At 35.6% G+C, this 140,458-nt stretch overlaps 9 protein-coding genes and 2 pseudogenes across 11 annotated transcripts; 6 read left to right on the forward strand and 5 right to left on the reverse strand.

Annotated features, from left to right (window-relative positions):
* Positions 1–5,931: 5,931 nt before the first annotated feature.
* On the reverse strand, positions 5,932–10,740 carry LOC122603554. Of its 2 annotated transcripts, none has more exons than XM_043776281.1 (6): positions 10,425–10,740; positions 9,384–9,658; positions 8,409–9,060; positions 7,571–7,773; positions 6,841–7,085; positions 5,932–6,770 (listed from the first exon to the last, which is right to left on the reverse strand). In XM_043776281.1, exons 2-6 carry the CDS (start codon positions 9,653–9,655, stop codon positions 6,085–6,087), a joined length of 2,058 nt encoding a protein of 685 aa, XP_043632216.1. In that variant the 5' UTR covers positions 9,656–9,658; positions 10,425–10,740; the 3' UTR covers positions 5,932–6,084. The 2 variants fall into 2 exon arrangements, with proteins under 2 accessions (XP_043632216.1, XP_043632215.1); XM_043776280.1 differs by having other exon boundaries at positions 9,384–9,661.
* A 4,251-nt stretch (positions 10,741–14,991) lies between these two features.
* On the reverse strand, positions 14,992–17,440 carry LOC122603002 (disease resistance protein At4g27190-like). Its single transcript, XM_043775615.1, has 2 exons — positions 15,155–17,440; positions 14,992–15,054 (listed from the first exon to the last, which is right to left on the reverse strand). Exons 1-2 carry the CDS (start codon positions 17,312–17,314, stop codon positions 14,992–14,994), a joined length of 2,223 nt encoding a protein of 740 aa, XP_043631550.1. The 5' UTR covers positions 17,315–17,440.
* A 4,472-nt stretch (positions 17,441–21,912) lies between these two features.
* On the forward strand, positions 21,913–26,844 carry LOC122603004. Its single transcript, XM_043775617.1, has 8 exons — positions 21,913–21,927; positions 23,139–23,208; positions 23,300–23,355; positions 23,680–23,805; positions 24,018–24,157; positions 25,014–25,086; positions 25,174–25,248; positions 26,329–26,844. Exons 1-8 carry the CDS (start codon positions 21,913–21,915, stop codon positions 26,452–26,454), a joined length of 681 nt encoding a protein of 226 aa, XP_043631552.1. The 3' UTR covers positions 26,455–26,844.
* Positions 26,845–28,395: 1,551 nt separating this feature from the next.
* Positions 28,396–33,970, reverse strand: LOC122603553 (annotated as a pseudogene).
* Positions 33,971–34,303: 333 nt separating this feature from the next.
* LOC122603007 lies at positions 34,304–35,890 on the forward strand. The gene is made up of 2 exons (XM_043775619.1): positions 34,304–34,689; positions 34,849–35,890. Exons 1-2 carry the CDS (start codon positions 34,304–34,306, stop codon positions 35,888–35,890), a joined length of 1,428 nt encoding a protein of 475 aa, XP_043631554.1.
* Positions 35,891–37,252: 1,362 nt separating this feature from the next.
* Positions 37,253–44,991, forward strand: LOC122603008 (annotated as a pseudogene).
* A 4,649-nt stretch (positions 44,992–49,640) lies between these two features.
* On the reverse strand, positions 49,641–51,449 carry LOC122603009 (geraniol 8-hydroxylase-like). Its single transcript, XM_043775620.1, has 2 exons — positions 50,487–51,449; positions 49,641–50,276 (listed from the first exon to the last, which is right to left on the reverse strand). Exons 1-2 carry the CDS (start codon positions 51,447–51,449, stop codon positions 49,641–49,643), a joined length of 1,599 nt encoding a protein of 532 aa, XP_043631555.1.
* A 7,387-nt stretch (positions 51,450–58,836) lies between these two features.
* Positions 58,837–60,426, forward strand: LOC122603010 (stemmadenine O-acetyltransferase-like). Its single transcript, XM_043775622.1, has one exon. It carries the CDS (start codon positions 58,837–58,839, stop codon positions 60,424–60,426), a length of 1,590 nt encoding a protein of 529 aa, XP_043631557.1.
* Positions 60,427–64,647: 4,221 nt separating this feature from the next.
* On the forward strand, positions 64,648–72,570 carry LOC122603555 (carboxypeptidase A6-like). Its single transcript, XM_043776282.1, has 11 exons — positions 64,648–65,096; positions 66,163–66,220; positions 66,314–66,424; positions 66,617–66,754; positions 68,576–68,645; positions 68,737–68,792; positions 69,364–69,489; positions 69,711–69,850; positions 70,725–70,797; positions 70,885–70,959; positions 72,047–72,570. The coding sequence occupies exons 1-11, from the start codon at positions 64,945–64,947 to the stop codon at positions 72,350–72,352; spliced, it is 1,305 nt and encodes a 434-aa protein (XP_043632217.1). The 5' UTR covers positions 64,648–64,944; the 3' UTR covers positions 72,353–72,570.
* A 9,241-nt stretch (positions 72,571–81,811) lies between these two features.
* LOC122603014 (probable disease resistance protein At4g27220) lies at positions 81,812–86,451 on the reverse strand. The gene is made up of 4 exons (XM_043775625.1): positions 86,243–86,451; positions 83,176–85,907; positions 81,980–83,090; positions 81,812–81,864 (listed from the first exon to the last, which is right to left on the reverse strand). Exons 2-4 carry the CDS (start codon positions 85,891–85,893, stop codon positions 81,812–81,814), a joined length of 3,882 nt encoding a protein of 1,293 aa, XP_043631560.1. The 5' UTR covers positions 85,894–85,907; positions 86,243–86,451.
* Positions 86,452–126,060: 39,609 nt separating this feature from the next.
* Positions 126,061–130,435, forward strand: LOC122605231. 2 transcript variants are annotated; one of them, XM_043778140.1, is made up of 8 exons: positions 126,076–126,236; positions 126,343–126,548; positions 126,657–126,755; positions 127,090–127,429; positions 128,266–128,400; positions 128,769–128,851; positions 129,508–129,613; positions 130,075–130,435. In XM_043778140.1, the coding sequence occupies exons 2-8, from the start codon at positions 126,367–126,369 to the stop codon at positions 130,180–130,182; spliced, it is 1,053 nt and encodes a 350-aa protein (XP_043634075.1). In that variant the 5' UTR covers positions 126,076–126,236; positions 126,343–126,366; the 3' UTR covers positions 130,183–130,435. The 2 variants fall into 2 exon arrangements, with proteins under 2 accessions (XP_043634076.1, XP_043634075.1); XM_043778141.1 differs by lacking the exon at positions 129,508–129,613 and having other exon boundaries at positions 126,061–126,236; positions 130,075–130,192.
* Positions 130,436–140,458: the final 10,023 nt, after the last annotated feature.

Here is a 140,458-nt window from a genome sequence, read left to right on the forward strand (position 1 = left end):
ATTAGATGATTTCCATCCAATTACCTTTTTTTACTACAAAGTTGAATTTTTATTTGTATTGTTTTTACATTACCATTGTTGTTATATTGACTTTTTAATTACGATAATATATAATATATAAGCACGACCCGGTTATGTTGACATGTTGCACTCTCTGATCTAACTCTAAACATTAAAAGTTTCATGTTCAAAAGTTCAACTGGTGATCGACCCGGGTTTACAGAGTTGGCCAAGTTATAGGTTAGCGGGTTGATAAGTAAAATAAGTTGATTAAATTATAGGTTAGCGGGTTGATAAGTAAGATGAGTTGGTTAGTCAAGTATGCTTTTAAGTGGATTGGTTTTGATTAAGTATGTTAAATCACTTGTTTTTAGGTCAATTTTATAACCCGGTCAACGACCGGGTATTGGTCTAGTATATATTAAACAATAATGAAATACAAAATTGTTACATGAAGAAATAAGCAGAGGAAACCATTAAAAAGAAAAAATTGAATCTGCTAATTAATTAATACATGATTAATTTATTGTGCATATATAAACATAAGTAAGTATATTAATTAATGTTCAAAAAAAAAAAGTATATTAATTAATTAATTAATCGAATACTCCTAAACTTCCAAGCTTGTCACATACGGGAGTAAGAAGATCTGGATGTAGCGCATGCCCTCTGTCTTCACGAAGACAATCCAACAGGGCGTATTCGAAGTATTCACTGATGACTTTATCCTCGATATATGCTCTTGCTGAACTTCCAATAGGGCAAACTTTGTCAAACTCCTCACTCGATTTCACATAAAACGTAATCCCCTTTTTTTTTGTTATCATCGGGATCTGATAATCATCGTACATCAATATGGAATATAACTGAGGTATAAATTTATATCTTGCTACTTGATTATTATTATTATTATTATTATTATTATTATTATTATTATTATTATTTATTTATTTATTTATTTTTTAATCATCATGATGGTGATGATGATGATGATTGTTATAGGCCAATATTATTATTATTATCTTGCTACTTGATCAATTTTTTCTTTTCAATGTGTTTCCTTTTCTTTACGATTATTCCACATTATTATTATTATTATTATTATTATTATTATTATTATTATTATTATTATTATTATTATTATGATGATGATGATGATGATGATTGTTATAAGGCCAATATTATTATGATCGAACACAGGATGGCTATACATGTGATCGTTAGTGTGAAAAAGGCCCAAAAACAACTACTACTCAGTTCATTATCAGTTTCCACGGCCGGTTCATCAGCAATATTAATCGGCGACGGATTAATATTAATTACTGTTGATTGATTGGGTTGTGCCATAAAACGATTAAGTATCTGATTTGAAAGAAATCGAAAACTTATTAACACACATTATATCGAAAACAAATACGTATATAAATGCTTGGATTAATTTGTTGCCAAGTAAAATATAAAAAAAAAAAAAAAACAAAGGTATTTAATTAGATCTATTTATCTATCGATGAGTATTAACTTTTAGAACCGTGTCAAACCCTGAACACGGGACTAATGATATTATCAATATTAGATCCCCATACATTTAAGTCATAAATACTTATAACTTTTAAGATATTTGGTTTCAAGTGTTATACTTTACAAGTTGTAGTGCAATAATCACAGGTTCGTCACTGTCATTATTAGCTGAGACATGTTGATGGAATTATTTGTCATAGTCATTTCACAATTGTGAGCATGTATCTGACATTCAAGTATATGTCCTTGATGATGATGCGGACCCATAACACGAATAAGTTTGTTTTCAATGACCTGTTCTATATTAATTGGATAACAATTAAGATTTGAGTAACAATTGTAACTTTAAATATTAATACATAAAACTAATATATAAAAAGGGATAAAATTTTGTACTGTTTTTTTATTAAGAGATATAATGAATCTTGAATGGAGTTCACTTGATTTGAAAATGTAAAAAATGTAAGTAAAAACAAATTTCAAAGGATTATACTTATAAAACATTGAACACATATATTGTATTTTATCTTTTGAAATAACTTTTGTAAACAATATTTCATATGTTGGAATTTTTTTAATTGATTAAATGATTAAAATTTTCAAAAAAAACTTTGATGGCTAAAAATAAATATATATTAAATATTCAAGGTTAAAAAGTGTAAATCTTTTATGGAAAATAAAAAGGTATAAATTAATGAGACTTTTTCTATAAATATTAATATAAATACTAATATAATAATATATTTGGATAATGATTAAATTAAATGATGACATAAGCGAGAGTCAATTTGATAAAATTGAGCAATTTGATTAATTAATAAATCATTAGATCAACTGTCTTATAGTATATACTATATTTTAGACCCGTGTTCAACACTGGACACGGAGTTTATGATATTATCAATATTAGATGTACATACATTTAAGTCATAAAAGTTTATAATGTTGAAGAAATACGGTTCTAAGTGTTATATTTTGCAAGTTATATTACAATAATTATATGTTTGTCACTGTCATTATCAGTCTCGACATATTGATGAAATTGTTTGCCGTAGTCATTCCACAAGCCACATGCTATATATAATAATTTCTCCATTATAGAATATTTTGAAACCAGTTGTACTCATAATGTGATATTATTATGAAAAATAATTAAAAATAAAAGATATAAACATATTTGTGATCTTATGCTTGACATTCAAGTATATGTATTTAATCATGTTGCGCGTCCATAACACGCATAGGTTTATTTTCAATTACTTATTCTATGATAATATGATACCATTATGATTGTTTTTATATTATTTGATAACAATTAGGACTCTTGATTTGAGCGACAACTGTAACTTTAAATATTAATATGCAAAACTAATATATAGAAAATGAGAAAATTATGCACCTATTGAGTGATAGAATGAATCTTGAATTGAGTTTATATTAATTTGGATTTAGGATTTAAATAACTCACTGTTATAAATCGTGTTTGGGATATGAATCTAGATGACACATTGTATTTATATCAAATATTAAACTAAATATTAATATTTATAATTATATAAATCTAATTTAATATTTGTTAATAAGTCATTAGGTTTTGAAATAATTTTTTGTAGAAAATATTTCATATGTTGAAAGTTTTTTTATTTAATTAAATGATTGTAAATTTTAAAAAATTCTTTCAAGTTGATGGCTAAAAATAAATATAAATTAAGTATTCAGGGCTAAAAATGTAAATTATTGATGGAAAACAAAAAAGTGTAAATTAATGAGACTTTTTCTACAAATCAATATAAATACTAATATAATAATATATTTGGATAATGATTATTAGGATTTTTTTATTTGTAGTTTATCTAAATGATGACATCATCAAAAGTCAATTTGATGAAATCGAGCAATATGATTAGTTAATAAGTCATTAGTTCAACTATCTAATATATATTAAGATTAAGATTAAGATTAAAATTAAGATTAGATTAAGATATCTATGTGGGTGGGTTTAAATCGTTTGGTTTTAGTTGTAAAGATATTATAGACTAGTAATTAAGGTTTGAATAAACTTGCATGAATTTGAGTTTAATTAGGTTAGACTAATTATAATTAAGGTTATATTTAATAAAGATGAATTTGAGTCTAATACTCTAATTAGGCTTATGAGGACATAATTACATGCTTAGCGCCCACTATAAGAGCGTTGGTTGTTTAAGACTAGTTTCTACGAGGATTCACCACAAAACAAAAAGATTAAACGGCGTTTTTAATCTATCTATATGAACATTATGTTGGTGTTTATTCAGAGAAGAATAAAAACAAGAAAAGAAGGTATGAAATCACGTCACTATGCATTATTTATATGGAGTTATTACAGTTTTAAACTAGCCCAAAACTAATTTTGGACTGTAAAACGTATTTTGGAAAACTCGAAAACAAAGCATGGTTGGATCAGTAGTATACAACCTAACCTCTAGAGACAAAGGTCATGGGTTCGATCCTTATTTCATGCAAATGTTGGAAGACTTTTTCTCTACCATTTAGATCGAAAATGAAAGCAGAGCCTTCTATCTACCATTTAGGTAGAAAATGGATACAGCCTCTGCCTACATCCCCATACATCATCGAAATGTTGTGGCTCAAAACCCACTAAAAACGATACTGGACAGTTTCTTTCTTTCAAAAACGAAAAACAAGTCTTGGTATAATATATAAACAAAGGTTCATAGAGCCAATTAGTCAGGATTATATATAACATTGTATGGTTTCTCTCCAAATAAGCTTTAAAATTACCATTTGAGTATTATCACCAACCAAGATCGACTTAGAAACTCATTTAGACTCTCATCTTCTTCCATTAATAAAGACCATATCTAACAGATTGTGCATAAAAATTAAGCAAACCTAGCTAGCTAATTGAATGTTATACATGATTGATTGTGCTTTGTGCATAAAAACTAAAAGGTAAAAAGCTAGCTTAATTAATTGAATATTCTGAGACTTTGAAGCTCGTTGTCACATGTGGGAGTGGGGAAATCGGGGTGTAGCAAATGCTCCTTGTATTCAATATCACACTTCTTGAGAGTGTTTGTGAAGTACTCAAGAAAATTTTATTTTCAATATCCACTCTATCGGAACTTCCATCAAGGGAAACTCTTGTCAAACTCTTGATTCGATTTCACGTAAAACGTAACCCTGGCTACCTTTGTCACCATCGGAAACTGATACGCCGTGCTTTGTTATTGAATACTGAGGCTGTTCGCTTGAACTATTAATTTGTATGAATAACCACAAACCAAAGGCGACTACTACTAGTACAAATAACATCCCCAAAACCCAAAAATAACCACTCTTTTCATCATTACTACTCCATCTTCTCGCCGCCGCCATATCTATATATATTTAATGACTCCACGCGGAACGACTGCTTACTCTTGTGTTCGATCTATCTATGAATGAGTATATGTTTGTGGGTTTAAATCGTTTGGTTGTAGATTTATATTGATAGACTCTACTCGTAATATTAGGTAAGGTTTGAATAAATAAGACGAATTTGAGTCTAATTAGGCTCTCATAAAAACATAAAGTATACTAATTCTTTTCTGTACATCGCATGGAGTCCATTATTAATTGGTCTACCTATTTGAGATCAATTAGGACTCTTACCTATAGAAGCTTTTGCTTCGACATTATTTTTCTTGTTATTTTAATAAAACAAGTGATACCTTTATCATTTTCCTTAACTATAAAAGTTTTGCTTGGACATTCTTGTTATCTAAATGTAAAGGGATTAACTGGAAAAAAAAAATAATAATAATAACCAGCTTTAGTCGGTGTCCTATAAACATTTTATGCTTTAACAACCAACTTGCAATTATTGTCAAAACTCGAAAAAAAACACCTGAAAACAGATAACTACTGACATTTTTACAAATGGTCTTCAATACAAAAAAAATGGATTGACATAGATCAATTGGTGGTTAGGGGTGAGCAAAAAGTACCAAATCCCAAAAAATGGTATCAAATCCCGATTGAGATCAAGACCGGTACTCATTTTTGATGGTTTTCGGGGTCAGTACTACTCGGTGTCAGGACCTGGAAAATCCCAAACGTACTAAGCTAGTCCTGAAGTCTCGTAAATGTTTTAATGTGGACCATCTAATGGGAGTCTGGAATCTGGAGAAGTATTTTAGTGAAAATATTTCGGAGTGACCTATGAGGTACGGAATTGAGGAAGAAAACCTTTTTCATATTTGGTTCACCTAGATGGAGGATCAATTTTCCCAAAGAGGGTTGAAAACTTACAATAATCTTTTTCAAACATCATACAGAGTGGATATTTATCAGGTTAGATGATGATTATGATTATCTTATCGAACTTTTGACATAATTATTACTATACTTCACAAATATAAAACAAGATGGCAAAGGAGTGTATCAACATATAAATAAAGAACCAACGTATGGGGTAACTTACAGTAATTAGTCATCCAAAATGTACAATTACATTCCTACTTTTTGTCAAAAATGTTTACTATCTCAGCAAATCACTCATCGAAGCCAAGTGGCCATCACTCAACATAATGCCGAGTCAACTTCCATCTGTGAGCATGAATTTAACATTTCATCCATCCTACTAGAGCCATCATTTGGACTACTTTTTGCAAATTGTGCATTGAGTTGTTCATTAACCCAAAGAGCTAGAGAAACGGCATGGTCACGGATAAAAGAATTAGGAGGTGGGCATTTGAGCATATCGATCAAACCTTGATTATACTGCAGTAGGCTGAGAGATGGCAAAACGGAACCTTTTTCGCGGCAATATTGAATAGCCTTGCAAACATGCTCACACAAATTACCCTTTTCTCCCCAATCACAGCTGCATACTGCATACTCTGAGCCTGGGTTCCTTATAACATGAGCTATGTCTCGATCGTGTTGGTCAATAACTTTGACCCGTTCACCTTCTGTGATAACATCAGTGTTCGGGATTGTTCTTGAATTTCCCCAAGCAGTTAAACCACTAGTCCATTCATCCTTCCAGTAGCGTGAAAAATCATCTTTACCCTCATACCCGTCAAGCCAGAAGTAGGAATGTATTTTAGTAACCAGCTTATTGACTAGCCAATCAGCACGTTGATAGATACTTGAGTCAGTTTCATTGAGCAACCTCAGTTTTAATTGGTTGTGATAAAACTCAAGAGCTGCTGAACTCTCCTGGCTAGCAAGTGGTGCGGATTTCAATGCCGTGATCCAAGACCCTGTTGGAAAAGCAAACTATAAGTTTGAAAGAAGTTAACAATTAAAATAAAATGGTTAACTTTTACTAACCCATTCTAGGATACCAAACTGCCTTAAAGTAATCCATGAAATCCCCACAATCTACAAATTCTTCCATGAATTTATCAAATGATTCAAGTGTTCCAGACCCTTTCGAAATGTCTTTGACTAATAGACCAAGCGTTTTTGATAACTTTGCTCGTGTCTCTATACTTGAACATCTCTTCATTAGGTTTTTATGCCACGCATGACGAACCCGCCAAAAGCAGATCAACACGGAGCATTGAAACACTTCCCTGATAACACCCAAATGCAACATGTAAGTTAATGCAATCAATATACACCAACAAATAGTAAGGCAGAGCAGGCAACTAGCACCTGTTTACACATCAATTGGTTAATCCGGGTTATGTTCAACCTCAAATGGCTCAAATGGGTAAGTTACAAAAACTAGCAAAACATAAAAAGAAACGGTGCCACACTGGTCGAAAATCTTTCGAGTTCACTTTCAGCATATAAACCCCCTATATAATTTTACTTGAAAAGTTGGACCATCACTGAAAGAATATAACTTTCTAATCCAACTTGACACATTGACGATTTCTAGATAAGTCATTGGACGATAAACTGCTGCGCGTCAAGTGACACCTTATACCATAACAAAAATGCCACTATTGACCAGTTAACAAACTGCCCAGTGCGTACATTTTAGCACCAATTACTGTCAACAAATTTGGCATGTACAAAACTGACACTAGAGTTGTTAAAGTATTGAGCAAACCTGATAGTGACACGGTCCAATAAAGGATCATCGACAATAAACCCGCCCAATTTCCAAGTAGGATCTTTAATGCGAACTCTATTATAGAGAGCCCTCATCCATTCATGAGTTTGTGCAGATCTAGAAAAACTTGGTGCTATTATCCATGCTACTGGTATAGCTTTGTTGTCTGAGTTGAAAACAACAAGACTTTGGATTGGGCACTGCATAAAGTTTGTAGCCGTAAAATAAACAACTTTATCTAAATGACAAACACCATAAGGAAAAATACACACATAAAGAGAAACTTTGGAATCTAAGACAAAGGAACTCAAAGAGAAACTTTAGATTCTAAGGCAAAGGAACTCCTAATACATTTCAAACGTGACAAGTATGAACAGCTTAGTAGCTTACATAGCCATTCTCAACATATATGTCTATATAGTATCTAGCAAACGTAAATCCATTATCATTTTTTACAACTAAAAAAATACTTTTGTCCGCTTGCAAAACTGGAACCAACTAACAAGTCCACAACTCCATATGAGCAGTAATTTAGAGGTCCGGGGTTGGGTAAGAGTCAAACAGGTTATATGGTTTATATGGGTCAGAACGAGCCAGGTTAGCCCACAAACACTTTTTTGTCATGTTTAAAATTTAAATAGATAAGCAATTAATGATGATAAAAAAACAACACAATAGTGATTTAAATCTTTTAGTAAAAAACTCTAGAGCATTAAAAACAGAGTATACATGACTTTTCTTACAGCCCATTTGTAAGTAAACGGTTGAAACTGCTGCATATACCATAAATCAAAATGTCTATGAGAAGGAGTATCAAGAAAACAGTGAAACACACCTTCAGTTTATTTGTGCCAAACGTTGAATCCAAAGCAAGGAGGCGTCCATTGCCAAAACGAATCATTTGCTGCAACTGCCATTCCGTTTGAATACCCAACAAAAATGGACCGTTATCAGAGAAATCTTCATAAAAGAATACATGACTCTGATGGCTTTCAACCCACAATCTGATGCTTACATCATCATCTTCATCAAGTTCATAACTAGAACGTCGAATAATTCTTTCTTGTTTCCTCACATACCTATGAGTTAAAAGGTCATCTATATTGCATGGGCCTCCTTGCTTCTCTACGAATTCATTATGTCTTTGCATAATTGTTTCAACTGGAATTCCAACATGTAATAAAGACAAGACACGTAGATGTAGATCCTCTGACATAAACGGTGCAAACATGGCACGTGTTCCTACAGACTTCTTGTCTTGTGGTCCATGACATGGCAATCCCTTTCTATCAACATGTTTATCTTGGTTGTATATGACAAGTGCCACAGATGGTTCGGCCATCAAGCGTTTAACTATGAAGTGGCAGGTACACCCTCTTTTTGTATTAGGCCTACCAGCAGATTTCTTCTTTGGAGCATAGCTAGTCCTACTAGGTCTAACCACACCTCCTTTTCTATGGTCATCTGGTCCAAATGAACACCAATACCTAGAAAACCGATAACTAAAAATATCAGGGGAATTGGGAATACACTTCTCGTCATGAGTGAGACCATCAAAATTAGGAGGACACTTGATAGTACTAAAAAAATGATATATTTCTACCGCTTGACAAAGTGGTTACTCAGATATCTAGTTGCATTAATAGATAAAATGATGAAAAAGAACCTTATTGTTTATCAAATACTCAGCAGTAATATGGCTATATCCAAACAGTCGAAACTGATATATATATGAGGTCAAGTACAATTAGAAAAAAATAACTACTTCTAAATACGAAACGAAAATCTAGGAAAGATGAGAAGAGCTTACAAAATATATTCAAGGGTACCATCAACTTTAGGCTTGCAGGACATCTTGGGAGGGCGACGTCTCCTAGCTTCGACATGAAACCTTGAGGGACAATCTTTGTTGTTAGATTCACCGCGAACAAAGTCATCAACTCTAGCAAAAGGAACCAAAGCAAGTCTATCCATATTGTCACGATAACCTACTACTTTGGACCACACAAGATCATTTGCCGAGAACTCCAAAGTTGGTGGATTTTGTACTGGGAGGGACAGTATTTCATCCCATCTAGCCATCTACTTCTGATTTGAAAAATACCAGTCATATGTGAATCAAAGATTCTACTCCGATTATCAGTTTACATTGCAAATAGTCATATGTGAATAAAAAATTCTCCGGATAATTACTCTACCCATAAAATCAGTTCAGATAAAACAACCCTTAACGTATAACAAAACGAAAAGAATAAGAGAGCCACAATCTCATTCTCATTCTTACTTAATTGTTTTAAGATAATGTTATCAAGCAAACATTTTTAATATAATATATATATATATATATATGTGGGAAAAGTGAAGGTACAAGTTATTTTAGGACCACTTATTTTAGGACCAATTTTAGGACATTTGTTTTTTTTTACCTACACACCACCATGATCATCATGATTTTCCGGCCACCGCATGTGTAAGTTAACTTACACATGTGTAACTTGACCTCAGACAACAAAGTTACACATGTGTAGTTAACTAACGCATGATTTTCCGGTGGGCCGGTCCCCGGAAAGTCTTAGTGTTTTTACAAAAAAGTCAAGTATATCGTAGTAGATGATCATGGTAGTGTGTAAGTTACAAAAAGCACATGTCCTAATTTGTCATAAAATAACCCACCCCAAAGCGAATATTATATCTAGGTTTAACACAATCCCATCAAGGCAGCAGACATCATACAAGATTTTAACATGACTTTTTTATGGGTGACAGAAAAAAAAAACAAATTTTATAGATTTTTTCATTTCATTTATCTTAATTATTTATAAAAAAAAAAACAAAGACTCAGATAGAATACCTGACTGTCTCTCAACTGAAGTAAACTGTATAAAACAAGCTCTGTTTTTTTTAACCAATTTGACCCAAGTTTTGAACTGTCTTTCAATTCAATCACTAATCGAAATGACCCATGAAAATTATGCTCCAATTGCGCACATAAAGGTAGGATTTGATGATAATTCTGAGACTGATTACGTCATCATTACGTCAACTGATGGAAATGACGGTAGCAGTGGTTTGATTCTGGTGGATGGTTCTTCTGCTGCCGGTGAAATTGTCTTCTTGGATATGTTTTTGGGTTTTTTATTTTTAGGGTTTTGTTTCTTTGTTTTGTTTTGATTTTTAGACCACTGAGAGTGATCAGAACCACAATGGGTCGGGTGGATAGTAAGAAACCGGAACCCAAACCCGATTTAAAAACAACTATTGCCTAAACCCGACGGATCCCATTTAAACCTCAAACTCGATCCGATATAAGGTAATTTTCTTGACACTGTATCAGAAAATTATTGCCTTCAAATGTAATTTAATTTATAGGAAAATGATCCTAGGACTTTGCCTATCTTATGTTCTATATATTAAAAAAAAATTATAAATTAAACTTTTACATTTTACATAATTTTGTCCTAAAATATACATGTTTTATTCAAGATAAATACTGAATAATCACAACAAGTAATAGTTCATAATTTTTTTTATTAATTTATTACATTTAGAGTACTTCTAAATTCTAATTGTCACATAATCATTATTACATCATCTTTCTATATCAACACTATATATGAAAAATTCTTACTTATCAGTTATCACTAGTTTACCAGTAATACTTTCGACGAATTTTTAAATTAGAGATGTCATTCGATATACTTTCGACGAATTTTTAAATCCGAGGGCAGAGTCTGTACGGCTAAGGCATTTTGCTATAATACTCTATGTCACCTCCACCATCTCACCACCGCAAAGCGCGGGCACTGTCTCTCGTTTATTTAATTTCACACTTTTAAAATGATAAAATTATATAAAACTTTTTACCTAAAAACTATATATAACTTAACTATACAAAATTATAGGCATTCAATCAACATGTTTTCTACACTAATTTATGAAAACTAAACAAACTTAATTACTAGAGTTAATTACAAAAAAATTGTCTATATTGTGGTGTTCAGCTTGCAGCTTTCATCCCTAACATTTAAAAATTACAGCTTTAATCCAAAAAACTTTGTTCTGTCAACTGTTTTAGTCCTGGTCATAAACGTCCGTTTAAAACCAGGTCACGTGATTTGAACGTGATGGGTAATCTCGTAAATTGGCTCAATAATACCCAAATTTAATTACAGAAATAGTCCCTGTTGTGGATCGTTACTTGGAGATTTCGTCCCTTAACTTCTAAAATGAAAAAACAATAACCCTAAGACGAAACAAATATTTTATTTTATAATTATATCACATTAAATTTTATTTATTACTTATAATTTGTAAATATGTTAAGATATTTAAACTTTTTGTCTTTTAATATACAAATCTATATAAATAGTACATATCTTTTAGATGAAACGTACAATAATATTAATTCTTTTTATAAAAATTATACCAATTTTAACACCTAAAAATAATGACTAGTTAATAAAAAGCATCTCTATATTTTACTTTCTATATCATATATTTTTTGTTAACAATTGAAAGTTAAATTTATAACATGATAAACAAAAAACGCAAAAAAAAAAAAAAATTATAAAAAAAACGAAAACCAAAACCAAAACCGATCTAAACCGGACCAGAAAATCGACAAACCAAACCGAACAAAAACTGGATCCAATGGTTTTGATTTTTTAAAAACCGAATGGATCGGTTCGAGTTTTGGTTTTAGGCAAAAAAACGACCCATACTCACCCATAATTACAACTTAATAAACAGAGGAAATGTATCACTGAAGATGGAAGCTAATACCTTGTTTAAAATGAAATGTATGCGATGATAATACTATACGATAAGTCATTGTTATGCTTTACTCATTTAGCAAGTTAGCATTTAAGAAAACTAATAGATTAATCTTCTATATATCTAAACTAATACTAATACATATAATGCATGTATATCATTTTCCAACATTTGATAAACTTTGTCACTATCATATATCCCAATAAAAATTTATATTATAATAATACCAATAACAAGATGAAGAGCTTAATGGATGATCAAGTGGATCATTTTGTCCATATCCATCCATTGAAGTTGATTAAAATTCGAGAAGGCGGGTTAATTGATGGGCGATTTTTGATCAAAAAATTCGTAAATTGTAAGTTGTGTAGACAACGCATACAATTGTCGAGCGGGTCATCTGTGTATGCTTGCACTAATTTCGCACGTATTCAAAAATTCAGAAACAGCAATAAACCGCAAGATCTGAAACCCAAAACGGTAATCGCGGAATCCAGCGTTCAGTCGTTGTAATGTTAATCAAATTCCAATTCAATCAAACTCTAATTCCATTGGCAGATTCCAATTCCTTCGAAAATATTCTGTGAATCAAACATCCCCTATGTGTATTTGATGTAGTGTCTTCATGCAAGTGTGTTGCATATGGATAGACGAAAGAGGTTTTATCATATTGTTATACACTTCTATCTATTTTCTATTATTTGAAGATCATGTTGGTTTTATTTTTAACTTTCAAGTACTACATCGACGACATGTAAAGTGTAATACAAACTGAGGGTAAAACTGTAATTTCATATTCAAAATTTATGTGTGGATCAAAAAGATCCGGGTAAAAATCACCTCCCAATTAAATTAGGCCAAACAATTCTCCGAAAACAACATTCAATTTGCATGTGATGTTTATGTTGGCTACCCAAATTTCAAGTATGGTCAGAGAAGGTAAGGTTTGAAAAAGACAAAATTACAACTTCTTTACTTTTTTTAAAGTTATCCCGTTTCCAAGCTCTTCAAATGATTTGAATGACCTTTAAATACGTAATCTGTGTTAGGCACCAATTAAATCGAGTCGAAAAACTTTTATGGAGTCTTAAATGGAACCAATTCTTAGTAATTGGTCAAAATTGTCCGGTCATCTAACACATTTTAAATAATCAAAAATGATAGAAAGTGATTTTGTATAAAAATACGGCTGTAACTATTATTGGCTGGGATATGTGTGAGTTTTATCTCTAGCCTAAGGTGAAGTTGTAGCAAGGTTGTTTTCAAAAAAGACGTTGAGCCAAAGTGAAAGCGAGATAATGAACGTTGTGTGGCATGTGTCTGTGCACCTTAGAAGTGTAAATCAAAAAATGAAAAATTAAACTAAAAGACATATAGATAATATAGTAGGCTTATAACAAACCGATAGATATGAAGTATGTGAAACGTTTATACTAAAATGCATCAAAACAAGTAAAATAAAAATAAAAATAGAAGTTGTACATATAGTTTAAGAAATTATAAAAACTAACCAAGTAGCTAATATTTCCCCTATGTCTATACCCAAAGAGAAAAAGCATTACAAAAGTATTTTTAATTAATTTCAAGCTAAGATAATTTATTTGATAACCGTATGATATAAACAAATTATTTGGGTACCTCTTGGTCTATGTAGTCTATTTGAAATTTCTTTAGTGCTCCCAGATGAAACCTAGCGGTGGTTGGTGTAAATATATTCTTAAAGCTCTTACAGTCATATATTTCTATCTCTTCAACTGCTTGAAAGCAGCCACAAATGATGACATCATCATCATCATTATCAGGGTGGTTAATATGTACGGCAGCTCCTCCTCTTTTCAACCTCCACACCTCTGTAAGCCTTTCTGAGTTATATACCTGAATGAATCTCAATTTACTAATACCGCCGCCTTCTTCACCAACATCAATGTCGAATAACGCTTGAATGGAACCACAACCATTAACCCAGATCCTTTCCAGATGAGGCAACAATGGCATCGGATTCCTCGGAAACACATTCACAAGATTATCACATTGGTATACTCTAATCCATCGCAATGAGCAGCAGCAGGTGGCATCATCAACTACTTCCGGCCATATATTCTTCAATGCCTCCATCCTCCAAATTCTCAATTTCAACAACCTAGGAGGGATCATAGCCTGCAAGGTAATAAAAAATTATACTCAAATAGATTACAAATATTCTTTTTTTTTTTTTAATAAAAAAATACTCATCTTCAAATACCTGTTTATTGAAGAAAGGTTTATCATCAATAGTAGAACTGCCACTGGACATAATCGATGATTTATACTCTCCCACCGGATAAATGCTTGTCAAGTTTGGAAGGTCTTTGAGATCCAACTGCAGTAGTTGCGGTAGATGGATTACAATATTGTTAGTGTTGGACGACAAACCGTCCAACTTTGGTAGATTACTCAAATATAGAAACTTCAGCCCCTGAAACCTAATGTCATCGACCCCTTGTTCTTCTTCGCTGTATACCAGTGCTTCCATGACAGGGCATTCCTCAATTATGAGACGCTCAAGCTTCAGCAGGCCCCTTGCTACTGGGACTGTAAACAGGTATCTCAAGTCGGCACACTTGTCCACTTTAATCTGTCGCAATGAGCAGCAGCAGGTGGCATCATCAACTACTTCCGGCCATATATTCTTCAATGCCTCCATCCGATAAATCCTCAATTCCTCCAACCTAGAAGGGATCATAGCCTGCAAGGTAATAAAAAATTATACTCAAATAGATTACAAATATTCTTTTTTTTTTTAATAAAAAAATACTCATCTTCAAATACCTGTTTATTGAAGAAAGGTTTATCATCAATAGTAGAACTGCCACTGGACATAATCGATGATTTATAGTCTCCCACCGGATAAATGCTTGTCAAGTTTGGAAGGTCTATGAGATACAACTCCAGTAGTTGCGGTAGATGGATTACAATATTGTTAGTGTTGGACGACAAACCGTCCAACTTTGGTAGATTACTCAAATATAGAAACTTCAGCCCCTGAAACCTAATGTCATCGACCCCTTGTTCTTCTTCGCTGTATACCAGTGCTTCCATGACAGGGCATTCCTCAATTATGAGACGCTCAAGCTTCAGCAGGCCCCTTGCTACTGGGACTGTAAAGAGGTATCTCAAGTCGACACACTTGGTAATACGAAGGACTCTTAAATTATAAAACAAGCTGTGTCGAGGTACAGATTTCGGTAAAACTTCTTCAAGGTTTTTCATGCCACTGCCAGCTTCCAAGTAAAGCACTTCTGTTTTCGGAAACAACTCATTCATTCCAGATTCCAACAATTCATCTTTGTTAGCGACTTTTAACATCAGCGTGTTCTCGGAATTTTGCACATTATCGGGGCCACCATTTTCTAAGTAACGTCCCATAGATATACGGAATCTTTCAAGCTTATTATATGACATATTCTTTGACTCAGGATTGTTCTCAACGAATTCAAAGTCAAATGCAGAAAGATTCTTGGAACGTTCTGCCAATTCTTTGTAGTTTATATCTGTGAATCTTACAACCTTTCCATTAACCTCCATATAAAGCTCTTCAAGCTTGACCAAGTTTTTCAAGACGCCTTCATCGATTCGTAGATCCATACAGCCTGTCAAATCAAGTAGCTTTAGCTTCACTAGCTTCCCGATTGCAGATGGTAAATATTGGATGCCAGAATCAGAAAAGCTGAGCACTTCCAAGTTCAAAAGATGATCACCAATAGGAGAGCAATCAAACATCAATGAGCATTGATGTAGACAGAGTGTTCGAAGGGTGGTAGAGATTTGAAGCAATGAAGAGATTTGCAACTTCTCACATGCCATAACTTGAAGATTTTCCATTTTCTCATAAAAATCATCAGGAAACTTAAGCGATTTATCGCCGTTCATAAGTCTCAATAGGGATACGTTTGGGTAGTTCAAGTCGCTAGGGAACTCAGACATGCCCGTACATGTCAAAGAAATACTTCTGCAAGACTTGCTCATTTCAGCTCTACTCCAATTTGAAACATCGCTGTGGTTAATGATCCATGGATGATTGCCTTTAGAAACTTTAGCTACCACAAAAGCAAGCACAAGATCGTGCATTTTGACACAATCGGAATGATCGCTACTGAGCAATAAGTTTGCATTTTTGAGATCAAGTACACATGTTTTTGTCCGGTCTCTAGCGTCCCCCAGAGTAGGAACTTCATTTAACAACTGAAGCCCCCATGCGTATCTTGTCAGATCCTCGATTGGAATATTGAAGTCATCCGGAAACAAACCACAAAGAAGAAAAACTGCTTTAGCATCTTCATCGGCTAAAAAGTTATAACTTATCTCAACAATTTTTTGCACATTCTTATCGAGTTCATTTTTCTTCAAACGGTGAAGCGTATTCCTCCATGCCCACTTTTCTTTAGATCTAAGGTTTGTTGCAATGAGTTTGATGGCTAAGGGTAAGAAACCACATCTTTTCACGATTTTAACTCCCATTTCTTTGAGGTCCGGGTCTGAAACTTTTGAAATATGAAAAAAGAAATTATTCGCTTCTAACTCCTCCATCACATCTACTCTAACAACTCTAAGATCTAAATCATCTTCTGCAACAATTTGTGTACAAACGTTTTCATTTCTTGATGTTAGCAACAACTTGGAGCCGTTTGGCAAAGGACATAGTCCAATGTCTTTAAGCTCAGCCTTCTCCCAAACATCATCCAATATTACTAAAACCTTCTGTTTTCTTTCTTGTGAAATGTTCCCAAATGTTACGCGAAGACGATCTGCCCTTGCTGTTGTACTTGTTTCGGTTAAAGGAATTTGCAAGTATTCTGCCACGGTTTGCTGAATATAAAATGTGTTCATCTTTTCCCCGATAACCACCTTCACAACCCAATCAAACATTTTCTTATCTTCCACAGCCTTTTTCAGTTGTTCCATCATTGTGGTCTTCCCCACGCCACCCATTCCGCACAGGGCTACCACTTGGGCCTTGTGATCTTGTTGAAGGAAACCGAGCGCCTCCTTAAAAATCTTGTCTCTTGAATTGAAGAAATTGTGAGCATCATCACCATCTGACGGTGCAGAAGTGGATGCCTTTTTGGAACTCACTTTTCCAAGAGGTTTGGGAGCATCACTCCAGCTTGTCTGAGTATTATCTATAATAAGACCTTCAATTTCCCCGGCAATCTTGAACGCCTTCCTTCCTGTTCGGTACCTCTTTTTCAAATTAAAACACCCATGGACGTTGCTAGAAATTCTTTCAGCATCTTCCTCAGTCTTTTCGACTGCTTCCAACCAATCTAGTACACCAGTCGGTATCTCCAAGTTGCATCTGCTGTTTGTTTCCATATGCCCTTTGACACCAACCCGTGTATCATGCAGTTTCTTCATCCTGGTACTCATTTTCCGAACATGTTTTGTGGAGAAAAGGAGATATCCCAGGTGTCTCTTGACAGGCACCAATAATGATTCAACAACGGGACCAAGGATTGCTGATAAAAATTCCATTTCAGTCTAAGACCTACAAAATCACACGTATATGCGTTCATACAAACTAATGATTCAAAAGGATTTTAATAATATTTTAGTCAAAATCATATCAAACAAAATTTATTATCTATAATATGTTCAGTCGATTATAGATACAGATATAAGTACTAACTATCCATACAATTATTTATTACGGAGGATGTATATAAAACATTTCAGTAGGTTCTTAGAGTTAATATTTGGTAATAAACAGTAATGTAACACAGAGTATATTTTAGTCAAAATCATCTATTTTTGGGGTGATTTAAATTATTATTATCATATAAATTCATTTAAAGTGTAACAGAGATGCAAAGTTACTTTCCTTTTGAACATTTATAAGTGAAGTCAACAATTTACTGAAGTATCATTATAACAAATTTTAACAATAAAGGAAAAAAATAAAAGAGAAAAAAAAAAGTGTACCAGAGAAGTGATTATGCAGGATCTGGATCTGGATCTGCTGCTTGATTATAACAGGTCAAACAATTAACCACAATATTTGACCACCTACCTACCTTATCATTGGAGGAGGGATTAATTAGAGAATATAAGCTTTGTCTAAAAATGTCATCTTAATTAGTGTTAATTACACATGGACCCTCTTAGTTGCACCATATTTCATTATCAATCCCCTATCTCTTTAAAAAACTACTCTTTTTTTATTTCAAAAGTTGGGTGTATGATTAATGATTTAGTATGTAAACAAAGGATGTGTGTGTTAGTTGCTTAAAGCTCTCACTTGTTTGGTTTTTAGAAAAGAAAATGATAAATCTTCCTAACAAATTATATATAAAATAATAAAACCAATTAATATGTTCATCTTGGGGTAACGAATCATATTTTACGTAAATGTAGTTGTCTAACCAAGGTTTTATTTCCCCTTCTCGTTGTCTAATGTAGTTGTCTAACCAAGGTTAAGTACACGAGATCAAGTTTAGCTTCCTAACTGTTTAGTTTCTCCCACCAATTTCACCATCTCCTTCACACCATGAAACCGATACCATAAACAATCTGCAGTCATCACATGACACAAGCCTCGGGGAGTTCTCGTGAATGTGCGGTGGTGGTCGAGTTGTTTGGACCCGAACATGAAATCAACTGGCAGATCATGCTGCGAGTTTATCACTCTCCGAGTACATATAAAATAACCCTGTTACAAACTACTGCAGATCAAGAGCAGATGACCCCAAAATCAACTAGCAGCCTTTGGATTTCTCACATGAATCTAAAGACTCGTCCCGATCCGACCTACAGCAAGTATCAAGAAGTGACAGCTTTGTATACTTGTGTTGACTTTTGTTTATGTTGACTTCTGATAATCAATAGAGTGTCGTGATAGATATCTAAGGGAAAGTCTGTATGGATCCTCATAGACATCTGATGCTCCACTGTTGCATGTTCATGTCCGGAGAAAATGATTGTGTTGACTTTTGATTGCCAAATTATCAAAGTTAACTTCATATACTCCAAGAACTGGCTTTGATCTTGCATGTTTCATTGATGCAACCTATTATAATCATGTTATCGTAATCAGATACATTGGTATGTAATAATAGTATTATTAAAGCACCTAGCTTCTGGCGCAATAGCCAAGCCGGGGTACCTTCTGGGTATCTTGGCGAGAGGGGATGTTGGCTTGGAGGTCATGGGATTAAATCTTGTATTCCCCATTGACCTCGGGCATTTACCTCTTTAGCGTAAAATGGGCTCCCTTTGGGGGTACCATCGGTATAAGGCGCCTCGAACCCTGAGCATACTGCACGTTTGGATGTCACTGCTCAGCTTGATAGAACGACCTTCCCACCCGTCGTTCAAAAAAAATAAAAAATAAAAAATAGTGTTATTAATTTCTTATATAACATGATTCATGTCGACAGAGGCAGCCAAACGGGTCAGTTGTGTAACACGCGACACCTTCACTTTTAAGGGTAAGTTTGGGGTTTCAGTATGGGTCAAAACCAGTTGTTCGAATCAACCCAAACAGCTTCTTATCTAAAAAAATTATTTTTACTAAAGATACATTCGCTAGTACTGTATTATTATACTTTTGATAATAATCTGCCTGTTTGAAAAAATACTTAAAACGTTAAAATTAAAAGAACAGCCACCCTTTGAAATTTCAGCTAACTTTTGTATGTTTATTATTTTACCATATTTGCAGAAAAAAGCCCCAAACCGACCCATCAGTTCCTATCATAACCTTGTGCCAAGATTTTGTTAAAAATCTTCAGTTCATTCTACCAGGGCTTGAACAACCTCCAACTACAAAAATGTTGCCATACACAGTGGTAACCGAGAATAAAAATCGACCCTTCAGAATTTCGGCCTCAACTTTATGCCATTTGTTGAAAGATAACCGAGAGAACTAGGGGTGTCCACTACTAATGAACTTCACCAAATTTTTCTAGCAAGACATAAACCAACCACAATAAACATCGATTTGAGAAATCAAAAGTAGTCCATAGAAAGAATAGGGATTGTAGCTGCTTACTTGTCTTCATCATCAGCTCCATTTTCACCGTCAGGTTTATCACTGTCCGGAGCTCCATCATCCTCGGGATTTTCAAGAAGTTGTTGAGCAGCTTTCAGAGCTTTCAACCTCTCACGACGAGCTGCCGCCGCTTGCTCTATAGTTTCTTCTTCTTCAATAGCCATGTCTTAAGATCACAACCAACCTACATTTTTTCACAGGGGCACATAATAGAGTCTCATTAGCATATGACGATAGTGAGGTAACTGGGGTGGAGCAAGTTTACCCCCCTGAAGCTGCTTATCATGAGGTAGGTAATTTCGGAATTTGACATTGACATCACCGCAAAGGTTTAGTAATTTGTTAGCAAATCACACATACATATTGACTCCTTGCATAACTTGGAAAAATGAAGTGAATCATCTGGCACGAATGGTAAAAATATGTTTAAGATTTATCTATAATATTTGATTTTATAAGTCTACTGCAAGCAAAAATGTTGGGCTATAGATATATCCTCCAAGTTCCAACCATATAAAACACTATCAACTAAACTAACAAAATACAATATGCATGCTTTCCAGATAACAGGCAGCAAAAAAATATCAATAGCTATTTTATACTTGCGGCAAAAATCATCAATGAATGCTTGTGCATACCTTCCCAATAATTAACCATTAGTTTTGCATATCTATGTCGCCATGTGCTGATTCAATAAAACAATTAAACCACCCAATCATTTTAACTTGGATTAAGTAGCAACTTCTTGGAGATTGTATTGTCAATAAATTTAATCCGAATGTGGCATTATAAATTAATATTGAAATTTAACTTCTATAATTTCCGCATATAGCATTGCTTGATCTATCTTCTTATATGCAGCATATCCAGAACAATGTACTTTATGTGAGAGCAACTAAATGGAGGAAACATCTGTAATCCATTTCCACACACCAACTTAGAGACTGGTAGAATAAAACTAGTCTGGGAGGCTGGATGCATAGCTTGCTGACTTTCAACTTGTTCTAGCTATAAAAATTATTTGACCCGTTTGAGAAAATCACAACCCAAGTCGACCCATCCATAAGTAAATGGGTTGAAACTGACACCTCCAGATTAGTAATTAACTTTAGCAAAACATATACCAACCACAATAAACATCGATTTGAGAAATCAAAAGTAGTCCATAAAAAGAATAGGGATTGTAGCTGCTTACTTGTCTTCATCGTCAGCTCCATTTTCACCGTCAGGTTTATCACTGTCCGGAGCTCCATCATCCTCGGGATTTCCAAGAAGTTGTTGAGCAGCTTTGAGAGCTTTCAACCTCTCACGATGAGCAGCCGCCGCTTGCTCTATAGTTTCTTCTTCTTCAATAGCCATGTCTTAAGATCACAACCAACCTACATTTTTTCACAGGGGCGCATAATAGAGTCTCATTAGCATAAGGCCATAACGATTAAATAGCTACAATATTTGCGGAAAAGCCCTAATAACATTTTCGAATAGAGAGATACGGTAATTGGGGAAGCATCCAAAGATGCAACTCCAGTAGTTGCGGTAGATGGATTACAATATTGTTAGTGTTGGACGACAAACCTTCCAACTTTGGTAGATGGAAATGATTATTTTAATAGATGGGTACATTGAGTCTAAACTCCTCAACAATCTGATTTTTAAAACTCTGTGTACGTCGGATTTGAAGTCGAAGTAATCATACCGAAATTGCATGATAAGTAGCAAGACAAACAGCAACATTCAGGTTGAAGGAGCTTTTCTTTGTATTTAAGATATAAGGAATATCTTTTTTGTTTTTAGTGTTGTGATTCAAATATCGGGCTTAATGTATGCATACATAGGCTCTCTGTTTTTTCTTTTTCTTTTCTAGGTATCTTGATCCATTCACTTGTTGTCACAAATGCTTGTAAGATTCGTATCATATTAACGAATGATATCTTATTTTGCAAGGATTTATGTTTGTTTGATTTTCTTGTTTGTCATTATTAGAGTCGGTAAGTTAAGCGGGTTGGGCAATTTGGGTAAAGGGTCAAAAGTTGTTATCTTTAATGTGAGTCCAAATGGGTTGGGTGAGGTTAAAGTTTCTATTTTTATGTAATTTAAAAAGTACATATACTATAAGGCCGTTAAACAGAACCGGCGTTGTGGCTACATAAAATCAAGTTCCGGGCATTTTTGGTTCGTCAAAGATATGTCTAAAAAATGTTGCTTTCTATAATCAGATTATAAACACTTTTAATATAACAATTACTAATTGATTTTTTTGTGCAAAGGTTTAAAATAATTACGCGCTACAAGAATTCTTTTAACGAACATCAAATATAACAATCATTTGAGTGTTAAACATCTTATTAAGGTAGTATTGACATATTAAGGATGTTCGGTTGTGATTTGTGAATGTATAAAAATATAGAAACTAATATAATTATGTATTGGGTGCATGGTACCCAAGTAATCTGGGATGAGCCTAGCCCCATCGTACCAAATTTCTGGGACATAATTAACCTACCACAATCCCGTACAGAAGCGATCCCAGTTCCATGTGACTATTGAGTGAAATACTAACAAAATCTGGCATAAGGGTCGAATTTGTCACCTCTATAGTCACGAGAGGTTTGATTTAGATGCTAAAGCTAACATAGCTTAGAAGCTTCTGTGTGTTCTTTGTATCAATTCCTGAAGTAAGGTGTTTTATATTATTTTTAAAATATGTAGCCATCAGAAGCAATACGTAAATCTTTTTTATGGAATTAATGCATAGTGATGTCTTAGGTAGTACCTGTGGAAAATTTGAATGGACGCAAAAAAGTCGAAGCAGGAGACCTTTGTGAGAAAAGAAATGGTATTGCTGTTACTCTAGTTACTATTCTATGTATTGTCACATAAACAATATTGTCCAGTTTCATGCTTTCATTTCTGCTTATTTTTTGCAGGCAGGGGAGTTGACCTCAATCGAAATTGGAGTGTAGATTGGGGGAAAAAAGAGAAGGTTAGTTATAATTAACAGGTACCTTAGCAATTAAAAGCGGCAAGATTGGAGGTTCAGGCAGATTGGATAACGGGTTGGGTTTCAAACGGGCCAACTTTTAATACAGGTTGTATTAAGCAGAGATCGGTTGGGACCTGTAAACATTTTATTGTCCTTGTTTAATCTTTCTTATGGATATTTGTCTTTACTATGCGTCTATGCTTTGCAGATTCAATATGATTACAAATACTTGTTACATCATTGAATAAAACAATTTTGGAGGTTGTCTATTGTTTTATTCCCATTCCTATGCTTTACAACCTTCTTTTTCTTCATATACTTCAGGATTTTGATCCATATGAAGAGAATCCTGGGACTGCTCTTTTCAGTGAGCCTGAGGCTCAGCTAATGCGGAAGCTCTCAATGTCATTTGACCCACACATCTGGGTCAACGTACATTCTGGAATGGAGGTGAGTAATACCTCCTTCCCTGCTTTTAGACAGACATTTGAAATGTTAATGGATAGTTAGTGGTCCATTATGTAGTTTCAAGCATTAATAAGGAAGCATCACATCTGGAATCTGCTATCTAGTTATTAAATCGTTAAAATTCGAATAATTTCTTTTTTACATATACAATGACAGTTCTTTATCATAACGATTGTATTCACTTTGTTTCATAGGCTCTATTTATGCCATTTGATCACAAAAACACAACGCCAACTGGACTGCAATCACAAAAGATGAAGTTGATGCTTGAAACATTAAACCACCTTCATTATGGTGACTGCTGTGCGGTTGGATCGGGATGCGGATCTGTTGGGTTAGTATCATTTATTTACTACTATGTGACTTCAAGTATTGTTGTTTTTCTATTTATCTTTGTAGAGGTGGCAAAATGCCGGGTTGGATGGGTTCGTAATGGGTCAAAACAGGCTGGGGTCAGAACATGTTACCTATAATATGTGTTAAAACAAGTCAAGACAGGGTGACCTGGAAATGTATTTTATGATTAGAAAACATACTATGAAAATACTAAGCTATTGTTTTTTACTTCCAAGTAAGGCGATTTAAGAGGTGGTAAATATTTGAACACACTTTTGGTTTCTTTCGACCTGTTTCACCAAAATATTTTAGTTTAGCCATTAATCTGTTAAGAGGTACATTCTTTCGCAAAATTAACCTCTAGTATTTGTGAATGACCTTAAAACCTATCTACGCATATCCTCCTTCTAAGGTTGTTCTGGTTCTCTCTAAGTACAACTTATAAATTGTCTATGCCTGATAATCAGAGCCAGCTCTATTCAAAGTTTTTCTAAAAGTTTTATTATTGAGTTAAGCTTTTTCCCATTTGATGCAAGCTTTTTTAGCAACAAGTTAGAAATCTCTAAGTAATTTCTGGTGACAAACACTTTCTCTCTTCCTTGTTTGAATATATTTGTTAGGATTTGAGGTTTTACAAGATTTATTTAAAACAGCAAAAGTTTCTTGAAAACTTTTTTGTATTAAGTCTGTTACATAAAGCTTTACCATTGAGAATTACTTTCCATATACCAAAGAGTGCCTTAATGGGAATGGGATGGATCAAATACATATATGATGTCTATCACTGTTTGTTCACTTCATTGCGCACATAGCTTCACATTTTATATTTCTTTCATTTCACTTGTCTAAAACAGATATCTTGCACATGGTACCACAACGGATTATATGTATGATGTGGTAAGGGTCCCAATGTCTTTCACCTTCGAGGTTTGCATATACATATCATTAATTCATTACTATTCTAAATCTCTGGCTATTTTCAATTTTGGATATTAACACTTCTCGACTTCCCAGATTTATGGAGATGAAAAGGCATCCTCAAGGGACTACTTTAAAATGTTTAACCCCGTGGACCATTCTACCTTCAATGTATGTGACATAGATTTCTGCTACTTCATTTCTTTCTAAATATGTAACATCAACGGCCAAAGTGCAACGTTCCTAACATCAAATTCATTAACTCATTTGACCTGAAAAAGATGTAAAAGTTCCAGATCGACGGGTTGAATGGCTTTGGGTCGAAAAAGGGTCACTTATAAGTACTGGTCTGACAGATGTTGGGTTGATCCACAACTACTTTTGTGTCCATTTGTAAGAAATTTTTATAACCAATGTTACACTTATCGTTACAAACATAATATTATATTAATACCAAAAATAATTTTATAAAGAAAATGATTTGGGAGGTTGTACATAGTAAATTAGATCTTGGGCAACTTTCAAGCCAGGTGACCGGTATGCCCATTTGACCCATTCCCATTTTGGCAATTCTTTTTATTTGAGCTTTAGAAATTATACTCAACCCAGGTTGACCCATTTTAACTAAATGGGTCAGAATTGTCTCTCTTAAAAAATATATATCAAACATCTAACATTAATGATAAGAAGTGTTCTTTTATAGTAAGGATCAAGAGCTGACCATGAATTTTGTAGTAGAGCTTGCAATTTCAACTCATGTATAAGAAAACGGGTAAATATTTTGCTCACATTTGTTTGATAATGGTAAAACGAGTCAAATGTAAAAGTTAGCTAAATTGAATTGGGTTGAACCTGTTAAGTGGGTAAAATGTCATCCAAGGTGTACCGAAATGCTTACAACATCTAAACTCGTTCATTTTAAATTAATTGCAGTAATCTTTATTGATATGATTTTACTATCTCACTCCTTTTGTGCACGATCTCTACATGATGCTTTTTAATTGTAAGCCAGCTGTCCACCCTTGGGTAGGTCCGTAGGGTAGGACTGTCTACGTCATACCTTCCTCAAACCCCACACATTAGTGGGATTGGAAATTGTTATTGTGGTTTAGTAATACGATTTTTGAATTATATTAATGCATTAATTGTACAAAAAGATCAAAAGGTATTGGTGGTTCGGCCAAAAGCCGACCTGACCAATTTTACAAGCAAGTGCATTTCCAGATACTGAATCTAACCTCTATATTTCAGAGAGTTCTCAATGAGTGGTCTGCCACATTCTTTTCAATGTTCAACCTGGGTGCCCACCAGATGAATCTGCAACACTTGACACCTATTAAGGTGGATCAGCTGATTTCCATTGTGACGACTATCTAAATGGATACTTAATCGAAATAAAGAATAGATATGGTGAAAAAAGGGAATTTCCTGACCTTGGTTTGCAAGAAATCGAAACGTATTTCTGACTTTTCTTGCTATCTTCAGTGATGTTAATGTCCATGTTTTGTTCAAGAATTGCAAAGAGTAACAGATCACATATGCCTACCATTTCACTCTGAGGTTCTTGGCCTTGAAGAAAACCGAAAAGGTGTGTACCAATACTTATTTTTTTTGGGTATATCAATACCCATACGCTGTCATAAAGTTTCAGGTTGTTTAGCATTTTTTGGAAACAGAAAGTTACAGGTTAGTATAGTATTATGATTTGTACAACATTCTTAACACATTATGAACAATATCTATTTCTGCACTAAAAGAATTTGAAGGTCTTCCACTTCCTTTTTTTTGTTGTCTTTGTTTTATATTTATCAAGTTATTGTTATCTAACCCTATATACTAAGATGTTCTGCTGTGTTAGCTTGGTGGTGTAAAGTAGATTTTTAAACGTTTACAACATTTTGGGGAACATATCCCCTTCTTAGCTTGGAAACTTGGCATTTGGCCTATCTTTTTGAAGTAAATTTCCAAAAAAGCTTTTTACTGGGAAAGCTTAAGAGCTAATAAATCATGAGCCCTTAAGCTAGGCCAAACACTTCCCCGATAACAACATTCAACTTGCATGTGATGTTTATGTTGGCTACCTAAATTTTAAGTACAATCAGAGAAGGTAAGGCTTTTGAAGAAGACAAAATTACAACTTACCTCTTTACTTTTTTTAGGGTTATTGTGTTTTCAAACTTTGCAAATGAATTGAGTTGCCCTTAAAACACGTAATCCATGTTAGCCACCAATTAAATCAAGTCGAAAAACTAATGCAGTTAAGTGGAACCAATTCTTGGTCAAAATTGTCAAGTTCTATTTTACAAAAGAAAAACTCATCTAACACATTTTATATATAACTAGTCCAGTATACTTAATTAGGATTTTTTTTTTTTCCCCATTTTTACCATCAAGGATGATAGAAAGTGATCCTTGTATAAAAATACAACTATAACCATTCCTGACTTCCTATCTAGGATATACGTGAGTCTTATCTCTACCCTAAAGTGAAAAGAGACTATTTTTAAAAAAAACATCCAGCCAAAGTAAAAAAAAAATTATAGCATACAATATATATTGTGTCATCATTATCGTATTTACCAAAAAAAAAAAAAAAAAAAAAAAAAGGAAAAGAACTCGCATTTAAACATGGCCAATGGTAGCAAGTCATGGAGGAGGTATGACGTAGACAGAGCCCTATTTCTACCCAAAGGTAGAAAAACTGCTTCTAAAAGAACCTCTGACCTAAGACTTTAGTCTTGAAAAAATATTTTCGACGGCAAGATGAAGAGAAGAAAGAGAAATTTTTCGATCTCAAATCAACTCTCTAAAGAGCGAACTCCACTATAAAAAAAATTGTTAATATCTAAAATATATAGCAAGTCATTAAAACCTATTAAAATTTTTTTTTACATAACATAAACAACAAAATATTAATATCAGATATGAGTATATGACATCATTAAACATTGTGTTTATCTATATTACATTATAAATATTTTTTTTCTTTCCTTTTTGCAACCCAAAACTTCTCTTCCTTCTATTTATATTTTAAACATCTCTAATTAAAATACCTATACTGTTTATTTGATATACCTATAAATACTTTCATGAAATTAAACTACAACATCTACCTTTAACTCTCAAAATAACTACACTACACATTTTACATCAATAACCCACACTAGTCGTTATCGCCACCACCACCACAACTAGTCGTCATCATCTCCATCGCATCATGCGGATACGTTTTTAGTATTGTTGTATTCATACATCCGAACGAAATAAATTTAAACCGTTAAGAAAATATTTGTTGCAACGATATTAACAAACCGAGAATTAAGATGTAGTTATTTCACTACCCAAAAGAAAATTTTATTATAAAAATATTGCAATTATATTTTAAACTAGGATAACTGATTTGAGCAACATGACAAACAAACATTATTTGGATACCTCTTGGTTCCTTTCAACGGGCTTGAGAGATGCCATTTATAGAACAGTGCTTTAGTGCTCCCAGGTGGTTGGTGTAAATATATTTTTAAAGGTAATGATCAATCCTCCTAAGTTATTAACCTGTCAATCCTCTAATTAATAAGATTGTTTTTAAACCTCTCACAATCACTTATTTTTATCTTTTCAACAGCAGCCACAAATGATGACATCATCATTGTCAACGGATTTATACTCTCCCGGCGGATAAATGCTTTTGAAGTTTGGAAGGCCCAAAAGACTCTCCCGGCGGATTTATGCGGTAGATGGATTACAATATTCATAGTGTTGTACAAACCTACCAACCTTTTTAGACGTTGCAACGATAGATACTTTAGCTCCTGAAACTTAATGTCGACGACCCCTTCTTCTTCTTCACCATTTCCTTCACTGTGAACTAGTGCTTCCATAACAGGGCACCACTCAATTGTGAGACTCTCAAGCTTCACCAGACCCCTTGCTACTGGGACTGTAAAGAGGTATCTCAAGTCGGCACACCAAGAAACCCAAAGGACTCTTAAATTATAAAACGAGGTGTGTCGAGGTACGGATTTCGGTAAAACTTCTTCAAGGTTATTCATGCCAGAGATCGCTTTTAAGTCAAGCACTTCTGTTTTCGAAAACAACGCATTCGTTCCGGATTCCAACAGTTCTTTCTTAGCGACTTTCAACATCAACGTGTTTTTGGATGAGTGCATGTATTTGCCACTATAATAATGACTTTCTAAAAAACATCCTATGGATATCTTGAATCTTTCGAGTTTATTATACTGACATATTCTTTAAGTGAGGATTGTTCTCAAAGAACTCAACTTCTAATGCAGAAAGATTCTTGGAACGTTCTTCCAATTCCTTGTAGTTTATATCTGTGAATTTGATGCCCTTGTAGTTAGCAACCCTCGTATAAAGCTCTTCAAGCTTGACCAGGTTTTTCAAGACGCCTATATCGATACGGAGACCGATACAACCAGTCAAATCCAGTAGCTTTAGTTTCACTAGCTTCCCGATTGCAGAAGGTAAATATTGGATGCCAGAAAGAGCAAAACTGAGCACTTCCAAGTTCAAAAGATGATCACCAATAGGAGAGCAATCGGACATCAATAAGCATTGATGGAGACACAGTGTGCGAAGCTTGGTGGAGCATTGAAGCGATGTGGGAAGCAGTGGATAATGCAAATTCTCAAATGCTATAACTTCAAGATTTACCATTTTCTCATAAAAATCTTCAGGAAACGTAAGCGATTCATCGCCATTCATAAGTCTCAATAGGGATACATTTGGGTAGTTAAAATCTCGCGGGAACTCAGACATGCCCATACATGTCAAAGAAATTTTCCTGCAAGACTCGCTCATTTCAGCTCTGCTCCAATTTGAGACATCACCATGGTTAACGATCCATGGATGATCGCCTTTAGAAACTTTAGCTACCACAAAAGCAAGCACAAGATCGTGCATTTTGACACACTCGGACTGATTGCTATCAAGTAATAAATTTGCATTTTTTAGATTGAGTTCACATGTTTTAGTCCTGTCTCTGGCCTCCCCCAGAGTAGGAACTTCATTTAACAACTCAAGCCCCCATGTGTATCTTGTCGGATCCTCAATTGGAATATTATAGTCATCTGGAAACTGCTTTAGCATCTTCTTCTGCTATAAAGTTATAGCTTATGTCAATAATACTTTGCACATTCTTATCGAGATCATTTTTCTTTAAACGACGAAGTGTATCCCTCCATACGGGCTTTTCTTGAAATTTAAGGTTTGTTGCAATGAGTTTGATGGCTAAGGGCAAGAAACCACATCTTCTCACGATTTCAGCTCCTATACCTTTGAGATCCAGGTTCGAAACTTCTGAAATTTGACAAAAGAAATTGTTGGCTTCTGACTCCTCCATCACTTTTACTTTAACAACTCTAAGATCTGAATTGGCTCCTACAGCAATCTGTGTGCAAACTTTTTCATCTCGTGATGTGAGCAACAACTTAAAGCCGTTTGGCAAAGGACTTAGTCCAATATCTTTAAGCTCAACCTTCTCCCAAACATCATCCAGTACTACTAAAACCTTTTTACTTTCTTGTGACATCTTCCCAAATGTTACGCGAAGACGATCTGCCCTTGCTGTTTTATCTGTTTCAGTTAATTGAAGTTTAATGCGTTCTGCCACGTTTGCTGAATAGACAATATGTTGAACTTTTGCCCGATAACCACCTTCACAACCCAATCAAACATTTTCTTATCTTCCACAGCCTTTTTCAGTTGTTCCATCATCGTGGTCTTCCCCACGCCACCCATTCCGCATAAGGCTATCACTTGGGCCTTTTGATCTTGTTGAAGCAAACTGAGAGCCTCCTTAAAAATCTCCTCTCTTGATTTGAAGTAAGTCTGGGCATCACCATCAAAAGTGGATGCCAGTTTAGAACTCACTTTTCCAAGAGGTATTTGAGTATCACGCCAGATTGTCTCATTATTTTCTTTAATAAGAGCTTCAATTTTCAGGCTAGTCTTAAATGCCTTCCTTCCTGCTCGGTACCTCATTTTCAAGTTAAAACACCCACCGACGTCACTTGAAATTATTCTTTCAGCATCTTCCTTAATCTTTTCGACCTCTTCCAACCAATCTGGTACACCAGTAGGTATTTCCAGATTACTTATGTTGTTTGTTTCCATGTGGTTCTTGACATCAACGCTTGTACCATACAGGTCCTTCATCCTAGTACTCATGTTCCGAACATGTTCTGTGGAGGAGAGTAGATAGCTCAGGTGTTTCTTGACATGAACCAATAAAGATTACAGGACCAACGATTGCTGATAAAATTTCCATGACCTACAAATCACACATGCGTACAAACTATTGAATGTTTTATATCATACAAATAGTATCTATCTATATCTTGAAGATATATAACTACTTATCCATAGTACAATTATTATTATTATATAAAATATTTAATTTAAGTGGTGTTTTGTCCTAATATCTATCTTAAATTAATTGTAAGAAATGTGAATTTACTTTCATGGATCTCCTCACTATCATAATAAAATTCAGGAAAAAAAAACAATATATGTACCTGGGAAGTGATTATCTGTGAATCCGCTTTAAATTAATGAGGTGTGTATCGTGAGGTGTATGTGAAAATTTGAATGAAATTCAAAATAATTATGATGAAGACCATAATAACTGACTACCCACTTACCTCAATCAGAGGACAGGAATAAAGTTTTTAATCAGGGGAGGGACAGGAATGAAGTGTTTTTCAATCAGGAATAAAGTGTTTTTCAATCAGGGACAGGAATAAACTTTTTCACATGTCTAAAATTGTCATTTTGCTAACATATGGTCTTTAACTAATAGACCGAGCACTTTTGATAACTTTGCTCGTATCTCCATATTTAAACATCTCTTTATTAGATTTTTATGCCATGCATGACGAACCCGCCAAAAGCAGATCAACACAGAGCATTGGAACACTTCCCTAGTAACACCCACATGCAACATGTAAGTTAATGCAATCAATATACACCAAAAATTTGTAAGGCAGATCATGCAAATATGACCAGTTTACACATGAAATGGTTAATCCGGTTATGTTCTATCACAAATGGCTCAAATAGAAAAGTTATAAGACTTAGCAACACATAGAAAGAAACGTGTCAGACTGGTCGAAAATATCTCAAGTTCACTTTCAGCATATAAAACCTCCTATATAATTTTACTTGAAAAGTTGGACCATCACTGGAAGAATATAACTTTGTAATCCTACTTGACACATTAACTATTTCTAAGCAAATCATTGGACTATAAACTGATGCAGGTCAAGAGACTTGACCCACTTAATACCATAACATACTTACCAATATTGACCTGTTAACCAACTGCGCAATGCATATATTTTAACATCAATTACTGTCAACAAATTTGCACGTATAAAACTGAAACTAGAGTTATTACAGTATTCAGCAAACCTGATAGTGACATGGTCCAATAAAGGATCATCCACAATAAACCCGCCCAATTTCCAAGTAGGATCTTTAATGCGAACTCTATTTTAGAAAGCCCCCATCCATTCATGAGTTTGCCCAGATCTTGAGAAACTTGGTGCTATTATTCATGCTACCGGTATAGCTTTGTTGTCTGAGTTGAAAACAACAAGACTTTGAATTGGGCACTGCATAAAGTTTGTAGCCAAAAAATAAACAATTTCATCTAAATGGAAAACACCACAAGAAAATATACACAAATAAAGAGGGACTTTGAATCCTAGGGCAAAAGGAACTCCTAATACATTTTAAACGTGACAAGTATGAACAGCTAACATAACCATTTTCAAGAATATGTCTATATAGTATCTAGCAAACATAAATCCATTATTAGTTATTTACAACTTCAAAAATATTGTTTGTCAACTTTCAAAACTGGAAGGAACTAACAAGTCCACATGACCAGTAATTTAGAGGTCCGGGTTGGGTAACACGTCCACACACACCTTTTTGTCATGTTTAAAATTTTAATAAATAAGAAAATAATGATGATTAAAAAACAATATAATAGTGATTTAAATCTTTTAGTAAAAAATTCTATGAGGTTGTATGCATTAAAAACATACTATACATGAGTTTTAATACAACCCATTTGTAAGTAAACGGGTTGAAACTGCTGCATCTACCATAAATCAAAATGTCTGTGAGAGAGAGTATCAAGAGGACGGTCAAACACACCTTCAGTTTATTTGTGCCAAACGTTGAATCTAAAGCAAGGAGGCGTCCATTGCCAAAACGAATCATTTGTTGCAACTGCCATTCCGTTTAAATACCCAATAAAAAGCGACCATTATCAGATAAATGAGAAATCCTCATAAAAGAACACATGACTCTGATGGCTTTCAACAAACAATCTGATGCTTACATCATCATCTTCATCAAGTTCATAACTAGAACGTCGAATAATCCTTTCTTGTTTCCTCACATACCTATGAGTTAAAAGGTCATCTCTATTGCATGGGCCTCCTTGCTTCTCTACGGATTCATTGTGTCTTTGCATAATTGTTTCAACCGGAATTCCAACATGTAATAAAGACAAGAGACGTAGGTGTAGATCCTCTGACATAAACGGTGCAAACATGGCACGTGTTCCTACAGACTTGTCTTGTGGTCCATGACATGGCAATCCCTTTCTATCCACATGTTTATCTTGGTTGTATATGATAAGTGCCACGGATGGTTCGGCCATCAAGCGTTTAACTATGAAGTGGCAGACTGGCAGGTACACCCTCTTTTTGTATTAGGCCTACCAGCAGATTTCTTCTTTGGAGCATAAATAGTCCTACTAGGTCTAACCACACCTCCTTTTCTATGGTCATCTGGTCCAAATGAACACCAATATTCTCTCTCTCTCTCTCTCTCTCTCTCTCTCTCTCTCTCTCTCTCTCTCACGTCTCTCTCCCTTTCCCAACAGTAACAACTCCAGATCTAGATCGGAGTCTGAGTTTCCGGAAGATCGGGATCGAGAGTTTGAGATTGAGGGGGTGAGATCGAGAGCTTTCTCCCTTTTCGGCTTTGGCTTCGTCTTGGCCGTCAGGTATTTTTGCAAGGGTTTAGTCCTGGACCAGAGGTCCCTTCCACTACGGTGGATCTGGAAGCACCTGGGCCGGAGGTCCCTTCCACTACGGTGGATCTGGAAGCAGCCTCTCTACCGTAGAGTAGGTTGTGTGCAAATGCAATTCCATTCAATGTATTACGCAACCCGCAATTTCTGGAAATGTTTGATGCCGTCAAGCACGCAACAGCCGGATACAAACTCCCATCTTCTGAAACAGCAAGAACTAGATTGCTGGATGAATGTAAGCACGATGTTGAGAAGGAGCTAACACCACTTATGGACACTTGGTACACACAAGGAGTCTCAGTTGTTTCCGATGGGTGGTCTAATGTCAATCATACTCCGCTAATCAATGTTCTTGCTGTCAATTCGTGTGGTCCAGTGTTTATGTACGCCACAGACTTTTCAGGGGTGGAAAAAACAGGAGTAGCAATTGCAAAGTTTCTTCATGACGCCATCGAGAAAATTGGAGCAACCAATGTGTTGCAAGTTGTAACTGATAACGCGGCAAATTGCAAAGCGGCTGGGATGGAAATCGAGAAGATGTATAAGCATATCTTTTAGTCCCCCTGTTCAGTACACACTTTGAATTTGATTTTCAAAGACTTGGCAAAGAAGTTGCCTTGGCTATTTGATACATATCAGCAAGGTAAGGCGATTGTAAAATATATTCAAAACCACACTCATGCCTTGTCATTCTTTAGAGAAAACTCAGAGCTGGAGCTGCTAAAGGTTGCAAAAACACGTTTTGCATCACATTATATACTGTTGAGAAGGCTTTTGGATTGTAGAGAGGCACTTGCAACAACTATTGTTCTCAATGCTTGGCGGGAATGGTTCAAAAAACTGGATGACACCACGCAATCAGCCGGGTATGTTATAACTGAAACGATAAAAAATGATGTGTTTTGGGAAAATGTTGAAAATATTTTAGCTTTTACAAAACCTATTTTTTTGATGGTTAAGTTTTGTGATGGTGAGGGTCCAAAAATGGGAGAAATTTATGAGAGAATGGATAATATGCTTGGAGAGATAAAAGATGCCATGAAAGAAAACAAATTCTCAAGATATTTTTCTGAAGTTGAGCAGATAGTTCTTCAAAGGTGGGAAAAGATGACCATCCCACTGCATTGTTTGGGTTTTGCTTTAAATCCAAAGTTTTATGATAGATCCTACTTAGAGAAATTGGCTCCTGGTGGTATGCCTAGAAAAGCACCTAACAAAGACTCAGAAGTTGTGAACGGTGTTATGGAAGCATTTCAAAGAATTGCTGAAGATGATGATGAATTCACGATATACCGAGATCAATATGCTTTCTTTCATACGAAAAAAGGAATTTATGCTAAGAAAACAACCCAAGCTGATGCAATGACAATGGATCCAATCGATTGGTGGAGTACTTACGGATCAGCAACTCCTCAATTGGCAGAAGTAGCTATAAAGGTACTCTCCCAACCAATTAGTAGTTCTTCGGCAGAGAGAAATTGGAGTACATACTCCCATATCCATAATGTGAAGAGGAATCGTTTAAACTCCAAGAGAGCGGATAAACTTGTGTTTATTCACTCAAATATTCGATGTCAATCCCGTCTCCAAGAATCCTATAAATCAGGCCCCAACAAAAGGTGGGACATGGATCCCGAGAGTTCATATTTGGAAGGTTCAAGTGCTCGCCTTGAAGAAATGCTTTGGGAGAACCTTGATGATAAAGCTATTGGCAAAGGAAAAAGGCCACGAATTGATTAGATTTTAGTTGGTGTTTGATTTCTTGTATTTCCTAATGTTATGTTCTATCTTTTTATTATGAACTTTTGTTTACTTTGTAGTTTTAAATTTTGGTACACTCACCGAATTCATAATACACCGTACCATTCGTACCGCTTTCGTACCGAAATGAGTATACCCCCTACGTACCGAATTCGTCACAAAGAGCGAATTGCGTACCCGTACCGAAGCGTACCACGTTTTATGTGACTATGGTCTGTCTACATCATACCTCCCCCATACCTCGGCTTATGCTGGGATTGGGTACCGTTGTTGTTGTTGTTGTTGTTGTTGGGAATACACTTCTCGTCATGAGTGAGACCATCAAAATTAGGTGGACACTTGATAGTACTAAAAAAATAATATATTTCCACCGCTTGACAAGTGGTTACTCGGATATCTAGTTGCATTAATAGATAAGATGATCAAAAAGAACCTTATTGTTTATCAAATACTCAGAAGTAATATAGCTATATCCAAACAGTCGAAACTGATAAATATAAGGTCAAGTTACATTAAGAGAAACAATAATTAGTTCTAAATGCGAAACGAAAATCTAGGAAAGATGAGAAGAGCTTACAAAATATATTCAAGGGTACCATCAACTTTAGGCTTGTAACGCATCTTGGGAGGGCGACGTCTCCTAGCTTTGACATGAAACCTTGAGGGGCAATCTTTGTTGTTAGATTCACCGCAAACAAAGTCATCAACTCTAGCAAGGACCAAAGCAAGTCTATCCACATTGTCACGATAACCTACTACCTTGGACCACACAAGATCATTTGCCGAGAACTCCAAAGTTGGTGGATTTTGTACTGGGAGGGACAATATCTCATCCCATCTAGCCATCTACTTCTGATTTGAAAAATACCCACACCCGATTATCAGTTTACATTACAAATATAATGTCATATGTGAATCAAAGATTCTATGGATAATTACTCTACCCATAAAACCATTTCAGATAAAACAACCCTTAACGATAACAAATCGAAAAGAATGAAAGAGCCACAATCTCATTCTCATTTTTACTTGATTGTTTTAAGATAATGTTATCAACCAAACATTTTTAATATATATATATATATACATATATATAATCATACAACAAGGTTTAACACAATCCCATCAAGGCAGCAGACAGCATACAAGATTATAACATGACTTTTTTTTAATAGGTGACAGGAAAAAAAAAAAAAAGAAAAGAAAAAAAACCCCAGACACTCATGGATAGAATACCTGACTGTTTCTCAACTGAAGTAAAACTGTGATGTAAAAAGCTCTGTTTTTTGACCCAATTTGAACCAAGTTTTGAACTTTCTTTCAATTCAATCACTAATCGAAATGACCCATGAAAATAACGGCCCAATTGCGCACATAAAGGTAGGATTTAATGATGATTCTAAGCCTGATTACGTCATCATTACGTCAACTGATGGAAATGATGGTAGCGGTGGTTTGATTCTGGTGGATGGTTCTTCTGCTGCCGGTGAAATTGTTTTCCTGGATATGTTTTTGGGTTTTTTATTTTTAGGGTTTTGTTTTGTTTTGATTTGACCACTGGGAGTGATTAGAACCGAAATGGGTCGGGTGGATAGTAAGAAACCGGAACCCAATTTAAACCTCAAACTCGATCCGATATAAGATAATTTTCTTAAAAAGATAATTTTCTTAAAACCCTCTATCAACAAATTATTATTTAAATCACACTTGCGGAGTAACTCATAACTAGCACAATACCCGTGCGTTGCTCGGGTTATACTTAAATTATAAAATATATTTGTAGCTCTAGTTTTCTTAAGGAAAAAAAAAAGAAATTAAACATGACTTAAATAACCTTGTTTTTAAGGAGACCTAAATGTTTACAAACCAAAATATTCTCAATAGCAAAGTCCATATAGTTCTTTGAAAACCAAATAATGTGTAGATACCTAAATGTTTGATTTATTAGCAAACAAAAGTGGCTATTCATAATCTACAAAAGAACTGTTAATTCAAATAAATCCTTATGAACTAATTAACATTAGCTGACTACAAATTAAACTCAACTAATTCAAAATATTTAAAGATCCGAACAAATTATCAACAACCTCTTCATTAAACTTCTCTTATAACCCTTAACCTTGTAATAGACATATTAACATTAGTATTATATTATTGTTAGCTACTTAGCAGTGGCTAAACTATCAAGTTGGCTCGAAAATACATTATTGTTAGTTTTCATTTTATAGAAATGTAGCCACATGCACCGATCACAGGTAAATACTATTAATAATCTATTGGGTAACATTAAAAATATATGGGGTTTGCTAAATATAGCCCTTAGGATTGTGTTTAATGTGCATAAATTGTTTGTACATTTATCATGAAAATCAGGGGGCGAACTTTTAATAGGGAAGGTACAAGTTTTTTTTATGCACACTTAGGGCGTATTTAGCATTTTCTAAAATATATAAATAAATAAATGTAAAAAACAAACATGTTGCATAAATCCGACCTATTTATCAAATCCTGGAAACACTTGTTTAACATACTCTGACTCATGCTCAAAATACACATACACCGCCACCAATCCACAAAATGATCAACACCCGGCCACTCCGCTCGTTTGTCACACAAACTTGTCATTTCCATATCCGACCATGACCTGCGGGAATCCCATCAACGACAACAACAACTCATTATGTTGGACGTCTTCATCAGTTCCGATATGACATTAATCTGCTCTAATAATTGAGTTGACGGCAGAAAAAGACTAGACATTCATGCGACTTCTGTTTCCTATCTCATGCCATGTTTCTTCTTTCTCCTACTCGGTTGCTAGTGTCACACAAACTACACCACACTGCCTCAATCATACGTCATCATCCGCTTCTACATGAGCTAATTAACGTTGCCATATTTACTCGTGACCCGTTGCAACATCTTCAGGGGTTACTTGACAACGCGTGTATGCCATCTTTTATAAAAAAAAAAAAAAACTAAATTCACGTATTATGAAAGAATTACATAGACCAGAATAAGTACATATAGTAATATATAGAGTGTGGTCATTTTATCCTATATAAAAAACACATGGTTAATCAACATGTTAACAAAATATCCATTTTAAATGGAAATGTACATGAAATGTGCATAGTACGCAATTTAATTTTAAAAAAAACTCGTAATTCGGTATGAAGAACGAAGTAACTCTTCCATTTAATATCTGAAAGCTTGTTACGTAGATAAGTTATTTATACAAAAGTTTGCTTGTAGTCTTTTTGCACATGTACTAAATATTGTAACTAACTTTTAGATTAAATCCTCCTAAAAAGGAAGAATTTGTGTGGTTGTGATGAAATGAGAAATTAATCAAACGGTCATAATTCATCTTTTAAAACACTAACCGGAAACAATATATATACACAATAACATGGGTTAAACCCACAAAAAGTAGTAGTTCACAATTTTTATTACTTATTCAGTTTTGTTAAACGAAATCTTTAAGCTATTGTTAAAATTAATTAAATATTTATACATTTATCATGAAAATCAAAGAATAACCTTTTAATAAATAAGATACAATTTTTTTTATTTACATTAAACAACCTAAAAAATAACTTTAGCATTTTTCTTATTTTTATTGCATTTAGAGTACTCTAAGTCCTAATCGTCAACGCTACATATAAAAAATTCTTAGTTATCACTAGTTCAGTACTTAATTACTAGTCAAATATATATCATTTATATAATTTCACATTTTTAAATGATAAAAGTATGTATAAGTATTTACCCAAAAACTATATTCCTACATAATATAAATGTCTCTTAAAAAAAATTAGTTATTGCCTATGTTGCATGCTTTAAAATTCAAGATAGCCAAAAAATATTCCCATAGATTAATAGATGGGAGCTCTACGGATTAGTTATTTGAGAAGGACAGTTACTTAGTTGGGAAGAGCGGTTACCAGTGCCTTCAATCCTCTCGGATACGACCCCTCATCCATAATTCCATATATTTTTACCTGTAACTGCTTCATTCTTCACCTTCAATCTATTTCTCATTCTCTAACAATTCGTCTCTCTTAAATTATGAAAAACCTAATTCGTCTTTCTTTGTCAACAACCCCTCTTTCTTTCTCTGGCATTTAAGTGACAATAAGGATGATTCCAGGGTATTGTTTTGTTAATTATTATTTTTATAGTTATTCTAATTGAGATTTTGGTGATGGCGTATCAAACTTTTCAAATATTGTCTGTTTATTTTTCGACTTATATTATCATCAATCTCTTAAATAATTTCTCATGTTGAAACATCATCATATGGTTTTGGTTGATTCAGGTTTGAACTAAGAAGATGCCTCCTTCACAATCCATGTTAAGTTCCATTTTCTTTTTATGAATCTGTTTGATTTCTATAATTTTCTCTGATCTCATTTTATATACTTTAGTTATGGATTGTCATCAACTACTTTTTATTTAGATATTCTTTTTGAATCATATTTATACTACTCTTTTAGGTTAGATTCATGTTGTTTTATCGATGTCATATGATTTCGTTTACAACACATATATAGTAGATATTTAGCGAACCTTATTATATAGGCATCGTTTTTGTTATGTCTTTTATCTTCTCTTATATTTGAGTTGTATGTGAAAGTTAAGTTTTAAGGCTTTTTCAACTTCATATTTTAACATGACCTCTAAATGAGATATTTAGAGGTCATGGTGGTGAAGAGTGTCAAGGATGCCAATGATGTTTTACCTAGGTAAGTAATTGTTACCTCTTTAGCGTTTGATGTAGTACATATCATTACTACTTTAAACTTTAATATTCATGAACACTTTATGTTGTTTTACAGGTTCAAATTGTTATTCAAAGTGACTAACTTATCAGGATCGATGTATGTAGTTTTGTTTGATCGGGAGGCTTATAAAACGATATCGAGTACAATTTTGCGTATGAGTTGTGCGAAAAACCACATGAGGTATGAACCTATTATATATCTAAGTTAATGAATCATTATTCCTTTACCATATGAATCTAATACAATGAACATGCTTCTTTTTCTAATTTCTTATGACTTATAATTACCCATGACATGGATTTTTTTTTAACAAGTAATGACTGTCTTAGTTGTAAAGTAATTGCTCAAGTGTTTTTTTTTTTTAATTCGAAGGTTTGAATCTCCTCATAGTAGCCCGTGATGATGACAACCTCAAGCATTCAACATTCAGTCATTCAGACCATGATTCAAGTGTTCGTACCAAAAGAGGTGAAACCATTGCAGTTTCCATTGGAGATTAAGAACATCAAAGCTTTGATGATCTAAGGCTTACAGATCAGTAAGTTCTCTTACTCCCATTGTAAAACAACCAATTAGAGTTGAGGTTATGCCTAGCGTCGAAAACCTTCAATAATTAAGGAAAAGAATCGCCATATAGATCAATCATATATGACAAAGTTTGTTTGTTTAAAGTTTCGACAATTATTTATTTGTTTAAATTATTGGATCCCTTTGAACGTTTTGATGATAAGCTATTTATTTTGATCATAATAAAGTCGAACAAAGGGTACGATCTTTATTTTTATGTAAACAAACGGATGAAGTTTTCGGTTTTTTTTTAATCTGGCTATCATAATGATTGTTACAAATTTTAAAGTAGTGTTTGAGATATATATCATTTTGCAAGTATGATATATTAAGAGACATCCTGTTTTTATAAAATTTCTCATTCGGTGATGGATACTGTGTGTGATTGTTAAGTACACTAGATATGTTAATATATTCATTTAATATCTGTTTTTTTGGAAATATTTTGTTTTATTATCTATAAATGATAATTTACTTGGTACATTATTTCATATTGATGTTCAAACAGAGGAATGATAGTCGATATCACGAATAACTTGATGAAACTCATCTATGATTATACATGTTTCCTTAGATGAAGCCCAATTTGTAATATAAATTGTGCTTTAGTTTGACCCCTTAGGCTATATATGAGATCTCATGTCACAAAGGGCTTCATCATATACAAAGACCAAAGTCCTTTTGGTTCATTATTCTTATACTATTTGAATATTTGATATGAGATAATCGTCTTTTGTAGGAAAGTGGTGGCGGAGATTGAAAATTAGATGGAACCCATAGCAATAAGCATTGAGAATCCACGAAATGATTCACGTCATCATCCCCCAATAGCTACTCTGATAGCAACGAGTCCACACACTCCTTTGTAAGCTCTTAATCCTCTATTTTCAATTTCTAGATTTTTTTTAAGGTTTTATATATGCTTAGGTTCATAGATTCGTATCTTAGTTTCTATGAGTGTTTTTAGTGTGTGGATATTTCTTTACGTTCACCTAATAAAGCTTTCTTATTGAGTTTATAGCAGTTTATGTGGGTAGGTCCATTCCTTATAATCCGCTAATTTGAATAATTAAAATTAATGTTATTGTACATTAACCGTATGGGAGTTGAAGCTCTATGACTTGGTGACTATACATATCAATCTATCACTTACCTTTTAACATAAATCTGACACAAAAAAGTTCTATTGCAACATGGCTTTTAAAAATTTTGTAATGATAAGCCAACTTTACACAAATCTCAATCCCGGTACAGTAACTCTTAGGATTATCAGGTTGTGGAAGCAACATGTGTACAGTTTTCTGAACAATATAGGAAGCATTAAGATGGGTTAAGCTTATAAATTAAACTAGGATGGAGACGGGTCAAATGAGTCAAGCAGAATGAAGGTCATCCAAATTGTATAATTTAGATGGAAACGATATGGGTATAATTATACGGAATATTATACAGGTCAAATGGGTTAAGCTAATACATTAAACTAGAATGGAGACGGGTCAAATGAGTCGAGCGGATCATAAACCATCTGAATTGCTAAATGTTTGCCTTTATTGACCTTACCAAACATGCCCAATCTTTGCAATAAAATAAAAAGTGATCCAATATACACGTGATAATGATTTTCCCATGATTGATGGTCATATGGTTTTGAGGGTTTGCCTACAACCTGCAATCTCGAACTCTCAACCCATATTACCAAAATTGCGATGAGTATTAGGCCGAACTGCAGAAGTGAGTTTAGTTGTTAAATGTATCTATGGATTTACAGACTGCGACAGTCTAAGTTTTTATGAAATGTGATTAAACTTCAGGCAATAAACCATGGAATCAACGATTCATTTTTGGACAAAGTTCATGAAATCAACACTCTTCTTCAAATTACCCGCCAAGGAAAAGAGAAAATACCTGAGAGAAGAAAATGTGTTGAAGGCGGCTATGAGAATGATATGTTTCTCTTAGATCACCAGACTCTTGACTGGACTGACTTGCTTTAGCTGACTGTTCTTCCATAATACCAACAACGGCTTCAGTTTTGGCCTCAAAGTCAAAGTCACTTTAGGTAAACCTCTTTGATATTACATAATCAGTTTACAGCTTTTTAAGAGTACTCTTAATGTTCTGGTAACTGGTAAGGCATAAATAAAATTTCACACTGTTAAATTCCCAAAACTGTGTTGATTATAGATTTTTGTCAACTGTTTCCTGTTGGCACCAAAAGATGTAATTGGTATGATTGTGAGTAAAGCATGTGTACTGTACGTCTTTTGTTTTAGCAGAAAAGGGAAAGGAAAAGAAAAAATTGACAGATGTATGTAATAGTCATACTAATTTTTCTCATTCTTTAGATCGCAAACTTGGCAATCACATAAATCTAGAACGTTAGTGGATTGAGCTCTTTGACAACTTGGGCTACATTCCAGTTACCACTTAATCAAATAATATAAAATGCACACGTAGTAATGACTACTGACCAATTATGAATTGTGATATCACAGGGAAGTCCTTGATGAATTAGGAATATAGCTCCGAAATAGAGTGGATCAACAAAATTGTTCTTAAGGCCCTGGCTAGATCATTAAATTTGGAAGAAGATTGCTTCTTTAACCAATATGGGACAACTGCGGAAATGCAAGCAAGATTTAACTACTACCCTCCTTGTCTATGTCCGGAAGTGGGGAGCTAAAGCACATGCTGATGGTTCGGCCATCACAGTTCTTTTGCAAGACAAAGAGGTTGAAGGTCTTCAGCTTTGAAAAGATGATAAGTGATTCACAGTTTTGATTGTTCATGATGTTCCAACCATCAATGTCAGTGATCAAATCGAGGTAGTCATTTTCTTTCCCTGTTACATACTTGCGTGTGATAACTCCATTTATGTCTTGCTTGACCAGATAGATTGTTTTTGTATATTAAGATTATTAAGTTTTATCATATTATGGGAAGTCAGTAGCCCTTATTTTGAGTCACTAGAGTTTGATAAATTAGACAAGGAGTTTAAGTGGCAAAATATGTTGGCTTTACTTCTGGTCACAAAATTGACTGGTTAAGTATCAAGTCAAAATAGATTTTGGTTAATGTCAAAACGGCTGCTCAAAACTCAAATAGGTTGTTCAGGTTTACCCTTAAAGACCTTTTATGTGCATTCATTATGATGTAAATAAGTAATGTATCTAAGATAGTACACGACTGTATAATCAAACTCATGAGGTACTTTTCTACCGAAACATATTAAATTTTAGGAAACTATAAAACCTTTCACGCATGGTTAACTGTGTATTCAACTAATTATTACATATATTTGGTGTTTGTGATTCATCTTTGGTACCTTTCTTTGACATTACTCTTTCATTGCTATGTGAACAACAAGGTTTTGAGAGAGCTTGTGGATGATACTTCGAACTAAGGTTGTTGTGATTTTTCCCGGTTATTCCAATGATTCTCAAAGAACAGCAACCAAAGATGCTGGGAGAATTGTGGGTCTTGAAGTTCTGCGTATTATCAATGAACCTACGGCTGTGTTGCTAGCCTGTGGCTTCGAAAGGAAGAACAACAAAACGATACTGGTTTTTGACCTTGGTGGTGGTACTTTTGATGTTTCAAGTATCAGAATTTTGGATCATTGTGCTTCACATGTGTATAAGCCATACAGTTTACTTCTGTGCTAATATTTGTATCTTCTTTGCAGTTCTTGAGGTCAGTGATGGAGTCTTTACAACAATAGTCTAAGTTAAAGCTAGAGCAATTGTTTAAGACTGTAAAAGCATCGCGCGGGTCTTAGCACTAGTATGACTATATAAAGTAATCGGCATTCAATCGATATGCATTGTACACTATTTATCAAAATTATATATATAAGTGTAGATAAATATAGAAGTTAATTAATTAAAAAAAATGAAATTACTAAACAACTTAGTATAATAACAATAAACAATAAAAAGTATACTTATGTTAGGTCATTGTAAACTACATCATCTCTAACCTCTAATATATAAAGTCATTAGATTAAAGTAATGATAATCTATTTTATTTTTTTAACTTTTTTAGATTTAATTGTAATTTGTGATAAATTTCAACATGGTCATAGATTATGAAAAATAATTTGTAGATTTTATAATTATAGAAATACTTACTTTGATGATATAATTGTGGAAGATAATTCATAAAATTTATGTTATTCTTTTTAAAAATTATTACTTGTATTTTTATTTTTTTTTCTTGATGATATTTCTTTTTGTTTATGTCATTTATATCATTTTTTTATTATATAAGATAATAAATATTGGTTATAACTATAACTATATAGTTTTACATTGTTAGTGTCTTATGATATATAAATAAAAGATATTACCAATTGTATATGATGCCTACAATAATCCAAAAATAAATTTTTTTTTTAAAATTGGCATGTGTGTAATTTATAATTAAGAGTAGTTCGTTTATGCTAATGATGATCAGTTCAACTGGTTAGAGGCACTCCCCCTCTCTCAGGTTTTACTCAAGGTATTGAGTTCGATTCTTAGGGATGACAAGTCTTCGGTTTTTTTTCGAATACTTGTAACGACCTATAATCAACATCTCATTGTTTAGGGCAAGTGCAAGGTTTCATCATTATACGGTGAGGTTTCCCTGATCAACTGAATGTTCGAGAAAAAAAAAAGAATAATTCGTTTAGATGTCATTTTAATTTTATTTATTTAAATTGATTACTTTTTTTTGCAAGTAAATTTAGTTTTTACCTTTAAAATTAACAAAATCTGATCAATTGTTTTTCTAATAATTAACACTAGATTACGATAGATTTTCATTGTAAATATATATATACACATATATATGAAACATTTGCATAATAAATAACTAGATAGATGTCCACGTCATGTGACGGTGGTGGTAGCAGTGGCGTAGTGTTGGCATCGACAACGACAGGGATGGTGGTGGCGACGGTAAGAAATGTAAGTTACATCATATAAGTAATTTATGTAAAAGATGATAATGTTGTTATTTTAAAAGTCGAAAGATGAATACTTTAATTTAATTTATTAAAAAGATATTTGGTATTCAATTAGCTCATGGTTAATGTAAGTTAATTTAGTAAGGTCATATTTCAAAGGCTAGATTAAAGTTGAACAAGGGGGTGAATTAATTGCTATATATTAAAGTAAAGATGGAGGATTTATTTTGTAAACGAATTCATTAAAGGTATTTTTGATATTCAATAGGCTCATGGTTAATGTAAGCTAATTTTATGAGGTCATATCGGGTATTTCAATGCTTAAACTTTTTTTTAAAAAAAAGTGTGCTATTTTTTGGTTTATATAAAAGTAAAGATAAAGATATAATACATTACAAGTTAATTAATAATTAAGCAAAAGAAGAAATGTATCACCGAAGATGGAAGCTGACACTTGTTTAAAATGAAATATATGCAAATAAAGATGATACTATACGTTAAGTCATTGTTATGCTTTACTCATTTGGCAAGTCAGCTTTTCAGTAAAATAATGGATTATTGGTCTATATATTTAAACTAACACTAATACATAAAGTGTATATCATTTTCCAACATTTGATAAACTTTGTCACTATTATATATATATCCCAATAAAAACTTAATAATAATACCAATAACAAGATGGAGAGCTTAATGGATAATCAAGTGGATCATTTTGTCCATATCCATCCATTGAAATTGATTAAAATTCGTGATGACATGTTTATTGATGGGCGATTAATGTTCTATAAATTTGTAAATTGTAAGTTGTGTAGACAAAGCATACCAATTTCGAGTGGGTTAACTCTGTATGCTTGCACTAATTTAACCGCCTGTTTTGGGCATGTTTTTTTACATCAAACATGTGGTCAACTAAAAAAATCCATCTACCATCCTCTCCATCCATTTCATCCTTTGTCATCAAAATATGCTTTTTATGTTTCGTCATGCGATTTATGTAATCGTCAACTCATAAGCGATTACTACTATCGCTGCGACCCATGTAAGTTCGCCGTTTGCTGGAAGTGTGTTATGGCGGAAATAGCTGAAAACGAAGCAGCTAACGCACTCTTGGAAGAGTCGGTAAGCAGGTTTACGCATGAAGGTCATAACCCACAACACACATTAATCCTCCAGTCAAGACCCGCTACCTTCTATTGTAATGCTTGTCGAACAGAAAAGAAAGACTTGTTCTATCAGTGTGAGGATTGTGATTTTTGGATCCACAAATCGTGTGCGATGATAACCCCTACTATCGATCGACCACATTACCATCATCACCCGCTCTCACTTGTTTTTTCGCTCCCAGAAAAGTTCTACAATTATAAATACACGTGTGAGGTGTGCGACAAAAGAATTATGCAAACCGAATGGACATATCATTGTTCAAATTGTAGATGTTTTATCCACATTAAGTGTGTCCCAAATCCAGACCAACAAAGGTTTGTTTGCATGTATATTGTACATTCTATTACTACTACTATTTCTTTTTCTTTTTTTTTTTCTGTACTTTTCTTTGCGAAATGAAATTAAGTAGGTGCGTGAGTAACGTGTTTTGGTTTCAGGCTAGGAGAAAATGTTGAAGAAGAGGCGAATGATAGTGACATTCTACATTTTCCCATGAAATACGCATTCACGGATCCATTGAAACAGCTTCATTCTGAAAATGCTGATACTACTATAGCAGTAGCAGGCGGTGGTGATGGCGAACAATCAGTAGAAATGATTAACCACTGGAGTCATGATCATCCATTATATCTTACAGTTGTACCACAAGGCGGTAAGAATAACATTATGCCTACTAATTATAATGATATTGGTACAAGTAGTACTGATGATCCCATAACGGTATGCCATTGTTGTGTGCGACCCCTGTCGTCTCCATACTATATGTGCAAGCATCATGGGTGTTCATTCACACTCCACAAATACTGTGTTGAGTTATCTCGCACGTTACAACATCCACTCCACCCGCATCATCCCCTCCGCTTGGTAAACACAGACGCGCTACAATTAGTCTCTTATTTAACATGTCAGGCTTGTGACAAAATATGCAACGCATTTTTGTATAAATGTGATACATGCCGATTTAAACTTGATGTCAATTGTGCATTTTTACCTAAAGTCATCAAGCATGAGTTTCACAAGCAGCATCATCTCGTCCAACATGTTGGTCATGTCGATGCCAGCTCATGTAGAGTATGTGACCGAGGCTTTGCCAGTCACGTTGGCTATTCTTGTGACGTTTGTGACTTCCGACTAGACTTGCATTGTGCACTTAGATCGCCACGCTCACTTCCACATAGGTATTGTAAAGGACATGAAGTTCCGTTGATGTATCCCCCTATCGAAGATCATCCTGAAGATTTCTACTGCGAAATTTGTGAGCAAGAAATGCACCCCTTACTCCCGCTCTATTATTGTGGAAAATGCACAAGCAAGAACTCTTTTCACATTCGTTGCCTTAGTAGAATGTATTGGTTTGAAAACTACTTGATGGAGGGAGTTTTGAGTGTTAGGGATCATAACCATCCATTAACACTTGTTAGAAGAAAGAAACCACCAAAAGAGGTCTGTTTTGGTTGTAATGGCGAGATTAGCGGTTATTTATTTGTTGAGTGTCGGACTGGAAATTGTCCTTATTGTTTGTGTCTTGATTGCCTGGAAGCAAGAGTGGGGTTGTTTTTTATGTAAAGTCTTGATGTAGTATAACAAATTGTTGTAGATGTACAATGAAGATGAAAAGTGTTGGATTGCCCCCAGCAGACTCGCCAGAAGAAAAAAAATTGAATTTGCTAGAAAAAATGGTGATTTGGCCTGAATTTGTAATTGTTCATGAGTTAAATGTTAAATGAGTGAAATCGAATCAAATACTTTGCTTTGATACTAGTATAACAAATTTGAGAAAAGTCAGAGAAATTTCTATTTTCATTGAATAAAAAAATTAAAAAATGATATATAGTTACCAGAATTATTCCTGGTATTCCGTGAATCAACATGTTCGATTACTAATCACAAGTTTCCGTTTGCATCATACCTTAACCGGAACTCTGTAAGATCCCAGCCAAACTCACGGCGACTTCATTATCTCGTTTTCTCTTTATATAATTACCTCAATTTTTGGAACTTTGTGTTTGTTGTATCAGTTTGTACATAAATTAACCAAATGACAATGAGGGATGTCGTCAAGTTTTGTAACCGAAGTGCTTCGTATTCGACCATTATGACATAATAACAAAACAAAGAGTCGATTAACTGAATAAATTTTGGTCACCTCAACTTCCTAGTGTTTGTTGGTTTTCAGTCACGCTTTTGTGATTATTCACTTTTAATTTAGTAAACAAGAACTTTGAACTTTCTAAGGGATAAACAAGATAAATTAACATAATTAAATATAAAGGCTTACATTTGGCAACTTTTGAGATGGGACAACAATGAGTGGTTTTTGTTTCTTTAATGTAATGCTAAGTTTTTCAGAAATGTCATATTTTTCACCCTTAGGCAAGCTCCAGTTGAATGAATGCAGGAGGGAAGCCAATATATATTTGTTCATTTTATCTGCCAAAGGAATACCTGGACAGACTCTTCTCCCTGACCCAAATGGAAGGAACTTTAAATTGTTTCCATTCAAATCGAATTTGTATGTCTTGTCCTCTCTAGTTAAGAATCTATCCGGGTTGAATTCCAACGGATTGTCCCAATATCGGGGATCCCTATGTATTCCCCACGTGTTCAAGAAAACGGTACAGCCCTTAGGGATGGTGTATCCACCTATAATGCAATCTTTGTTAGGCGACCGTGGATTTAGAAATGGGGCAATAGGGTGTAACCGGAACGTTTCCTTGATGGTTGCATCTAGGTATTCTAGTCTTCCAAGATGTGATTCTTCAACAATGTTATCGACTCCAACAACTTGTGCTAGTTCTTCTTGAACCTTTTTCATTACCTTATGATTTTCTATAATCTCTGTCATTGCCCATTCGACCAATGTTGTCACTGTTTCAGTCCCACCTATCATAATGTTCTGGTGAAAAAAGTTTAAACCAATTGTCACTATATAAGTCAAAAAAATAAAGATTTCAAAGATTATTGGGTTGTATTTCATAAATTCAAATCAGTAGTATTGTAAACTAAGGGGTTTACAGATTTCAAAGGATTTTGATAAAAGGAATTTGGAATTTGTTATGTTAACCTAAGGAATTTGGAATAGTTTATGATGAACGATAAAGCGTACCAGCATAAGTCCCTTCATTTGGGTGACATTAATCTGTTTCTGTTCAGTGAGCTCTATCAGGACCTCTAAAAAATCTTTCTTATTGACTCCCTGCTGATCATGCCCAACTCCTTTATTATCAAACTTCTTGAACTTGGATTCGGTTCGTTCCTCAATCATCCTTGTGAAAAACCGATCCAACTTCTTATGTTGCTGATTCGATTCTCGTTCAATACCCTGTATATCAAACCAAGCAAGGCTAGGAAAGAAATCAGACACATTCGGCTTACCAAAAAGCTCAAAAATCTTTGAAGCTAAAACCTTCAACTCGGCCATACGTTTGACATCTTTTGCCCCATTATTAGACGCGTTTCCTCCAACCATGCTCGTTATAACGTTATAAACCGTCGTAAAAGCAATCTCCCCAATATCAACTTTCGTCCCGATTTTAGTAAAAACATTATTGATAGTTTTCCTAACTTCATCTCTTCTAAAACAACTACAAGCTTCAAGATTCTTGTTACTCAACACTTCATGAACAAATATCTTCCTAAGATTACGCCAATAAGTGTTGTTAGAAAATCCAATATCTTGGCCACCATAAGTGATTATTGAACCCGCTACTGTTATTTTCGTGTTGGCAAAAGTCTCGTCTTCATCACGAACAACTTCTTTTACTAGGTCTAGTGTGCTTATGACTATATGAACTTTTTTACCCACATCAAATTTGAAAATGGGACCGTAACTTTTCGTCATGGTGGTGAACTGTTTATGCAATTCAGGGCCTAGAAATGGAAGGTACCCTACGATTGGCAACGAACGAGGACCCGGTGGGAATGACGGCGAGGAGCTCGAAAGCGTGGTGATTTTGTACCATAAAATGGCTAGCAATATGGTAACAAATGCCATGATGATTAGCTCGATGTTGTTGTAATTACTGATAACTTCCCATGACCATGACCCATTGTAGTTTAAATATGCCATATTTTAGAAATGATGATAGATGTGATGGAAATTTTATTGTGAGTATATATACAGAAGCTAGATGTGATGGAAATTTTATTTTTTGTAGTTTTGTTCTTGACTTTGTAATGAGGTGTCATTGGGATGTCTTCAATTCTCTCTTCATCAATTAGCCATTGTTGTTTTGATTGCCGGCTTTGTGACGTTTATCTATACATCTATACATACTTATAAAAATTATAGCATCTTTTAATTTTAAAAATGTTAGAAAGTTACATTAGCCTATGACAGAATTACCCCTCTTTTTATTTAATTCACCACCCTTAATGAAATAAATTACACCACTAATCCGTCAACTTTTAAAATAACTACACTAACCATAAAACTATTAATTACATTTGCATGAATAGCCTACATTACTCGTAGTCGCCATCACTCGTCGTCGTCACTCATCACCACCACATTGTCGTCACTACCGCCGCATAGCACGGACACCATGCTAGTTTTTCTAATATATATTCGTGTATGATTAAGCCAATTTATATTACCTCATAGATGACTAGTTACTCTGTTTATCTACACTATTTAATAAAACAATATTTTTTTCCTTTAAACTTTCTATATTTTAAAAACCAAAAATACTCTTTCCTTTATTCACTAATTCAAACATTTTCTTCTAATATACCTATAATACCCTTAATAAGATAATTTACAATATAGACATCAATGAAAACTTGGTCAATTGTTTGATAAAGGTTAAGATATTGTTTATTTGAAAGAGTTTGTATAAAAGAAACTTTGTTATACCATCCAGCCTAAGTATTTTTTTTTGTTCCATAACTAACTTCTATATTGATAATGTTGTAAAATTTGTGTATTTGACACGTGTTTAAAATCTAGTTACTTTTACATTCAACACCATCGTCGCTCCCATCACCGTCCCCACTGCCACTATCACCACCACCACCTCCGCTATCACTACCCTCACTGTCTCTGCATTGTGCGAACATAAGTATAGTTTAATTTTAGTTAAGAAAGAGGATGGTGGCGTATATGGTGAAAATACTTGGTAGGTTCCAAATTCGATACTTATGAGCAGCAAGAATATTCTCTTGGGTGGCTACGGAAGTTTTGCGGGACGATTTCAAACGGCATACATAGTACCCGATGGTCACCCCAGGATAATTAATATTAATCTAATACAAAACAATTCATTGGGATATATTCTTTTAGATCTTGTAGTTCCACGTTAAGAAAATTAATATTAATCTAGCTAAGCCTCAATTATCTTAAGAGATGAATTTATATCATTGAGAAATTGTAACCGGAGTTTTGCAAGTCATTGCGATGAGATGAGATGTTAGATATAATATAAGGGCAAATTTAATTTACAAAATCTGTTTACAACACACTAGATTAAAACCCACACGTTGTGCGAGGTTAACCGAAAACATGAATAAAAAATATAACAATTGATAGTTACATTATTATTCATAACTTATGATAGAAACTGTCAGATTACGACTGTTTCAAACAATAAAATTATAGTTTATGAATTTATGCGTTAAGTATGTAAAAGCATGAACAATAAGGGAAAAGTGAATATTAATAAAAAGAAAATTTTGACATGTATACATATCCATAAATCTAAATTTATATATTATAGATATAATGATAGAATAGTTTGACTCAAGTCTTCAGATGCACTCAACTTCATTGATACAAATATTTTCTTACTTTTTATTTTTTATTTTATTTTTATTATTAATTAATGATGATTAGGATTAATGATTAGGAATAATTTAAATGACATAAGGATGCTTAAAATTATAAAATTAATGCAAAAATGACACATCATTAAAAATCCTACATGACATCTACTCATAATTGTCAACTAAGCAAAAACATATCCTCTCTTAGTTATATAAAGAGATAAATTTATCAAAAGAATTGAAATTTGAAAGAATTATGATTGTTTTATAAAATGGTACTCGTATAATAAAACCCTCATTGATAAGTTTATAATTTAATTTTTTTTTTGTTAAACAACTCCTAAAGAATGTATATAAGGTATATTTATAACTATGTACTTTCATAAAATTAAAAAAAATCAGTAACCTGCATTTAGATTTTATTTCAAAAAGAAAGTCAAAAGTCATAACTTGGAGTTATTAGACACTACCATAGCCGTTAAACTCGTATGAGTTAAGTCAAAATAAAGTAAAAACGAGTCGACTCAGTGGGTAACTCGGATTTGCTCCCGGCTCATAGCATGACTAATTTTTTGTATTGAAAGTCGGTCCGAGTCATAGGTCACAAAAAAAATTTATAATTCTTTTTAATTTGTAATTTTTTTAAAATTTATTTTTAACTTAATATATAACTCTAATACTATATTTTTACAATAAATACTTATATATAGTCCTAAATATATATATATATATATATATATATATATATTATTAAATATCTTGATTATTATAATTCGAGTAATCTTTATATTAAATAAAAAAGGATTGTGAATTTGTGATGACATAAGATTTTTAAAAATTGTGTACTTTTATGCATCTTTTTAATTATTTATGACATCATCATATTAATTTTAAAATATCCTTCCTTTTATAAATATATCTCGTTAATATAAATTTTTATTAAATGTTCACACTATTATGTTAGTTTTTAATCACATTAATTTTTCGTTATAATAGGCAGAAAACTATAGTGTCTTTTTGGATAGGTTTTACTTTTTTGTTTTTACCACACGTATGTGTTTCAACATCTGTCCACAGCTGCACATGTTCTGTTTTCCTTTAGTTTCATTATCCACATAATAACTTATCATAACCTTTTAATTTATTTAACGTTGTTATTATACATTTTAATATGATAATATATTTTAAAACTATCCAGATATAATTCAGTTAATTTGTAAAGCGTTTATAAGTTAACTCGGGTTGAATTTGGGTTGATTAGCTAGTGAGTTAAAAATCAGGATTTCGTGTCGAGATAAAGACAACGAGCCACCAACTATGGACCCTACTACTTAGAGGTGCAACTTTCGGTTAACCAGTTAGGTTATTTATATATAATAACCGAAATCGGTTTTTTTTTTTTTAAAAATAACCAGTTTCGGTTAACCTATACCGGTTTGTGTTTGGAAAAAACCTTAACCGGTGTAATCGGTTTCGGTTAATAATAACCGGTTAACCGATACCGGTTAACCTATTTCCAGTTTTTTTTAACCGGACACATCATACAAATGATTCAAAAAAGTTAAGTTATTAAAGTCTTACCTTGGAACCCATCTCTACCGACTTCCAATCCATCCCTATTAAAAAAAACACTCCTGCGAGTTTTGTCACATGGATTTAACAGATCAAATCAAATCCCATCAATTTCTGGTTCTATTATCTGAATCTTCATCGGGGGTTCTTGGTCCTCGTCGTCAACAAATCAAATCAAATCAAACAAGATCACACACCAGGAAAAAACCCAAACGGGTAAACTTGAAGATGGAGAAGAAGTTGAATGGGATTTTTGTGGGGTTTTTTTGTGTCATTGATTGAATGGGGAAGAAAAAGTCTAGAAAAGGAGTTTAAGGAATTAAGGCAGCGGTGGGTGTAATGAAAAAGGTATGAGATTGGCTAGTGTTAATCAGTATATATATATTATTTGTGTATGTATGGTAGGTTAACCGATTAACCGTTTTTTTAAAAAAAAAATTAACCGATTACCGGTTAACTGGTTATGATTGGTTTCTGTTTTCAAAATGTCAAATCGATTCCTAATTGTCGGTTTTTCCTAACCTATAATCGATTATTACTGTATCGGTTACTAACCGGTTACAGTTATAGGTTAACTTTCGAATCGGTTCCGTTAATCGGTTTTTTTTACACCTCTACTACTACTAAAGTCCTAAAGCTAAAAGTGCTAGTACATGTCAAATATAGGGTGGGCCGGATAACTTGTATGGGCCCAAATGCGTTTATTTCATAAAGCCGAAGCATACTTATAATGTGATGTGGGCCAGTGAATATCGCAATTAACATTAGCGAATTTTGTGGATAGGCGGCATGGTCCATCACTCCATCCTACTCTTAAAAATAACATCATCAAATCTCGAGAGTAGCGACTATCATTTTCAACAAGGGAGGCCTAGACGTGTACAAACCCAACTCCTGGGACATAATTTTTGAGGAGACATAAATTTTTAAATTTTTTTTTGATATATATACACTATATATAAAATGTATAATATGTTAAAAGATATGTTAAAAGTTATTGAATCTTATTTACGATCAACAATGTCTCAAAAAAGACTTAGTGGATTGTTCATCATAGCTATGAGAACGAAATCTTAGAGAACATAAATTGTGAAGAGCTTATTATAGGAGAGCTTCATAGATCATCGGGTAGATAAGTAACGATTATGGTATGTAATTCTAAAATTATGATCTTATTATGCATATATACCTTATTAGCCAAAGTACTTTTTTCGTCCCTGTGGTTTTTCGAATAAGCATTTTTCATCCTCGTCGTTAATATTTGGCTAAAATTGTCTCTATGATTTGCATTTCGTCCCTGCCATCATAACTTTGTCGTTAACCCCCTCACATGCAAGTCACGTGAGGGGCATTTTTGTCTTTTCATAGAGTTAAGTGCAAAAATCGTCCCTGTGGTTTATTGTTATTGCATTTTTCGTCCTTGCCGTTAACAATTCCAGGAAAAAATTTAAAAAAAAACAAAACAAACAAAAATTACCGTCCCAATTTAATCCAAACAAAACAAAAACTTATATACCTACATTTGAGGATATGCTCAATCACTTTCAAATGCAAACACGTACATACAATGTTTTAAATACCGGTAATATACCCGTAATACCGGTATCGGAGGGTACCCGGGTACAACTATTCTGATATTTTCGGTATTACCGTTCTGTTACTTCCGGTATTCACATTTTTTATTTTTTGAATTTTTTTAAAAATTATTTTTATAATACTTTAATGTTATTTTTTTGTAATTTGTGAACTTTCTTGTATTTTGATATAAAGTGCCTATTTGGGTTTTTTTTTCCGAGTGAATTTTAATTATATTTTGACTATTTTCGTTAAATTGTACTCGTAGTAAGTTTTATAACATTTTTAAAATAATATAAATTAAATTAAATTAGTTGTACCGGCCGGTATTAAATTAGATCCTTATATGTAGGTGTATATATAGGTTTTTGATTTGAGTTTGTTTTGGTTTTTGATTAAATTTTTGTTTGGAGGTTTGTTAAATTCAAGGATGAAAAATGTAAAAACGACAAACCATAAGGACAAATTTTGCACTTAACCATACGGATAAATTGGTGAAAAGACATCACGTGCAAGGCACGTGAGGGGGTTAACGGATCCAAGGACGAAATGCAAACCACAGGGTCGATTTGAGCCAAAAGTTAACGGCGAGGATGTAAAGTGCTTATTCGAAAAACTACAAGGACGAAAAAAGTACTTTGGTCTACCTTTTTGTTATAATGTTAGTTATCGTTTATAAAAAAAAGGTAATTTATATATTTGAATCTGGTTAAAGTTAGGAGCATAATTTTCTTTGTTCGCCCGGGGAGTTAAAATTTTCAGGACCACCACTAAATTTTCCAGCTTGGTTAAAAATCCCAATGAAAAGCTCCACAATCTAGCGATTAGCAACCAATTTTCAACTAGCTTATACTTATTAAACATATTAATATTTATTAAAAAAATAATTCATTTTCACACTAAATCTAATATAAAGTTTTAGGGTCATCATTGCAATAGCTAAAAAAGATAATGTTATCGTAGTTATATAAAATTTCATTTCCACTAAATCTAGTATAAATCTGTGACTTCTATTTATCAAATAAAATTCCCTATGGTAAAACTGTGATATTGGATTGTCGACCTTGATCCCACTCACGTCTCACGGTCAACTACACTACAATTAAATTAGAAAAATGTGCGACTTGAACCCCCGAAATTTGTTGCGTGTTTCTCACCATTACGCTATTATTAAAGGAAGTACGCTGATTAGTATTTTTAGTGATGATCGGTTGTTAGAACTAGCATGTACGTCGATGATCAGTTTTATTGTATGTGAAGGTCATCTAAGGGTGTTGTTAATAAAAAAATGGAAAATAGAAAAAGGAGTTCAAAACATAATTTTCTCAAAAAATCTTCCTATCCAAACACGAAACACTGTTTTCAATTTTTTTTTATGAGAAATTAAAAAACATTTTTTTTTTATTGTTTTATACTTTTCATTTTTCAGGATTTGGAAAACCTCAAATTATTTTTCATTTTTTGGTTTTGGACGCATTTTTAAAATTTTAATTTGTTGCAAAAGATGAAAAACTCTTTTTATTTTTCTAGAAAATTAAAAATTAAAAACTAAAAAATATTTTGTACCACAAAACACGCCTTTAAAAGTCTAAGAAGGCTTGATCTTAGCCGACCATGGTTCCAAACTAACTGAACATAAACAAACAACAAAGTATTAGTCATGATAATGAATTAGTCCTAACAAAGAATCATTATTAAAGCCATTTATAGTAAGCAACGGATCTCCGTAACCGCTTAAAATCAAACAACCAGTGGATCGTTATAGTACTCTCTCATTCCATTTTAATTATTATTTGGATGAAGCTTCTTAATTAATCACTTGTTTAGTTTTATACATCAAAATTAAAATGTGTCTACTACTTTAATTAGTGGATGAACATGCAATTAGCTTTGCTCGTTTTCTTATTGAATGTTTATAAAACACTAAATCTTCTACTGTGTGTGTTAAACTCTTAATTTATTACATAGATGTAGACTTTTTGAGAAGTTTGATCAAAACATGTAAAGTTTAATTACACTATCATGCATATGTTCCATTTATAATTAAACTCGGTTTAACAAACAACAATAACAACACCCAAACCCCGTTACATAAATTTATTTTTTACACTTTCATATATCAACAAACAAGCTCGTAATATCACATGATGACAATGTTAGATAATATAGATTAGTATACTTGACTCCTTCCAATGTTGGAAAATAACATAGTCCAATAGCAAGAGTTTAACCTAATCACAATATTCTATTGATCTATATTAAGATTATCCCATTCACTAAATAACAAATTCAAGACAAAGAACATGATCCGGCAGGCAAGATAGCATCTTATAATCAAGGAATATATGTCAACTATGAAATACGAGTAGCATCTTAATCTCCAAGACTTTGTTGCTAATATATGATATTATATATTTATTCACTAATAACATTATATATATCATGTTACATCTAGAAGTATACATATACTTGCTAATAATAGGTTATATATAAACATTTAACAATCTTCCCTCTCTATATTTTCAATATACTTGTAATAATTTGATAAAATGAAAGTTGAGATCATTTCAAAAGAGAACATCAAACCATCTTCCCCAACACCATGCCACTTGAAAACTTACAACTTTTCCATGCTAGATCAGTTTATTCCTAATGTATATGCACCCCTTCTCTTTTACTACCCTAATGATCACGACGGTAACAATGGTATTTCCCGAGCTCTCGAAAGATCGATAGCTCTAAAGAAATCTTTATCCAACACCTTGACTCAGTTCTACCCACTTGCCGGAACAATCAACAAGAATCAACTTTCTATCGATTGTAACGACGTTGGTGCCAACTTTGTTTGTGCTTTGGTCAATCGTCGTCTTGATGAGTTTCTAAGCTATCCTGACTATCGGCAAATCAATCATTTTCTTCCTTTTGAGCCTAGTTTGGATGGGTCAACTCCAAGTGATCATGTACTAAATGTTCAGGTAAACATTTTTGAATGTGGTGGAATAGTTATTGGCTTTTGTGTTTCGCACAAGATCTTTGATGGGGCCGGTTTCTCAACTTTTCTTAAAGGATGGACAAACATGGCTTGTGGAGCTAAAGAAGTTGTGTGTCCAAATCTAAATGTATCATCTCTTTTTCCTGCAAAGGAATTGTTGAATGGTGGTAGATATATTATTGCAAATTATGGGTCATTTTTAAGAAAAGGTAACTTTAGTACAAAAAGATTTGTATTTGATTCTCAAGCCATAGCCTTACTGAAAACTGAGGCAGCTAAAAACGGCGTACACCATCCATCAAGAGTAGACGTGGTATCTGCTTTCGTATGGAAGTGTGCTATGGCAGCGTCTAAAGAAGCCCGTGGTGTTAAAAAACCATCACTTTTCGTCCACACAGTGAATCTTCGTAGAAAGCTTTCAACAAAGTTGTCAAAAGACCTTCTCGGAAACCTTATTTGGTTCTCATATGCTTTGTGCCCAACTAACTATGAGCCCACGTTGCACGGTTTGGTCAATAAGGTACGCCAAAGTATCTCAAAAATCAATAATGAGTTTGTGGATCAAGTACAAGGCGATGAAGGGCATGTTGCATTGGTGAAGTCTCTTAAAGAAATGGAAGAAATTGGTACTAATGAGACTACTGATTGCTATTATGTCACAAGTATGTGCAAGATGGGTTTCAATGAAACTAATTTTGGTTGGGGGAAGCCGAGTTGGGTCACTAGTAATATATGCAACGATATCCCGGTTTTCATGAATCTTATATGTTTAATGGACACCAAGTACGGTACAGGGGGAATAGAAGTTTGGGTAAATATCGACGACGAAGAAATGAAGATTCTGCAAGGCAACCCGGAGCTACTATCATATGCTTCCCTAGATCCAAGTCCTCTCGAACGACAACTACATATAACTAGCAATTTTGCTCCCCATTTCACTACAAGAAACATGGATAAATGGGACGGGCGGAAACCATATGATCAAGTGCTCAAAAATCCAGGCCAAATAGCATCTGGCATGGTTTTGGAACGTTTTGCGTTCCATCCTAAACACGGGGTTGCCAAACACATTTGGGCCATACAAAAACCGTACCAAATAATGTTCAGCACCGCGTTTAGGAAGGCCTTACGATTTTGTCCCAAATAGTGAGTATTTGGCACACTAAATTGTATTCCCTTTCTGTTTTAGTGCATATACAGATATACTGTCTATAAATCCTTGTTACAAGGTCAAATGATTAAGGCAGGTATGAATTTTGTATGTATGAATACAAATTGGTTGTGTGGCCGGATTGAATTTCATCGGATCCATGGATAGAATTTGAGATTTTTTTTTTTGAACGGCATAGAATTTGAGTTATCGACTTATTGAACTTCATCAAATCCATGGATTTTGCTGTTGATTCATTCTTATATACTCCGTAAACTGTATGTTTGTATATTCACAAATCACAAGTACATTGATTTATCTACGTATCTATATCTATACTATCTAATAAAACAAATCCCCCTATCAATTATTTCCGTTTTTGAAATATGTACCTTATTTGACCTTATACATTTTTTATTCCCATAATACTCTTTCCATCCTAAAATTAAGCACGCTAGCTGCAACCAGTGTCCCTCTTTTGTAACCCGCAATTTTGTTAACTCTAATATGAAAATTACTACCATCAACCGCTGTCACTTCCAATCACCGCCGCAGTATACCGTCGCTGCATCGCACGGATATCCATCTAGTTTTTCATCATCTATATTCATATTCTTACTAAAAAAAAGTTGCATTCGTTCATATCCATTTCTACTTTATGAGACGGATAATAGATGTTTATTGGATATCTTTGAAACATTTTTATCAAAGAAAAAAATGACTTTGAAATGTGAATAAACCCCTACCAATCAATACATATGTCGTTTGTATTCTTTAATTTTTGTTAATGAAGAAAGGAAAGGAAGAGGGAAGGGAACAAATCAACCCAATTTTGAAAGGAAACAATTTAAATTGTAACTTACCTTCTTTTCCCTTCCATCTCATTTCCTTTCTACCTTTTTAAAATATCTTAAATAATACACCTTATAAAAAAATATTTCAATCTCTTATCTTTCTCCATTAAAAAAATCTTAAAAATGATGGTTTGTTTGTAGATGATACAATCATGAGTTGGTGGTTTTTCTCTGTTTATATGATCAAAATTCATGATCTATTTTAAAATTTATACAAAAGGTCTATCACCCGGATATTGCCTAAGGAGACATTACGTATGTATATCATATGCGATGGTATGTAAAACGTGACATTAACCTTCCCATCACTGTAGTCTATATTATCACATCTCCGCCCATATCTATACTTTTAAGGTTCGTCGAACCTCTTAATCATAGATAACGCCTGAATATTATACAAATTGACAAAATCAATATTTATTTAAACAAAATAACACATAGAGCTACAATGTAAGTGATGAAATTATAACTGCAAAGTATATGATGTAGGCTTTATATGATGTAGGCATATAAACAAGTTCTCACAACTAAAACAATATCCAAACTACATTACTAGCTAAGGTTTTGTTTTTAAAAAGCTTGAATTTGTTTAGGAAAAACCGTGTTTTGTATTAATTGACAAAAATACATGCTAAAAATATTTGAACGGTTTTTTTCAGCAGGTTGTACTAAAAAACGACACTAGTTAAATTAGTCAATGTTATTTAAGAAGAAAAAAATTAAGCTAGTCAATTAATCAACCAAATGATTCAACGGATTGGTTTTTAACTTTTAAGACATTGATTTGGAATCAGTGACGGAACTTGAAATTTTTTTAAAGGGGTCAAAATCATTTGATCTTTATACGTTACGCATAACATAGTAAACATATACTTTTAACTCTACTTATATATAGGGTAAAGTTATTTTGAGAACCTTTTTTTTTTTGCGAGAACCTTTGAAAACTTTTCAAATCAAGCTCAACCGGTGATTATTTTTTACATGAAAATTGTTTTTTTGAATAACTTATGTGTAATTTTGAAGTTTGTAATTGTGTGGAGCATGGATTATCATCCGTTATACAATTATGTGGAGATTTGGATTCTTGATCACATGAGCACGAATATTGCTATGATCACATGTATGCAAGTCGATCATATGTAATCATAGCAATATTCGTGCACATGTGATCAAGAATCCAAATCTTCACATAATTGTATAATGGATGATAATCCATGCCTCCACACAATTATAAACTTCAAAATTACACATAAGTTATTCAGAAAACAATCAAAAAACAATTTTCATGTAAATAATAATCATCGGTTGGGTTTGATTTGAAAAATTCTCAAAGGTTCTCGCAAAAAAAAAGGTTTTCAAAATAACTTTTCACTTATATATATACATAAATAAATTATATAATAAGCTAGTTAAGTGGAGTATATTTCTTATAAGTGATGCTAAAATTATATATATATATATATATACTTGCTGTATAATCTGTAATATATAGTTGTTTAGTTTAGAAAAAAATAAGTAAATAGTAAAAAGAAGTATGAGAAAAGCTATCAATTAAGTTAAAAAAGGAGGCTAAAGGAGTTGAACCTCCGCCAAAAACAAAAAGAAGAAATTATCTCAAAAGCCTTGACTATCTAAGCCAACTACAACTTTGTTATTTTTTTTTCAAGTCTGTTATATACATGACTAATATATTGCATTTTGGAGGGGCAGGAACCCCTCTTGCCCAATGAAGTTATGTCCTTGTTTGGTATGTATGATAAAGGTTGTAATCGAGTTGAGTAAGAACGTATGATTAGGGTTGTAATCGAGTCCAGTCGAGACAATACATACATTTTTAAGCCCAAACTCGACTCGATTAGAGAATGTATTAATAGGCTTAATTATTTTGGGCTCGGCTTGATAATTTTTATCTCTGACTTGTTAGCTTATGTTTAGCTTGCCACTCTATTCGACTCGATATTATTTGATAATACTATAATCATGTTGAAATCAGGGGCGGATCTACCATACAAGAAGGTAGGTCCTAGGACCTACCTAAGTTCCGAAAAAAGTTTAGAGACTATGAGAATTTTTTCGAGGACCTACGTATAAATTTGGTTAGGACCTACCTTAACATCCCATTCTTGTACGTGGAATAACATTTAGGCCGGTGGAAAGATTGAAAGAAAAAAATTCCGGCGAGTGTCCACCGTAAATGGAAGAAAAGAATTTAGGGAAGAAGATGAGCATTTAATGCTCTATCAGTCTATCTTATCTTATGCAATTTTTTGGTTTGGCCCCTAGACTATATAAACTCTTCCAAATGAATAAATACTTGTTTTTATGAATTACTTTTTAACCCCTAAATTTATAAAGTTTTATAATATATGCATTCAGATTTGAAGGCATGAAACAAATTTAAAACAATGCTTATACAATTTCATTATGGTTTTATGTAAATTTCTATTTTTTTTCATACGTACGTATAAATTATGTGTGTTGTGTTCAAGTTATGTGCAAGTTATCTAATGATTTCTATAATATTAAAGACAATTATTCCCTCTATCCCATATTAAATGTTTAGTTTTGACTTCTGATTTAAATTTTGACCGTGAAAATATTTGTCTATATCATATAACACTTCATATAAATTATATGGACGGATTGAGTTTTCAATATAATTTTCATTGATATAACTTTCGTCAACTATTATATAACACAAAAAAAATATTTATGGTCAAAGTTGTATGTAGAAGACTTGACAAGTCAAAATTGGACATTTAATATAAGACGAGGGTACAAATTTGTATATATCCAAAATATTTTTTTAAAGGTAATTGAGATTTTACATCGTTTAATGTATTATTTAATTCTTTGAATTAAAAATAAAGATAAAAGAAAATTTTTTCCTATATGTGTTTTATGAGCCCATTTTATATAAATGCATTATTAGCAATAATAAAACTACCCTTGCATCGAATCCATGTAATACATATGCATTTGTGACCCAGTAGATTGTTTTGACCCATTTCGTTTTTTTTTTTCTACCTCAACTAAGTCGTCAAGTAAAGGACCTACCTAACTCGGAATCCTGGATCCGCCACTGGTTGAAATGCATATATACGTTAGGTGAAGTTGTAAAATTGGATAAGACTCGCGACTTTGACAAGCATGGAAACTCGATACTTGAGCTCGAGTCGATTGTCTCTTCAGGCATCTTAAGCTCGAGTTCGACCGGATAAAAAAACAAATCAGATTTTTAATAATTCACAAACCAATCTCGAGTAATTTGCAACTTGTCTCGTTTAGTACACATCCCTACATATATCATGCCTGGTTGTGTAACGGAAAAAGACACAATACGCTGTCGAAGAAAGAAAATTAGAAAACCGATAAATCACTTTATTTTATTTGGCTCTAAAATAAAAAGTATACTGTATATAATATAATAAACAAACAATATATATATAAGATCCGCATCTACATCTTCCATCTTGATCTCAAAGCCCAGCCCGTCCTTCCTGTGTATATTGATACTGATTTCATCATCATCACTCCAACAGTTGATAATAATAATTATAATTGGTTTAGTAACTTAAGATTTCTGCAACTCATTGATTTTATATATATATATAAAAATTATATATAAGTTTGAGAGAGATTGGAATGATAGATATATATAATGGCATATAACTTATATGTACAAGTATTCTGTTATTCATTTTTGTTGATATTTACAAGTATTCATTGTATCATCAGTGACAAAAACAATGATTTGTCACAACAACAACAACAACCTATTACTCCTATTAATCGCGATCTTTATCGTACCAGGTAATCATTATTTATCGTTACCATTTCGAGAGTTAATTTCTTTTAATCTTAATTTTTATGCATTTATTTATCCCTAATTAATAACGATTGATGATGATTTTATTATTTGTAATTTTCATGTAACTTATAATTTGATGGATCTTTATTGTATATGTATTAGTACTATTAGTTTAGTAGTCAGGAGGAGTTGATCTATTTCGACATATCGATTTGGTTCCTTGTTGTTTTTTAATGATAAATGGGCTAAATTTTACTATCTAAGAAGAAAATAATCTAGCTTGTATGACCTTTTTTTTTGGTATGTTGCAACAATGTGTAAGACATTGATAATTGTTGAATTGTTTAGACAATTTTCTAAACTTTTCGGTTTCACCCGAGCTTATGGCTAAACCAGGACCCGAATTTGCTTAAAAAGTTTAAACCTTTAGGAGTTAGAGATAAGGCATCACAACGATGTTTGTTAATTCAAGATAGTTTCTTGCTGCTATAGGTGCATCGGTTAAGCGGATTTTAATTTTGTTGTAGCTTTTTGGATTATTAGGAAATTTCTTACTTGCACAACTTAAATTCTTTATATTGAAGTAGTTATCTGTAGTGTACTCTTTTTTAGTTGCCTATAAAAGTGATGAAAAGAGCCTTGATGCAAAGCAAAACTGCATCCCTAACTTTAAGCTGAACATGAATTTACACTTTTGCTGACTTGTTTATTTCTTGTTACAAAGTACAAAATTTCGACTTCCCTCCTTTTCGTTTCTCCATTCATGCTTTATAATTCTTTTCTTGTACAAACAAAGAGGATGTTGGTTTTCCAGTCGTATGTTAGACACACCGTATTATGATATTTTCATTGAATCACACACGTGTCTTATAAAGTCATTGCATTTAACACGGGAATACAAGATCTTCTGCAAAACCTTTCAATCTTCTGATTTCTTAATACAAATGTTTTGATTGACAAGCATCTTCTGATTTCTATTTTCTTCTGACATATGTGGACTGTTAATCATGCAAAAAACATAGCAAACCATTATAAATGTATTGAAGTATGTTTCCTCTCTTTATTTAGTGATTCTTTAATGGAAGAGATAGAAGCATTGGTCAATCGACACCAAGATAGACTCCATGTGTGTAAACTCTGCCTGTTTCTTTTCTTTTATTTCTGTCCTCTTCTTTGCATTTGCAATGGCGTCTCATTTGATTTTGGAAAATTTTCACAGTTGGAGACATTTCAAAGTACCAACAAGGGTTACCATGCTGAACTAAATGTAGTTACATACTGTCGGAATAGGACAGCTATTGATGACAAATCGAAGTTTCGAATACTTCTTGTAAGTACTTTCTTCTTAATCTTGTAATTGCATCCATGGAAAAAAAAGGTTAAATTGTTGCGACTTTACTCTTCATATCTCATGTTAACAAAGTTAAAGATCTGAAGTAAGTAGAACCTTTCTAGTTTTTGACATGTATTGTCTCATATTGTGATTGGTGATCTTTTTGACAGATGATTACTTGTCTTCCAGAGTTTTGGACAGCATGCACGGGAGCTTATTACCTCTGAACTTGCATTAAGGATACTCTCCATCTTGAGTGAGGAGCAGTTTTTACCTAAAATGGATCCACTGTTGCTGAACAAAACCCTCGAGAAGATTGTTATAAAGGTCAGACCTTTGATACTGAACTTGTTTCTTTACCAGCTTAAGCTAACATGCATTTACGAAAGTGAAAATGTGTGTATAAATCAGTATGCACTGTCTCGTAGTTAGATGTCACTATGTTAAATTCTGTATATTTATTTTGAAAAGAATGTAAGAATTCGATCCAGAAATTACCTTGTTTGTCATTATTAGAGTTGGTAACATACGCGGGTTGGGCAATTTGGGTAACAGGTCAAAAGTTATCTTTAATGTGAGTTCAAATGGGTTGGGTGAGGTTAAAGTTTCTATTTTTATGTAATTAAAAAAGTACAGATTTTACTATAAAAGGCTGTTATAAAGAACCGGCGTTTTGGCCACATAAAATGAATTTCCGAGCATTTTTGGTTCGGCAAATTTATGTCTAAAAAATAGTGCTTTCTATAATTAAATTATAAACACTTTTAATATTACAATTACTAATTGAATTTATTGAGCAAAGGTTTAAAATAATTACACGCTACAAGAATTCTTTGAACGGACATTAAATGTAACAATCATTTGAGTGTAAACATCTTATTAAGCTAAGTAGTCAAGGACATAAATTTCAGTGTTTCGGTCACGGACTGGTATACGAAATATCGTTTTTTTCGATGGTATTTCGGTGATTCTAATATTATATATATATACATAAATAAGAGTAAAAGATAAAACCTGGAAGTGCTGAAACAGAATTAACTGAAATTTCGGAAATTTCGGTCAAATTTCGGAAATTTCGGTGGTATTTCGGTCAAAACCACCGAAAATTTCGGTAACGATATCAAAACCGAAATTCATTACCGAAATTATGTCCCACTACCGAAAACCGGTATATCACCGAAATACCACCGAAATTTCACCGAAATTGATAACATAGTTATTAAGGATTAATATGAATATCTTATGGACATTCGGGTGTGATTTGTGAATGTATAAAATATAGGAACTAATATACTTATTTATTGGGTGCATATGTACCCAAGTAATCTGGAATGAGCCTAGCCCCATCGTACCAAATTTCAGGGACATAACCAACCATGATCCAGTACAGGAGCGATTCCAGTTCCATGTGACTATTGGGTGAAATACTACCAAAATTTGGCATAAGGGTCAAATTTGCCACCTATGTGATACGAACCCATCCCATAATAGGCTAGTATCATGCCATAAGCTAGGTGTAGAACTCACTCCCTAAAGCTAGCTGAAACGAGGAGGGGACACCTATGCTTATAAACTAGCAACCAATCCCATACTTGGCCGATGTGGGATCATATCAATACCCCACCCTTTGAAGAGTCAACATCCTCGTTGGTCACGGCTATGTTGGTCACGGTTGGCACCCTACTCCTTGGGTCCAAGTCACCACTCCATAGGCTACCACTCCGAGCGTTGGAACCTCGAAAGGTAGGGCTGGCTCTGATAACAATTGATATGAACCCATCCCATAATAGGCTCGTATCATGCCATAAGCTAGGTGTAGAGCTCACTCCCAAAAGCTAGCTCAAAGGAGGAGGGGACACCTAGGCTTATAAACTACCAATCAATCCCATACTGGGCCGATGTGGGATCATATCACTCTGTAGTCATGAGAGGTTTGATTTAGATGCTAAGGTTAGCATAGCAGTAGAAGCTTCTGTGTGTTCTTTGTATCAGTTCCTGAAGTAATTACTACTTACTGATCATAAAGTTCAGGTGTTTTAATGCTGGATTTCATTTCTGTTATAGATTTTTATATTTATTGTTTAATATGTAGCCATCAGAAGCTATAAGTAAATCTTTTTCATGGAATTAATGCATAGTGATGCTTAGGTAGTACCTGTGGAAAATCTGAATGGACGCAAAAAAGTTGAAGCAGGAGATCTTTGTGAGAGAAGAAATGGTATTTCTGTTACTCTAGTTACTATTTTATGTATTCTCACATAAGCGATGTTGCTCATTTTCATGATTTCTTTTCTCCTTTTTTTTTGTAGGCAGGGGAGTTGATCTCAATCGAAATTGGAGTGTAGATTGGGGGAAAAAGGAGAAGGTTAGTTATAATTAACAGGCACCTTAGCAATTAAAGGCGGCAAGATAGGAGGTTCAGGTAGATTGGGTAATGGGTTGGGTTTCAAACGGCCCAACTTTTAATACAGGTTGTATTGAGCAGAGGTCGGTTGGGACCTGTAAACACTTTATTGTGCTTGTTTAATCTTTCTTATGGATATTGTGTTAACTATGTGTCTATGCTTTGCAGAAACAATATGATTACATATACTTGTTAAATTATTGAATTAAAACAATTTTGGAGGTTGTCTATTGAATTGTAGGACTTGTAACCTGGTTGACTAATTAATCTGTTCTCCATTAAGCTATCTTTGTTTGACCTGTTTGAGATAGAGTGAATTCTAATTGATGTATTTATAAATAGATGGTAGCATTGGCACTCTTAAAGAAACTGTTTACCATTTCTTTTTCTGGGTGGCAATGTTACTGTCTGAGTAATTCTTATAATTGTTTTATTCCCATCCCTATTTGCCTATATGGTGTCTAGCTCATAATAGAACAGGTGAAACTTTTGGCTATGCTTGTTACAACCTTCTTTTGTTCATATACTTCAGGATTTTGATCCATATGAAGAGAATCCTGGGACTGCTCCTTTCAGTGAGCCTGAGGCTCAGCTAATGCGGAAGCTCTCGATGTCATTTGACCCACACATTTGGGTCAACGTACATTCTGGAATGGAGGTGAGTAATACCTCCTCCCCCTGTTGCTTTTAGACAGACATTTGAAATGTTTATGGATAGTTGTCCATTATGTAGTGTCAAGCAATAATAAGGAAGCATGGCAGATTTCACATCTGGAATCTGCTATCTAGTAATCAAATCGTTAAAATTCGAATATTTGCTTCTTTACATATACAATGACAGTTCTTTCTCGTAACCATTGTATTTACTTTGTTTCATAGGCTCTGTTTATGCCATATGATCACAAAAACACAACGCCAACTGGACTGCAATCACAGAAGATGAAGTTGATGCTTGAAACTTTAAACCACCTTCATTGTGGTGACCGCTGTGCGGTTGGATCAGGAGGCGGATCTGTTGGGTTAGTATCATTTATTTACTATTAGGTGACTTCAATTATTGTTGTTTTTCTATATATCTTTGTTAGAGGTGACAAAATGCCGGGTTGGATGGGTTGATAACGGGTTAAAACAGGCTGGGGTCAGAAGTCAGAACATGTTACCTATAATAAGTTTCAAAACAGGTCAGTACAGGGTGACATGGAAATGTATTTTATGATTAGAAAACATGCTATGAAAATACTAAGCTATTGTTTTTTCCTTCCAACTAAGAAGATTTAAGAGGTTGTAAATATTTGAAGACACTTTAGGTCTCTTTTGACCTGTTTTACCAAAATATTTTAGTCTAGCTATTAATCTGTTAAGAGGTACATTCTTTCGCTAAATCCTCTAGTATTTGTGAATGACCTTAAAACCTATCTAAGCATATCCTCCTAAGTTTGTTTTGGTTCTCTCTTAGTACAACTTATAAATTGTCTATGCCTGATGATCAGAGCCAGCTCTATTCAAGGTTTTCTTAAAACTTTTATTATTGCGTTCAGCTTTTTAAAGGCTTTTTCCCATTTGATGCAAGCTTTTTTAGCAACAAGTTAGAAATCTCTAAGTAATTTCTGGTGACAAACGCTTTCTCTCTTCCTTGTTTGAATATATTTATTTGTTAGGGTTTGAGGTTTTACAAGATTTATTCAATACAGCAAAAGTTTCTTGAAAACTTTTTTGTATCAAGTTTGTTACATAAAGCTTTACCATTGAGACTTACTTTCCATATACCAAAGAGTGCGTTAATGGAAATGGGATGGATCAAGTACATATACTATGATGTCTATCAACTGTTTCTTCACTTCATTGCGCGCATATCTTCACATTTTATATTTCTTTCTCACTTGTCTAAAACAGATATCTTGCGCATGGTACCACAACGGATTATATGTATGATGTAGCAAGGGTCCCAATGTCTTTCACCTTCGAGGTTTGCATATGCACATCATTAATTCATTACTATGCAAAATCTCTGGTTATTTTCAATTTTGGATATTAACACTTCTCGACTTCCCAGATCTATGGAGATGAAAAGGCATCTTCAAGGGACTGCTTTAAAATGTTTAACCCTGTGGACCATTCTACCTTCAATGTATGTGACATACATCCCTGCTACTTCATTTTTTTCTAGATATCTAACATTAGTGGCCAAAATGCAACGTTCCCAACATCAAATTCATTAACTCATTTGAGCCGAAAAAGATGTAAAAGTTCCAGATCGACTGGTCGACAGGTTGAATGGCTCTGGGTCAAAAAGGGTCACTTATAAGTACTGGTCTTACAGACGTTGGGTTGATCCACAACTACTTTTGTGTCCATTTGTGAGAAATTTTTATAACCAATGTTACGCTTATCTTTACAAACATAAATTATATTAATACCAAAAATAATTTTATAAAGAAAATGATTTGGGAGGTTGTATATGTTAAATTAGATCTTGGGCAACTTTCAAGCCAGGTGGCCGCTATGCCCATTTGACCCATTCCCATTTTGGCAATTCTTTTTATTTGAGCTTTAGAAATTATACTCAACCCAGGTTGACCCATTTTAATTAAATGGGTCAGAATTGTCTTTCTTAAAAAGTGTATATCAAATCAAACATCTAACGTTAATGATAAGAAGTGTTCTTTTATAATAAGGATCAATAGCTGACCATGAATTTTGTAGTAGAGTTTTGCTGTTTCAACTCATGTTTATGAAAACGGGTCAGTATTTTGCTCACATTTGTTTGATAATGGTAAAACGAGTCAAATGTAAAAGTTGGCTAAATTGAATCGGGTTGAACCTGTTAAGTGGGTCAAATGTCATCCAAGGTGTACAGAAATGTTTACAACATCTAAACTCCTTCATTTTAAATAAATTACAGTAATTTTTGTTGATATGATTTTACTACCTCACTCCTTTTGTGCACGATCTATACATGATACTTTTTAATTGTAAACCATCTGTCCACTCTTGGGTAGGTCCGTAGGGTAGGACTGTCTACGTCATGCCTTCCTCTACCCCGCACATTAGTAGGATTGAGATTGTTATTGTTGTTTAGTATACGATTTTTGAATTATATTAATGCAATTTGTACACAAATTTCAAAAAGTATTGGTGGTTCGGCCAAAGCCCGACCTGACCCATTTTGCAAGCAAGTGCATTTCCAGATACTGAATCTGCCCTCTATATTTCAGAGAGTTCTCAATGAGTGGTCTGCCACATTCTTTTCAATGTTCAACCTGGGTGCTCACCAGATGAATCTTCAAGACTCGACTCCTATTAAGGTGGATCACCTGATTTCCATAGACGACTATCTAAATGGATACTTAATCGAAAGAAAGAATAGATATGGTGAAAAAAAGGAATTTCTTGACCTTGGTTTGCAAGAAATCAGAACGTATTTCAGACTTTTCTTGCTATCTTCAGTCATGTTAATGTTCATGTTTTGTTCAAGAATTGCAAAGAGTAACAGATCACATATGCCTACCATTTCTCTCTGAAGTTCTCGGCCTTAAAGAAAACCGAAAAGATGTGTACCATTACTTATTTTTACGGGTATATCAATACCCATATGTTGTCATTAAGTTTGAGGTTGTTTAGCATTTTTTTGGGAAACACAAAGTTACAGGTTAGTGTAGTATAATGATTTTTACAACATTCTTAACACATTATGAACAATATTTATTTGTACACTAATAGAATTTGAAGGTCTTCCACATCGTGTTTTGTTTTCCTTTTGTTTTGTTTGCTGTCTTTGTTTTATAGTATCAAGTTATTGTTATCTAACCGTTTATACTAACATGTTCTGCTGTGTTTAATTGGTGGGTATAAACTAGATTTTTAAACGTTTAAGCAACAACATTTTGGAGAACATATCCCCTTTTTTGGCTTGGAGACTGAGCGTTTGGCCTAGTTTATTTTGAAGTTAATTTCCGAAAATGCTTTTCACCCAAAAAGCTTAAGAGCTAGTAAATAACGAGCCAAACTGTCTAAGAAGAAGGGTTGGCGCTTTGAGCTACTTATTTTTTGTGATCAAATTAGAAACTTAGCTTCTCACGTTGCCACTTTTCCAAAAACAACATTCGACTTGCATGTGATGCTTATGTTGGCTATCCAAATTTCAAGTACGGCGCTTTGAGCTACCTATTTTTTTTGATCAAATTAGAAACTTAGCTTCTCATGTTGCCACTTCTCCAAAAACAACATTCGACTTGCATGTGATGTTTATGTTGGCTATCCAAATTTCAAGTACAGCCAGAGAAGGTAAGATTTTTGAAAAAGACAAAATTACAACTTACTTCTTTGCTCTTTTTTAAGGTTATCCTGTTTTAAAACTCTGCAAATAATTTGAATGGCCTTTAAATACGTAATCTGTGTTAGGCAACAATTATAACAGGTCAAAAAACTTTTATGGAGTCTTAAATGGAACCAATTCTTAGTAATTGGTCAAAATTGTCAGGTCATTTAACATATTTTAAATAATCAAAAATAATAAATGCAACGACTGTAATTAATTTTGTCTGGGATATGTGTAAGTTTTATCTATACCCTAAGGTGAAGTTGTAGCGAGGTTGTTTTCAAAAGGACGTCAAGCCAAAGTGAAAGTGAGATAATGAACGTATGTGGTATGTCTCTCTACACCTTAGAAGTGTAAATCGAAAAATGAAAAATTAAACTAAAAGACATACAGTAGAACCTCTACAAATTAATATTCGATAAATTAATAACCTCGATAAAACTAATAATTTGTCCGGTCCCAACTTGGGATCAGTACAAAATTGGACACCAATCAATAAAATAATAAGATAATAATTTTTTTTAAACCCAAGGTAAATATATAGGTCCCATCAAAACCATAAATTAATAATTCTATAAATATTCCAAAATTTTAATATTGTTTAGTAAAAACTAAACTATAGTCACTTGTTTTTTTTTTAAACTTTAAATCTATGCTAAATATATCTTTAAATTTTTACATTGCACTTAAGAGTTGAGACATTATCGCAATAAAAAGTTGTGAAGAGTTGTTTGCCGCTTGCAATGCTTCTTTCCGAATGATCGATTTCAAGATTATTGTATCATCCTAAACTAGATTTTAAACAATAGCCATCACAATTTCTTCAATGCTTTAAACCTCATAACATTCATTACTTTTGTCTGGGATAATCCCGCAACTCATTCACATCCGTTTTGTGCTAATAATGCACACCCGTAATCAATCTCTTAAACTCATGTCTTGTCCATAGTTTACATTGTTTAAATTACTTGAGCCAAATGAATTCATTGCAAAAATTAGATCTTGTCAAAAGCAATTTGCTTTAGACTCTTATTTCATTTAATGTGTGAATGTACATTGAATATGAAAATTTTGAAAATGATATATGAACCTCTTTAAAAAAATAATTAATAATTTATTAATTTATTGATATAATAATATCTGATCGATGTCGTTGGACCGATCAAATATATCAACTAAATACCACTAATTAGTTAGGGTAAGTCGAATATCGTTCCACAGGGAATCACGGGAAAGTGTTAAACAAATTTACAAAATTAATTAATCTAGGCATAAACTTAAAATCGATTGATTGATTGATTTAGTTAAAACTAAAAATGATTATTGACTTAACACAATAATTCAATTAAACAAAATAGACCATTCTCATGCTCCCAATTATGTTTTCAAATATGTAATCTAACTTGTACTCATTGGAAACCACATAGACATAATTCGTTATAACGTTTGGATTGAATGAATTCAAGAACTAGACTAATCGATTGTGATGATTCACGATAACGAAAACCGGGGAATTGACACAACTAGACTTCTAATTCATTAAAATAAACTATGAGTTCATAAGAAATTCATTCAATAATCAATGATCAATTAACAAGTTAAACCAAACGATAGATGAATTTCATTCAAGTCATGAACAAATAATCATTCAAACAATCCAAACAACATTAGATGTAAAAGACTAATAAAGAATTAAACATCTAATCCAACATGAGTATGAGAAAGATTGAACATAAATGGCTTACATAATTGTTCACATGAGAATGATCAATAGAAAACCTAGCCTATCATCTTCATCATTGAATCTTCAATTTGAATTGTCATCTTCATGAATTGGTGATTTTATGATGATTTTGGGGTCTTCTCTATGTTAGGAACTGATATTGTGAGTGAATTTGATGAATGGTAACTTCCCAAGTCGTCAATTGAATTGTATATAACTGAAAGTTAATTAAAACCATAAAAATCGGGTTTCTGATCTGCAACTGGCGTAACCTACTACCCCCCTGGGCGTAAATTACGCCCCTTGGATTTTCAACTGGCGTAACCTACTGCCAAGTCTGGCGTAAGTTACGCCCTTTGTAATTTCAGAATTCCAGATTTTTGCTTCTTGGTTCCTTGACTCGTTTCTTGATTCAATTAGCTCCATTTCATCACCTAGTGCCTGAAACACTTAACAAACATAAGAGTACCCCTAATCGTCTATTAAGCTTCACAAAACAACTTGATTTTACATCTTAAAATTATGCATTCTAGGCGTTTATCACATTCCCCAACTTAACTCTTTTCGTCCCGAAAAGACATTCATCATGTGTCAAAGCTAATTTACAATCCTATAATACTTCCTATCATCAAAGAAACACCATATAAGAATTATATCAACTATACATACTTGTAAAACTCAATTTTCAAGCAACCTTCAAAGTACACTTGGGCAAAACTAAGCAATGCAAACCAAACTACATAACACAACCAACTCATGAGACTTACAACTATCAAAAGATTTACAACTAGCAAATAAAATATATAAATGTGCAATTAAACCTAATAAACCTCAAATTCGTCACAATACATGCATCACACTCTCACAATGTGCACTCCCCTCGGTTCATATTTGAGTGAATTAGCAAAAGATGTGCCAATATATATATGAATATGAAGCTCTCAACTCATTATTGCACACTAAAAGTCATAGGCTAGTACACAAATCGAATCAAGACCTCATAACTCAAACTATTACTTCGGTATTCATACAAGATTGATGGAATGAAACACGGTAATGATTCTGAATTGGCGATTTACTAGAATGATTTTGGAACAATTCACTTTTGGTTCTTTTGGATCAACTTACATGGATAATTGACTTGAATTTGACTTTTAACCATATGCTTTGATTTTTCAACCGGATATTTCAATTTGACTTCAATTTGTTCTTTCTTTCGATTCATCATCATAAATAACACAACGTTGAACTATTAACGGATTTTATGATGAGGTGAAGTGAACTATGGAGTGATTTGTATGATTGTTATATGATTTTAAGCACATGATTCAAGCTAGAGGTCTCCACACGGTAAGTATACTAGTTCTAACCTAATGTACAATAATGATTCACACAATATGATGATCACGAAAAATAATGCTACGCTAACAATCTAAATCAATCGTCGACGAGGCGTTTTTCTCTCATGAAATTGAAGGATATAACGGATAAATAAGTGTGATGCATGCATTATGACTCACAATTGGCATATTACCTTCAATTGTACATTTCTATGTTTTTACTTGCTAGCAACTCTATCAAGCGGCTTATAAATCAATCATGTCATGCAATCTAGCCTACACTACCTAGTTCCACTTACATATACTCATCCAATCACAAGAAAATCTCATTTTACAAATATGTATAACTAATATAACTCGAACATTTTGTCTCTTTGATTCAATTCCATAATACAAGAAAGTAAATTAACAAGAAATTAACAAAAAATTTGAAATCTACCTATGAATTGAAAATGCAAAAGCACAAAAACAAATAACTAAATAGTCACATAATCACACAAGAAATAACAAAAATAAAAATGAAAAGAAGGTACCGATCACTGTCGTGGACCTCGTGATCCAAAAATCGATTCCATCAAACCCCGATAGAGAGATTGGGCTTCAAATGGATCCGAAGCTGCTGGTGGTGCATCCGAAGTATCCTCGACCCGACCGACACAAGAATGTCGGGGAAACCATTCAGAATCATAACTTTGAGGATATGCTGGATGAGTTGCAGGATTAAACGGCTGTGTATAATCATATGGTGGGGGAGTTTCTACATAATCAAGACCTGCAATGTGGTCCTGATGATGGCGGACCTGCTCATAATAATCGAACTGCTGTCTTCTATGTTGTTCATGAGCATACGCCATAGCTAATTCATAACTCCGCCTCTGTACACCACTCTGAGCAGTAATATCCCACATACTCCTCTCATAGAAGGTCCACTGATCATACTCCTGAGGCCTATCATAACCAAAACTCGGCCCTGTACCTCCTATCCCAGCTCCCAGCAAACCATCTCTTCTTCCTTGAACACCTTCTTGAGGCCTACTTGATTCACCCCTTTGACTAGCACCCATTGATTCCACAAGTGCTATTGCCTCTTCCCGAGTAACCCCCTGCTTAGGGGCTACCAAATACCCACCAACCTTCAAATCCTTAAGGAGTCTAAACTGTGGATGATCTTGAAACTCCCATTCATTCCCTTTCAACAATCTCTTCCTTGTATAAGGAGTACCATCCAAAAACTGTAAATTAGTATCCTTTGGGACTACCTTATTGATTTGAAGTAGGCGAGAAATAAGTTTCGGGTGAGGGATGACAAGCTTGTTCCTCTTGTTCCTTGCCTCCCAAATATTAAACATCATAATCTGTCTAAGTGATAAGGCTAGGTTCCCCGTTACCAAGGCATATAAACAATAACATCCTGATGCCTAACCATACTTTTATCACTGGTTCTGGGGCAAACATTCCAAAGTAACATTGACATTATCAACCGGGGCAGTGGTTTCAACAAAGAACACTCCAACCTAAATGTTGTGCTCAAACTGTCTCTTCTAACATCAAAAATCTCAGAAAGCATATCAATCCAATTAGGTGGTGTTTCCGCCCCTGCCAAATATTTCTCATCTACATAATCACAAGCCCTTCCCGACGTAGCACCCGTGTCAAATTTTGCTATTTTATCTAAAGTAGCAAAAGACATTATCACCTTCTTTCCATTTACCGTGCCTACTAACTTAGAAGACACCGGAGGGTTACTACCATGAATTAATTCTAAGGTACTTAACCAATCCATAATACCATTTAAGTACACCTCAGAATTATCATTATTGGTCCAAACCACGGCTTGTTTCCACCCCATTTGCTCAAAGGCCTCAATCATCCGAAATCCCCGAAATTCTGACAAATCAAGTGGCCTTTTCCCCCAACAATTGATCCTCAAGATGTCTAGCCTCCCCCATTTTTTCTTTAAACAAAATTGGTTGCCATTCAAGAGGTAATGTAAATAAGGGGATACCTTGACGCCATTCCGGTTTATCCACTTCAACTTCCATTTCATCACTTCTCTGCTGTGAGTTTTCTTCTTCTGATGATGATGATGATGATTCTTGAATAACCACTTGCCTTCTCTTCTTCTTTTGTTGACTAGAAGAAGTGTCACCTTTCTTGCTTAAATTCTTGACCATCTTTCCTGCCTTCTTTAGAGCATCCATGTCAACAACTAACACAAAGTAACAACTTTAGCAAAGGTTAGTGAATTAAACAAAAATTAAGAAGAAATTTCAAAAAATTCGAAATTAAACTCACATGAATCTTGAAAATTAGGCTGAAATTAAACAAAAAAAGATAGGGGTTTTGTAGCCCTCGAAAAGTTATGCAATTTAGCCTAAAGAATTGTTAGAATTGATGAAGAATTGAAGAAGTAATTAGAGATTGAAGGTTAGGGTTTTGTGGAAAATAATTGGGGAAGAAAGAATTGAGAGATAAAGATATGTTCAGATATGTGTGGGTGAAAAGAAAAAGAATTCTGGTTGTGGTTGTAATTAAAAAGTTTTAAAATTTTCTGGATTTTATTAAAATAAAAAAAAAAATTTCGACCTTCTGTTACCGTAATTTACGCCAGGCAGGAGCGTAGCCTACGCCGGTTGTCTTTTCTGTTGCCGTAACCTACGCTGGGAAGGGCCGTAACTTACGCCAGTTGTATTCAGACATAAGTCTCAGTTACACTTACCGTACCCTACGCCCTATGTAGGCGTAACCTACGCCTGATCAAAAACACTTACCGTAACTTACGCCAGAATGGGGCGTAAGTTACGCCTATCTGGAAATAGTCATTTTGGCGTCTTTGGAGGCGTAAACAGAGGATTTTTGGCGTAAACTAAAATAACCACTTCCAGGGCACCGTAACCTACGCCAAGGGTGGCGTAGCTACGCTAAATTGAACTTCTGCAATTCCTTTGTACCGTAAGTTACGCCAGTTAGGCCGTAGCTTACGCCCTTATGATTTTTTTTTTTTTTTTTTTTACTACAGCCACAAATCTTTAACATTGATTGCAATTGGTTATAAAAATAGACTCCCTTCCCCAACTTAAAGGCACATTGTCCTCAATGTACGCCCGAAATTAGAGATGAGTTACTCAACTACATAACTTGCAAAACGTTTTCCTTTTGTCACCCAAACTGACCTTCCCCAACTTAATTCTCAAACATAAGTTCTGGGAATTAAGTTTTCATGTGTGATTATGCTACAAAACACTCAAACAAATAAATAAAAATGCAAACAGGCTAACTTACCGAAAATGAAGCTAGAAAACAAACAAACAACGGGTTGCCTCCCGTTTAGCGCTAAGTTTATTGTCCTCAGCCCGACATTACCTCAATTTGATTCATGCAAGAACATAAGATGGTGGACTTGAGATGAAGTTCACCATTTCCTTTGTAGAGCCATTAATGTCACTTGCATCCAAATAAGGATTCAAACGGTGCCCATTGACCATTCGCTTCACTCCATCCTTTGGATCCTCAATTTCAATTTCACCAAACTTTCCAACTCTTGTAATAGCATATGGACCCATCCACTTGCTCTTGAGTTTTCCCGGAAAAAATTTGAGCCTTGAATTGTAAAGCCACACCTTTTGGCCAACTTCGAACACCTTTTTCTTTAATTTGGCATCATGAACCGCTTTCATCTTGTCTTTGTATGTTGATGCGCATTCATATGCTTCATTTCTCAGTTCTTCCAATTCGCACAATTGCAACTTTCTTTCCTTACCTGCACTCTCAAAATCCATGTTAACGGCCTTAACGGCCCACAAAGCCCTATGTGCAAGCTCAAGTGGAAGATGACAACCCTTCCCATAAACCAACCGATATGGTGTAGTGCCAATAGGTGTTTTAAAAGCGGTTCGATAAGCCCATAAAGCATCATTCAATTTTGTTGACCAATCCTTTCTATCGGGCCTAACCGTCTTTTGCAAAATTTCTTTAATTTGCCTATTGGAAACCTCAACTTGACCACTCGTTTGTGGGTGGTAAGGAGTAGCAATTCGGTGGTTCACGCCATACCGTTTGAGAAGTTTGCCAAACTGAAAATTTTTAAAATGAGATCCCCCATCACTTATGATCACACGAGGAATTCCAAATCTTGAGAAAATGTTACTTTGAACAAACTTGCAAACAACGGTATGGTCATTGGTTCTAGTGGCAATGGCTTCCACCCATTTTGAAACATAATCTACGGCCACTAAAATGTAGTAATTACCAAAGGAATTAGGGAATGGACCCATGAAATCAATGCCCCAAACATCAAAAATATTAACAACTAAAATAGGTTGCATGGGCATTTCGTTTCTTTTGGTAATACTACCTAGTTGTTGACACCTAACACACTTTTTAACAAATTCAGCGGCATCTTTAAAGATACTAGGCCAAAACAAACCACACATAAGAACCTTATGACCTGTCTTTTGGCCGCTGAAGTGACCTCCACATGCAAATGAGTGTGCATGAGTCAAAACCTCTTGAATTTCTTCTTCCGGAACACATCTTCTCACCAATTGATCCGGGCCCACTTTAAACAAATCCGGCTCATCCCAAATGTATTGCTTTGCTTGTGCCAATAATTGTTGTTTCTTTCTCTTAGGCCAATGTTCCGGTATCTTACTTGCAGACAAGAAATTCACAAAATTTGCATACCAAGGAACAATAGAAATGGTTAGTAAATGTTCATCCGGAAACGTTTCATTGATCTCCTTGGTTGATCAATCATCCATTGATTGAATCCTTGACAAGTGGTCCGCTACCACGTTCTCACTTCCTTTCTTGTCTCGAATCTCCAAATCAAACTCTTGTAGTAGCAACACCCACCGAATTAGCCTTGGTTTTGCATCCTTTTTCTCCATCAAATGCTTCACCGCGCTATGATCTGTGTACACTATCACTTTGCTACCACAAATGTAAGAACGAAACTTGTCAAGTGCATAAACAACAGCAAACAATTCTTTTTCGGTGGTTGTATAATTCAATTGGGCATCCGATAAAGTTTTGCTTGCATAATAAATTACAACGGGTTTCTTGTCTACCCATTGCCCCAAAACAGCCCCGATTGCAAAATCACTTGCATCACACATAATTTCAAATGGCATGGACCAATTTGGTGATTGCAAAATGGGGGCTTCAACCAATTTCTCTTTCAAGGTTTCGAAAGCTTTTAAACACTCTTCATCAAAAACAAAAGGTACATCTTTTAGTAACAAATTACACAAAGGTTTTGTTATGACACTAAATCCTTTGATGAACCTTCTATAAAACCCGGCGTGTCCAAGAAAAGAACGGACACCCTTAACATTGGTTGGAGGGGGTAAAGTAGAAATCACTTTGATTTTGGCCCGGTCAACTTCCATGCCTTTATTTGAAATTACATGACCCAAAACCGTCCCCTCTTGAACCATGAAATGGCTCTTTTCCCAACTTAAAACCAAATTTGTCTCAACACATCTTTTCAAAACTTTTGTAAGCTCATCAAGACAATTATCAAAGGTTTGACCAAAAATTGAAAAATCATCCATAGAGATTTCTAGTGATTCACCGACCATATCTGAAAAGATACTCATCATACACCTTTGAAAGGTGGCTGGAGCATTACACAAACCGAATGGCATTCGCCTAAAGGCAAAAGTCCCATAGGGGCATGTGAATGTGGTTTTGTGTTGGTCATCGGGATGGATAGCAATTTGATTATAACCTGAATAACCATCTAGAAAACAATAAAACTTCTGACCTGCAAGTTTTTCGATGATTTGATCAATGAATGATAATGGGAAATGATCTTTTGAAGTAGCGGTATTCAATTTCCTGTAATCAATGCACACCCTCCACCCGGTGATGGGTCGGGTAGCAATTTGCTCACCACTATCTCCTTTCACCACTTGAATTCCGGCTTTCTTAGGTACCGTTTGTGTTGGACTCACCCATGTACTATCCGAAATTGGGTAAACAATTCCAGCATCCAACCATTTTAGCACCTCCTTCTTCACAACTTCACGCATATGAGGATTCAACCTTCTTTGAGCATCACGTGAAGGTTTTGCTTCAGAATTGGTGATTATCTTATGCATCACAATTGATGGACTAATGCCTTTCAAGTCGGCAATTGTCCACCCAATGGCCGCCTTGTTTTCCTTGAGCACTTTTAGCAATGCCTTTTCTTGCACTTCTTCCAAATTTGATGCAATAATCACCGGTAAAGTTTGTTCTTCTCCCAAAAATGCATACTTCAAATGAGATGGGAGCTCTTTCAACTCAACTTGTGGTGGACTTTCAATGGAAGGCTTGAGATGAGTATCAATATGATCCGGTAGACTTTCCACCAAGTGAGTCTTTAGTGCTCTGTCGTTTATTCGAATCTTTAGTGCTCCCAGATCAAACCTAGCGGTGGTTGGTGTAAATACATTCCTAAAGCTCTTACAGTTAAATATGTATATGTTTTCAACAGCTTGAAAGCAGCCACAAATGATGACATCATCATCATTATCAGGGTGGTTAATATGTACGGCAGCTCCTCCTCTTTTCAACCTCCACACCTCTGTAAGCCTCTCTGAGTTATATACCCCAATGGATCTCAATTTACTAATACCGCCGCCTTCTTCACCAACATCAATGTCGAATAACGGTTGAATGGAACCACAACCATTAACCCAGATTGTTTCAAGATGAGGCAACAATGGCATCGGATTCCTCGGAAACACATTCACAAGATTATGACATGATACCACTGAGATATATCGCAATGAGCAGCAGCAGGTGGCATCATCAACTACTTCCGGCCATATATTCTTCAATGCCTCCATCCTCCAAATTTCCAATCTCTCCAACCTAGGAGGGATCATAGCCTGCAAGGTAATAAAAAATTATACTCAAATAGATTACAAATATTCTTTTTTTTTTTTTAATAAAAAAATACTCATCTTCAAATACCTGTTTATTGAAGAAAGGTTTAATAATAGTAGAACTGCCACTGGACATAATCGATGATTTATACTCTCCCGCCGGATAAATGCTTGTCAAGTTTGGAAGGCCTGCGAGTACCAACTTCACTAGTTGCGGTAGATGGATTACAATATTGTTAGTGTTGGACGACAAACCTTCCAACTTTGGTAGATTATTCAAATTTAGAAACGTTAGCCCCTGAAACCTAATTTCTTCTATACCATTTTCTTCGCTGTATACTAGTGCTTCCATAACAGGGCAATTCCAAATTGTGAGACGCTCAAGCTTCACCAGGCCCCTTGCTACTGGGACTGTAAACAGGTATCTCATGTCGACACAGTTGTCAATATAAAGGACTCTTAAATTATAAAACAAGCTGTGTCGAGGTACGGATTTCGGTAAAACTTCTTCAAGGTTATTCATGCCACTGCCAGCTTCCAAGTAAAGCACTTCTGTTTTCGAAAACAACTCTATCATTCCAGATTCCAACACTTCATCTTTGTTAGCGACTTTGAACATCAGCGTGTTTTCGGATGAGTGCATGTCTTCGACAATATCATGTCTTTCTAAATAACGTCCTATGGATATCTTGAATCTTTCGAGTCTATTATACAACATATTCTTTGAGTGAGGATTGTTCTCAATGAATTCAACTTCCAATGCAGATAGATTCTTGGAACGTTCTCCCAATTCCTTATAGTTTGTATCTGTGAATTTGATGCCCTTTTTGTTAGCAACCCTCATATAAAGCTCTTCAAGCTTGACCAAGTTTTTCAAGACGCCTTCATCGATTCGTAGATCGATACAACCTGTCAAATCCAGTAGCTTTAGCTTCACTAGATTCCCGATTGCAGATGGTAAATATTTGATGCCAGAATGAGCAAAGCTGAGCACTTCCAAGTTCAAAAGATGATCACCAATAGGAGAGAAATCAAACATCAATGAGCATTTATGGAGACACAATGTTCGAAGGGTGGTAGAGCATTGAAGCGATGTGGGAAGCAATGGATATTGCAACTTCTCACACGCCATAACTTGAAGATTTTCCATTTTCTCATAAAAATTTTCAGCAAACTTAAGCGATTTATCGCCATTCATAAGTCTCATTAGGGATACGTTTGGGTAATTAAAGTCTCCCGGGAACTCAGACATGCCCATACATGTCAAAGAAATTCTTGTGCAAGACTCGCTCGTTGTTTCAGCTCTACTCCATTCAGAAACATTATCACCGTGCTTAATGATCCATGGATCTTCGCCTTCAGAAACTTTAGCAACCACAAAAGCAAGCACAAGATCGTGCATTTTGACACACTCGGAGTGATCACTATCCATCAATAAACTTGCATTTTTTAGAACGCCGACACATGTTTTTGTCCGGTCTCTAGCGGCCCCCAGAGTAGTAACTTTATTGAACAACTTAAGCCCCCATGCGAATCTTGTCAGTTCCTCGATTGGAATATTGAAGTCATCTGGAAACAACCCACAAAGCAAAAAAACTGCTTTAGCATCTTCATCAGCTAAAAAGTTATAACTTATCTCAACAATTTTTTGCACATTCTTATCGAGTTCATTTTTCTTCAAACGGTGAAGTGTATTCCTCCATGCCCACTTTTCTTTAGATCTAAGGTTTGTTGCAATGAGTTTGATGGCCAAGGGTAAGAAACCACATCTTTTCACGATTTTAACTCCCATTTCTTTGAGGTCCGGGTCTGAAACTTTTGAAATATGAAAAAAGAAATTATTCGCTTCTAACTCCTCCATCACATCTACTCTAACAACTCTAAGATCTAAATCATCTTCTGCAACAATTTGTGTACAAACGTTTTCATTTCTTGATGTTAGCAACAACTTGGAGCCGTTTGGCAAAGGACATAGTCCAATGTCTTTAAGCTCAGCCTTCTCCCAAACATCATCCAATATTACTAAAACCTTCTGTTTTCTTTCTTGTGAAATGTTCCCAAATGTTACGCGAAGACGATCTGCCCTTGCTGTTGTACTTGTTTCGGTTAAAGGAATTTGCAAGTATTCTGCCACGGTTTGCTGAATATAAAATGTGTTCATCTTTTCCCCGATAACCACCTTCACAACCCAATCAAACATTTTCTTATCTTCCACAGCCTTTTTCAGTTGTTCCATCATTGTGGTCTTCCCCACGCCACCCATTCCGCACAGGGCTACCACTTGGGCCTTGTGATCTTGTTGAAGGAAACCGAGCGCCTCCTTAAAAATCTTGTCTCTTGAATTGAAGAAATTGTGAGCATCATCACCATCTGACGGTGCAGAAGTGGATGCCTTTTTGGAGCTCACTTTTCCAAGAGGTTTGGGAGCATCACTCCAGCTTGTATCAGTATTATCTTTAATAAGACCTTCAATTTCCCTGGCAATCTTGAACGCCTTCCTTCCTGTTCGGTACCTCTTTTTCAAATTAAAACACCCATGGACGTTGCTAGAAATTCTTTCAGCATCTTCCTCAGTCTTTTCGACTGCTTCCAACCAATCTAGTACACCAGTCGGTATCTCCAAGTTGCATCTGTTGTTTGTTTCCATATGCCCTTTGACACCAACCCGTGTATCATGCAGTTTCTTCATCCTGGTACTCATGTTGCTAACATGTTTTTCGGAGGAAAGGAGAAAGCCCAGGTGTTTCTTTACAGGCACCAATAAAGATTCAACGACGGGACCAACAATTGCTGATAAGAAGTCCATTTCATCAGTGAGACCTACAAATCACACATGGGTACGTACAAACTAATCAATGAAAGGAATATATGGCCTGGACTGTAAGTATAAAATTTACATTGATCCACGTAGCAATTCAGAATGTTTTATATCACACATATTGTATCTATATATACATATATAGAGCCTGAAATTAATTACCCCTTGAAGATATAGAACTACTTGTCCATAGTACAATTATTATTTTATAAAACATTTAATTTAATCAGTGTTTTGTCCTCATATCTATCTTAAATTAATTGTAAGAAATGTGAATTGAGTTTCATGGATTTACTATCATAATAAAATTCAGGGAAAAAAAAAACAATATATGTACCTGGGAAGTGATTATCTATGAATCTGCTGCTGCTAGCTTGTAGTTGTAAGTAATTAAATTAACAAGAGGTGTATAGTGATGTGTATTGTATGTGAACATAATGATTGATTCAAATTATTTATGACGAAGACCATAATAATTGACTACCCACTTACCTCAATCAGTGGAGGACAGGAATAAAGTGTAATTCAATCAGTGGAGGGACAGGAATAAAGTGTTTTTCAATCAGTGGAGGGATGATCAACCTTTTCACATGTCTAAAATTGTCAATTTGATAACATATGGTCCAACATGTGTTTGCATTGCATTTCATTATTTCTCTCTATTTTAGAAAAGTTGCTTTGATACGTGAGGACATTTTAGCAATTTCCACTGGTAACAGTTAAGTAAATCTTTGATCCAAAACCTGCACTTCTTCCATTTCATGCGACTCTTTCACAATTAAGATGGAAATGAATATTTTACTAGACGGGTACATTAAGGTTAAATTCCAGGACAATCTGATTTTCAAAGCACTTTTGGGATTTAAAGTCAAAGTAATCATACCTCTAGCCCTTAGATTGCATGATAAGTAGCAAGACAGACATCAGGTTCAGGTTGAAGGGGCTTTTCTAGTTATTTAGGATTGAAATATCGGGCATAATGTATGCTTACCTAGGCTCTCCTTTTTTTTGGGTATCTTGATCCATGGACTTATTGTCACAAACACTTGTAATATTAGTATCATGTTAACGAATGAAATCTTATTTTGCAAGCATTTGTTTGTTTGATTTTCTTGACTGTGTTTGGCATGTTTTTATGTAAACATTTAAACAAACATATTGTTAGTTGCTCAAAGTCACTGGTTTTTAATTTGTCCATTCAGTTTTGGTAGTTGCTTGCAGTCACTGGGTTTTTGAAGTTGCTCTCGATCTCATTTGACCCACACATTTGGGTAAACGTACATGCTGGAATGGAGGTGAATTCCTTCTCCCTCTGCTGCTTCTAAACAAACTTCTTAAATGTTAATGGATAGTTAGTGATGCATAATGTAGTGTTAAGCATGACAGAGTTCACATCTAGAATCTGCTATCTTTGAATATATACAATGACAGTTCTTTTTCATAACGAGATTTAACTCATTTTGTTTCATAGGCTTTTTTATGCTATATGATCACATAAACACAACGCCAACTGGACTGCAATCAGAGAAGATGAAGCTGATGCTTAAAACATTAAACCACCTTCATTGTGGTGACCGCTGTGCGTTTGAATCGGGAGGCGGAGCTGTTGGGTTAGTATTATGTATGTACTTCTATGTGACTTCAAGTATTGTTATTTTTCTTTTTATCTTTGTTAGAGGTGGCAAAATGCTGGATTGGATGGGTTGGTAATGGGTCAAAACAGGCGGGGTCAGAACATATTACCTATAATGTGTCAAAATAGGTCAGGACACAGGGTGACCTGGAAATGTATTATAATCATAGTTGTCGACTCGTTGTTTTTGACTCGACTCGAAATCTTAATTGTTGACTCGTGACTCGAAACGTGACTCGAATCGTAAGAGTCAGGATATTTGATAATATATATTTATAATTATATACATGTATTTATCGTAGAAATATAGTATTATATTTATATATTAAGTTAAAAAATAAGTTTATAAAAATAAAAAAATTCAAAAAAATAATAATTTATTTTGTGACTTGTGACGAGTCATGTTACGAGTCTAGAGCAAATGCGAGTCATCCACCGAGTTGCCTCGTTTTTACTTCATTTTGACTCGACTCGTACGAGTCGACTCATGACTCGTACGAGTTTAACAACTATGATTATAATTAGAAACACATACTATGAAAATACTAATCTGTTGTTTTTTCCTTGCAAGTAAGGCGATATAAGTGGTTGTAAATACTCGAACACACTTTAGGTCTCTTTCGACCTGTTTCACCCTTTTGTATACCCAAATATGTTAGTTTAGCCATTATATTTGCTAAGAGGTACATTATTTCGGAAAAGCAACCTCTAGTATTTGTGAATGACCTTAGAACCTATATAAGCATAACATCTTTCTAAAGTTGTTCTCGTTCTCTCTGAGTAAACTTTTCAATTGTCTATGCCAGATGATCTGAGCCAGCTGCCCAGCTCCATTTCGAGTTTTTTCTAAAACTTCTATTATTTCATTAAGCTTTTTAAAGGCTTTTTCCCATAGGAGTGCAAGTTTTTTTAGCAGTAAGTTCGAAATCTTTAAGTAATTCCTGGTGACAAACACTTTCTCTCTTCCTTGTTTGAATATATTTGTTAGGGTTTGAGGTTTTACAAGATTTCTTCGATAGAGCAAAAGTTTCTTGAAAACGTTTTTGTATAAAGTCTGTTACATAAAGCTCTACCATTGAGAATTACTTCATATAGTAAAGAGTGCCTTGGTGGGATTGGGATAGATTAAGTACATGTATAATGTCTATCAACTGTTTCTTCACTTCATTGCGCCGCATAGCTTCACATTTATCTTTCTTTCATTTCACTTGTATGAAACAGATACCTTACACATGGTACCACAACTGAATGTATGTATGATGTGGCAAGGGTCCCAATGTATTTCACCTTTGAGGTTTGCATATGCACGTCATTACTTTGCAAAATCTCTGGTTATTGTCAACTTTGGATATTAACACTTCGACTTGCCAGATTTACGGAGATGAAAAAGCACCCTCAAGGGATTGCTTTAAAATGTTTAAACCCGTGGACCATTATAACTTCAATGTATGTGACATAGATCCCTGCTACTTCAATGGCCAAAATGCAACTTTCCCAACATCAAATTTATTAACTCATTTGACCTTAAAAAGATGTAAAAGTTCCAGATAGACGGGTTGAATGGCTTTGGGTTGAAAAGGGTCACTTTTAAGTACTGTTCTTGCAGACATTGGGTTGATCCACAACTACTTTTGTGTCCATTTATGAGAAGTTTAATAACCAATGATACGCTTATCATTACAAGCATAATATTATATTAATACCAAATAATTTTATAAAGAAAATGATTTGGGAGGTTGTACATGTTAAATTAGATCTTGGGCAACTTTCAAGCCAGGTGACCACTCTTCCCATTTGACTCATTCCCATTTTGGCAATTCTATTTATTTGAACCTTTGAGATTAAAACTCAACCCAGGTTGACCCATTTTAACTAAATGGGTCTGAATTGTCCCTTTTAGAAAATGTATATCAAACATCTAACATTAATGATAAGAAGTATTCTTTTATAATAAGGATCAAGAGCTGATCATGAAGTTTGTAGTGGAGTTTGCAATTTCAACTCATGTATATGAAAATGGGTCAATATTCTGCTTGCATGTGTTTGATAATGGTAAGACGAGTCAAATGGAAAACGTTAGCCGAATTCTAATTGGGTTCAACCTGTTAAGTGGGTCAAATGCCATCTAAGGTGTACCGAAATGCTTACAACATCTAAACTCGTTTATTTTAAATACAGCAATCTTTATTGATATGATTTTACTACTCACTCCTTTTGTGCACGATCTCTACATTATACATTATAATTGTAAGCCATCTGTCCACCCTTGGGTAGGTTCGTAGGGTAGGACTGTTTACATCATGCCTTCTGCCTTTCTCTTGCCCTGCACATTAGTGGGATTAGGTATTGTTATAGTTTTTTAGTGATATGACTTTTGAATTATATTAATGCATTAATAGTTCACAAAATTCAGAAAGTATTGGTGGTTCTGCCAAAACCAGACCTGACCCATTTTGCAAGCACAATTGCATTTCCAGATATTGAATCTACTCTCTATTTTTCGGAGAGTTCTAAATGAGTGGCCTGCCACATTCTTTGCAATGTTCAACTTAGGTGCCCACCAGATGAATCTACAAGACTCAACCCCTATTAGGGTGGATCACCTGATTTCCATAGACATAAGTACTTAATTGAAAGAAAGAATAGATATGACGAAAAGAAGGAATTTCTTGACCTTGGTTTGCAAGGAATCAAAACGTATTTGAGACTTTTCTTGCTATCTTCAGTGATGTTAACTTGTTCATGTTCTGTTCAAGAATTGCAAAGAGTAACAGATCACAGCTGCCTACCATTTCTCTCTGCCCTAAAGAAAACCGAGAAGATGTGTACCATTACTTATTTTTACGACCCCATATGATGTCATTAAGTTTCAGGTTGTTTAGCATTTTTTTGAGACAGAAAGTTGCAGGTTAGTATAGTATTATGATTTATTTGTACAACATTACACATTATGAACAAAATTTATTTGTCAGTTATTTGTGTATGAATGAATTTGAAGGTCTTCCACATCCTTTTTTGGTTTTCTTTTTTTTTTCTTTCTGTAGCATCAAGTTATTGGTAAACAGACGACTTTCACGAGGGAAGTTCCTGTAGAGGTGCTTATAGACGTATCATGTTATCCAACCCTATATATTAATATGTTCTGCTGTGTTTGCTTGGTGGTATAAACTAGCTTTTAAACGTTTAAGCAACAACATTTAAATAGGCCAAACACTTGATGTTCATGTTGGCTACCCAAATTTTCAGATACAAATGTAAGGCTTTTGAAAGAGACAAGATCACAACTTACCTCTTCACTCTATTTAAGGTGTTTAATAACCCGTTTTCAAACTCTTTCCAAATGATTTGAATTGCCCATTTAACATGTAATTTGTTTTAGCCACCAATTAAATTAAGTCGAAAAACCAAAAGAGTCTTTAAGTGTAATCAATTCATAATGATTGGTCAAAATGATCAGTTCTTCACAAAATAAAAACTCATCAACACATTTCAAATGATCAAGGATGATAAAAAGTTATTATGTACGGTATAAAAATTCAACTGTACCAAATCATGTCATTAGTAGGATATGAGGGAGATAAAATGTAACAGTTTTATCTTTATGCTAAGATAGAGTCGTCGAAAGACTGTTCCAAGAAGGACATCCGGGTAAAGTGGGTGAAATAATGAACATGTGTGGTATGTGTCCGTGCATCTCACTAGCTATCAAAAATAAAAATAAAGACATATAAAGATTATATTCGGTGTAAACTAAACATGCAAAACATATGCTACTTTTTTTTGGAAGGTGAATTTCGTTAGAAACTTCGTGTCGTGATTCGACAGCGAAAAGTCTAGCATACGTTGTCTTAACCAGGTCTGCGCTAGAGAGCTCTCTCGAAGTAGAAATGCCTATTTCAAATACCCGATGGGGGAAAACCCCCTACTAATCCGTCCGACGGCACGACGATCAATAAGTGTAAACTCTGCCCCCTCAAACTTGAACATGGGTATACCCAAGCCAAGCCCTCATAAAGGGACTTCCTTATGTCCTCCCCAAGGCTTGAACTCAAGACCTCAGGGGATGGTATTTCAACCATTGAGCTAATGCTCGAGGACGCAAAACATATGCTACTAACATACAAAGTAACACACATATGTAGAGAACATCAAAAATCTTAAGTTGGCCTTTGCTGGCCAAGATTGTATTTCGGATGCTTCGACTTATAATTTTAGGGTGGCAGAAGATGAATTAAGAAGAATTTCGGTACTTGGAAATACTTTTGGGTTGGAAATGCCTGATTCATTAGTTGATATCAACAAATTGCTTATGAGGATGAGTGATTATAAAGTGTTCCAATGAATATTTTATCTTACAACATTTGTGGCACTGGTGGAAAGGATTTTAATAAGAAAGTGAAGATTGTCAACATGTTGAATAAATATGGGGTTAATTTTGTGGGTTTTCAAGAAACATTTATGTCTTCTATAGACCTTATGATGATCCGTCGATTATGGGGCAATTCTAACTTTGAGTATGCCATTATTTTGGCTAATGGTCATTCAGGAGGGATCCTTTCAGTTTGGGATCCTAATAAAATTGTCAAAAAACGGATTTTTTCTTTTCCTCATGCCCTAGTTGTGGAAGGCAGGTGGCTCGATAGTAATCAGGAGGTTTTTATGACTAACATCTATGCTCCACAAGAAGAAGATAATAAAGACGCCTTATGGAGTATGCTTACTGTTTGTACACCAAATCGCGCTAGGGTTAGAAAAGAGGTTTGAGGGGTTTTGGACTATTCGTTGGCGATTCCCATACGGTAGAGTGTAAGCCTCTTTACGCCAATTGAATAGGGTTTGTGGTGTAGCCGATTAAGATCGGACTATATATATGAATGACCGACCGTGTTTATGAACATGATCTTATGCCATTGATGTTTACGGTCAGAAGTATGTATATTTGTTGAGTGATCGATTGTATATCCCTTTGTCAAGGTTTTGGGTCTCCTTATATATGAGATGTGTGATTAGGAGGAAGGAGAGTCTTTAAGGAAACTTCCTCCTTATTGAGTTTATCCGTTAATTATGGATCGAATTACCTTTCTTTATCAGCTGTAACCGATTGTCCTTATTTTAGGGAAGAACAGATTTAGGTGATCTCTTCCTTATTTGGGTATTATTTCCAGCTGGACGCCTTTCCCACGCAGGTTCCTTCGTAACGCTGCGGGTTAGCACTTGTCCGTTTGGCAGGCCTTTCGTAGTATAATATGGATACGCCATCAAGCCCCCCAGTCCAAGGGGATGATTTTTGCCAAATAAGCATTCCCTTGGACTATACTTGAAATATACTTCATCATGAAATGACATATTGCAGTTAATGAGAACCAAAAAGTCGCTGCACGTATCCCTAGGTGTGTAATCGACGGTTGGGACTTTTTCTCTTCTGTGCCAAAAAATTTGGCTGCGCAGAAATATTTATTGCTTCAATTGAACTTCTGCCTTCAGTCTTTTCGCTGCTCCCTCCCCATAGGCCACTGTTTCTACTTTTTCTTTCATATACCTCCATCTTGTTTTATTTTTGTTTCTTTAAAAATCTCTGTCTTTGTTTTTCTCTCAAGACTTAAGAGCCATGTCAAAGAGAAAGATTACCGACGTCGATGATGACTCTGTCTTGGATAAGGGGAAGGGTCCTGCTGCTTTTCCTCCAATCTCCTTTTCTGGTGATTCTTCTCGAAAATTCATGGAGGAGGAACTCTTATCTGATAACATGAGTGAACGAAAAAATCTCTTGGTCCGTGGTATGTGTCGAGAATATGAGTATTCTCAGGATATGTTGAAGGGGTCCCAACTTGTCATCACTAGTTTATTTGACCGGTTTGCCTACTTGGAGAAGCGCTTATCTGAGCAAGATGTGGAGATGAAGGTGTTACGTGCAGGCTTGAAGAGGCGTCATGATGAGCTTTTGGAAAAGGATCTGGACAATGTTGAACTTCGCCGAGAGGTAAAAGTGTTTGTGAAAGAAGTAATTCCCCATATTTGTGAAACTCTTGCTGCAGGGCCGGAGGCTATTGCTTTGGTTGATGCCGTCGTGAATGCTTCAAAGAAGAAGGGGATGGCTTTTGCTCAGCATTCCGATCAGTCTCCTGAATATCTCCAGGCTAAACAGGTGTTTGACCAAGCTATCTCAAAACTGGCAAATTACCAGAGTAACTATGTTCATGATCTTACCCACCTGCACAATACTGGGGCGCACAGTTTCCTAGTCGTGAAACCCCGGTCTGATTAACTATATATATGTTATGAAATAAATATTTTAAGACTTATTTTGGTATGTACCTTTTAATCTGTTTTGATTTCAAACTATGGTACTTATATGTATGCTTAACAGATGTTTTAATTTCTTGTTTTGCTTATAACATATGATATGTTTTTATATGACTATATTCTGTGTTTTTAGAAATATCATTGTATAGCAAATTTTACTATTTTTGGCTTGAGAACCATTTTTTAGAAGTAGTTAAAACTTGCTTTTCTTACGTAATCACGTGTATAAGGTTAGCTTGTTTAGGCGTCCCTGTTAGCTTGTTCCCTTTTTACGAGGGTAGCGACCCCCCAAGGAAAATATCACCTTGACGCTTTCGCCCCAGCCGTACGGGACTTTCTGCGGTTTTTCATTTTTATATATATATGGCCATTTTATATATATTTTGTTTGCACTTTCCCGTAGGATTTTATGCTTAAATGAGGCACTTGGCCCAATGCATGTATGATCAGAATTGCTTACAGACATTTTTATTTAATACTACATATATTTTTAAAAAAGAAAGGAATTTTAACAGTAGAATTTACGCAAATTTCAGCCATTCCATGTTCTGTCAACCGGAGCTCCTTCGGGCGTTTCTAGCTCGTATGCTCCTTTTCCAAATGCTCTCCTTACCCTGTATGGGCCCTCCCAAGTAGGTCCCATTTTGCCAGTGTATTCTTTTTCGCTCGTGCTATTCAACCGCAGCACGTAGTACCGACTTTGAATGTTGTTGGGTTTACCCTTTTGTTGTAATACCCTTCAATCTTTTTCTTAAACGCAGCTTCTTTGATGGCGGCGATTTCTCGTCGTTCTTCCAGCAAGTACAGATCTATCCTTAGTTCGTTTTCGTTCCCTTCGGTGTTTATCATCCTGTGGGTAGAGACTTGGAATTCTGCTGGGACTACAGCCTCCGTTCCGAATGCTAGACTGAAAGGGGTTTCTCCGTTGCTTCGCTTTGGCGTTGTCCTGTTGGCCCATAGGACTAGTGGTAGTTCGTCCATCCATCCCTTGTGGTTTCGCCCTAAGCGTTTCTCCATTCCCTTGATTATTTCTCTGTTGGTTACCTCCACCTGCCTATTCCCTTGGGGGTGGTAAACGGATGTGAAGGATTGTTGAATTTGCAATTGCTTGCAGAATTCTAGGAAGACGCCTTTGGCAAATTGTGGGCCATTGTCCGAGACGATTGTATGAGGTATTCCAAACCTGCATATGATGTGCTCCCATACAAACTTCTTCATTTGGTCTCCGTTTGTCGTGGCCAGCGGCTTTGCCTCCACCCACTTGGTGAAGTAATCGATGGCGACAACCAAGAATTTTTTCTTGTTTTGGGCTTCGGGAAGTGGTCCCACAATGTCGATACCCCATTGTATGAAGGGCCATGCCGACGTTACGGAGGTCCTATCATTCTTAGGTTGTCTCGGGACATTGGCATGTATCTGGCATGACTCGCAGTTTTTCAGTAATGCTGTAGAGTCCTGATGCATTGTTGGCCAAAAATATCCTAGCCTCATAGCCTTCATTGCGACGGATCTTGCTCCCGCATGTGCTCTACAGATTCCTTCATGTATCTATCGGATGATCATTTCTGCTTGGTTTGGGCCTACGCATCGGAGCCATGGCGTGACGAAGCCTTTCTTGTACAACTTTTTATCTTGGATTTTATATTGCGGGCTTTTACTCTTATCTTTCGGGCTTCATCCTTGTCTGCGGGGAGTATCCCGCTTACTAGATACTCGTAAATGGGGGTCATCCAATTTTTGGCCTCTTCCTCCATAAGGTCAGAGACTTGTTTTTCTTCGATCGATCTTTCCTTGAGGACTTCTACCAGTACTTGTTTCTCTAGGTGTCCGAATGTGAGTGAAACTAGCTTGCTTAGGGCGTCTGCGTTTTTGTTTTGGTTCCTTCGAATGTGCTCTATTTCGAAGTGACTGAAACATTCCATCAGCCCCCGCACCTTTTGTAGGTATAGTTGTGTAGTATTCTGCTTGGCTTCGCAGTCCCCTTTTACTTGATTTGCGACCAATTGGGAATCGACATATACCTGTAAGTTGCGGATCTTCATATCTCTGGCAATCCGAAGCCCTGCTAGCAATGCTTCGTACTCGGCTTCGTTATTTGTTACTTCAAACTCAAATCTCAGAGCATAGGTAAACTCTTTGCCTTCGGGACTGATTAGCATCAGACCGGCTCCACAACCATCGGAGCTTGCGGCTCCGTCGGTGTACAACTTCCATACATCATTTTCGACGTTTCCCAACACCTCGAGTGACACAGAATGTGTCATCGAGTTTTCGCCTTCGTGGACTTCGCTGATGAAATCGGCTAATACTTGCCCCTTAATTGCATTCCTGGCCCTGAACTCAATGTCGTGCTCCCCCAATTCGATGGCCCACTTGGCCACCCGTCCCGACTTTTCTGGCTTAAGCAATATCTGCTTTATTGGCTTATCAGATAATACAACGATGGGGTGCGCTTGAAAGTACCTTCGCAACCTACGTGCTACGTGGACAAGGGCCAAGGTCAACTTTTCTAACTCAGGATAGTTGGCTTCTGCGCCTTGTAGGACTCTGCTCACGAAGTAAATGGGAATCTGTTGTTTTTCCCTTTCTGCCACAAGCACAGCGCTAACGCATTCGAGTGAGGCGGCCAAATACACATAGAGTATTTCTTTTGGCTTTGGGGCTGTTAGCGTTGGCAGGTCTGCAATATATTTTCTCATCTTTTCCAAAGCTCTCCCCGCCTCCTCTGTCCATGTAAAATCCTTATTTTTGAGACATCCTTTCAATACTTTGAAAAAGGGCAATTGCTTGTCAGCTCCGCGTGAGAGGAAGCGGCTAAGGGCGGCAAGCTTGCCGTTTAGGCTTTGGGCTTCTTTGATTGTCCTTGGTGCTTAAATTTGCTTTAAGTTATTTATCTTGGAAGGATTTGCGTGGATGCCTTTGTTACTTACATAGTATCCTAAGAACATGCCTTCCTCCACACCAAACAAACACTTTTTGGGATTGAGTTTCATGTTGATTTTCCTGAGGTTCCCGAAGGTTTCCAGGATATCTTCAGTGAGTCCTTCTTCATCCCTGCTTTTGATAACCATGTCTTCGACGTATGCTTCTAGATTCCTTCCTATCTGTGTAGCGAAGGCCTTGTCGACTAACCTTTGGTACGTAGCTCCTGCGTTCTTAAGGCCGAAGGGCATCTTTCGATAACAATAGGTTCCCTTACTAGTGTAGAAGGCTGTCTTGTCTTCATCTTCTTCCGCCATCTGTATCTGGTGGTATCCTTTGTATGCATCCAAAAAACATTTTAGCTTATGCTCTGCTAACGACTCTACTTTCCAGTCGATTTTTGGGAGGGGGTAACAGTCTTTTGGACATGCCTTATTGATATTTGTAAAGTCAACACACATCCTCCACCCTCCGTCTCCTGTTTTGACCATTACCGGGTTAGCGATCCAAATAGGGTAGACGGACTCCCTTATTATCCCAGCTTTGAGTAATCCGTCTACCTCCTTCCTAGCAGCCTCATCTCTATCGGCGGAAAGGTTGCGTTTCTTCTGGTGAATAGGCTCTATATGCATGTGTTCCTTCAGACGATGCTCCGTGACGAAGGGCTTTCCTTCGAATGTTAGGGTCCTTGGAACCCCCGTCATATCTGAATAGTCCCATGCGAAGACATCTACATTGGCCGGTAACAGCTTTTTAAGTTTGTGCTTGCACCCTTTTGAAAGTTGAGCACCTATGGAGATCGTTTGTTCGAGAAAGTTTGGATTAATTACCAACTTTGTTGCGTCCTCTTCTTCTTGCGTTTCCATGGGGGTAGGGGGACGTCGTCATCCACCCTTTTCACATCATTGATTTGTTTTATTGGTTCGTAAGAAGAGTGGATCGATCATATCCCTGTTTCAGATTGGAATTTAATGACCCTATGGATGACAGAGGGGACCTTTTTCATCCTTTGCATCACAGGTCTTCCCAAAATTATATTGTAGGGGGACGGAGATCGTACTATTGAGAGATCCAGCGTCTCCGTCCGTTCGTGTATCCCATCTGTGATGGTCACGTCCAAATCGACTTCTCCTAATGGCCATGCATGCTCTCTGGAAAAACCTACCAATGGTCCCCGGGGATCCGTCCTTCGGGCTCGTATGGATTCTGGCATTTTGAAGAAGCAGTGTTCGAAGATAACGTCACACTCACTTCCACTGTCCAGATATACCCTCCGAACGTCAACGTTGAATACGGTGGCTTGGATGATGAGCGGATCACTTGAAGGTTCGCTTTCTCCCAATAATGGGAAATAAAAACCTCCTGGTGTCGTTTTGGCCACGGTCAAATTGCTGATTCTTGCTTGTTGAATGGCCAGAGCAGACCTCCTTCCTTTCGTCATCCTGTCTTTTTTTTTTACCATTTTTTTACGGCATAAGATGCACAGAACGGTATATTTATGGGTTTTTCTAGTTCAAGAGAGTGGTCCCACGGATAGCGCCAATGTTTGTACACCAAATCGCGCTAGGGTTAGAAAAGGGGTTTGAGGGGTTTTGGACTATTCGTTGGTGATTCCCATATGGTAGAGTGTAAGCCTCTTTACGCCAATTGAATAGGGTTTGTGGTGTAGCCGATTAAGATCGGACTATATATATGAATGACCGACCGTGTTTATGAACATGATCTTATGCCATTGATGTTTACGGTCAGAAGTATGTATATTTGTTGAGTGATCGATTGTATATCCCTTTGTCAAGATTTTGGGTCTCCTTATATATGAGATGTGTGATTAGGAGGAAGGAGAGTCTTTAAGGAAACTTCCTCCTCATTGAGTTTATCCGTTAATTATGGATCGGATTACCTTTCTTTATCAGCTGTAACCGATTGTCCTTATTTTAGGGAAGAAGAGATTTAGGTGATCTCTTCCTTATTTGGGTATTATTTCCAGCTGGGCGCCTTTCCCACGCAGGTTCCTTCGTAACACTGCGGGTTAGCACTTGTCCGTTTGGCAGGCCTTTCATAGTATAATATGGATACGCCATCACTTACTGATTTTATGTCAAATAATAAAGGTCACCATATCCTTTTTGGTGATTTCAATTCTGTTAGAAGTGCTAATGAAAGGTTTGGATCACAATTCTTTCCTAATAATGCTACATCTTTTAATGATTTCAGTACTTCTAATAATCTTATCGACGTCCCGATGGGTGGGTATGGATTTACTCGAGTTGACAAGCTCTGCTCAAAAGGTAGTCGTTTGGACAGATTTTTGGTTTCCGATTCGGTCTGGAATTCTTTTGGCTCCATGTCGGCTTTGGCTTTGGATCGTAATTCTTCTGATCATCATCCTATTCTATTACGAAGATTTATGGCTGACTATGGTCCTATACCTTTCAAAATATTTCACTCCTGGTTCGAGATCAAGGGATTCGATGATATGATTAAAATATATTGGAATCATGGTGACTATCTCAAGTCTAATTCAGCCCTCATTAATCTCAAAAATAAGTTTCAGGGTCTTAAGAAAAAGATTCGTTGGTGGAATCAAAATAGAAGATCGGATAGAGACGATATTGAAAGTCGTGCTCTTGAGATTCGTAACATCGATCAACAGATTGATGGTGTACCCACCCTACGATACGCAAAACAGAATGCGCTGCGGCACGAAAGAACATCAGATATCGCACAAAGTAAAAAGGGAAGGAACTAATTATCTATAAATAAAGGGATTCGGTTCCATCCTTGTAAGCAGATAATTAAGGGAATGGTTGAGGCTGATCGAAGACCTAGGAAACCCTAAAGAAAAGTCTACTTTGGCAACATTTTCCTCCCGCTCAAAATATCTTCTATAAATAGGAGATCCAAAAGACCTCCAAGGCACGAGGTAACTCATTCATATACACATACACACGCACATCTCGTTCGATTGGCGTAAAGAGGCTAGAACACTACCTTCGGGAAATGGCCAATGAACGACCCAAAAACATCCACCATCCCACCTTCATCCTAACCTCGGTTCGGTGTACAAACATTTGGCGCCATCCGTAGGACCCGACATTCAGATCCCTCAAACTTTTAATCTTGTTTTTTACGGCGAATCGATATTTAGGAGAAATGGCCAACATTCCCAGCTCCGAACAAAACACACAAACCATAGGAAACGCCCCAGCCGGAAACACCCCGCCTGGACCAGAATCGACAACTGAAGTACCACGCAACGACGATCAACAAGCCGATCGTCAGGTTAATCAGAACTCCGATCGGTCGACACAATCGGGAGGAGACCAAGGGACATTCTCAGCGGGATCCCCTCGCAGGAACCCGCCATTATTTAACCTCGATTATGTCCTCCGAAATTATGATCACATTCAAAGAACAATGAGGCATCTGAGAAGGATCGGGGCCTTAGGCAGCACCAGCAGAGTGCTAGATTTTGACGAAGCAATAGAGGAAGAGTACGAACCGGTGACACCGCCAAGGGGGCTTAGGAGACTCCCCCAAGGGTTTTGGGATCAACAATGAGGGCCTCCGGACCCTAACTCCTTCAGACCGAAGGTCGTTTCAGATCAGCGAAGTTCCTAGATCCGAAAGGCCTCCGTCCCCAAGGGAACGAACACCCCCCAGGGACTCTCAGGGGCGAACGAGCTCTGGAGCCCCTCGGGATAACGATCTAAGGGGTGATGATGTTCGTGAACCAGGAAGGTACCCAGACAACCGAAGCTTTTTGTACGAAGGATACGCTCATAGGTACGATACCCAAGCGTACGGGGCTTAACCTTCAGGTGGTCATCCTCAGGGGGGCTATGTTCTGATAGCCCCGGAGAACCCTCGTGGCACAGGAAGACATGCGACCTATCCAGGATCCCATGACCTACCGAGACAAAGGACACAGGTCGTCCAGAACCCACTAGAATTACAGATGGTCGGATGTAATGTCGAAGACTCTCCGTTCGTAGCATGGATACAAAGCTACCCCCTCCCGAAGGACTTGAAGTATCCCTCTCAGTTGGGGACGTACGATGGGAAGAGCGACCCCGACGATTTCTTGGAAGCATTCGAAGGGGTATCGGAGGTGAAAGTCTGGAACATTCCAGTTGCGTACCGAGCCTTCAAACACCTCCTCAAGGGAGACGCTAGGGAATGGCTAAAGAGCGTAGCGAAGGGATCCATCACCAGCTTCGACGATCTTAAAGAAAAGTTCCGAGCGCACTTTAGTCAGCAAAAGAAACACAAGAAGCTCCATGTGGCTGCCCACGGAATAAAGCAAGGGGACACAGAAGGGAGTAGGACATTTTTGGATCGATTCAATCATGAAACTGAAGACATAATGGATCTGCTCGAGTCCCAGAGGATCTCAGCGCTGCTATACGGCCTTCGGAGCCCAGGACTGGTTGAGTTCTCATACAGGGATCTGCCGAAGACCTATGAAGAGGTCCAGAAGAGGGCTTATGTATACCTAGACGCTAGGGACACCGCCTCAAAAGGAAATCCCAATTCTCCACAGGACAAAGAATCCCCTGCGGGACATAAAGGGAAATGGGGAAACGAAAAAGATTATAAAACTTCCCGGTACAACCCATATTACAAAGAAGAAAAAGGGCAAGTCAAAATTAACCTTCCAGAGATGTATAAAAGCCCCAGGGAATACTGCTTACTGAGTCCACCGCGAAGGCCTTCCCAACGCCACCTAGGTTAAGCGAAAGGAACAGAAGGGAACCAGAAAAATATTGTGAGTTCCACAGAGATAATGGGCACAACACTAACAACTACTGGCAACTTCGAAGAGCCATTGAAGAAGCAATCAACGAAGGAAAATTGTCACACTTGGTCAAGACCGTGCAGCAGCAACAAAAGAAGGAGGTTGACTTGGAAGAAAAGAAAAAAGGACCAGAAAAAACCATTTATACAATCGTCAAAAAGAAAAAAGGAGAAGAACGTCCGTTCCCGAAGACATATAAGGGAAACACAATGCACATCACATTTCTTTCGATCTGCAACACCCGGGCCTTTCGTGACCCACTTACCATCACAGCAATGCTTGAAATCTCAAAGGTAAAGGGAATATGTGTGGACATGGGAAGTGAGTGCGATGTCCTTTACGAAAAGGCCTTTTGGAAACTGCATCCTGTGTCACAGATGAATTTCAAAAGAACCAATACTCTGGTCCAAGGATATTCAGGAGGAACCGAGAAGCCCATCGGAAAGCTGACAGCGAAAGTAACCATTGGAAAAGGACGATGGGAACGCACAAAAAAATACCGTTCCTCGTGGTGCAAGGACTCTCACCCTTCGAAGCAATACTAGGAAGACCTGGAATTCAGAAATTTGAGATGATCCCCTCCGTAGTGCATGGAATGATCAAGTACTAGTCGAACGGAGGATCCGGAACCTTGAAGACAAAAGAAAGAAGGATAACTGAAGAAGGACATGACGGGCCACATTGGCTATCATGGAGCGAAGGACCTTACCTCGGGCTATTGAACACGTAATATTTATCCCATGGAATTTACTTTGTCTTTTCGATTTCCATTTTTCATTAATTTTGAAAAAGCCTAGAGGCTACGGTATGTAACCCCCCTTTTATTTAATAAAGGCTTATTTCCTTTTTTCAAAAAACAAATATGTGCCAAAAGCACCTTAAATGGTGTACCCACCCTACGATACGCAAAACCTGCCACACGAAGCATCAACAGAACGCGCTGCGGCACGAAAGAACGTCAGATATCGCACAAAGCAAAAAGAGAAGGAACCAATTATCCATAAATAAAGGGATTCGGCTCCATCCTTGTAAGCAGATAATTAAGGAAATGGTTGAGGCCGATCGAAGACCTAGGAAACCCTAAAGAAAAGTCTACTTTGGCGCCATTTTCCTCCCGCTCAAATTATCTCCTATAAATAGGAGATCCAAAAGACCTCCAAGGCACAAGGTAACTCATTCATATACACATACACACGCACATCTTGTTCGATTGGCGTAAAGAGGCTAGAACCCTACCTTTGGGAAATCGCCAACGAATGACCCAAAACAATCCACCATCCTACCTTCATCCTAACCTCGATTCGGTGTACAAACACAGGTGAACAAAGGAATTGTTAAAAGTATTGATAGATCTCGTCGGTGTAATCTTGTTAATGAGATGAATGTCCTTGAAAAACGCTAAAAAGAAGATGTTATACGAGAATTCCAAGATTAAATGGAATTTGGAAGCAAACGAAAATAGCAAGTTTTTTCATGGAATCATAAACAAAAAGAGAAAACAACTCATGGTGCAAGGTATTAAATCTAATGGTACTTGGTTGGAAGATCCAGCGTCCGTGAAGCAGGTTTTTCTAGACCATTATACTTGCAAATTTGCTAGACTTCCTGATGGTTCTGTTTGTTACAGTTCTTTAAATTTATAATGTTGTACAAGTAACTAACTAAACAAAACCACACTTACGGGCAGCGAACCCGGTTGATGTAGTATAGGCTAGTGGTAAGCTACAGGATCGTTCGCAGGGATGCGTTGCACTATTTAATCTAAACCTAAGTGTAATCCTAAAGGTTGGGGGTTTGTCACGATTTCTTATTTTAACTAATTAATGCAGAAAATTAACTCTAAGCCACACACTAGTAGTGAGAGGCTTAACCTGAAAATAGAAATGTAAAAAGCAAATAACAGTAATTAAATTAAAATACTTGTTTGGACATCTCAGATCTCATGGTATGACCAAATACTAGTTCTACTGGTTTGTTAGACTGTTGGAAACTTCATCAGGGCTCGGATTCTCGTTAGATTTACCTTACCTAAGTTACTAGTGTTGTCGCTAGACTCACACTACTCTATAGACAGATTCTCGTTAGATTCATTGTCTCTCCCGATGTTGGTGCAACGGCTCTCGTCCTTTCCATCATGGGTCGATCGAATTCGTTCATTTCTGGTTCTGGTGATGGTGGTTCTGACCTAAAGTCGGTTGATCCTAAAGAGGCTTCTAAGTCGAATAGGTTTCCTAGGTTAATGCCGGGTGATGATGCTGATCTTTTGAACCTGTTCTTACGTCTGAGTTTACTTAGGCTTGTGGAAAAACGTCTTACAACCGTTCCCGATCTCAAACGCATCAACTTACCTAACTATCCTGCAAAACTCAAGAAAAAGATCACCGCACCAACAAAGTAAAACAAAATACTAAATTAATCTAAAAATGCAAATGAAAATGAAATGAAATGCTAACTAAGCCTAATTTGAACTAAAATGATCTAATATGACTAACTAGACCTAAAATGCAAAACCGAAAGTAACTATCTTGTGCCGAAACACAAAATAGGGTTGAATTACACTAACTAAACTAAAGAAAATAATGCGTCGCATCCCCGGCAACGGCGCCAAAAGACTTGATGGGTCTATTTTTTTACAGGTCTTTAAATTTATAATGTTGTACAAGTAACTAACTAAACAAAACCACACTTACGGGCAGCGAACCCGGTTGATGTAGTATAAGCTAGTGGTAAGCTACAGGATCGTTCGCAGGGACACGTTGCACTATTTAATCTAAACCTAAGTGTAATCCTAAAAGTTGGGGTTTGTCACGATTTCCTATTTTAACTAATTAATGCAGAAAATTAACTTTAAGCCACACACTAGTAGTGAGAGGCTTAACCTGAAAATAGAAATGTAGAAAGCAAATAACAGTAATTAAATTAAAATACTTGTTTGGACATCTCAGATCTCATGGTACGACCAAATACTAGTTATACTGGTTTGTTAGACTGTTGGAAACTTCATCAGGGCTCGGATTTTCGTTAGATTTACCTTACCTAAGTTACTAGTGCTGTCGCTAGACTCACACTACTCTATAGACAGATTCTCGTTAGATTCATTGTCTAAGCATTATATGGCCTAAAGTTTGTGTTACTAGTTCATCTTTTAGTTACCCGGCTCTTAAGCCATGACCAGATGTAATTCCCTCCAGTGACCACAGTGCTCATTTCCAAGTCAAGGGATCGCGTCTAACATTGTTAAGCATCATGTTCAATTCAACCTAGTTATTATGGTTCTAGATCCCTCGGTTACAAGTGAATCACTTTTTACTTCTAGTTAAAGACCGACTAGTTGTTTTCTGTCCTAGCATGTTAGTCCTAGCGTATGATCATAGACAACCATCATAATTAAACTAACATGTTCAGATATAAAACCAATAATAACATGACATACTAATAAACATGGATCTACGATGAACAGTAAAAATCACACTCCAACAGTAAACTAACAAACAAAATAAAACAGTAAGCGTCTACATGATCACATCGATTCCAAACAAGTATTCAACCTTTAGCCTAGCATTATTAACGGAATAACAAAGTCTGGAAATATGAAAGACATAGTTCAAATAAATAAAGAGTAAATAGAAAAAGCTAGATCTAGACCGAGGATGAAGATCGGAAGGCGTTAGAGGCTCCAAAACCTTTTGGAAATATGCAAGATCGACCTATGGGTGTTGCTGGGCGGCTAGGGCTGCTGAATCGGCTCTCTCTCTAGGGTTTTGAGGGTTAGTTCGACTTATATAGTGAGCAGAGTCGGTTTGCTGAACTGGACTCACCAGCGGCGCTGGTGGGCTTACCAGCGGTGCGATGGGCCGTACTGGGTCAACTGCGCTGGTGAATGACCAGCGGCGCTGGTGCTGCTTGGGTAGCGGCGCTGGCCTTGACCAGCGGCGCTTGTGGACGACGGCCAGCGGCGTTGGCATAAGCCAGCGGCGCTGGTGGCTCCTGCTGCACTCCTTGTGTCTTTGTTCAGCTCCCGAATCGCTTCCTTGTGTCTTGTAATCTTCATAGGCTTCCCTCCTGAGTTGCTTGATGCCATTTACCCTCCCTCGCATCTTCCGTGAACCTACATAAACATGCAACTCATTAAGTACCAAACGTTCCGGAATATTAACTCATTTAGACATAAAAATGAAGCCTTTCACTAGGGGTTTTTATCACAATATGGACGCTCATCACTTCCTTGTTTACCTTATGCCAATCGCAGCCATAAGTTTAAGCAGTTGTCGTCTTTACATTTGGAGATACTGGAAGAAAAAGTTTCTATTACCGAGATCAAAGATGCTATATGGAGTTGTGGTAGTAACAAATCTCCAGGCCCGGATGGATTTACGTTTGGTTTTGTTCAGAGGTTTCTTGGCAGTTAATGAATTCTTCGAGACTGGTGTACTTTCTATCGGATGTAATGCTTCCTTCATCACTTTAATACCCAAGGTGGATTCTCCTTTAACGGTAAATGATTTTCGACCTATTAATCTCATTGGTGTCATTTACAAGATTATTTCCAAAATTTTGGCGAACAGAATTTCTCAATTCATTAATGATATTGTTGATCCGGTACAATCTGCTTTTGTAAAAAAAATAGACAGATTCTCGATGGTCCTATGATTTTTAAGGAGTTGTTTCATTCATTCAAACGGAAAAGGATGAAAACTATGTTCTTCAAAGTGGGTATCGCTAAAGCTTATGATTCGTTGAGTTGGGAATATTTACTTAATATTCTCCAATTCATGGGTTTTGGTGATAAGAGTATCCAATGGATTAAATCTTGCCTGCAATCCACTCGTTCTTCTGTTCTTATTAATGGCAGCCCCACGAAAGAGTTTGTTTTAGAACGTGGTCTTCGACAAGGGGACCCGCTTGATCCTTTTTTATTTGTCATTGCCATGGAGGGTTTTCATGTGGCGATGAATGATGCGATTGAAGCTAATCTTTTCAAAGGTATTACTATCGGTGATTTGTCTATCTCACATTTGATCTATGCAGATGATGTTATTATTATGGGGGAGTGGTCTAAATCTAATTTTCTTAATGCCATTGATATTTTTAAGTGTTTCTACCTAGCTTCTGGGCTTCAGATTAATGTCTTGAAATCTACGTTGTATGGTATTGGAGTTTCAGGTTCAGAAGTAGATAACTTTTCAAGATTGGCTGGATGTAAGGGAGATCGCTTTCCTTTTATATACTTGGGAGTTCCAATTGGTGCTAGTATGAAAAGAGTTAACTCTTGGCAATCGGTGATTAATAAGTTCACTAAAAGGTTAATGAAATGGAGAGCTAAATTGCTCTCTATCGGAGGACGCTCAGTTCTTATTACTTCTGTACTTGGTTCTCTCCCTACTTATTATATGTCTCTATTTCACATGCCTTCTACTGTTTGTAATACTTTGGAAGGAATGCGGGCAAAATTCTTTTGGGGTGCAGATCCAGAGGTTTCTAAGATGTGTTAGATTGAATGGGATTTGGTCGTTGCTAGTAAAGAAAAAGGAGGATTGCGTTTTGGGAGTATAAAAGCTTTCAACATGGCTTTGCTTTACAAATGGAAATGGAGATTTCTTTCTTGTCCTAAGGATTTATGGGTAAAAGTATTAAAAAACCTTTATCCAAAGTCTTCCACCACTTGCCTTACTGGAAACGATGTCACACTTTCCACTCCAGGTATATGGCATTCTATTTTGCATCTCGTTCATGACTTACATATTGTAGGTACCATCCGAGTAATTGTAATCAAAAAGAAAATTGGAAATGGAATGGATGTTTCATTTTGGCATGACATTTGGGTGAATGATTCTCCTCTAGCTTCTCAATATCCTCTTTTATATGCTTTGGAGACACAAAGGAGTATTAAAGTTGGTGAAACTTGGAATGGAAGTATAGCCCAATGGCGATGGCGTCGTAATATTAGAGGGGGTATCGAAGAATCTGAACTTCATGATCTTACTAATCTCATTAAACAAGTGACTATCACAACCGCTTGAGATCAATGGAAATGGTACTTCGAAGGTATGGCTTAGTTTTCTGTTAAGGGATTAAGATCATTCATTGATCAATCCTCATTACCGTCTCATTATTTGGCTACTATTTGGAATAAAATCGTACCAAGGAAAGTTAATATACATCCTTGGAGGGTTGTTAAAAACCGACTTCCTACTAGATTTAATCTTTGGTTTAGAGGTGTTCATCACAATTCTTTGATTTGCCCGTGCTGTGGAAATGGTATTGAAACGTTGTTTCATATCATATCAGATTGTCATATTGCTAAAACGGTTAGGAAAGCCATTTGTAAATGGCTAAAAATAGATATTCCTTTTCACTTTAATCCCGCCGATCTCATTCAGTTTGTGAACGACATGAACAAATCTAAGGTTACTAAGGATATTGTGATTACAATAATATTCACCATTTGGTGGGAGCTTTGGAAATTTAGGAATGATGTTGTATTTAATTAATCTACAAGAAGGAACAACGTACTAGTTGAAACCATAATTAGTCTCTCCTACTTTTGGTGCCGTTATAGACGCAAGAAGACTACAATTGAATGGGACGTTTGGATCAACAATCCTTTACTTGCTTTTTAAGCTTGTGGTTAGTTTGATTGTAATTCTCAATAGTTTATAGGTAGTTTCTGTAACATCTCGAACTTTTTATTAACGGTTGACTTGAGTCATTAAGTCAACACCATGAGTCCGTTAAGTCTCCAGACGATGTGATGCTCACGTATGATTAATGTGCTATGTGTGTAACGTTTTAAAGCCTTAATGATTCATGTGTTAATTTGTCTAAAGGTATATTTTAATGTCTTAGGAGGTCCTTAAAGTGTTTAATGTGTTGTAAGTATTCCTCATAGGTGTTTTAAGCTAAATATGAGCCATAAGGAAGTCTAAAGACTAGTTTTGATAAAGCTAGAAACTAAAAAACAGGTTAATGGTCTAATAATCTGTCATTAGACTCATAAATCAGAGAATATACATTTCCTTTGAAGCCCTAGTCGTTCCCTTTGTTCCATGGCATCCTATTGTTCGATTTCATCGTTATTCGATTGATTCAAGAGTATTTTGATCAAGTTTTTGAAACCTCTTTGTAATCTCCAGGTATCCAAGGTATAATAACATTGATTTTATGTCCTTACAATCATATAATCAGATCCATAACTGGTCTAGGTGATTGGAAGATCAATTGATGTCAAAAACGTGTGTTTTGATCGATTCGGTAACCTAAAACGTTTAATTATGTGATGCAAATCAAGTAAGGATTAATCAATGATTTCATTGCATCATTATGGTCTTAAAATGGTGAATTTTGAGGTGCAAAAGTCGTTCATAAGGTTTGGGGTCGTTTGGGGTGTGTTTGGTTAAGTTTTGGAGGTTAAACAATGAGGTTTGTGCAGATTCGGGGCTAGCTGCGGCGCAGCTACTAAGCTGCTGCGCAACTAGAAAACAGTGACATATAGCTGCGACGCAACTTGGTAGTTGCGACGCAATAGCGACAGAATTTTCAAATAGCCATAACTTTTGCACCGTAACTCCGTTTTTAACAAATAAGCTATCCACGGAATCGTGAGAGAGTCTACTTTCTAATGGTAATGCTTTTTAAAGTTGAGGATGATGTCAAGTTTACAGAAAAGTTAATTTAGTGAGCGATTTCCATGTTCCGTCGAGTTATGTAAGCTCTAAAGTATTAAACGAACCTCTAATGCATCAAGTCTTGTCATGGGTGATATTTATAGGTATCTAGGCTTGAGTCATGACCATAAATAGTGGGTAATTGATAGCTCATTATGTCGTTTAATGATTATAGGTAGTCGGGAATACTTGCAAAGCTCGGTAACTTACGTTATCATTTGTTGTGTGCTTCTACGAGGTAAGATACACTACTTTGACACGCTGAGGGTTCAACATAAACATAGTTTTCATATAGTAACATCCCAAATGGTATCTTGTTTTCTTATGGGTATTCGAAATTATACGAGCGGTGATATGGGCTATGTAGATGCATATAAAAGCCTGAAATGCTACCCCAATGATACGTATTCCTATGAGATTTTATGTATGCTTAATAAATGATATGATATGAAATGATGTACGATCTAAGATGATAAATGTTATGCAATGTTGTAATGATATACGATATGCAATGATATATGATGATGTACGTGATGTAACAATGTATGCGATGTGATGATATGAAATGAAATGTGATGTATGATGATGATATGTGAAATGTGCATGATTATATGGCTTGTTCATCTTGTTCACTGGACTTATTAAGTTTCCATGACACGTGCACGTTTAAGGGCCCAAACGTAAAGATGTATATATGTGATGATTGTTTAGGTTGTGTAAACACCTAAACTATATGTGATGTGAAATCGAGCTCATAAATTTAACGTGAAAGTGTTAAGCTTAACCCGTACTTGCCCTAGCCCGGTTAAGTGCATTGATGTGGTTGCTCGGGTGGCTCCTTGCAACGAGGTACAACGTGAAGAGTAATACGGGAGGTCTTACCAGCCCTATTGTCATTGAATGTAAGGTTCCCTATTGTTGCGTGGATCGTAATAAGACATGATTCGTTATATCAAGAGTGCGGAATCCTCTTGAGATAACTAGATTACTATTGCCTTTCGTTGATTAATGAGTAATTAACCAACCCAAGGAGATGCACAAGGCTTGTGGTTCGTGTAGAAGAACACACGAATGAACAATTAACCTTAGCTCGTAAATTCGTGAATAACTATCAAGGATTCATAAATCATTATATATAACACACAAACACAATACAAAACATAAACAGATATCATATTGAAGTTCAAACGTAATCATTAAATATCAATACAAGTTCTTATTTAAATGATTACAAACAAGTTCCTAAAAACATAAACGATAATCAAATCTATGTTGCGATTGTCACAACGAATCTGCATCTACAGACTCCCCCTTGATGATTGCAACTAGATCTCTTTAAAGTCTTCAAAACTTGATCTTCAAAATTATCCGTTAAACAAAAGTCTTGTGCTATTCGCATGAATTCTCTATTGCAAACAATGTGCGAGAATGTTGCGATAGCGTCTTTCCTCTACTCTCCAAAAATCCACAGCTGAGCAAGGTGTATCCAGAAGTCTTCTCTGATCACCTCTTGACAAATTGACAACCTGCATTGGATCATACATGCGTAGCAACATCTGTTTCTTTGAATCATCAATAAACATCAGTGTTTCGCCTGACTTGATATCTATCTGCCAAAATGTCATCTCTGTCAGCATGTCTTGATCCCATCTTATAGCGGGAACCTTCTTAACACATTTAATTCTTCTATGGACAAACCGAAATGTGCCATCTGGATTCTTAATCTTCTTCAAAGGTGTTGGCTTTATCAACCTTTCTTCTGGCTTCAGACTTTTATCACTGAAATACTTAATTCTTTCATCTCTGAATCTATTCCAGTAGAAATCTGCAAGTCCATTGCTCTGAAGATTAACGAACCAGTGTCTTCCCAAATCTATCATGTCAGAATCACTGAGAGAGTGGAAATGTCTTCGACTTATTGACATGTACTGGCAACCCTCCTTTCTCTTGATAATAAACAATTTTATTATGTGATCATAGAACCAACTTTGAATCACTGAGAAGTATTTGGGTGCATCCTTGTCTGAGACATATTCCCAAAACATCAATGGTTTATACGTATCACGTATCATCAAACTAGTATGTCCTCTATAACCTGGAATTAGTCTATCAATAATAAACTCATGATCTTGCTGCACCGGAGGTATATTAAATCTTCCAAGGTCAACCTCTCGTGTAGCATCTATATTCCAGTATAGATCAAAAATATTATTATGTCCTTCATCGACTATATTTGCATATACAGCAAATCTTAACCTTGCAGCATTCTTAGGTTCATTTGGACTATCTTTGATTGGATTGAGATTGAGATGTTCTACTTCAGCTATTGGTTCAACTTGAATGACTTCATCTTCATTAAAGACACGATCAAAGTCATAAGGTGTCTCAAGCAACCTTTGTCTATCAGCTTCCGAAGTAATGACCTCTCCTTCTTCCAAATCTTCATCATCGATACTTTCTAGATCTTCTTCAACATCAAGATCGTCCAATGCACCTATCCTTTGAAGCTTATCTGCAATTCAAACGATTTACATATACAAAGATAAAGAACATAAATCACAAGTCAAGACATAATAAAATAGTATAAATACATTAAAAGAAATTAAAATAAATAATACTATATCATAAATATAATGTAACAATTACATTAATATTTATCTTATAATCTTTATTTATTTTAACTTACAACAATAATATTATATCTTAAATATAATGTAGCACATACATTAATATTTATCTTATAATCATTATTTTTCATTACTCGAGTATTTTAAAATTACACTGTCAATATGTTAAGCCGAACAGAATAATTCTTTGATAACTATTCTAAGCTAAATAACACTTTGATTAACACTCTAAACTGTTATTATAACTCAAGTAATCTAATGTACACACATTAATTTTTAAAAAAATACAAAATCAATAGCACTAAGGTTCATAATCCAAATCTGACTCTGACTCTGAAGATGTATGAGTTAACCCTGACTGTTCTTTCATTTGATCCCTAAGTGATCCTGGATCATAATAATCATCATAATCCATAATCTCAGCTCTAGCTCTCATATGAGCTTGTGGATCATATCCCAATCTTTTTTCTAGTCTATGCACAATTAAAGGGTGCAAATCTGACTCTGTAGAGGCATTGGTAGTAGAATCGGTCTTAGTTGACTCACTATCTTGAGTAGATTTTCCTTTGCTAAGATTTTCTTTTTCTTTATTACTATGAGGATCATTCACTGTCTCCCTTTCTATTCTATCAGAATTAGAATCGGAGTTACCTGAATTGGAATCTTCCCCATCATCATTGTTATCTGGATCATCAGGATCTGCATCTAGAGTGGTCATCACAGCTTTTCCTTTATCTTGAGTCCCAGAAGTACTAGCACCAGCTGTACCAGCAATCTCTGACTCTCTTTGTCTTGATGACTCCCCCTGAACATCAGCAGTCTTTGTATCCATAGCAGCATCATCAGCATCTTGACCTTGACCCTGATTCTCTGGCTCACCTGGTTGTGTTTGATCTTGACCTTGAGCTGGATCTTGATCTTCATGATCATCATCTCTAGTCTTCTTTGCAAGCTCATCATCTCTACAACCATCTTTATCTCCCCCTTGAGCCAAGAATTGGTCAAGTCTAGATCCAAGAGAATGAACAAGAGCTGTCATAACGTCCATCTCTTCCTGATGCTTAGCAGCTTGGAGCTTTAGCTGACTCTCCAAAGCTGTAACCTTCATCTTCAACATCTTCTTCTCTGAAAATAAACGACTCAGATGCACTTGAACAGGTACAGGTGGACGTGAAGTAGAAGCAACGTCAGATGTAGAGACCTGAGGGGGCATCGCAGCTTCAAACGAAGGCATACGAGCACTAGAAGTTCCTGTGGGAGGCATCTGTGGTCTTTGCAGAGGAGCCAACAGACGTCCCATAACTGTAGAAACAGGAACTGTCTCCTGAATGGGAACAGACGAAGGCCTGGGAGCAACAAGTGTCGGAACTGTAGACTCCGAAACAGCAGGAATCGTAACAGTGGTAGCTTCAGTGACAACTTGTGCGCGAGAACCAGTTCCCCTTATAATAAACTTTGGTCTCGACCTTCTCTCCCCAATAGTAACACCAGTAGAAGGAGCAGACACAGACGCAGGAATCTCAGAGACAGAAGCTCTTAAAGTAGCAACCAATGGAGTATCACCAACAACAGGTGCATGAGACCTCTCCATGGCTTCAGAATAAGCAGCAAACTCTCTATCAACTTCAGCTTGAGATCTTGCATGTCTTCTTCTTCTCTTTGGCAGTCTTTCTTCCTCTTCTTCATCTTCCGAGTCCTCAACAACATTAACCGGGACTTCAGAAAGACCTACATCAACATCAACTGGAGCAGAGGTAGAAGTAGAGACTCCAGTAGATGTAGATACAAGATTTACGGGATCATCAACATCCTGCATAAGAGCGTCCATATCTGGATCATCCTCCAGATCTCCAGCATACAGAGGAACATCATTGAGCCCCTCAAATTGATCAGCTCGCTCTTCTTGAGGATCTTCCTGAGCTTGATCATCAGCAGCAACAGCAGGCGCTTCATCTTCCCAACCTTGTCGAGGAGCAACATAGCCAGGATTTATGAGATGTCCAAACAATGGTAAATTGGCAACATTATCAGGAACACCATGACCTGCAAAGCGCTTCATACTCTCAACAAACACCTTATGAGTCAGACGACCCAAATTGAAAGTAGGACCATCAAACGGTAAATCTGCTATTCTGCGCTGAATGATTATCATAACAAATCTTGGAAATAAGAAAAATTTCTTATCGTTCCCAAATGCTCTCAACTGCTTTACAAAATTGTCATATATGTACGGAGAAAAACTGTAGGGCTTGTTCAGCACAAGAGCAACCACCTCAGAAGCAGTAAAAATGTTCAACTGATCATGACCTGCACTTCGATGACTAAGAGACCTCAATAAGTAGTAGGCAAGCAATCTCCATTTGCCTAGAAGACGATTCTTGCGATAAGGATGAGTAATATCACCAACATATCCCATACGCCTGAGAGCACCATCACAAAAGCTTTCTTCAAACTCAACAGGACCTTGCTCCATATCATCAGTTCCTAAGTCCAAAATGGTCCTTAAGTCTCCAGCAGTAAACTGAATGTTACGTCCAGCAACAATAGTGCGAATCATAGTGTGATCACCAACTTGCACCAATTGTCCGAATCTCAAAGACCACATTAGCCCCTTAATTTTCATTCATTTCATTTGCATAACAATATCACATTTACTTTTCATGCTCATGATTGGTAGAGGTTTTTGCCTATACATTGAACAAATCTTATAGTAATGCTAGATCTTTCACAAAATTTAAGGACTAGATCAATTCATTACTGAAAAGCAAGGATTCTCAGCCATATATTTGAATATGTTTCCCACAAGAACATTGTATAATTTTAAGTTCAGATTTAAGGAAACTTTGCTACTTTGTGTCTACCAATATATCCCAAATTGTAATCATTGAACTAAGCAGTTATATTACGATTAAGCAGACTTAAAAGCTAAGGATCCTCACTTCTAATCATCTTACAGCATTAACTTAAATCTCTTCATATTTTTGTCATTTTCAGATTTTTCACATTTTTATGAGTTTTTTATGACTCTAAGAACTCTTTTTGTATTTTTATAACTCTAGCTATTTACAGACACAAACTTACAAAATTAGTTCTTTGAGAGATTTAATATGAATCAGCATTTTTCATCCCATTGAGAAGAATTAGCTTCTCAAATCGAGTCTTATCAAATGCCTTGGTATACAGATCAGCTAAATTATCATCGGTTATAACCTTTTCCAAATGAATTAATTTCTTTTGGGCACAATCATGCAAGAAATGATGCCTAATATCAATATGCTTGGTGACCTTATGCATGACAGGGTTATTTGTTATGTCTATTGCTGACTTATTGTCTATTCTAATAGGAGTATCAAGAAAATCCATACCGTAGTCACGAAGTTGTTGCTGAATCCAAAATACCTGGGAACAACAACTACCAACAGCCATATACTCTACCTCACATGAAGACTGAGCAACACATGTCTGCTTCTTGCATTGGCACGATACTAATCTCCCTCCTAACAATTGACAACCTCCAGTCGTAGACTTTCTGTCATTGTTACAACCGCCAAAATCCGAATCAGTATATGCAACAAAATCAAACGTTCCTCCCATTGGATACCATAGACCAAGCCCTTGGTTTCCCTTAAGATAACGTAGAATGCGTTTTGCTCCAGTCAAATGTGACTCTTTCGGATTAGCTTGAAATCTAGCGCAAAGACAAACAGCGAACATAATATCTGGACGCGAAGTAGTCAGATACATCAATGAGCCAATAATAGCACGATTATAAATTGCATCCACAAGTTCATCTTTCGGATCAAGCACTCCTAAACCATGATTTTGCTGAATAGGAGTACCATATGTCTTGGACTCTAGCATTTGAAACCTCTCCAAGATGTCATCGACATACTTAGACTGGTGAATAAAGAATCCATCTTTCCTTTGATCTACTTGTAGTCCAAGGAAAAATTGTAATTCCCCCATAGCACTCATTTCAAAGACATTTTTCATGCTCATTTCAAACTCTTTGCACATCTTTATATTAGATGAACCAAAAATGATATCATCCACGTAAACTTGTACAATCAGATAATCTCGCTTCTTCCACTTGATAAACAATGTGCTGTCTATCGATCATCTTGTAAAACCATTTGTCAACAAATGTGTCGACAACTTTTCATACCACACTCTGGGTGCTTGATGCAATCCATAAAGAGCCTTGTCCAAACGATATGCTCTTCTTGGATAATTTGGATCTTCAAACCCCGGTAGTTGGTAAACATACACTTCTTCTTTGACTTCACCGTACAAGAAGGCACTCTTAACGTCTAACTGATACACCTTTATACCTTTGAAACTTGCAAAAGCTAAAAATAGCCTTATAGCTTCAATCCTAGAACTGGTGCAAAAGTTTCGTTATAGTCATATCCTTCTCGTTGTGCAAACCCCTGAACAACCAAACGTGCTTTATTTCTAGTAATGATCCCTTTGTCATCTCGTTTGTATTTATATACCCAACGAGTTCCAATTGGTTCTTTACCTCTAGGCACATCTACTAACTCCCAAACTCCAAGTTTTTCAAATTGAGCTAATTCTTCTTGCATAGCTTCAACCCAACATGGATCTTGCAGTGCTGCCTTAACATTCTTAGGTTCTACTTGTGAAATTAAACCAGAATATAAACACTCAGTTATCAATCCAGTGTCTTTCACTTCACAGAACAAACTAGTTAGATCCTTATTCAATTGATTTCTAGTTCGAACAGGTTCTGTAGCATTTCCAAGAATATTTTCAACTGGGTGATCCTTATTAATTCGATATTGAGGAATCGAATCAACATTCAAACTGTCTCCTAAATTTGTTCTAATCTGAAACTCAGGAGAGTTGAGTTCATCTTCCGATTCTTCAGAAATAGGATCATCATTATTGTCTGAATCTGGTGTCTTATCCTTGTCCTTACCACTTTCATTAACATCGGTAGTAGACTGAATGTTGATTGGAGCAGTATCGACATTCCGAGTAGGCGGAGATATAGGAGTATTATCTATGTGATCTCTTAAAATAATCACATCGTCAACTGTCTCAGCGTCTGAATAAGAATCAGGACCATGTAGTGAACTAAACACACTATCATAATCGAAGTTTTTGCCACTTCCAGAATGTATAGCGGGCTTATGACTGACAATCTTGACGTTTGTTCCCAAATCAACTTTGTCGGTCAGTTTGTTGTAAACCCGCCGAATTGATGTTCCCGATTTACAACCCATGAGAAATCCCTCTTCAACCTTTGAATCAAACTTTGACTGAGGTAGATACTTCAAGAAAGTACACGGTACACCAAATGGTTCAACATTCTGTAAATTCGGTTTCTTCTTATGTAGAAGCTCATAACAAGTCTTATTATGATGCTTAACTACAGTAACCCTATTTAAAATATGACAAGTTGTATTCACCGCTTCCGCCCAAAACATAGTAGGAAGCCCTGAATCTGCAAGCATAGTTCTGGCTGTCTCGATTAGAGTCCTATTCTTCCTTTCAGCAACTCCATTCTGTTGTGGTTCATACGGAGAACTGTATTGATGTTGGATTCCCTTTGACAAACAAAAGACATCCATCACATTATTCTTGAACTCAGTTCCGTTGTCACTCCTGATTCTCTTAACACGAACTCCATAAATATTTTCAGTTTCGACAAAGAAATTTATCAAAATCTGCGGAGTTTCATCTTTTGACTTAAGAAAGAATACCCATGAGAATCTTGAGTAATCATCAGTAAACACTAAATAGTAGTACATCCCACCAATACTTCTTACATTTACTGGACCAAATAAATCCATGTGAAGTAACTCAAAAGGATTGGCAATAGAATTTTCTTGTTTCAGTTTATGGGCAGACTTTTGCTGTTTACCTTTCAGACAAGGTACACATTTGTCTTCTATTCCAAACCGTTTCATGGGAACGCCGTCAACCAAACCATGTTTGACAATGTCATTCATCTTTCGGAAATTGATATGTCCCATTCTTCTATGCCATAACAAAGATTCAGATTCATTTGCTTTCGATAACAAGCAAACAGACTCCTCTGGATTATCAACACCTAACACAAGGCCATAGATGTCTCTCTTCCTAGGAGCTTTCAGTAGGATCCAGTCTTCAGGAATAACATATCCCGGTTTCAATATAAGTGCTTCTTTCTCATTAAAATGGACAGTATTACCTTTGTCACAAATCTGAGAAACACTTAATAAATTATGTGATAACTGTTCCACATAATTGACTTTCTCCAGCGTGATCTTCCCATTGACAACATCACCTTGGCCCGAGATGTTGCCGCCCTTGGGACCAGCGAAACTAACGTACGAACCATTTACATCTTCATAGTTGGACAAAACGTTCTTGTCCCCTGTCATGTGCCGAGAGCATCCACTGTCAACATACCAAAGACTAATAGGCTTCCTTGGTTCTCCCTTCTGATCTGCAGCCTTGCAATCTGCCATGTATGCAACGAAATCTTCAGTTATCATACCTTCAGGTATCTCAAAGTTCTTCATCTGTTCTTCAATGCTTTGCATAGAAATGTCATCAACAGGATTTGATGACTCTTTCTTTTCTTCAGATGCTTGTATTGCAGTCATTTGTTCACTCTCAGATCTTACTGTCTCAGCAACATTACACATATTCTTCTATATTGTCTCAGATGCACTTTCTTCACTTGAGTACACAGCATAATCAATCATTGCGGCTACCTCATCATATAACTCTACCATATAGGCATGATTCGAGGTATCATCGGATTGTGTATCCCATTGATAAGTACCATCTGGATTTTGAACAACAACAGCCTTCGAATCCGAAAATGGTGACGAAACAGGCTGCTGTGGAGTAACAGGATATGTAATCATTGCTTGCGTCTTATGATTATTTGGTGTAACACCGCCTTGATTATAATTTAGACGACCAGCAACAGTATTATCAATCCTCTTAGGCTATTGACACTCTCTTGCAAAATGACCAAATCCATCGCAATTATAACATTTCACCTTGGATTTGTCAAAACCTTTAGTGCCATTACCTATAGGTCTACCAGTTCTCTGAGTGAATCTTCTGACCTTAATAGTAAGCATAGCAAGCTGCCATTGTAGATCCATTTCTTCCAAATCATCAGGATCTATTTGATTGTAATCCTCATCAATTATTGTAGGATCAGTAACCTTTCCCCCAATAAATGCGTTAGTGAGCATTACAAAAGGCTGAGTAAATACTCATTCTTCCCTCTGCAGAACTCATACTCATTGGCATAGAATGGAAAGATTATGCATTGCTCTTAACATTTGAATTTGTATTGTCATAAGCAACATATCTGGCAATACCATCAGCATCTACTATTGGTGTAGCTTCTGCACCACTTAGAAATGCATTATTTCCTGAGCTGGAACTTGCTAAATGAACAGACTTACCATGATATAAGGATGGATCTTGTGTAAAATCTGAGTGAGCGTCCTTAATCCTTCTCTTCATATCTCTGTTCTTTAGCTTGGAGACTACCTTCTCAAAATCCCATGTACTGTATTCCTGATCATCTTGAAGTTGATGAACATAACAGTCCAAGTTTTAGGCAGTGAATCCAGAAACTTATCAACTAGCTCAGTTTGAGGATAAATAACTTCAAAGTATGACAATTCAGTGGTTAGATAACTGAATCGAATAATAATCTCATCAAGAGATTCCCCTTTCAGTCCATTAAAGGCTTCATATTGACGCTTGAGAAGCTTGATACGGTTTTTCTTCAAAGTTACATCACCCTCACAATACCTTTCGTGAGCATCCCATAAATCCTTTGAAGTAGTGTACTTTTTAAACAGATGTACACTATCTTGAGGCAATGCCATAGTTAGAGTTGACAAAGTCTTCCCTTCAACAGCGTATCTTTTACGTTCTTCAATAGGCATATCAGCATAAGTATACCTACTGATTACTTCGTTCTTCTCATATGAAGGCCAATCAAAACCTTGAGTTATTACTAGCCACATTTCCATGTCAGTGAGACGAATGTAATCTTCAAAACGTCCCTTCCACATCCAATAATTCTCCATACGGAAAAGCTTTGGAGGTGTATTACCCCGACCAACCTCATGATCATGCATGATCATCTGGCTAATAAGTAAGGCATTAGGTGAGTTTGCGGCAGCTGGTAAAGTAGTCATTTTGAATCTTTTGTTAACAAATTAAACGAAATAACACTAAGTTCGTGTGAGACGAAGTACACGTGGCACGAAGAACACGAGGTCACGCGAGAAGCACGTGACACGAAGAACACGAGGTCACGCGAGAAGCACGTGACACGAAGAACACGAAGTCACACGAGAAGCACGTGACACGAAGACACACGAGGTCACGCACCTGAGCACGAAGATCAGTTCGTGCAGACGTGGCGCGAAGCTGACACGAAGTCAAGTTAGTGCTGATGTAGGCACTAAGCAAGGATCACCTCGTGGTGACGTAAGCACGAGGTCGCGCGAAGTTAGACACGAACACAAGGAAAAAACACGAATTTCGAACGAATTTGCAATCAATAGCAAATCAAACGATCTTAAACCTTCTGGTAATCAACCTTACGGCTCTGATACCACTTGTAAGGTGCCCTATTGTTGCATGGATCGTAATAAGACGTGATTCGTTATATCAAGAGTGCGGAATCCTCTTGAGATAACTAGATTACTATTGCCTTTCGTTGATTAATGAGCAATTAACCAACCCAAGGAGATGCACAAGGCTTGTGGTTCGTGTAGAAGAACACACGAAGGAACAATTAACCTTAGCTCGTAAATTCGTGAATAACTATCAAGGATTCGTAAATCATTAACCTAATTTTGCAGATTAGGTCTTGTATTTATACTAGTTACGTATTGGATCGTGTGGGCTTAGGCCTTAATTACGTATTAGGCCCGAAACAATTAACAACCGATCTGGCTCGTGCTGACGTCAGCACGAGGTTGTTCCTACATGCTGATGATGCCAGCACGAGGGACTACCCATTGTTCTTTGTTTGACTTCGTTTGACTCGTACATAACATCCAATCACCGTTTAAGTGTTCTACGACACTTATAAACCTTGATTCTATGTTCTTGTACCTGCAAAACAATATATAACACACAAACACAATACAAAACACAAACAGATATAATATTGAAGTTCAAACGTAATCATTAAATATCAACACAAGTTCTTATTTAAATGATTACAAACAAGTTCCTAAAAACATAAACGATAATCAAATCTATGTTGCGATTGTCACAACGAATCTGCATCTACATTGAACATACGGATTACTCCTGGATTGGCTTGCCATTCCTTAACGACATTGATGTACTACTGAATGGTGGTTCATCTAGTCGGGTGCGACTTATGTCACACTTAACGAGATGTATATGTTATATGAGATGCGTGACTTTTGTCACAATTATAAAGATGTTCAAATGTGATATGTGATGATGCAGAAGATGACTAGGCACATTTAGGATGACTCATCCTAATATAAACGATGTTGATGATATGATATGTAAGTGTGATCATATGTTTGAGGATATGTGCCTTAATGACTTAATATGACTTTTATATAATGTTTTATATGGACAAACGTTTGATAACTTATGTGTTATCTTACTTAGCTAATTCATTAGCTAACACTTGCTTTTTTAAATGTGTTGTGCCCTCAGGTCCAACAATAGTGAGCAGGTAGATGTGAGAAGATGTGAGGCATGGGTAGATGATCTTGAAGCTAGCTATAGTTTATCCATAGTGGCTGCTCGCTTTAGACATTTGCTTTATGTTTAAATATTAATGAAATCTATTGATAATGTACTCGGTTGCTTAATGTTGGACAACCGATGGATTTCCATTTAGACTTATTTTGATGATATGGCTAGTAACACCATTTAATGAATAAACCAAACATATTTTACTGGTTTGGACTTTTAAAGTTAATTCCACTTCTTTTAATGCCGTTAGGCAAAAGTTTTTGGAAATCCTTGTTTTTATAAGTTGGGTGTTACAGTTTCTTTTCTTGTATACTATATTTGTACTCTTGTATCTTGACCTCTAGTATTTTGCTAGTAGGATTTTTATATAATATATTTCTGTCGTTCTAAAAAAAAGACACACATATACAATATACCTAGTTATCTACGCACTTTTTTTTGAAAGTTCTAACATAAAACTTTTTTTAACTGCTGGTAAAAAAGTACTCGTACAAGTTACCAAATTACACCAAAAGTAAAATACCCCAACTCGTAAATGTTTAAATAAACATCAAGCAACAAAGCACCACCATGCTTCATTTACACACTTTTAAGTTCTAACACATACCTATTTAAAGACATAAGGCTTCCAAACGTAAAACAAAGTATATAAACCATATGGCCAAAGTTACAAGCATGTCAATACCAAGAAAAAACACATACAAATATCACAAGAATACAAACATACTACAAACGAATACTTTAAGGTCTAGTAAGCCCATATAGTACTAGGGTTGTTAAACTGATTATACCAATGTTATTTTACATAAGATCCTGCCAACACTTCACCCATACTCCCATAGGGCCCTATGTCTACAAGGAAGCTACCCGCCCATCGTACTCAACTAGACTTATGCTCGCGCAATGCGGCAGCGATGGTAGTGATGGCGGAGGTGGTGGTGATGATGGCGGTGGGGGCGGCAGTGGGGACAATGATGGGGGCGGCGATGGTGTTGAATGTAAAAGTAATTGATGTTAAAGGTAATATTGTAGTTATTTTAAGTGTTGAGGGATCTATACTGTAAATTATTTCGTTAATAGTATTATAGGTACATGTTGAAATTATGAGAATATTCCAATACATCTATACGACCTCATATCTATGAACCTTTACGGTCGCACGTGAAGAATAGGGATGGCTTAGTTGAACTTTATATTTATAACAAATATGCATTACAAAAGATAATAACTAGAAATTTCTAAAAGTAAGTTTTAGTAAGTTTTCAAAAATAGATTTGTAAATGACGAGCAGGTCGAATCGCGCACCTAAGAACCATGGGCCAAACAAGATTGGCCCGTATACCTCATGGGGTCGGCCACACACAAAGTAAAAGGAAAGGAAAAAATGGATGTTTCTTTGTTCCACATTGATTGGGAGAAGTAAACCTAAGAGTTTTCTACTTTTATAAATAGAGACCTAAAACTCTTTTTCCAAATCAATTCTCTCTTCTCCCTTGTGAAGCATGGGTCGAAATTCTCCACTCTTTGGATGAGAATTTTGAGCTAGCTTTTCTAGTTATTTTTTTATATTATGGTGGGTTTTAACTTAGATTTATAGCTAGAACTTAGCTAAGTGCCAAAAATCCATTCGTGTGTACGAGTATTTAGAGGAGTTCCTACACTTGGGCTCTAGTACGTGACAGAGTTCTCGTCTTCGGGTTTCTTCAAAGAGTTTGGTGCCTTTATTTATTTATTTATTAGTTGGTTATATTGCATGCATGATAGATTGTTTTAGGGAATTAATTAGTTAATTTTTTTATTACCTTATTTGGCATATATAATTAGTTAGGTTAATTAATTATTGCATAAAGTAATTAAACTAGATTAATTTATTTGTTTATTTAATGAATCGTAACTAATTAGGATGTTCATGTTTTATTAAAGGGTATTTAATTAAACGGTTTTGATAAATAAGGGTTATGGAATTCGACCTTCCCTTTCCAAGGGGAAGTCGAATTCGACTTCTTTAATTAATTAGGGTTTCGAACTTGATGACTCTCTTTAAGGGAAGTTGAGTTCGACTAGGATTAATTAAATTGAATTTTAATTATTTACACTTTAAACCCTAAGTTTTGAATAAACTATTTTGAAGTCCTTTTAATTTGTGAACATCCATAATCGATACTTAGAGTTGTATAGTTAATAAAATCTCAACAGTATATTAGATGGAGATGTTTAAATTAGTGAATAAAGGAGAATGGTATTTTTGGTTTTTCAAAGACAGAAAGTTTAAGGAAAAAAAAGGGTGGTTTGTTTTATTAGGCTAGACTTATGTCTGGGCAATGCGGCGGTAGTGGGGGTAGTGATGGCGGAGGTGGTGGTGGGGGCGGCAGTGCGGACGGTGATGGGGCGACAATGGTGGTGAATGTAAAAGTAATTGATGTTAAAGGTGGTATATATTGTAGTTATTTTAAGTGTTGGATCGTAAATTATTTCATTAAGGATATTATAGGTATATTAGTTGGAGATGTTTAAATTAGTGAATAAAAGATAAAGATATCTTTGTTTTTTTAAAGGTAGAAACTTTAAGGAGAAAAAAAGATGGTTTGTTTTATTATATAGTATAAATAAATAGTATAGATTTCCTATAAAGTATATCACAACCCAACAACCACAATAAATATCCCCTATGGTAAAGCTAATTCTCTTTTACAACTACATACAGAGGAGGGAAAAACAATGCTCATATCATATTTACCATAATTTTAATTTTAAGTATTTTCATATAAGTCATAAGTTTACTATGCTCATATCATATTTACCATAATTTTAATTCTAAGTATTTTCATATAAGTCATAAGTTTACTCTTTTAGACAGATAAACTGTTTATTAAATGGTCCTTTTTAATTTCTTGGATGATGGTTTCTGGTCTAAGTTTAGCTTTAAAAACATATATAATATATATATATGTTCAATTATTAGCTAGTTATATAAAAAGGGAAAAATGAATATGTATTGTTAAGCACTTAACTTAGGTGAAAAACCTTCACATATTACTTTTTTGATATTTTAAATAAATATTTAATCCTTATATTTTTTATGTTTTAAAAAATAACATGTAAGAGATTTTTCACCCAAAATGCCTTAACAAATGGCATGTGAGATTTATCACCCAAATTGCCTAACACCTTCCCGGCTTCCCCAATATAGAAAGCAAACCATGAATCAATATCATCAAATTAGAGGGAGTCCTTGAGCATTACATAGAATTCATTTGTGAGGGCTTGGCTTGGTATAACCATGTTTAAGTCTGAGGGGTATGGTTTACCCCTATTAATCGTCGTGCCTTCGGACGGATTAGTTGTGGGTTTCTCCCCATCGGGTATTTGAAATAGACATTTCTACTTCAAATGAACTCTTTAGCGCGGATCCGGTTAAGACAACGTATGCTATACCTCCCGCTGTCAAATCGCGACACGAAGTATTTAGCGAAATTCACCTTTCAAAAAATCAAATTAGACAGAAGAGATCCCCTTTCCAACTAAGTTGGAAACATCTTAATCATTGTATTGAAATTAAAGTCTAAAATTTATGGGAGAATTTCATATATATCCCATTTTAAAGACATAATTACATATATGTCCAAAGCATGCTTTAAAAGCATTGTAATTATGCATTAAAAACTTGAACCTAAGACATATATGTAATTATGTCTTTAAAATGGGATATATATGCGTTGTACGGGTCTGACTGAGAACGTAAACTATAACTAACTGAAAGTTACATTATTATTCATAATTTATGATAACATTAAAAAAAATAGTCGGTTTACATTATAATATTATCAAGTATGTTAAAACATGACTAATGAAACTTAAATATTTACAAATGATTAAAAAAAAGGTTCCATTAAATTTTAAGAGATATAGTTGAAATTAAGTTTTAAAATTAAATATAATAATATTAAACTAAATTAAATTAAAATAACATGTTATCATGTTTAGCCGAATCTTTTGTGAATATATATCCATCCATTAAGTTTTTAAGAGATATACATGGAAAAAATTAATATGGTAATGAAAAGCCTAATATGATCATATTTAGCCGACTTGTAAACTTTCTAAACACTTTTTTTTACTTTTTAATTTTTTTATTATTAATTAATGATGATTAGGATAAAAAATAATTTTTTAAAAAATGTTTAAATTTAAAAAATTAATGTAGACATGACACGTAATAAAAAAATCGACAGCTTGATAACGTGACAATCCCCTTCCCAAATTAGATCCTTCGGAGTTATGACACTTTGGTGGATCCGGAAGCAACCTCTCTACCATTGTGTAGAGTAAGGTCTGTCTACATCATATCTCCCCATAGCCCAGTTTATGTCGGGATTGAGTAGTTGTTGTTGTTGTTGTTGGAGTTGTGAGTTTTCTTCTCTATTTGAATCTCTCTTGTACCACTTGACCAAAACCAAAGGCATGAAAATCTTAAAAGCTCAATAAAATTTAGGGTTTAACAGTTTGATTGCCACGCCCAAAATATTTCCCGCGAAATAGTAACTTCTTGTTTTCTTACCTCTAATTCTTCCTCATTTGTTTTATAATAACAATAATAATAAGAGGAAGAAGAAGAATCTGGAAGCCCTGAAATTCATCTTTTTGTTAAGTTATTAATTTGAATTTTTTGGCTTGATTAATATACACACACACACACATATAATATAATGCTTTTCAAATATCAATTGACTTGTGTGTGTGTATCCACAGATTGATAGAATAAAATAGAAAAGAATGGCGGGTGATATTATTAGGCAGAGAGCAGCAGCAGCAGTCATGTACCATTACCCGTGCCCAGACGGCGCATTTGCCGCTTTAGCCGCCCACATTTACTTCTCTTCTCTTTCTTCTTCATCAATTGCTCCTCCATTGCCGCCGCCTCTCTTCTTTCCGAACACGGTTTATTCCCCTGTCAAGTTTGTTACTAACTAACCCTTTTGCACCTAAAAGTCAACTCTTTCTAATAATACATACATACATTCACTTTATTATATCTCTAACCTTATTATTATTTTGTGTCTCAGGGTTGAAGAGCTTCCCTTGGAACAGATTGGTGATGTGTATCTTCTTGATTTCGTTGGACCTCCCGGTTTCGTTCAGCAGCTCTCCTCCAAAGTTAACCGGTTTGTTCTTAATTAAATCTTTATTTATTACTAATATAATTAGAACAACCTTACTTTTGAGCCCATGTCAAGATAGTGAAAAGTGAAAACACAGTGCTAGTTGTGGCAAAATCAATAGGTTGGGTTAGGCTGACCCGGTAGTACTTTATTGTCATTTCGAACAAATTTAAGCATCTGATTACATGTTGGACGATTTTTGACCTGCTTAACCACTTTGACCCATATGACCCCTTTTCATCGGTAACTAATTGTTTTATGTCATAGCTGCTAGACCTGTCATCGATAATACACCACCCAAGTAGACTTCATTTTATTTTGGTTTTGATTTGTTCAGTGTGATAATATTAGATCATCATAAAACTGCACTCAAGATGATCGATGATGGTGAGTTTGCCTTCACGAATGTGACAAAGGTGATAGATATGGGAAGGAGCGGGGCAACCATTGCCTATGATTTTTTCAAGGAAAAAGTCTTATCACTTGAAAACGTGAACAATTCGAGTGGTCGTGAACTGGGTATTTATAATTTTGAATGCTCCCGGAAGCTGTTTGAATATATTGAGGATGCGGACCTATGGAGGTGGCGTCTTCCGAACAGCAAAGCTTTCAGCAGTGGTTTAAAAGATATGAATCTTGAATTTAACGTGACGTTAAATCCCTCGTTGTTTGAGCAGGTAGATATTTGGTTGTCTTATCATACAAACTTGCAACGAAAAAAGCTAGAATTTGTATGAATTCAAGCATGATCGTTTCCCTTGTAGTATATTTTGACCTTTTAGTATGGTGATGATATTGTTGCTGCTTTTTCCTTGTATGATAACTATATACATAACTTGTTAGATGTACTGAGGTGAGACAGAGAGAGGTGAGATATGCCTATACACATGTGGAATTACATGTGTTACCCAATATATCAGAAAATCTAATGTTCCTAATGATATATCCGTTCTATACTGTGCCTACAAATCCTCCTGATAATATCTACAAATCCTTCTAATGCCACATGTCATTAATCGATCAGAGTGTGAGGCAGTGAGCCATTTCCTAACTTAATGACTAATGACATGTGGTGTTAGGAGGATTTGTAGGCACATTGTTAGAAGGCTATATCGTTTCCTTTTCTGTTTTCGTATAGAGATGGCAAAAAGGATGGGTTGGGCGAGTTGGTTTTATTGGTCAACAATGGTACAGATTGACCCAAACAAATATTTGTGCAAAATATTTTACAAATAGCTAGTCAGTCAGATATGATTTACCATAAATTAAATAATAGTCTACTTTATTGAATAAAAATTAAGAGTTTTAAAATTATAAATACTCTTTGGTTATTTTTGACGTGCTCGACCCACATGGCCACATGACCCATTTCCCGTTGAGCTTTTTTTCGACCATCTGAGATAAAAGTATACCTGAATTGACCCATTTATTAACAAAGGGTGTCAATTGCTACCTATGTCTCACTGCTCCCCACTGTTGCAAAAATGTCTTATATGTTAACAATGCTCGACAGTTGCTATCTTTGGATGTGGAACACGTCATAAATCAAGGCTTGAGCAGTTTATCGCAGAAGCAAAATTTAATAAACGAGGTACTGGACCAGTCGTATGAGATTGTACTTGATGATGGAGCATCTGGACATTGTCTGGTAATTTTTCTCTTCCATATTTCATTTGTTGTTTTCTATGGACTTATCAGTTCGTTTTGTAATTATGTCATATATGTTGTTGGTGAGAAAAACAAACACCAAGCAACACTTTTTTAGTTCCATAAAATAACTAGTTTATTAAACATGATAAATAAACTCTAATTCTATATTAATGTTTTTTATAATGAGATTTAGGGGGCTGTAATCAATTTATTATGCCATGGTCAACTCTAAACCCATTGATTGTTAAATATAGTTTTATGCCCATCCGACCTTTTAGAAATACAATAATGACCAAGTTGACCCATTTTTTGTATGTTTGAGCTGAAATAGCCATGCCGGCTGATACTCTTCTATTGCTTGTATAGGCTGTTGATGCTGATGCTGTGTCTGATCTGAGGAGTGAGCTTGGCCACCAATTAGCGGAAAAAAGCCTGAGTCATAATCTGAGGTATCCAACCTTATATTGGTGGATGCATCTTCCATTCCTGAACTACTATGTGTTTTTTTAACTCTTTTATTCATGGTACAACTAACACCATCTTTACTAAAGATTGTGTGGTTTATCTATCACAATAATTTATGAATGTTGTTGTCAGTAAGCATAGCTGTATCTAGTTTAAAGGATTCATTGTAGTAGACTTGTTGTGTATATAGCTTAATGAAATTCTTGTGCCCTAATAAAGGTACTTGTTAAGTAAAATGCAATGAACTCCAGTAAGGAAATTGATCCAGGATTCAGACTAGAGTATACACTGCATAACAAACGAAAGACAAACATCACGGGATACAATAGAAAAGAAAATTCTATACATTTTACTCTTTTGGACATAATTTGCTACGGAGCAGATCATGTAGGTCTGCCACTGGTCAAAAGATTGTTTCTTTACTTGCTGGTGTTTGCAGTATGTTATATGTTGATAACCAATGTAAGTAACTTAGAAAGATTAATTACAATCTTCACAAGCACCAAAGTGGACAAATTTAAAATTTATGATGTCAAAAGTAGGCCTTCCAAAAACAGATTCTATGTGCTGTTATAAAACCCTGGTGTCCATCTTGTATCTGTATGTACATGAACTTTTCTGGTGATCTTATATTGTATAGGGGGATAGGTGCAGTGGTCTATAGAGTAGTCGAGCTGAAAGATGACCAAATTCTAAAAGTAAGCCTTAGAAGTATCGACTCTGAAGATACAACATCCATATCACAGGTACTGTTGTTCTCCCTTCTTCAACCCAAGATATGGCCAAATGGGTGGGTTTGGTAACTTTTCCCCCAATAAAAGAAACTATACGTGAGAGTTTCCCTTCATACGGTGCGAATCATTCTCAGATGCCCCTTCTTTTTAGTACAGATCAAACCTGGTTGGGTCTGGTTGTAAACAATATGTGTCTTTCCAGTTTCCTCTTTCCTTCTCGAGTTTTACCTGTTAAATATTATATTAGGAAATGATAATACATGCTTAAAAAAACTATTAAGTAATTTTTGCATTTGAACTACACTTTAGGCGCCTTTATAAGCGTTCCACTTGTTTTGCTTAGTAGATGTTTGAAAAGTTTTTAATAGCAGATCTGGATCTGATTTCCATGAATGGATCAAAAATGTTGCTGTCATCCCTTAAGTGGATCAGGTGACATCTGAATGGTTTTTGACCCATTTCAATCTTTACAGAAACATGGAGGTGGTGGCCATCTAAATGCAAGTTCATTCATGATAAGCCGTCGAGAGTTTGAGCAATGGAAGGTAGGTTGTACAAATGGCGCTGCGAATTTGGATTAACCGCAGTATCTTCATTCTTCATGTTCACGAGGCTTTGCTAGTTTGCTTTGCAAATGTGCTTGATGAAGGTTAGAAGTTAGAACGCACGTGGAATGGATGACTTTAGTGCTAGTATGTGTTACTTAAGTTTCAAATGGGCCATCCTACAATGGGTACATCGTTGTTTTTAGACATTGTACTCGTTTTGTTACCAGTTAATCTTTGTATGAATTAAATTAATGAACAGAGTAAAATGCCAAAATGATTTTTTCTTTTTCTTTATTTTTTTTTTTTGTTAAGGCTTCTAAGGCCGGGAAATGAAATACACTATTACGATGGAATGAAAAAAACATGTTTGTGTTATCTATTTGGAATGGAATGAGAATCCTCTAAAATTAAGCAGACCTTTTGCTTAAAATCAATGGCTTTTTATCTGGAAAGTACCTTAACTTGTCACTTTTTACTTTATTGAGGTCCAAACAAAATTCCGTCCTATTGTGGGAAAAAACCGGCTAAAACACCTATATTGGACTTTTACCAGCTAAGTGATATTTGTATCCGGTTATATAATATTTAATACCTATGTGGGCCCCTCTTAACCCCTCCTTTGAGTCCTTCCAACCCATAAACAAAAAGATACAAGAATTAACATCACATTAATGCATTATTGTATCAATCTCTATAGAAAATTTATAAAAAAAAAAAGTCGCAGCACATAGCCAAAAATGCTCTGTTCAACAGAAAAATGCATACATTAGACAAAAGGGATGCTATATACGAGCCATCTAAAAAAAGGAACACACTTGGGATATTGTGGATTGGATTCAAATACCATTCAAATTACACAAATTTTGTGTTTAAGTACCAAACATTTTCAAAGGAGTGGTTGAATCGCTTTCCTTTAGCAGTCAACAAACAACAGAGACGAACAATTGGACTAAAGGGAGTGGACCAAAAATTGGCCGACCCTCGCCCTCTCTCGCCCAAAGTCGCCCCCCACACCACCCCCCTTCGCCGACTTCGCTTTTGCCCGACGCACAAAGCTCGCCCTTTTGTGCTACGGAGTCGGCCAAAGTTGCCCCCCACACCACCCCCTTGCCCGACTTCTCCTAAATCCACGTATTTTTACCTTTTTTACATACAACACCCCCTACCCCACATGCCACATGGCACAAGTCGCCCACCCCTTAAAAACCCACCCATTTCCACCTTTTTTGAGGGGCAACTCTTTTTATCCCACATGCCACATGACACAAGTCACCCCCTCCTTCCCCCGACACCACTCCTCTTAGTCTTAAATTACTTAAACACATCAACATCATCATCAGTCAACGAAGCAGACAGTTCTCAAGGTAAAAAGCCCTACCTATATCTATATATATATATTATATATATAATGCGATGAACAAGTGTCGGGTCTTCTGCATAGCCGCCGAAGATTATCAAGGATATGTAAACCAACAATTATCAAGGATATCCATATGAAACTATGTTGGAAATTTTATGTAATAACATAGAATATCCAAGTTAATAGATATGTTAAAAGGAGTTGAAAGAATAATTAACTAATGTGAGTGTGTCCCACATTAAGTATGTGAGAAGAATAAACATTAAGTATATGTTTATAAGGAGGAGTGTTGGAGGAATTATAATTCCTTATAAGGGGCTACACCCCAAGTGAGCTAGGAGGGTGCGAAGCACCCGACGCGCCCGCGCCCGTGCCCGGGACCGGGACCGGGGGCGTGGGCGATGAGGCGTTTTAGTGGCGCACTTAGCACGCTCGCATCGCCGCGAGCCGCTATTGAGCCGTCTTTATTTTTGGCTAGTTCAGTGTGGCTCGGTTATGGCTTACATGGCTCGATTATGGCTAAGTGTGATGGCTCAAGTGTTAGTGGTTGTGGCTTAAGTGGGATCCTTTGTTCCTGGTTTAACACCTGGAACAACACTTGCATTAGTTCAGCAAGTGACATCTGTTTTAATGTGTTGTTAACCTTCTAATGTTAACAGGTGTTTCCCACTTAACAAAATCTGATTTATATATGTTTTGTAACTGATCAGAATGACAACAACAAGAAAACTAACACTTTCTCCATCCTGGATCATCTAAAATACTCTTTATCTTTCACTCCACTTCAAGAAGTTCTTGAAGGTAAATTCTGGGTTGTGGTTGACTCCGGCAGTACTAACTGCTTTGGCTGTTGTACCCTGGGAAACTGTCGGGTTCACTTGGGTGGCCCGAAATCAGTTTTAAGGGACCTTGGTTTAACCATATCCTCAGCCCGTTTTTGCCTTTCTTTCTGTTTCTGTTTTATTCTTTATTTTGCTTTCTTGTAATGTTTTGTACTACTTCCTTTACTTGTAATTTTGTTGTTGTAATTCGAATATATCTTCAATAAAACTGTTGTTTTCTTGATGGTGTACTAACAATCTTAAAACTGATTTTCTTTCTTCACTATTCTGTTAATTCGAATTACAGAAATATGTTTTTCCAAAACTTTATTATGTACTTTTCTGTAAAGTTATACATTTAAATTAGTCTTTACTTTCTGTAAGTTTTTTAGTAAAACTTTGATTGTTCTATTTCAGAAATGGCTACTGAAATGAACTCTTCTACTAATGGAACTACTTCTTCTACCACCACCAACACCGTTGGTGCAAATGTTTCTCAATCTGTAGGACTTACTGTCTCTACAAGCATGGGACCTTTAGTAGGTACCCAAGCTGCCCAAACTATGGCCAACCACTGTGAAAAACCAGAAAAGTTTTCTGGAAACAACTTCAAGATGTGGCAACAAAAGATGTTGTTCTATTTGACCACTTTGAATCTTGCGAGATTCCTAACTGAAACAGCACCTCAAATTCCTGAAGGTTCTACTGATGCTCAATCAGTAAGTGTTGTTGATGCTTGGAAGCATTCTGAATATCTATGCCGAAACTATGTGTTAAATGGTCTAGTTGATTCACTGTATAATGTATTTTGCAAAATAACAACTGCAAAAGATTTATGGGAATCTTTGCAAAAGAAATACAAAACCGAAGATGCCGGAACTAAAAAGTTCATAGTTGCAAGGTTTTTAGAGTTTAAAATGGTTGACTCTAAAACTGTTATGGCACAGGTTGAAGAATTGCAAATCATAATCAGTGAAATCTTATCAGAAGGAATGGTTCTTGGTGAAACATTTCAAGTTGCTTCCATGATTGAAAAGTTGCCCCCAAGTTGGTTGGATTTTAAAAATTACCTTAAGCATAAGCGAAAGCAAATGACCGTTGAAGAGCTTGTTGTTCGTCTTCGAATTGAGGAAGACAATAGAGGTGCTCAAAATGGTGGTCATATTGAAGGTCTTGCTAAGGCCAACTTTGTTGAACATGGACAAAGTTCCAAAGGAAAAGGTAATTTCAAGGGTAAAGGGAAAGGTCCTATTAAAAGAACAAAGGAAAAAGGATGGATTTGAGTCCAAAGAATGGTGGTGTGAAGAAGAAGGTTAGTTTGTTCAAAGGGAAGTGTTACAATTGTGGTGAATCTGGTCACCGAGCTATCAATGCAAGAATCCAAGGAAGGAAAGGGCAAATATGATCGTAGATGACATGCCTCTTGTTGCTATGATTTCTGACCTCACGGCTAAGTTGGAAGAGGTCAATCTTACCACCGATGGAATCAAAGGATGGTGGGTTGATACGGGTGCAACCCGTCATGTGTGTCCGGATAAGACTATGTTCCATAACTTGAAAGAAATATCCGGTGAAGAAAAGTTGTATATGGGAAATGCCGCCACCGCCGATATCAAGGGTGAAGGCGATGTGATCCTCAAGTGGACTTCGGGGAGAGAGCTCAAGTTAACCAATGTGTTGTATGTTCCCGAATTGCGCAAGAGTCTTGTGTCGGGTTGGTTGCTTAACAAGAATGGGTTTCGTTTAGTGTTTGAAAGTGATAAGTTTGTGTTAACTAAACGTGGTTTGTATGTTGGTCAAGGTTATGCCCTTAATGGGATGTTTAAGCTCAATGTTGTACCTATTAAGCAAGTGACTGAAAATGCTTCTACTTCCGCTTATTTGATTGAGTCTTCTAATATTTGGCATAATCGTCTTGGACATGTGAATTTTAATTCAATGCGTCGTTTAATTAAGTTAAATTGTATACCATCTTTTAACATTGATTCTAATTTTAAATGTCCAACTTGTGTTGAAGCTAAACAAACCACGAAATCTTTCAAATCTATTGAACGAAACACCGAGCCACTTGATTTAATCCATACCGATGTATGTGATTTTAGATCGATTCCCACTCGAGGTGGTAACAAATATTTCATTACATTTATTGATGATTGTACAAGATATTGCTATGTATACTTACTAAAGAGCAAGAATGAAGCAATAGATAAGTTTATCTTGTACAAAAATGAAGTTGAGAATCAACTCAACAAAAAGATTAAAAGATTAAGGAGCGATAGAGGAGGTGAATATGTTTCTCCATTTGCTGAAATTTGTGCTCAAAATGGTATTATCCATGAGCAAACAGCTCCTTATACCCCACAACAAAATGGCATTGCTGAAAGGAAAAATCGAACTCTTAAAGAGATGATGAATGCCATGTTAATAAGCTCGGGCTTAGGACAAGATATGTGGGGAGATGCAGTTTTATCGGCAAACTATCTTTTGAACAAGATACCTTTCAAGAAAAAGGATGTTACACCTTATGAGTTATGGTTTAATAGGAAACCATCCTATAAGTTCTTGAAAGTGTGGGGGTGTTTAGCAAAGGTGGTGGTTCCACCACCTAAAGTTCAAAAGATAGGACCAAAAACTGTTGATTGTGTATTCATAGGATATGCTAAGCATGGTAGCGATTGTGAATCCTCAAATCTTGCTGAACATAGTAGTGCATATCGGTTTCTAATACATGAGTCTAAGAACCCGGAAATACACAAAAACAGTATACTTGAGTCAAGAAATTCTTCGTTTTTTGAAAATGTGTTTCCTCGTTTGGATCGAGGAAAAGCTTCTACATCAACTCCGGTTGATAAGATTGTTCCAGATGATCATCAAGAACAATCAGAGGAAGAAGAAGTAGAACCGCGAAGAAGCAAAAGGCAAAATATTGAAAAATCTTTCGGGCCTAATTTTGTTTCTTATATGGTTATGAGTGAACCTCAAACATATCATGAAGCGGTTACTTCACAAGAAGCGCCTCAATGGAAAGAAGCCAGTAAGAGTGAAATTGATTCTATTTTGCAGAATCATACTTGGGAATTAGTTCGTCTTCCACCTGGTTGTAAACCACTTGAACATCGTTGGATATTCAAGAAAAAGATGAAATCTGATGGCGCTATTGATAAGTACAAGGCAAGACTTGTGGTCAAAGGATATAGACAAAAGAAAGATCTTGATTACTTTGACACATATGCGCCTGTAACTCGAGTAACTTCGATCAGATTGGTGCTTGCGATTGCAGCATTGAGAAATTTGGAAATACATCAAATGGATGTAAAAACCGCATTTCTCAATGGAGAGCTTGATGAAGAAATATATATGGAACAACCTGAGGGTTTTTCCGCTCCTGGCCAGGAGGACAAAGTTTGTAAACTTGTCAAGTCTTTGTACGGATTGAAACAAGCTCCAAAGCAATGGCACCAAAAGTTTGATCAAGTCATGCTCGACAATGGTTTCAGGATTAATGAGTGTGATAAATGTGTTTATGTCAAAGATATATCTACGGGATATGTTATACTTTGTCTATATGTCGATGACATACTCATTGTGGGTAGTGATGATAGTATGATCAAATCTACCAAAGACATGTTGAAGGCAAGATTTGACATGAAGGATATGGGTTTAGCAGATGTCATTCTTGGAATGAAAATTACTCGAACCCAAGATGGTCTAGTGTTAAGTCAATCTCACTATGTAGACAAGATCCTTGAGAAATTCAGTCCCGAGGACTCAAGAGTCGCTCGATCTCCAATAGATACCACGCAACATCTATCGAAAAATAGAGGTGAAGGTGTTGCTCAATTGGAGTACTCAAGGGTAATTGGCAGCTTAATGTATCTCATGACAAGTACTAGGCCTGACTTAGCCTATGCTGTTAGTAGGCTAAGTAGATATACTAGTAATCCTTGGAACATTGGAAGGCTATGACTAGGTTACTAAGATACTTGAGATATACAAAGAATTATGGGCTGCATTTTGGTCGAGATCCAGCTGTATTGGAAGGATATAGTGATGCTAATTGGATATCCGATATAAAAGATTCCAAATCCACAAGTGGATATGTATTTACTCTTGGAGGAGCAGCTATAACTTGGAAATCGTCCAAGCAAACGCTAATTGCTAGATCCACAATGGAATCTGAATTTATAGCATTGGATAAAGCTGGAGAAGAAGCAGAATGGCTACGACATTTCTTGGAATATGTTCCAAGATGGCCAAAGCCATTAACGGCTATTTGTATACATTGTGATTGCCAATCGGCTATTGTTAGAGCTCAAAATACAATGTATAATGGCAAGTCAAGACATATTCGTCGTAGGCATAATAGTATACGACAACTGCTCACAACAGGGGTTATCACTGTTGACTATGTTAGGTCAAAGGATAACATTGCGGATCCGCTAACTAAAGGTTTAAGTAGTGAGGCAGTTTATAAGTCATCAAGAGGAATGGGACTAAAGCCCATTGAGTAAATTTGTACGAAGGAAAACCTAACCTAGATGTAAATGGAGATCCCATGATCTAGGTTCAATAGGACAACCTAATTGTACGAATAGAGGAGGTCATTGTGGGGAGTACCCCAAACATCAAAGGGAGTTTACAGTCACTGTGGGGGGAGAACCCACCACAATAAAGTGAGTTGCAAATTTTCCTAGTCCATTCCTATATCAAATCAATGATATCATAGAGGTTAAGCTTATAGCTTTTAATGATTGTGAGCAATCACCTATGTTAGAGAGAAGTGTGGTCGCTTCGAATGGAATTGTAGGGGCGTAATTCCTAGAGCTCTCGCAGAACCAGGATAGTGTTCCATGACCATAACGGACACGAAAGTGAGGGGTTAACCAGACTAGGGAAAGTATTGTGTGATGTGCAATAACGTCTACGTAAAAAGGAGTTAGTTCAAAGACATCAAGTTCTACTAACTGCTAGGAGACTAAGTGCACTCACAAAGGAAAGTTCAAAGGGTAACACCTACTTATTCTGCAATACTTGACTGTCGGAATTTATCTTTAATAACCATATCTATTAATGTGGGGGATTGTTGGAAATTTTATGTAATAACATAGAATATCCAAGTTAATAGATATGTTAAAAGGAGTTGAAAAAATAATTAACTAATGTGAGTGTGTCCCACATTGGTAGAAGAATAAACATTAAGTATGTTTATAAGGAGGAGTGTTGGAGGAATTATAATTCCTTATAAGGGGCTACACCCCAAGTGAGCTAAGAGGGTGCGAAGCACCCGACGCGCCCGCGCCCGTGCCCGGGACCGGGGGCGTGGGCGATGAGGCGTAATGTGGCGTTTTAGTGGCGCACTTAGCACGCTCGCATCGCCGCGAGCCGCTATTGAGCCGTCTTTATTTTTGGCTAGTTCAGTGTGGCTCGGTTATGGCTTACATGGCTCGATTATGGCTAAGTGTGATGGCTCAAGTGTTAGTGGTTGTGGCTTAAGTGGGATCCTTTGTTCCTGGTTTAACACCTGGAACAACACTTGCATTAGTTCAGTAAGTGACATCTGTTTTAATGTGTTGTTAACCTTCTAATGTTAACAGGTGTTTCCCACTTAACAAAATCTGATTTATATATGTTTTGTAACTGATCAGAATGACAACAACAAGAAAACTAACACTTTCTCCATCCTGGATCATCTAAAATACTCTTTCTCTTTCACTCCACTTCAAGAAGTTCTTGAAGGTAAATTCTGGGTTGTGGTTGACTCCGGCAGTACTAACTGCTTTGGCTGTTGTACCCTGGGAAACTGTCGGGTTCACTTGGGTGGCCCGAAATCAGTTTTAAGGGACCTTGGTTTAACCATATCCTCAGCCCGTTTTTGCCTTTCTTTCTGATTCTGTTTTATTCTTTATTTTGCTTTCTTGTAATGTTTTGTACTACTTCCTTTACTTGTAATTTCGTTGTTGTAATTCGAATATATCATCAATAAAACTGTTGTTTTCTTGAATGGTGTACTAACAAACTAAACCCAAATAGTTCTGATTAGTCATCATCTTTACGATGTTACCATCACCGCCTCCCTACCATAGCCGCCGAAGTGAAGTTTACATATTAGGTGTGTCATCGGGAAGATGATGCTTAAACAGAATATATTTGTTACGAAGTTACTTTTATGAATTTGTTATGTGTGTGATGAAATTGGGTAAAATTACGATGATGATGATGTATGGAAAAGTGTTGTGAATCTGTAGTGTGTGTGTATATACATATATATATATATATATATATATTTTATTCATTTTCGATTACAATGTTAATTGGTGATGATTGAAAGTATAAACGTATAATGATGTTGGAGAAAAAGACGATAGATAAAGAAGATCTGGGTTGTTGTTTTTATAATATAAATTGTAACATAAATTAAAGATTGACTGGCTACCTGATGGAAAACCCAACAAAGGTGTTTTAGCCGTTTTTTTCCCATAATAGGACGGAATTTTGTTTGGAACTTAATAAAGTAAAAAGCGACAAGTTGAGGTACTTTCCAAATAAAAAGCCCTAAAATCAAAGGTTAAGATTTAAAAATCATCATTAAATCTTGACTTTTGATTTTAATTGAATGGTCATGATTATCAAGTAAAGTTGATGTTAACATTTCTAAATATATACATAAAAGATAAATTTTAATTTATAATTAAAGAAATATGGAAATTCAACTTTTAATAAAAAAGTCATTAGATTAAATGATTCTTTATTTAAATTTGTTGACATGAATAACTAATTTTTTTTTAATAATATAATTCTGAAAATTAATATTTTTATATTTGACATCATTTGTCATCTTTAGAATCAAATTTTGATTTTCTTTTACCATAAATGTTTCTTTTATAATGTAATACATTTTTATTAAATTATGTTTTTCTATAGGATAAGTTTTTATTATATAACGTAATAAATTTTGGTTATAAGTATTTAGTTTTATATCATTAATATCTTATTATTTTTAAATCAATGTTTTGAAAACCGTACCGTATGTCAAACCGGCTTTGGCCATTAATGTAACTTTATGTTTTTTAGTGGTTTAATAATCACCTGGTTAAGTATTTGTCAACTTATATTATTATAAAATTTTAATATATCATTAATTATATATGTTTCCCGCTTATTATACTAGGTAATAGACACTTAGGAATGTAGTTAGAGGATGTCAATCCGTAGTCCATTACTTAGGAATGTAATTTCATCTATAACTACCATTTTTATTTTAAGGGGAGTGTTAATTTTTTCATTTTATCATGGAATTACTAAACAAGTAACAAATTGGTCCCTGAATAGATATAACTGGTCTATTGATACGCATACTCACAACAAATTTTCCATCAGACATCCCTTAATAATAAGGATATGGCTATCGTCCATATTATTGTGGAAACATTATTATATAATGTAAAAATTAGTTCATTGGAAGAAAAAATGATTGTCTTAATGCAAATAATGATATATTGATAACAATTCATATCAATCCCTAATATTGACTATCAATACACGATGTTATTATAAAAAATAGGGTTACATGTTTCAAAAAGTAGCGAGATGGTATTTAAGTGGGTGTGCAACTTATTATTTTGTCCAGATGCTACAATGAATCAGTCATTAAGATCTTAGTCGGTTACTAGTTTTTCAAAACTAACATCATTATTATGAGCAAATGAGGAATCAAAAAGCGATCTTACATTATTAGACTCCCATAGTCATACAAATATTCAACAAATCAATGACAGACTTATTATCTGTACTATTATATAAAGCATTATCTCCCTCTTTTTTTCTTTTTTTTTTTCTGAAGTTATATAATTGATGTACCTAAAATGACATTTCCAATTTTCCATTCAACACACATACTGCTTAACACAGATGATCTATCAAAAATACCTTTAATGAAATAATTTACAATATGTGTCTCTTAACTCCTAAAATACTCATTTTACATCAATTACATTTACACTACTCACTGTTACCGTCACCACCAGACGTCGCCCTCACCACCCGCCGTTACTACCATTACCGTCACCATCGTATCCTTCGAACATTTGTCTAGTTACATATCATATTACACCATTCTTTAGTGTATATT

This window comes from Erigeron canadensis, chromosome 6 (genome assembly GCF_010389155.1).
Source record: "Erigeron canadensis isolate Cc75 chromosome 6, C_canadensis_v1, whole genome shotgun sequence".
NCBI classification, from domain to species: Eukaryota; Viridiplantae; Streptophyta; class Magnoliopsida; order Asterales; family Asteraceae; genus Erigeron; species Erigeron canadensis.

Coding starts and splice junctions, on each gene's coding strand:
- LOC122605231 (XM_043778140.1), top strand. CDS start 126,367: ATGGCGGGTGATATTATTAGGCAGAGAGCAGCAGCAGCAGTCATGTAC. Junction 126,756..127,089: donor CTCTCCTCCAAAGTTAACCG/GTTTGTTCTTAA, acceptor TGATTTGTTCAG/TGTGATAATATTAGATCATC. Junction 128,401..128,768: donor GAGCATCTGGACATTGTCTG/GTAATTTTTCTC, acceptor TTGCTTGTATAG/GCTGTTGATGCTGATGCTGT.
- LOC122603009 (XM_043775620.1), bottom strand. CDS start 51,449: ATGGCATATTTAAACTACAATGGGTCATGGTCATGGGAAGTTATCAGT. Junction 50,277..50,486: donor AAATGAAGGGACTTATGCTG/GTACGCTTTATC, acceptor TTTTTTCACCAG/AACATTATGATAGGTGGGAC.
- LOC122603002 (XM_043775615.1), bottom strand. CDS start 17,314: ATGGGTGGCGTGGGGAAGACCACAATGATGGAACAACTGAAAAAGGCT. Junction 15,055..15,154: donor AACCTTTCTTCAATAAACAG/GTATTTGAAGAT, acceptor GATCCCTTCTAG/GTTGGAGGAATTGAGGATTT.
- LOC122603554 (XM_043776281.1), bottom strand. CDS start 9,655: ATGGCTAGATGGGATGAAATACTGTCCCTCCCAGTACAAAATCCACCA. Junction 7,086..7,570: donor TTGGACCGTGTCACTATCAG/GTTTGCTCAATA, acceptor GGGTGTTATCAG/GGAAGTGTTTCAATGCTCCG. Junction 6,771..6,840: donor AGTTTGGTATCCTAGAATGG/GTTAGTAAAAGT, acceptor CTTTTCCAACAG/GGTCTTGGATCACGGCATTG.
- LOC122603007 (XM_043775619.1), top strand. CDS start 34,304: ATGTTTGATGCCGTCAAGCACGCAACAGCCGGATACAAACTCCCATCT. Junction 34,690..34,848: donor GGGATGGAAATCGAGAAGAT/GTATAAGCATAT, acceptor GTCATTCTTTAG/AGAAAACTCAGAGCTGGAGC.
- LOC122603014 (XM_043775625.1), bottom strand. CDS start 85,893: ATGGACTTCTTATCAGCAATTGTTGGTCCCGTCGTTGAATCTTTATTG. Junction 83,091..83,175: donor AACCTTTCTTCAATAAACAG/GTATTTGAAGAT, acceptor ATTACCTTGCAG/GCTATGATCCCTCCTAGGTT. Junction 81,865..81,979: donor AATCATCGAAAAACTTGCAG/GTCAGAAGTTTT, acceptor TTTTGCCTTTAG/GCGAATGCCATTCGGTTTGT.
- LOC122603010 (XM_043775622.1), top strand. CDS start 58,837: ATGAAAGTTGAGATCATTTCAAAAGAGAACATCAAACCATCTTCCCCA.
- LOC122603555 (XM_043776282.1), top strand. CDS start 64,945: ATGGCATATAACTTATATGTACAAGTATTCTGTTATTCATTTTTGTTG. Junction 66,221..66,313: donor GACACCAAGATAGACTCCAT/GTGTGTAAACTC, acceptor AAATTTTCACAG/TTGGAGACATTTCAAAGTAC. Junction 69,851..70,724: donor TCAGGAGGCGGATCTGTTGG/GTTAGTATCATT, acceptor TGTCTAAAACAG/ATATCTTGCGCATGGTACCA.
- LOC122603004 (XM_043775617.1), top strand. Junction 24,158..25,013: donor TCGGGATGCGGATCTGTTGG/GTTAGTATCATT, acceptor TGTCTAAAACAG/ATATCTTGCACATGGTACCA. Junction 25,087..25,173: donor CAATGTCTTTCACCTTCGAG/GTTTGCATATAC, acceptor TCGACTTCCCAG/ATTTATGGAGATGAAAAGGC.